The sequence below is a fragment of the Ornithorhynchus anatinus genome, chromosome 11 (assembly GCF_004115215.2).
Source record: "Ornithorhynchus anatinus isolate Pmale09 chromosome 11, mOrnAna1.pri.v4, whole genome shotgun sequence".
Classification (NCBI taxonomy): Eukaryota; Metazoa; Chordata; class Mammalia; order Monotremata; family Ornithorhynchidae; genus Ornithorhynchus; species Ornithorhynchus anatinus.
The window spans coordinates 9,668,790-9,812,410 of record NC_041738.1 but is presented as its reverse complement, the minus strand read 5'-3'; the positions used below and the strand labels follow the sequence as shown (position 1 = coordinate 9,812,410).

At 47.6% G+C, this 143,621-nt stretch overlaps 2 protein-coding genes and 1 long non-coding RNA gene across 8 annotated transcripts; 1 reads left to right on the top strand and 2 right to left on the bottom strand.

Annotated features, from left to right (window-relative positions):
• Window positions 1-3,083: 3,083 nt before the first annotated feature.
• Window positions 3,084-26,107, bottom strand: NFRKB (nuclear factor related to kappaB binding protein). Of its 5 annotated transcripts, none has more exons than XM_029075313.2 (27): window positions 26,025-26,107; window positions 20,677-20,864; window positions 20,295-20,450; window positions 19,798-19,999; window positions 17,784-17,911; window positions 17,095-17,269; window positions 16,314-16,415; window positions 15,914-15,987; window positions 15,490-15,574; window positions 14,644-14,824; window positions 13,980-14,088; window positions 13,578-13,704; window positions 13,265-13,330; window positions 12,633-12,712; window positions 12,486-12,529; window positions 11,479-11,539; window positions 10,744-10,918; window positions 10,165-10,271; window positions 9,809-9,932; window positions 9,490-9,569; window positions 9,054-9,274; window positions 8,597-8,873; window positions 7,199-7,417; window positions 5,766-6,530; window positions 4,992-5,098; window positions 4,702-4,837; window positions 3,084-4,609 (listed from the first exon to the last, which is right to left on the bottom strand). In XM_029075313.2, the coding sequence occupies exons 3-27, from the start codon at window positions 20,427-20,429 to the stop codon at window positions 4,484-4,486; spliced, it is 3,906 nt and encodes a 1,301-aa protein (XP_028931146.1). In that variant the 5' UTR covers window positions 20,430-20,450; window positions 20,677-20,864; window positions 26,025-26,107; the 3' UTR covers window positions 3,084-4,483. The 5 variants fall into 5 exon arrangements, with proteins under 5 accessions (XP_028931146.1, XP_028931151.1, XP_028931148.1 ...); XM_029075318.2 differs by having other exon boundaries at window positions 11,479-11,536; XM_029075315.2 differs by having other exon boundaries at window positions 26,056-26,096.
• A 1,867-nt stretch (window positions 26,108-27,974) lies between these two features.
• Window positions 27,975-138,733, bottom strand: PRDM10 (PR/SET domain 10). 2 transcript variants are annotated; one of them, XM_029075121.2, is made up of 23 exons: window positions 138,401-138,733; window positions 103,990-104,180; window positions 98,417-98,581; window positions 93,792-93,851; window positions 83,092-83,299; window positions 80,944-81,185; window positions 76,968-77,171; window positions 72,964-73,036; window positions 71,457-71,574; window positions 70,060-70,189; window positions 67,643-67,900; window positions 60,583-60,594; window positions 55,692-56,039; window positions 51,299-51,454; window positions 49,926-50,105; window positions 48,628-48,738; window positions 44,303-44,503; window positions 42,391-42,534; window positions 41,160-41,330; window positions 37,626-37,766; window positions 34,471-34,642; window positions 32,721-32,833; window positions 27,975-31,087 (listed from the first exon to the last, which is right to left on the bottom strand). In XM_029075121.2, the coding sequence occupies exons 2-23, from the start codon at window positions 104,056-104,058 to the stop codon at window positions 30,875-30,877; spliced, it is 3,489 nt and encodes a 1,162-aa protein (XP_028930954.1). In that variant the 5' UTR covers window positions 104,059-104,180; window positions 138,401-138,733; the 3' UTR covers window positions 27,975-30,874. The 2 variants fall into 2 exon arrangements, with proteins under 2 accessions (XP_028930954.1, XP_028930955.1); XM_029075122.2 differs by lacking the exon at window positions 60,583-60,594 and having other exon boundaries at window positions 138,401-138,732.
• On the top strand, window positions 114,976-123,474 carry LOC114815052. The gene is made up of 3 exons (XR_003762847.2): window positions 114,976-115,149; window positions 116,948-117,069; window positions 121,714-123,474. It is a non-coding gene; the product is annotated as an uncharacterized LOC114815052 (long non-coding RNA).
• Window positions 138,734-143,621: the final 4,888 nt, after the last annotated feature.

Sequence of the window (143,621 nt, the reverse complement as noted above, 5' to 3'; positions counted from 1 at the left end):
GTTAGTAGGGTCAGAGGGGGAAGTCTGACATCAAAACAGAAGGGAGAGGAGCAGGGAGGGTAATGCCCACAGAGAACTTCGCCTTGCTTCTCCCCTCAGGAAGCTGGTCTGGGGTAGGGTGGAGTCAGGGCCTCCATAGGATAACCTGTCTGCTTTGCCAGGGAAAGCACGGACAATTCTGGTTTGGATCCAGTGACTTCTTGGTACCCAACTTCCCCTGCTCTCCTATCACATTCTCTGCCTCAAGCCTTTCTTGCTAGGCACAGTGGGAGAATCCCAACAGCCTCATCATGCAGGGCTGCCCACGCTCCACTGATCCCTTTCTTTGGAGGACAGAAAGTAGGGCAGTTCAAGAACACGGCTCCAGAAGCTTCTCTCCAGAACTCTACAGGGAAGAGCAAGAGCAGGAAACTGGTGTATCTACCTGCGTCCCCAGCTCTCTACTTGAATGTGCTTGCTGACACCTCAAGCTTTTATAACCAAAACTGAACTCATCTTTCCATCTAAACCCTGTCCACTCCAAGACGTTCCCATCACTATTGATACCACCACCATCCTCCCTGCCTCACAAGCTCCCGGACCCGACATTATCCTCGATTCACAGGGATGATATGAGGAGAAGCAAGACAGAGAAGAGAAGCAGCATGGCCTAATGGATAGAGCACGGACCTGGGACTCAAAGGACCTGGTTTCTAATTCCAGCTGTGCTACTTGTTGGCTGTGTGACACTGGGCAAGGCATTTCATTTCTCTATGCCTCAGGTCCTTCATCTATAAAATGGGAATTAAGACTGTGAGCCCCACGAGGGACATGGATTGTGTCTAACTCGATTATCTTGTATGAATCCCCCCCCACTTAGTACAGTGCCTGACATATGACAAGCGCTTAACCAATATCCCAGCAAACAAATGAAACAAGATAAGCACCTTTTCAACCTCAGAGGAAGGTGCCACTCCTGGTCTAGCAATGATTATTTTCAGGCGAGTTTTCTTTTTCTTTGTAGGCTGAGGGAATGAGGAAGAAATCCCAGTGGCCTAACTCTTTGAACAATAGTCTCCAGTCTGAGTTAAATTCCTTTCCCCCATATCTTTTAGTTTCTCTTTTCAGCCCTAGAAAATCAAAACAATTGCACAGGTGTATCACTTCACCCAATATGCCCAGGGCAAAGGTTTGCACAGAGGAATTTTCCTGCCCCTGTCAGTGCTCATCAAATCTTGCCCGGATCCAAGACCACTTTCAGATTGCAAGGGACCACTGGCCAGGACAGGAATCCCTGAAACCACTGGATTTTGATTTGAGAGGTCCATTTTCTTAGAAACCACTGCCAGCTCCCAGGTTGCACAACCAGCCGAGCCGGTCTGCTTGAGGAACAAGCCCCAGCCAGGTCCCGGCCCAATACGCTGGTTTTGGCAGTCTGGGCTTTCACTGGCTGGGATACCTCACGATATGCCCTCTTGGCTGGGCCAGGACTAGGAGGAAGGAGGAAGAAAAGAAGGAGGGAGAGACCCACAGCCCTTGGGAACTGATGATTAACTGCTAGAATACCACCCAGGGAAATTATTATCTTTTAATATCATTTTTACTACTTCATCTCTTTCCTTAGCTTCTTCCCAAGAGCAAGTTTCTTAAGGCAAAGGAAGTAAATCAATGCCAATGGTCGGGAGGGTGCTAATCCAGAGGTCACCTCTTAGCTAGGTGGCAACAAAATATTTTATTACGGTATTTGTTAAGTGTATACATAAAATTGCCAAACAGTGTCCAAAGTCCTGGGGTAGGTACCAGTTAATTAGATCAGAGATGGCTCCTGTCCCATTTGGGGCTTACAGTCTAAGTAGGAGGGAGAACGGGTATTTAACCTCATTTTACAGTCGAGAAAACAGGCAAAAAGAAGTGACTTGCCCAAGGTCACACAGCAGGCAACTGTCAGAGCTAGGATTCTGACTCCCAGACCCCTGCTCTTTCTACTAAGCCATGCTTCCTCTCATGGTTTCCCTTCCCTAGAGTCAAAGTTAGTTACACTAACTGCTTTCACTCCTCTCTCCATTCCCACCAAGGTTCTGAACCATTCCAGTCTTCCTTGATCCCTCCCTACCAGTGCCCTCAAGGTGGGCACTGACATCAGGGGCCTCTAAATGCCATCAGGCTGCAACTCCAGAGTTTATATGCCCCTAGGGCCACCCCAGAGGTGTGCACCGAGACTGGGGTAGGCCTAGGGGGATTTCGCTCTGCTGGAGTAATTCCCTGAGATCCACTCCATAGTCAGGCTGGCCCTGTTGCTTCCAAAGAGAGGCCCCACGTTGTCGGGAAATGCCCGGGACAACTGAAACGCTGCATTTTCCAGGGTCCTGGAAAGAGATGCAATATGTTTGGGGCTTCTTCTCTGCCACTCCCACCCCTCACATGCCCAACCTCTGCCCACTACCTCCTGCCAGCAGCCAACGACCCGGAGACTCAGAGGCAATGAGGCGGCAGGGGAAAATCTGGAACGCGGCTGAAAGGGGAGGCCAGGTCTCTCTAGCTACGGAGTCATTTGTTAAGCAAATTCGAGGTGTTTGTTTTAAACGAGCTGGCTGTATATAACCACCTGCCACTGGCAAGCCCCACCTCTGTTTCTCCCCATGATATCTGTCTCCAGAAAACTGCAGTGCTACTTTTGCCCAATCCCTGTATCTGGCTGCAGCCACTTGGGCCTCGGCTCCATTCTTTCTCCTGTGCCTAAAGGCTCGGTTCACCAGAGAATGTCTTCTGTTATACTCTCCCAAGAGTTTAGTTCAGTGTTCTGCACACAGTAAGAGCTCAATAAACACCTCTGATTGACCAGCTCAACCCTATTCCATCCAGCCAGCACCCAACCCTCTGAATCAGCTCTACAGAACCACCCCCACCCCCAACCACCTTCCCCCAGCCTGGCTTTGCCTCCCGCAGCTTGGCAGCTCCACCCATTTGCCCTCTCTGAATTCCTCCCTGTCCATTTTGGATGTCCGGCTGTGCAGGAAGCACCGAGTACCCCTACCCAGTCCCTTCTGCTTCGGCAACATCCCAAGAAATTCGGCTTCGTCTCATTCCAACAATGAGGCAAATAATGTCAACAGGCAGGGCATTTAATTATATATTACATTTTTGAAAAAAGCAGTCAGAGCATTTCCCGACCCCTTACTTGTGGATGAGAGAAATGCGAACCAGCGGACAAAACCCAAATGGTAACTGATCAGTGGGGTCGATCCTGCACGGTGGAGCACCAGACCTTGGGCAGGGGCTCAGAGGCAGTCTTCTGCCCGCCCCGCCAGGGCCAGGCTGAGCCCAGGACAGGAGGGAGAGGAGAAGGGAGAGGAAGAGAGGGACTGTACCTTTGAAATGAACAATGCTTGGGCCTCAGCAGGGAGTTGTAAAAGCAACCCTGCGGGCTGGCTCTTGAATGAGTCTAGATGGCCTGTGATTAAAAAGGAGCAAAGTCTGCAGAAAAAGAGTAGGGAGTTAGTACCGGTGTGTTCCACTCCCTCCGGGGCCCCACCTACAACTAGGCCATTTCAAGTACCGTTTCAATCAATCAATCATTTGCATTTATTGTTTACTGTGTGCAGAGCACTGAACTAAGCACTTGGGAGAGTACAACACGAGCTTATCCCTGTCCAGATGAGCTTTATTCTCCTTCCAGAAAATCCAAACTTCCTCAACTCCTGATTCCTTGGAGCTTGCTCCGATGTCCACAATGAGTTTATTTTCCTTCCAAAAATCCCAACTTTCCTCATCTCCTAGTTGCTTGGAATTTGCTTGGTTCCTCCCCCTTATCTCGGCGCGGCTGGCGGCCCCAACCGGGTTTACTGCCAAAGGACCGACTAATGCCCCAACTTGGGGCTGAAGAGGATGCACTGTTTAGGGGTGCAAGCCCAAGTTTCTGGTAGAGGCAGAAGTGCAATACGATTTATTTATTATTAATAATAATAATAATAAAAAACAATAAGTTATATAAAATTCTCCATCTGGACACACGACGTCATCCGGAGCCTAGAGCTCGTCTCCAGCCGGCCGATCGTAGACAGGACCGGTGGAACGTAACTGAAGGCTAGAGACCGCCGCTGCCGGCCACCGCCCCGCACAGGATGAGGCTTGGCTCCCAGAGGCCTCTCCTGGGGGTCCCATCCTATGCAAACTCAGTCCACACCGACGGCTGGAGGGGAAACTTTGGCTTGTTCAGTGGGACTCGGGCCGTGTCCCATTCTACCAGACTCCGTCTCTAGGCTAGTCGGGAGCTGCCCCGGGAACACCGGAGTGAGTCGGGTGCCATCTCTGCATCTTTTCCTGGTCCGCGAGGCTGCGGAACCCGGTTGACTGCTCTCCCCATCCCCACCTCCCACCACTGGCCTGTCCCTCCTGGAGCCGCAGGGCCCGGTGGGTGTGACCTGGCTCCCGTCCCCTTGGAGTGGGGAGGACCAGCTGGGAGCAGCTGTTGGAAAGTCATCTGTTTTTCTCCCCACCGGTGGGCTCACTGCTGGTCCGACGCCTGCTTGGGGGACGGGGCGGTGGTGACGACGACGGTGGAGACGGCCTTGGAGGCCCCGGAACCCGTTCCCTGTTGCAGGTGGGAGGCTGGGACCGTCTGGATGCGCACCTGTTGGCAGGGAGAATGGGTCAGATGGTTTTAGGGGACAGGTGGAAGAAGGGAGGCAATAGGGCCGCTGGCCCGGCGGCCCGGGCCCTTACCTGGGTGGCCTGGCCTTGCTGCTGGAGCTGCTGCAGCTGCTGGGCAGTGAGGAAGCTGACGGGTTTGTTCCCGGCAATCAGCTTGGTGCCCGCCGGCATGGTGGTGAGGATGATGTTGCGGCCCAATCCGCTGATGCTTCAGAAAGAGAATGGCAAGGAGTCAGGGATAGCCCTGAGCCTTCCTCTCCTTCCCTTCCTCGCTCTCCTCCAGACAGCAAGGCCAGAGAGATCCGGGACCCCCAGAACTCGCCCCCACCCCCTTGACCCAGCCCAGCCACCAAGGAACTCACTTGGCTCCGAGGTTGCCTTTGATGAGAGGGGCCGTGACGACGCTCTTGCCCTTCATGGGCTGGCTGATGACGGACAGCGGCACCGTAATCCGGGCGGGCAGCTTTCCCTGGACAGAAAACATTTCAAGGGATGGGGTGTGAGGAGGAGCTAACGAGTCAGGAGGCCGAGAACTCCCCCGACGGAGGCAAAGACGTAATGCGACCGAGTCTAGGAGAGGATTCCCCAGGGCCCTCGATCGTTCCCTCCCCGAGCTTTTCCGTCTTCCCGCCGGGCGGCAGCTGAGCCCCGAGCCAAGGGGAGGCCGCCGATCAGTCCAAAGTCACGAATGATCTGTTCTGGGGGCTGGCGCGCCATTCTTCCGTTCCCAAAGAAGGAAACCTGGGCCCAAGTGTCCCAGCCGGCACCGCGACCATAAAAAGGAGAAGCGGGCACTTTCCGTCTCACAAAGTCGGAAGAGGTTGGGCAGGCACAGAAGGCTAGCCCGACTCTGCTGTTCGCCCAGAATCCATGCTGTGTACGTACATATGCGGACGTGCACACATGCATGCGCCCACCCATCAGCCAGGAGAAGGAAGCCCAGCCCGTGAGCTGATGAAGCTAGACGTAAATCGGTCTAGGTCAGATGGGGGGAGTCGGGGGGCCAGTGTGTCAACTCTTACAGGAGAGGACGGCTAAGTCGGAAGACTCCCACGCTGACAGGGACAGAGAAGGATAGAGGGATGTCAGGGAGGAATGAAGGAGGCTGGGGCCCGACAGCAACACTGCGGACTTACTGCCTGGGAGGTGGACACGACCGTGGTGCTGACGGGCACTTGGCGGACGGCGGTCGCTCCGGTCCCGATGCTGATGGGCGTACCCGCGGCCCCTGAGGCCACCGCCACGGCTTTGGACACGGCCGCGCTCATGCTGGGCAGGGACACCGCCGAGGTGTGGACCGCCCCCGCCCCGCCGGCCGCCACCCCTTGCTTGGCGTGGGTGGCGACGGTGATGGTCTGGCCTGCCTTGGGGGGCATGACTCCCAGCCCCTGCACTATGCGGATGGTGGCGGCTGGTTTGGCCTCGCTAGAGGCTACGGCGGCTTTGCCTTTCTGGTCTGCCACGCTGACGCCGAGGGCGGGCATCAAGCGGAAAGCTGAACCTGAGGTTTCGGCGGCTTTGAGGTCAGGGGTCACTTTGACCACCGTGGTGCCCGCCGGGCTGGATGCCGGGGCGCCGGCGGAGACGGCCTTGGCCGGGGCGTCGGCAGCGTGAACCGGGTTGGAGGTAACGTGGAGGGTGGCAGAGATCCCTTTGCCCGTTGTGCCGCTTCGGGCCCCAAAGAGGTCCTGGGTCAGTTTGACCGTAGTGACCTGGGATTTGGCCAAGGTGGCCATCATGTCCGGGGTGATGCGCAACACCGTCTGGCCCTTGGCGTCGGTGGTGATGGAGGAGGGTGGCAGGCGCAGCACATCTTTGCCCTGGATGCGGAAGTTAGTGGCCGTGAGCGGGATGCCACTGCCGGCCTGGGGCTTCACCCCCAGCTGCCCGGTGATGGCCACCTGCAGGAGAAAAGTGAGGCATTGAGGTAGAGCGGCCGACAGAGGATCGGAGACAAAGGGCGCAGCCGAGGTGCCCAACCTGCTCCTGCCCGAGCCTCTCACCCCTCCGTGAACACAGTTCAAATGGAGATTGGGGATCAGAACGTGTCTCGTGTCTTTTCTTTCTCCCCTCTCCCCGCATCTGCAGGCTGGGGAGAGGAGCGGCAGTAGTCAGGAAGGGGCTAAGCCAGTCTAGCTCTTTCTCTCCTCTCCCGGCCCAAGCCCCCTCGGCCGGCGGTCCGGTCGCCGTCCCGCCGAACTCTTCTTCACCCTGGCCTCGTGCCACCTGACTTGCAGCTTTCCTCTGAGCCTAGCACAGAGATGTCACCTAGATCGTCCGCACGGTCTGACCAGAAGGCCGTTCGGGGCAGTCCAAACTGGGGACGGTGAAGCCCAGAGAGAGGAAATGGCTCGCTTGGTGTCACGTGATATTTGATTGTGAGAACACCCCAAATTAAACTCCGGCCCCGTGACGCAGCATCTCGATGCCACTGCAGATGTGCCGGAAATACACTCGGCCCAGGTCTGCTTCCTTGTGCTGCTCCCCTGCTGCCCCCCGATCCCGTGGCCCTGGGCTCCCACGCGGGGCGGCCCACTCCCCCCGACCCCCGGCAGGGTCCTCCGACCACCTGCTTGATGATGTTCTGTCCGGTGACGTTCTGGATGACGGTGGCGGCGGAGGAAGTCGGGGCCGAGCTGCCCGGGGAACCGGCGGCTGGCTTGCCGGTGGAGGCGGCCGTGGCGGCGGGGAGGCTCGTCACCGTGAGGCCCGCCTGGCCCGTCCCCGGCCGCTGCAGCACCTGGGCCGTGGAGGTCTGGGTCTTCCCCGGAACCGTCGCCATCACCGCCTGCCACGGGACCGGACGTTCAGCATCCAGAGACCCCCACAGAGAACTCCTCGGCTCCGGGCCGGGCACCCTCCCCAGGGGAGCCGCCCGGAGCCGATCCTCCCAGCACACCCAGGCTGTCATCTCCAGCCGCCGCCATCTTCGATGCCGCCAACTGCACAGGCTCCCTTCCGGAGTGAGGGCACGGGGCCAAATGGCTCGGCAACCACCTGCCACGTGAGGACCCTGTGTTCCAGCCTAGACCAGAGCTTTGCTTCTGGGCAGGATAAGACCAACCTCTTCACTTTTCACTTTCGGGGTCAGGGAGGGTGGGGATGGGGGGGCGTTCCTTATGCGAAGCAACTCCCAGCAGGCCAGCTGGCCTAAGAGTCACCCAGAGGAAGATAAGATCACAGAAGAGGGCTCTGCGTTTTCCAAACCCTTCAGAGATCCTACTACTAGAGAAGATGGGGAAGGTGACAAAGCAACAAGCTTCAAACTCCAGGAGCTCCTTAAAGGGGCCAAGACGTTTCCCTGCCCAGCAAACGCTCCCGGTGGGAGGAGGAAAAGGAAGACTCTTCCGTGACTGGTTGGATTCCATCTCCCCAGCGCTCGGCATCGCGCCTCAGGAATTCGCAGGGCACCACGGGCGGCACACTGAATTTAGAACTCGGGGATCATGGAACAGAAGCACTTGACTCGCTACCTGCACACAAGGACCTGACGCTCACATACTGAACACCGACATTAAAATAAAACCAGGACAGAAGCAGCACGGCCTAGTGGAAAGAGCACGGACCTGGGATTCAGAAGGTCCCGGCTTCTAATCCCGGTTCCACCACTTCCCTGCTGCGTGACCCTGGGCAAGCCGTTTCATTTCTCGGTGCCTAAGTTCCTCATCTATAAAACGGGGAATTGAGGCTGTGAGCCCCATGTGGGATGGGGACTGTGTCCAACCCGATTACCTTGCATCTACCCCAGCGTCCAGTACAGTGCCTGGCAGATAGTAAGCGCTTAGTACAGTGCTTTACACACAGTAAGTGCTCGATAAATATGACTGAATGAATGTTTACAAGTACCACAGAAACACAGTCAAAAAACAAGCCGTCAGAATAAACGACCGACTGAACAGCTGACTGCCCGTCACTGCTGGACAGTCGCCAGCGGACACACGGATGGGCGGACGGTTTCCCTGCTCACCTGAGGGACCGCTTTGGTTTGCGTGGCGGTGGCCGGCACCCGGATCTGCGGCCCCACCGGCATCTGGGGCAATGGCTGCGCTGCCCCCGTGGGTTGCTGGGAGACGCTGGGCAGGCTGGACTGGGTCACCACCCGAACCTGGGGGAGCCCGGACGGACCGGAGTGGCTCACCACCCGGGCAGTAGACTGAGAGGTCGGGGGAGCCTGGCTGGTGGGAGTCGTCGAGGAGAGCAACGTTCCCAGCTGAGGCACGGTCGGGGAGGACACCAGGAGGACGCTACAGGGACAGGGAAGACAGAGTTTAGAGGGTGTGGCTGGAGGAAGGAAGAAATCGAGCAGGCGGTGGCATTCACCGATCTGCCAGCGGTATTCACCGACCAGCCAGCCGTATTCACTGATCTGCCGGTGGTAGTCACTGACCCAAGCGCTTGAGAAAGGGAAGAAGGGGCGAACTCACCTTGGGCTAGGTTTAGCCGGTTCGGGGCCGACGCTGGATGTGCTCTTGCTGATTCCCGCCACCGGCGGAGGAGAGATGGGAGTAGCTGGCAGGGCCGGGGTGGTGGGGGTCACGGGGGTGACCGGGGTGGGTGGCATGCTGGAGTCGCTGAGGCTCAGCTGGCTCTGCTCTGAGGTGCCGCTGCTGAGGACTTTCACTGAGCTCTCCTTGCTGCTGGACTTCTGGAATGAGTTGACAAATGGGAACAGAGGTACACGTTTGGCGGGAAGGAGAAGGACTCCCTCTAGACCGTAAGCTCTGAAGATACGGGGTCAGAAGATACGTTCCCTGCTCTCCCAAGAGCTCAGTACGGTGCTCTGCACACAGTAAGCGTTCAATAAATAACTCTTTATTTAACTCTTTAACTCTTTCAAACTCCCCGCCCAGAGTGGCTTACCAACTTGGCTGGAGGCTTGGGTTTTTGCTGAAGAGCTTTCCGAGCTTTGGCTGCAACTGCCTGGGCCTGGTGAATCCGCTCTGTGGACAAGAATGCGTGATAAGCCCCGGCCGAGCCATGAGGAGACATATTTAAGCAGAGCCCACACGGCTGTGTCTGCACAGCAGACGAGTTGGGAGGAAGAATACCACCTTCTACCTCCTCCCACCCTCTCTGAACGCCTCTCCGGAGGGAGCGGAAGGGAAACGGACAGTCCGGCCCAAGCCCCCCATCCACATTCCTGTAGACCAACGCGCTCCGCCCAAAGGCGCCCCCGTACCAAACTCTTCCTCGCTCCTGTTCCGGTGCAAGTAGATCCACAGCTTGCGCCCGATGTCGTACTTGACACACGGATCTTTCTCATAGTGCAGCCGATCCAGAGCGCCGCTCACCACTGTGTTCACCTGGGGACCGGGAGGGGGGCTCGGTGAAGAGGCGCTCCCCGATTCCGAGCCGCAGATCCCCAGACGCGGAGGGCTCTGGGACGGCCGCTGCCCTCCGACATCAACCGGGCACCGAGGCCTAAGTTGGCAGAGACGGCAGAGGGCACGGCAGCCAGCTCGGGGCCGGGGAGGCATGCCGATCCCAGCTTCTTCCTCCGGGGGAGGGGCCGCTGGGCTGAAGCCACCAGCTCACCTGGGTACTTGTGACATCTGGGGCGAGGAACTGGGAGTCCTTGAGCAGCTCGCAGATCTCGGCCCGGGTGCCCTCTCCGTTGGGAAGCCGGGCCGCGGCGTCCCTTACTGGGAGTTGAAGAGGACACGGTTGAGGCGGCCTAGACCTCAGCCCTTCTCCCCTCCTTCCGGGGGAGGAGAAAACGGCACCGGAATGCCTCATCTCCCCACCGCACCCCCGTGTTCCTCATCATAGGGCAGCCTGCCATCCTCTTGCCCTCTTGGTACTAAGGGAGAATTCTCTCCACACCAAAGGGAGGTGTCCTACTTAAGGCGAGTCAGACTCCTCTCCTTAAGGGTTAAAGCAAGATCTCTACGGGCAGTCCCCTTAGGCTAAAGCTCCAGTCCAGGCCACTCCTGGGGCTCAAGAAAACTCACCCCGTACCTCTTCCACACCGTGTACGTGCCCGGTGCTGAGACCGGGACCGAGGCACCACCTGGTGGCCACGGGAGACGTTCTCCGGCCCAAGCCGACAGCACGATGGCGGCAGTGGCGTCGCTCTCGGAACCGTTCCCCTAAAGTAAGCCTGGGGGGCCTTACCCAGAGACAGGATGGTGACGTACGCCGGCCGGTCAGATCGCAGCAGGGAGTGCTCCCGCGCTTTGTTGAGGGAAGTCTCCTTGTCGAACACGCCCTTGACGGGCCCCACCACGGACTCGAAGCCGTGCAGGCGGAAGGTGAAGGCCTTGTGAGGTTGGCTGTAACGGAAGCGCTCCTGTCCCAGACAAGAACAGGTCCGAAGTAGGCGCTTAGTACGTTGCTTTGCACATAATAAGCGCTCAATAAATACGGTTGAATGAATGAATCGACCGTATTCCCCGAGCACCCGTTCTGGGTGAAACACCTTTCTGAGCTGGGGGGGAATGACAAAAGAAGATCATGCCTGAGGGGACTTTATAATAATCGATGGACTTGGGTCCACCTCTCTCCACTGCCAACCGACGGAGAGTTGGTCAGGAGGAGACCCCCGGATGGCCCGTGCTGACCCCCAGGTTTGAGCCGACGAACCCATCCTGTCCTCTATGGAAACTGGAGTCGGGAAGAGATGCTGCTGTTAAAAAATGGTGAATCTTTTCCACACTTCCCCCATATCCCAGTGCCGGCCAGTTCGCTGGAGCTGAGGCTGGCTTTCCTCCCAAGCTGGCTTTCCTCCCACTAAAAACTAAAAATGGAGAAGTTGGGCCAAAGTTCAGCTGGCTCTGAGGTTTCTTCCCCTCCCCTGCCACCCCAATCCATCTCAGCCCCCAAACCACCCTCCCTTCCAAGGTACCTCACCTGCTCCTGGAACACTCGTTTCTCTTCCCCTGTGCTTGGCCGGACCACGTAGTCAGTCCTTCTGAAACACATAACTGGCATCAGCGTTGAGCCCTGGCAACCTGGAACTTTTCCTTAGCCTGCCACCCCTGTCCAGGGCCAGGGAGAAACTGCCAACTTTAACCGAGGGCTCGCCGTTACTGCCATTTTCCCCTAGGCCTTCTTGCTCCATGGGAATCCCACGGTGAATTGAGAGAGCAGGAAAGGGGGTGAGAGGGCAAGAGACCCGCTTAGCCATCACCACTGGGAAAACATGCCAGTGGAGCCTGGCATCTTTCTCGTCACCTAGGCTTCCTCAGCTCAGGGCCGGCTCAGTCCAGTGGACCCAGGCAAACCTGAGTTTTGCAGCCCTGATGGAGATGGTGGGATGGAGGAAAGATTGAAGGGCGTGACTATCTGCTGCCCCCATTAGATCCTCCCACTTCTCGACTCTCTCCGTTTCCAAATGGAGCCTGGGGGCTACTGGTGCTGGGGTCCAACCCGGGCTGGGCTCGGTCCGGGCTTAAAGAGCGGATCACCGGGGCAGCAGGGCGGGCTGCGCTTCAGCAGCCTCTCTCACGGCCCGCCTGGAAAAGTGGTTCTGTGGAGGGTAGATGCTCAACATCACCTCGGCAGCTCCTTAAACCTGACGGCCCCAGGCCTCGCCCGCTCTGTCCGTCCCTAGAGCTGGCACGCAGCCACCCAGGCTGCCCGGTCCAGTGAATGCCAGGCTTCGAGAACCTCAGATGAAAACTGCTTCGGGGTCCGTCCCCACGACACCTTGGAAAGAACCGCTGCTGACAGCTCTCCAGGATAGGCCACGGAGGCCAGAGGCCAGTGATAAGCCTAAAAGGCCGTCAGCCTAAGCTTAGCTTCTCCCCCCGGGACAAGGAATGGAAAGGACTGCATATTTTCAAGTCTCCCAACCACCCGGAGCCCCACTGCACTAAGCTCGCCCTGCAGGGACCAACCCTCACCCCGGCACTTACACCCGGGGAACTGGTGTCGTGGCGTCCAAGCTGTCTTCGTTTTCCTGTGGGAGGATGCGGAAAGACAGCATGAGACATTGGGATTTGCGGTTTCACGGAGCCACTGGACCTCCACGGGGCCCAGGGAGGACTTCCGGGAAACCTTACCTTGCAAAAGGTCTGATCTTTAGTCTCCAACCACAGCTGGAAGAGCGCGGTTAACTCCTTCTCATTGTCGTGGGATGAGCCTGTGAAAAAACGGATGAGTTGGTTATGGCATTTATTAAGCTGGTTCTAGGTGTCGGGCACTGGGCTAAGGGCCGGGGTAAATACAAAAGAATCAGATTTGACCGAGTCCCCGTCCCACATGGGGCTCACAATATAAGAGGACAGGTGATTGAGTATTTTCTCCCCATTTTACAGATGAGGACCCCAAAGCCCAGAGAGGTGCGGTGACTCGCCAGGGATCACCCGGCAGGCCAGTGGCAGAGCTGGGCTCAGGAACTTCGTCTCCTGACTCCCAATTCCAGGCACCAGAGTACCAAGACAGGCCAACGAAACCAAATTCTGAGGCGCTCTCCACCAGACCACAGCTCACAACGTCTGCCCCAAGGAAAGATCCACTTCTCCAAGAGTCTGCTCTTTGTGGGCTTCCAGCAGGCTCTTCAACGGGAGACCCTCGGCAGGACATCAACCCCATGAGGAGTGGCTGTTGCTGACTTCTTGGTTGCCTTCAGTGACCAGAGGGGGAAGAGCACTGAGAAGGACATGGGAGACGCCCGATCCCCTGGAGTACTCACCGAGCAACTTCCACTGCTGGGTTTTCTCCTTGAACTCGACAAATGGAGAGAAGCTGGAAGGGATGGCTGCAAAGACACGGATCACATGAGCTGGTTGCATTCACTATGTCCTGACTCTCTATAGCCTGCTGACCTACAGACTGGACTTGGACTAAGCTGCAAAGTAAGCCACCTCTACTTCCGGTTTGCGGGAAAGCGCCTCTGAACCCCACCAAGCGGGTCACGATGGCAGTGGGAAGCACCGGCAGCCCCCAAAGACTTGGTGAGATGAGAGAACGCCCGCTGCCACAGCTGGCTAGAGCCAGCGCCTCACCTCGGCTGTCTCCAGTGAGGTACTGCAGGGCAGGTAACACCAGCTCTGCCCAGTTGGATGCTGAGGAGAACCAGCTGTTGAGGGTGCTGGCGGGAGACGACTGCCAATCCAGGATGCGCTCCTCCAGCTGAAAAACAGAGTGCCCAGCAGGGCATCAGGCCCCCACCCCAACAGATTCTATGGGGAACTTGGGTCTCGGGAGGATGGGAGAGGGTGGGGAGACCCGCTGGCTTGGAAATTTGCCCGGGGAGGTGGCCGCAAACCCAAGCAGGGATACAACTCTATGCCCCGAAGGCAGACAGTGCCGCTTCTCCAGCTTCAGGCGAGGCCTCTCCGCCAGAATGCCTCCTCCCCGGACCCCAAATTTCCTATTTTTAAGTTGGCTTTCTCCTACTCTCTTACCATGGGGAGACTAGCTTGTCCCTCCAGGAGCAGAATCTCCAAGAGGAGGCAGAAAAAACTGGAAGAAATTTCATTGATTCCAAGGCAGGGCTTGAGATCTTCCAGGGGTCTGTGAGAGAAGATGGATTTAACAACTGAAAAGGCTGGATCTCACCAATCCATCAATGACCAAGTGCCACTAAGGTGCGAGGCACTTCGTTAAGTGCTTGAAAAACAAAAACATTAGCAAGATACACATTCCCTGTCCTCGAGGAGCTTACCAATCAATGAGGGAGAGACAGATATCACTTTCAGACTGTGAATCCCAGAGGCCCCATCCCTGCATGCCGCCACCATCAGTGGCCCAGAAAGCAGTCCATCAGAGCTCAGGAAGGGCGCTTAAGACAGTGGTTTTTCAACACAGTATTCTCTCAGAACCAAGATTTATCAATCAATGCTACTAATTGAGCACTTACTATATGCAGATAAGCACTTGAGAGAGTAAAACAGAATTAGGGGACATCTTCCCTGCCTATAATGACCTTACTATCTAGAGGCCACACAACTGCATTTAAAAGTGAGAATTGAGCACTGCAGAAATTAATCCTCTGTAAAGGATACCCCTCCCATTACCTTTCTCTCCCTCCCCACCGCCGGCCTGAGGGGCCAACAGTCTCTCACTTACTCTTCCTTGATGGCAGGTATTGGTAGAGGGGATGGGGCCTGAGACAAGGATGGGATCCCATCAGCGTTGCTCAGAGGCTCAGCCAGATCCTCCACTTCTGACTTGATCACTTTCAGCTTCTTCTTCTTCTTCTCTTCCTTCTCTTTCACCTTCTTCTTGAGGATGGCCAAGTCAAACAGAGCTGGAAGGGAAAGGACAGTGAGCAAGTGAAAAGGCAGGTCTCCAGGCTGGGTTTTAATCTTCCTTCAGTGCCTTAGTTGAGACGTTTCCAGCCAGGCCTTCGACAGACTGGGAGGACAAATCTACAATTACAGCTCTGTCCTCTCTGATTCTGGGCACACGGTGGGTCGTAAAGGATACTGATAGATTGACTTTACTGAACTTTTGAAAAACCAATTAAATACTTGGTAATATTTTACCCATTTAGGTGGACGGAGAAACAAGGAGAGGGAGATCTCAATGAAGAATGTATAGATTTTTTTCTCTACCTCACAGATTAGGAATTTAGGCACCCACACAAGAAGTTATACTGCAATGACAGAAGTAGTATGGCCTAGTGGATAGAGCATGGGCCGGGAAATAGAAGGACCTGGGTTCTAATCCTGGCTCTGTCACTTGTCTGCTGTGTGACCTTGGGCAAGTCACTTCACTTCTCTGCAGCCTCAGTTACCTCATCTGCAAAATGGGGATGAAGACTGGGAGCCCTATGGGGGAAAGGGATAGTGTCCAACCCTATTAGCTTGTATCTATCCCAGGGGTTACTGCAGTCACTGGCACGAAGTAAGCATTTCACATACACCATTAAAAAAAATATGGCAATATCAACAAAAGGAACAAGTCACTTACCTGCTAGGGAGCCCTTCCTCCCAGCATTGACTCGGTTCATGATGTCATTCAGCGTCAGGTCCCCTGTTAAAAGGTCGGGGTGATCCTAAATGAGAGGTGCAGAGGCTCAGTAACTGAGGTCAGGGACAAAAAGGCAAGGACTGGCTGAGGGTTTCAGTGTCCCTCACACCCAACACAGATGTAAATACAATTGTCATAATCGGCTCTCCAAGGGCCCAGGGCTCAGCCAAAGTGATTCTACATTGGAACTGTCATTTCTGGTGGTGATGATGCCAGAGACAGTAGATAGGTCCTTATCGTTCTGCAAGGAAGCCTTGTAGAGGAAAGGGAGGAATAGAAAGGGACAACAGAATCGGTCTGGATCTAAGGCTTCTGGCCCATTCAACTGCATGGCACCCAGCCCTCCATGCCCACGGACACTCACTGGTTGGTGTTTCCGCTTCTCATGGTGCTTCTTCAGCATTATCTTCAGGTCATTGTCCCCCAGCTCTATCTTATCTAAGTCAGAATGAAACAAATATCGTCTGCATAAGCTTCACAAAACACACTACTGATTCCTGTGCCTGAATCCCATCAACTGCCAAAATTCAACATTCTGGCATTCCTGAAACACATCTTGCATGCGGGTCCCGGGGGCTCAGTCTGCTCCTAAGAATGGGATCTGTCCCCCTGGAAAGCCATAAGGAATCATTTGCTATTTCACTCAGGTTCCAAATCCTAGCTTGCTCCCTGACTTCAAATAAACTCGAACGTCCTTCTCACATAGGCTTTCTTGCCTTTTTCCCCCGAACCCCCGCGGCTCCTCCACCCAGTTCCGTGCTCACCTGCTGTTTTCATGTCCAACGTCGACAACGTGGGCACCACCCTCAGGGGGACCGCGGGGCTGGGGGAGCGAGCCGGAGAGCTGGGAGGCCACGAGCTGAGATCTTCAAAAGGAAATTGTTCTTGGAAATCCAAAGTGGCCATGGACCCACAGGGGACACTGGGTAAATGGCCAGTTGGGCGCCATGGGGCTAAGTCCTTCTAGACCGTAAGCTCCTTGTGGGCAGGGAACATGGCTACCGACTCTGTTGTACTGTACTCTCCCAAGGGCTTAGTTCAGTGCTCTGCACACAGGAAGCGCTCAACAAATACCACTGATTGGCGGATAAGACAGAAACAGGGAGGTCAGAGTGAGTGCCACCATTCCCTTTTGACCCTTCCCCAGATAAACTGGATCACGCCGAGGCCATTTAAACAGCTCATCCCCAAAGACAATCTTCAATTCAACTGAAAGTGATGGGTTCGCATCAAGGCAGGCCAGGTGTCGCTACTACTCTTCCCGAAAGGAAGAACGTAGTTCTCCCAAGTGGCACAATAGGGCATGCAGAAGAAGGCCCTGGGCACACCAGGTCATACCCAGACATCAAGAGGAAAACACACTCCACACTCCTCGGCTGAGAAGTTTCCACAGGGACCTTCAGACGATGGGCCAGAAGTCCCGCTCTCCATCCCCCACGCAAAGGAATCTTTAGAGGCCTTCTTGGCTTGGGGGAAATGGGGCAATGTCTGGCTCCGGAGAGCAGTGATGCCAGGCCACCCCGGCCGGCTCTCCAGGATACTCACCCTCTTCATCTGAGGACAAGGTGCTGTCTCCACACTCCTCTTTCACTTCCCGCAGGACTTTGAGATAACGCTGCTGGGTACGTCGCTCCCGCTCCTCGGGAGTGCAGGACAGGGAGGGCCGCTTCCGTCTCGGAGGCAGGGCTGGGCCGCTCCTCCGAGCCATCTCCAAGAGATCCTGGAAGGATCGAGAGAGGGAAAGAGTGAGATCAGTGGGCACTTCTTACCTGCAGGGGCCATACCAACCTCCATTAATCCTGTCAGGATCGATGCCAGCCCTCCTAGCCCACTGCAAACCTTAGCCACTGAGTTCCACCCAACACAAAGGCCAACGCCTAAAGACTCAATACCATTTCGGCAATGGACACAGATAAGAGTCACCAAAAGGGAAATTTTAAGTTCTTCTATATGGAGGCTGAATCGTAAATGGGCCCTTTTCATTCTGTGGGGCTGAAAACTGTTCTCAACAAATGCTTCAAGGACCCTAAAGGAGTCCAAATAATTCAGGAAGCCTCTTCACATCACCTATGCACCATAGCTTTCTAAGGCTTCAAATTACTGAAGGGAGGGTTTTAAAAACTGGGACTATCACCAAAGTGGCTTCCCCATTGCTCACGCTAAACAAAAACCGTCTCTTTTGCTTCTTCCCAGGTTTTTCTTCTTCCCTTCCCCTGGCATCTCAAAACACTCACGCTACGCGAGGCAAGAATTTGCTTCAGCAGTCGGTGAAAGTACTGCTGCTGAGCGTTCAGGTAGCGCTTGTATTGAGACTTGTAGCACAGCTGCCGGTACTTTACCACTTCCGGGTTAAAGTGTCCATCTGAAAAACAATGAGTGAGACAGACAGACAGATAGTGAGCGCACAGAGGGCAAGGTTGAGCATTCACCTTAAACATTAAAAGCCCAATGACAGGTAACATATTTCAAAAGGGGTTCTGCTCCTGTTTTGCAACACCTCACAACTCCCTGAATAACTCCCAACATCCAGAGTATCATCAATCCAGCAGCCCCTTGCATACCTATTTATCACTTTCTTCAGTGGCACATTTTTTTTTCCGGTAGTACTTGTTAAGTGCTTACTGCGGGACAAGTATTCCATTTGGCATCGGAGTATGTACAAGATAAGCAGGTCAGACACTGCGCCTGTCCCACATGGGGCTCACAGTCTAAATCGGAGGGAGGAGGGCTTAATCTGCATGTTACAGATGAGGTAACTGAGGCAAAGAGAAATGAAGTGACAGGGTCACAGCAAGCAAGTGGCAGAGCCGGGATCAGAACCCAGGTCCCGTCCCAGGGTCACGCTCTATCCACCAGGCCACGTCACTTCTTGTGTACGAAGACATCCTGTATGTAGATGCCTAATTTTAATCATTCAATGACTTAGTCTAATGACTCGATTTGCAAATATTTTTACGTCTTTCTTCCATGTTAGAGTGGAAGTGGGCACAGAAGTTGTCTCGGGCATCTTCTGAACTTTCCCAAGCACTTAATACAGTGCACTGCCCGCCGTGGGTGCTCAATCAGTAGCATATCTACAACAACAAAGAGTCACCGACTACAACTGGCAGGGAAAAGAAAGGACAGCTGTGCTTCACTTTCACCTCAGCAGCCAACAGCCTGAAATGAGTTCTAGAGAAATGTTCATTATCAGCACTAATGATCTGTCTCTGCACCTATTTGGCTGCCATCCCCTCTTTCTGAAATCCCAACAGTGCAGTGGCTTCAATCAGCTGTGGCGCCCTCCAAGGTACGGGCAATGCGGTAAGCAATTTGGAGTGATACATGTCGACGGAGGAGCTAGCAGAATCATCTTTAACATTTATCCAATGCCTATGTGCAGAACACTGTGCTGGACCCTTGTAAATAATAATAATTATGGTACTTGTTAAGTGCTTACCATGTGCCAGGCACTGTACTAAGCGCTGGGGTGGATACGAGCAAATTGGCTTGGACACAGTCCCTGTCCCACATAGGGCTCATAATCTCAATCCCCATTTTACAGATGAGGGAATTAAGGCACAGAAAAGTGAAGTGACTTGCACAAGATCACACAGCAGGCAAGTGGCAGAGCTGAGACTGGAACCCATGACCTTCTGACTCCCAGGCCGGTGCTCTATCACTGTGCCATGCTGCTTGTCATAAACATACAGTAGAACAAAAAAGGGGTCTCAACCACCAAGGACTTTATAATCTCAACAAGGGAGTCTGGGGGATACAAATTGCCAAATAAATATTAGGCAAAAGAGTAGTGACAAATGAAAAAAAGCCAAAGCGGGCCATGACATAGAACTAGAGGGCACTGGTCTGAGAATACCTCTCTGAAGTGACTTTTTAGGAGGGTTTGGAAGGGAAGAGAGAAAGCAGCGTGGCCTAGTGGATACAGTCTGGGCCTGGGAGTCAAAAGGACCTGGGTTCTAATCCCAGTTCCGCCACTTTGCTGCGTGACCTTCGGCAAGTCACTTCACTGTGCCTCAGTTACTTCATCCTCAAAATGAGGAGCGAGACTGTGAGCCCCAAGTAGGCCAGGGGCTGTATTCATCCCGATTTGCCTATATTCACCCCAGTGCTTCGTAGAGTGCCTGGCACTTAGCGCTTAATACATACCATAATCATTATCATCAACAAAATGGGCACCGGGTAGTTCCCCTCTGAGCATTACTCACATCTAGCCATACTGCCAGTGCCCCTCGTCCCACACCCACTGACCTCGAAAAAGCTTCTGGGCAATGTGCAGGGGATTTCCGAAACGGAAGTTCTCCCCACTGAACAGGGCTGGGACGAGCCGGTCGTGCTGCTCGGCGCTGCCTTCGGGGAAGCGAGGCAGGAACTGCTTCAGGTGTTCCCGCTGCGAGTCGCTCAGCACCTCCTGCCAGGTCGAAAGGCTGACGACGTCAAAGAAGATCTCGGGCTGAGGGGAGACAAGAGCAGGTGAGACAGTCAAAGCCGGGAAAACGGGTGCGCTGAGGAGCCTCCCTCAAATCCTGCCATTCTCCATCCTCACAGCTCCCAGGTGGACTGTAGGACAAAGTCTCATAAGAGGCAGTAAATGTATGTAGGAGGGAGTGGGACCTGGTGGAGCGAGGAATGGCAAGAGATCAAGGTCTCGTATCCAGCTCTGCCGCTAACCTGACGTCTTTTCCTTAAGACTCAGGAAACCGCTTCTAGGGAGTTGTGAACCCAAGGGCTTGGGCAGGGCTACTCACATCCTCTAGCAGGTCTTCTGGCAAGCTAACTCTGGTGCCTCCCAACATGCAGTCTTCCATAATCCGGGTACCGTGGCCATCTCCACAGGGACCCAGCTCCAGGGGGTCCGTCAGCATGTGATCCAGAGAATCCATCGTTCGCCCTCCACGAGGTCACTACACAGAGACACGCGGTTAGACCTTGCGGACCAACTGTTAGAACAGCCGTGAAAACACCGGGGGACTTGGCAAAAAAACCATCCTCGGCTTGCCTAATTTCTGCTTTCCATGACACGGATGACCACCTTTCTCTTCTCTGATCCTTTCTCGCCTTGGTCTCCAAGGCACAGTTCTTTCCTCGTTTGTCTCCTACCTCCCTGACCACCCCTTCTCCATCACTCACCCCCGAAACGTGAGATATCTTCACCGCCCTTCTCTTCTCACTCAACATTTGCTCCCTTCGGGATCGCAGTCACTTTCATGGTTTGGATGACTGTATTTATGCGGATGGCTTCCCAATTTCTTTCTCCTGTTCTCAATTCTCCTCTCTCGGGTCAGCCACGTAACTCCACCACGATGTCTTGGAGGCACCTAAAAATCAACACAGATAAAACTGAACTCTTGGTTTGGCTTCCATCTTACCCCCAACGTGGCTGGAGTAACCCTGATCTCAGTCCACCGAATCTCTAGAGCTTTGGGGTTACTCTGGGTCACTCTGCTTTAAATAACTCATTCTGTTCCCCCTGCAGGCATCGGCCTCCTTTCGGTTCACGGTGGCTTCGGCATCCTTCTCTCCTCCATTCTCCTCCCACCTCCCGCTCGGCAAAGTTCTGCTGCATGGGAGCATTGCCTCTCTGCCGGTGAACCGACTGCATCCCAGGATCCCGCTGTCGGTAATCTTCTCCTGACACTATCCCTCTCCTCTCATGTCCGAGTGATGGTTAAATCCCGGCTTACCTTCCTTCACGAGATCTCTTGCATAGGTCTTTCCTCTCTGAACTCACTGCTGTTTCCACTATTCTCTCTCCCTACTCTCACCAATCTCTCCTCCTGTAACTTTGAGTCAGAATCCAGTCACAGATGGTTCAACAGCAGCTACTTATTTTACAGGGAGGACTCCAAGCGCAGCAACAAGTCCCTTTCAAGGGGTTTGGATAGGGCCCGGGGAAACAGAATCAAAATTGCCCTGAAGCTAGGCAGGTTAGTCTCCACAGGTACAGCACTGAATCTCTGGAGGAAATTCCTAGCCAAATCAGAAACTCGCAGAGCAACCTTGGCATCCTGGCGATGTTTATTCCCAAACCAACCCACAGGGTACTGATAAGGTAATACCTTCATTTGCCTGAAGAATACTTTTAGTCGCATGACATACTAAAGTCCGCCTCCAATTAACCTGCTCCCCAAATCCCTAGGGCCGAGAGGCCTGGACCTACTATAGAAGACAAAAACTGGGGCCTTCTTCAACAACGTCACCAGCTTCATTCACAAACTAGACCCAACATCAAATGGCACCACGAGACTGATAATATTAATAATAATAATAACAGCGATATTGGTTAAGCACTACGTGCCAGGCACTGTACGAAGCACTGGGGTAAATACAAAGTAATTGGGTTAGACACAGTCCCTGTACCACCCTGGGCTCACAGTTTCAATCCCCATTTTACAGATGAGGGAACTGGGGCACAGAGAAAAGAAATGACTTGCCTAAGGTCATACAGCAGACAAGTGGCAGAGCCAGGATTAGAACCCAGGTCCTTCTGACTCCCAAGTCCTTGCTCTATCCACCAGGCTACGACTAACCAACAACGAGGTCCTAGGACCCCATCAGCGTCCAGCATGGAGGCAAAGTTCTCAGTGACAGTTTCACCAGGAAAGTCATGTGAGGCCAAAGTGCAATAACAGGATACCCACGCAGCTGCCCTAAGGAGACCTGAAAGGGAGCACACGCAAGCAAGGAGGGCAGCATAAATTCAATATAAGCGCTCAATAAATACAACTGAATCAAATGATTTAGGGGTCCAGTGCAGGACCATTTACCACAACGCGATAGAGCACTGGACTGCCAGAAGGCCACTGCAGCAGCCAGGCCGGAGAGAGAGGTCATCGAGAGAGAGGTCGCTCTTCTTGAGCAACGGTTAGATGAAGATTAGGACACTATGGGGCAAAACATTAGTGCAACAAGGCATCACTGTTGAGGGTGTTGGTCACAATCAGGGACCGTGCATGGTGTGTGCACGCCTGGGCGGGATTTCCCTGTCAGCAGTGCAATCTCTGCAAGGGGAGGACAGCTGTGAAGTGACACAAAAGAATGGTGAGCTCCTAACCGTGTGTGCGTGGCCGAAAGGCCCCGTGCGCAACGGAAATACATTTCACACTGCAGGTGGGAAAACGTCTCTGCTGCCTGGAACCGTTTTCAGACTTGCTTCTCGGAGTCCTGAGCTGACTGAGAGTTTTGCTCTTGGACCACAACTTTTCTTCTTGGCCTGCCTGCTGGGGCCCTCTCCTATTGGGAAGCTGCAAAAACTCCATCATTTCAGACTATCGATCAATCAGTCACATTTATTGAGCACTTACTATGTGCCTGGGAGAGGACGATACAATAAACACATTCCCTGCCCACAACAAGCTTACAGTCTAGAGCGTGTTATGAGGCAGGATGAATATCTTGTTTCCAATTTGTCCTCCCTGGACACCAGCTTGGCCCAATGGATAAACAACGGGCCTTGGAGTCCTGGATGTTAATCCCGGCTCTACCATTTCTCTGCTGTATGTCTTGGGCAAGTAACATAACTTCACGGTGCCTCAGTTTCCTCATCTGTAAAATGAGGATTAAGACTTTGAGGCCTATGTAGGAGAGGGATTGGGTCTAATCTCATTATCTTGTATCTACCCCACCACTTAGTATAGTGCCTGGCACATAGTAAGCGCTTAACAAATACCGGGTCCTCAATCGCGCCTGTCCCGCCATCGACCCCTGGCCCATGTCCTCCCGCTGTCCTGGAATGCCCTCCCTCCTCACCTCCGCCAAACTCTCTTCCCCCTTCAAAGCCCTCCTGAGAGCTCACCTCCTCCAAGAGGTCTTCCCAGACTCAGCCCTCCCTTTCCCTCTGCTCCTCCTCCCCACCCCACAGAGAAGCAGTGTGGCTCAGTGGAAAGAGCACAGGCTTAGGAGTCAGAGGTCATGGATTCTAATTCTGGCTTCGCCGCTTGTCAGCTGTGTGACTCTGGGAAAGTCACTTCACTTCCCTGTGCCTCAGTGACCTCATCTGTAAAATGGGGATTAAGACTGTGAGCCCCACGGGGGACAACCTGATCACCTTGTAACCCCCCAAGCGCTGAGAACAGTGCTTCGCACATAGTAAGCATTTAACAAATGCCATCATTATTATTATTATTATTATTATTATTAAATGGAGCATGACTAGCGGTAAGAGCCAGGGCTTGGGTCAGAGGACCTGGATTCTAATCCCAGCTGCGCCACTTGTCCGCTGTGTCTTTGGCCAAGTCACTTCTCTATGCCTCAGTTCCCTCACCTGTAAAAGGGGGACTAAGACGGGAGCCCCACGTGGGACAACCTGATGACCCTGCACCTACCCCAGTGCTTCGAAGTGTGTGTGGCACGTAGTAAGGGCTATAACGAATGCCATCATCGTTACTATCATTATTTTCCTTTCCCCCTTGACCTCAACAGGAAGGGGCCTTGAAGAAGGGGGCTGTTTCTTCCCCCCACACTTCTCTTGTGCTTTGCACATAGCAAGCGCTTAACTTGGGATCAGTGACCCCCTCGCAAGCCAATCTTCTGGCTCAGAAAGGAGAACGTTGAAACTGTTCTTGGCTCCATGAATGGGCTTGAATTCAGGAGGAAAGAACGGTATCTGTGTGCAGCTAGGTTTTCCAACCCTGTTCCATCAGTGGAATTTTCATTCATTCATTCATTCAATCGTATTTATGGAGCGCTTACGATGTGCAGAGCACTGTACTAAGCACTTGGAATAGACAATCCGGAAACAGATAGGGACAATCCCTGCCCAACCACGGGCTCACCGTCTAGAAGGGGGAGACGGACAACAAAAAAACAAAACAAAACTAGTAGTGTGGCATCAATATCATCAAGATAAATAGAATCATCGATATAGACACATCATTAACAAAATAAATAGAGAAATAATATACTTGTGTTGTTTTGTGGTCTGTCTCCCCCGTTTAGACTGTGAGCCCGTCATTGGACAGGGACGATCTCTGTTGCCGAATTGTCCATTCCCAGCGCTTAGTGCAGTGCTCTGCGCATAGTAAACGCTCAATAAATACCACTGAAGGAATAAATATGTACATCATTAATAAAATAGAGAAATAATATTCTTGTTCTGTGGTCCCTCTCCCCCGTTTAGACTGTGAGCCTGTCGTTGGGCAGGGACGGTCTCTGTTGCCGAACTGTCCATTCCTAGCGCTTAGTACAATGCTCTGAGCATAGTAAGCACTCAACAATGAATATACGCATCATTAACAAAATAAATAGGAGAATAATATACTTGTTTTGTGGTCTGTCTCCCCCGTTTAGACTGTGAGCCCGTCGTGGGGCGGGGACGGTCTCTGTTGCCGAACTGTCCGTTCCCAACGCTTAGTACGGCGCTCTGCGCATAGTAAGCGCTCAATAAATACCACTGAATGAATCTACACCTCATTAACAAAATAAACAGAGAAATAATATACTTGTTGTGTACTGTGGTCCGTCTCCCCCGTTTCGCCTGTGAGCCCGCTGTTGGGCAGGGACGGGCTCTGTTGCCGAATTGTCCATTCCCAACGCTTAGTACGGCGCTCTGCACATAGTAAGCGCTCAATAAATACCACTGAAGGAATGAATATACACCTCATTAACAAAATAAATAGGGGAATAATATACTTGTTTTGCTTTGTGGTCCGTCTCCCCCGTTTAGCCTGTGAGCCCGCTGTGGGGCAGGGACGGGCTCTATCTGTTGCTGAACTGTCCATTCCCAGTGCTCAGTAATAATAATAATAATAATGTTGGTATGTGTTAAGCGCTTACTATGTGCAGAGCACTGTTCTAAGCGCTGGGATAGACACAAGGGAATCAGGTTGTCCCACGTGGGGCTCACTGTCATAATCCCCATTTTACAGATGAGGGAACTGAGGCCCAGGGAAGTTAAGTGACTTGCCCACAGTCACACAGCTGACAAGTGGCCGAGCTGGGATACGGCGCTCTGCGCAGAGTAAGCGCTCCATAAATGCCACTGAAGGAACGAATATAGGCCTACAGAATAGAACAGACCTAAAGAATATATTCTATGAATATAGAAAATAGGGGAATAAATGATATATAGAAGTAGGCCCCGGTGGTGTGGGGCGGGGAAGGGGTGGGGGATGGGGCGGAGGGGGAGGGAGGGCTGAGTGCGGGCAGGCCTCCCGGAGGAGGAGGAGGGGGAGGAGGAGGGGGAGGAGGAGGGGGAGGAGGAGGGGGAGGAGGAGGGGGAGGAGGAGGAGGAGGAGGAGGACGGGTCGGATGGTCGGGGGCAGCGGCAGCAGCAGGAGCAGGGAGGAGCGTCCCGGCTCCGGGCCCGAGGCCTCCCCCCAGGACCGGTCCTGCCGACCCGGGGAGCCCCGGCGGGAAGCCCGCCACCCCCCGACGCCTTCCCGATCCTCCCTCGGCCTTCCCGATCCTCCCTCGGCCTTCCCGATCCCCCCCTCGGCCTTCCCGATCCCCCTCACCTCGGCCTTCCCGATCCCCCTCACCTCGGCCTTCCCGGCCAGTTCCCGGCCTCACCTCGGCCTCCGCCGCCTCCTCCTCCACTTCCCAGGGCCCGAGGCCGCCGCGGGGCCGGGATCGGGCGCGCGCACGGGCTCGGCCCCGCCTCGGCGTGCGCGCTCCGTGGCGCGCATGCGCGCGACTCCCCCCCCCGTAGAGAAACAGCGGCCCTCAGGGGTAACAGCCCGGGCTTGGCAATCAGGGGGTCGTGGGTTCGAATCCCCACTCCGCTGGGTAGGTCACTTCACTCAGCGTGGCTCAGGGGAGAGAGCCCGGGCTTGGGAGTCAGAGGGCGGGGGTTCGAATCGCCGCCCTTGTCAGCGGTGTGAGGGTGGGCGAGTCACTTGACTTGTCTGGGCCTCAGTTCCCTCGTCTGTAAAATGGGGATGAAGACTGTGCGTCTCATGTGGGACAACCTGATTCTCCTGCATCTACCCCAGTGCTTAGAACAGTGCTCTGGACATAGTAAGCGCCTAAGAAATACCAACATTATTATTATTATTATTCTCGGGGGCCTCAGTTCCCTCATCTGTAAAATGGGGATTAAGACTGTGAGTCTCATGTGGGACAACCTGATTCCCCTGCATCTACCCCAGTGCTTAGAACGGTGCTCTGCACATAGTAAGCGCCTAAGAAATACCAACATTATTATTATTATTATTCTCGGGGGCCTCAGTTCCCTCATCTGTAAAATGGGGATTAAGACTGTGAGTCTCATGTGGGACAACCTGATTCCCCTGCATCTACCCCAGTGCTTAGAACGGTGCTCTGCACATAGTAAGCGCCTAAGAAATACCAACATTATTATTATTATTATTCTCGGGGGCCTCAGTTCCCTTATCTGTAAAATGGGGATTAAGACTGTGAGTCTCATGTGGGACAACCTGATTCCCCTGCATCTACCTCAGTGCTTAGAATAGTGCTCTAAACATAGTAAGCACTTAAATACCAACATTATTATTATTCTCAGGGGCCTCAGTTCCCTCATCTGTAATAAGGGGATTAAGACAGTAAGCCTCATGTGGGACAACCCGATTACCCTGCATCTCCCCCAGCGCTTAGAACAGTGCTCTGCACATAGTAAGCGCTTAATAAATACCAACATTATTATTATTCTCAGGAGCCTCAGTTCCCTCATCTGTAAAATGGGGATTGAGACTGAGTCTTATGCGGGACAACCTGATTACCTGTATCTACCCCAGCACTTGGAACTGTGCTCTGCACATAGTAAGCGCTGAACAAATACCAACATTATTATTATTATTCTTGGGGGCCTCAGTTCCCTCATCTGTAAAATGGGGCTGGAGACTGAGCCTCATGTGAGGCAACCTGATTACCTTGTATCTGCCTCAGCGCTTAGAACAGTGCTCAGTACATAGTCCTTAACAAATTCCAACATTATTATTATTATTATTAATAAATATAATTATTAATGCCCATTTTATGGATGAGGGAACTGAGGCCCAGAGAAGTGACTTGCCCAAAGTCACACAGCTTACAAGCGGCAGAGCTGGGATTTGAACCCATGATCTGATTCCCCAGCCCATGCTCTTTGCACTGAGCCAGGTGGCTTCTCTTCATTCATTTGTATTTATTGAGCACTTACTATGTGCAGAGCACTGTACTAAGTGCTTGGAATTTACAATTTCTGAAGCACTTACTATGTGCCAAGCACTGTTCTAAGCAGCGGGGGGGCGGGGAGAATACAAGGTCATCAGGTTGTCCCACTTGGGGCTCATCGTCTCAATCCCCATTTTACAGATGAGGTAACCGAGGCACAGAGAAGTGAAGTGTCTTGCCCAAGGTCACACAGACTAGTGGCGGATCTGGAATTAGAACCCATGACCTCTGACTCCCAAGCCCGTGCTCTTGCCACTAGGTCACATCATTTTATTGACTTGAAAGTTAACTCTTGGACCCCCAACACACAAAGCACATTCATTATTAAAAAAAGAAAATATTTATTAATTTTTTACACCTGTTGGGTAGCACAAGACTATTAACACTATAACTCACTGAATGTACAATAAACATACACGCTTAAATAAAACAACATGGTCAAAATGTTGCAGCTAGGAGGTCAGCTTCAGATTTTAGCCCTAGCTGCTTTAGCAAATTCTTGGGAAGATGATCCTTTTTATGAGAGCCTCAAGGTCCCTGGATGCAGGTGACAATAATTTAGAGCCCCTTTCTCCCACCTCACTGGTGAGACTCTGGTTCGACAAAGCACGAAGGAGGTCCAGTTTACCACAGTTACTGTGGTAGGAGAGTGTTTTTAGTAAAGGAAAATGGCTATGTTTGTGAGCCCCATTCAACAGAGAAAACAGCCCGAACCCAATGCGGCCTACTGCAAAAATCTTTATCTTCTGCAGGTCAGAGGTCTAACAGTGTCCACGTCTGATAACCATGGGCTGCAACACAAACACTGGCCATATTGCTTGGCTAAATAGGGTTTTCACGTTATCTTCCTCAAGACCAGGTCACCTCAAGAATCCAATGCCTTGGGATGATATGCAAAATGCTTGGTTTTAACTATATGAATGTCGTCATTGTCACCTGCATCCCTTATTTGAAAATTTAAAATTCAGCTCCAGGGTCCTAGGTTCTTCTGTGATGCCACAAAAGAAGGGGCATCTTGGGAAGACAGACAGGCCGAGAACTTTGACACAGTGACTACAACAATGCCTGGTTTAACTCAAATTCATGAGCACAGGACAAATATTCCAATCATTAATCGTTTTCCATTTGAACAAATGAATATTACATTTAGTAAAAAAAAAGAGAAAAATATCCCCGTGGAACAATTTATCAGACGAAAGAGATGGACCTGCAATTATCAAAATAAAAATTGGACCTCTTTAAAATTCCACAACTTTCAGGCATTAATCTTTCTAAAGAAGATATCGGCATATTTTCAAGATCACTGCATTTGTATGAACTTGAACCAGTTTATAGTCATCCATGTGCCTAATATTTCCATCTGAAAAAACCCAGGATTGCCAAATCTGTTAACCTAGATGTCTCACACTGTCAGCTTCTCCAGTTACTCTGGATTCCAGCCACTGCTTCAAACCTTCAGTGAATTAATGTCTACATTTAGGTAGAAACAGTTTTAAAAATATTACCTAATTGATCAATATATAAGAGTTTTGGTGGCATGCAGAAATTTGTTTCAAGCAAATTAACTATGTCTCCTAAAAAAAAACAACTATACTTTTTGACTTGTCTATCAAGTCACAGGCATTTCATCATCCTACAACTTCAATATTTCTGCTTAAGTTGGAAATTCCTTTTTGTAGAAAATGAGAGGTTTTTCTACCTTGGGAGAGTTAATCAACTAAAATTTTAATTCGTTAGTAGCTGGGTCCCAGTGGTCTGATCAGGTCACAACTTTTTATTTCTGGAGCAGCTGTTGGGAAGTCAGAAAATCTCTTCTCCCCATGAATTGCAAAGTCCATTCAAACCCAGAATAAGACCCCCGAAGAATAGCAAACGTGAGGAAAAATAGCCCCCACGAAGTAGATATTTAAAAAAAAATCTCTCAGGCCCTACATCGTATCGGAATCTCTGAACAAAAACCAATTCTCCTAGATCGAGTAATCTCAAGGAATTGCTTTGAGTCTATTAGTAGTGGTCCCCTGGTGTTTTCTATATTTCCTGAGTCTAATATTGGTCATTTTATTAAGAGGTCCAAGAGAATTTCAGGGTGTCGAGTTAAAAACATGAGGGAAATTTGGACGGGCCAACTTTCCAACTAACCTTCATGAATATATTTTGTTTTAAGGCAACCAAACAAAACCAAAAAACCCCCACATTGAACTGTGTCTCTGAGAGCGGTTAGGGGATACCCATCTGGATGAAGGCAGATGGTGTCCACCCGCCATCGGTGACCCAAAAGTGAACCGTGACTGAACTGAAAGCACTAGAGGTTTCAAGAGCCTTTTTACTTTCAAATTAGCAAGTAAAAATTAGCGGTCTGCTCCTCCTCCTCCATTCCCTCTCCCTTCCAATCCTAACTGTTGTCAAATGCGAGGAACCACAGTCTGTCGGTGAATTAAAAAGTTACCGCTGCTCCCACTGGACCTTGCCTCTTTCTAAACTCCTCTGCTCAGATTCAGGAGAGATTCAGAGTCACCAGTACGGACTACAGAAAACATCGGTTCTCTGAAGATGATTCTATCCGAGGTGAGCGTTGCTCAAAAACTATTTCCAGAGGAAAGACCCCAAGAGAAGAATAATTTAAAGGCAGTGTGTTCACAGTCTCTTCAACGCCCCTTCCTCCCGACCCTCGAGGTGGTCGGCATTTGGTCATCGTTTGGCTTTTGTGGCTCAATGTGGGCCCTCCCCTCCCATTTGAAGAACTTAAAGTCATGCAAGGAAGCTGTCCCATGGGGCGGTCAGAATAGTGTTTTAAGTGTAAATGTTGGGAATTTATAGGGCATGTTCAGCCAGTGACTGCTAACTTGGCAAATCTTTTTCCCACCTTTGGTACAAACGCAATGAACTCTCTCTAGGTACTTCTTCAAAGGAAAAAGTAAGGCTCATCTGATGAATCAAAACTACAGCAAGTCCAGGTTTCTGGGCTTTTTCTCCTACTGCAATGCTCCTTGGCCCTAAAACAGCCAGATAACACGACAGTACTTCTCGACGGCTAGGAGAACTGAATCCAGTTGAGTTCAGCTTTGATGACCACAGCTGTAAAATGCACTGTTGATCGACAGCTTCATGAATGGAGGTCTCGAGCTCTTGGGTGAATAATAAATTAACGAGTTCCAGGGGCTGGGATTTGGTGGGAGATGGTCAGACACACCGAGATGACTTTACTCCAACTCTGAGGTTATGGTTTCGTGATGTGCACTTCACTGCTGCCATTCCCGTTGGTGGTTGTAGTAATGATGTATTGCGTGGTCTGCTGGGGGTTGGTCGTCTGGGGCTCCAGGGCATCGGTATGAGCAGGTGGCTGGGACACGCCCACCTGAACCCCACTGGAGAGAGCAGAGGCTTGCTTTTCTTCCAAGTCTGGCTGCCCTTCTGATATCACATAATGAGTCTACAGAGAGGGAGGGAAGGAGAAAGAGAGAGAGTGGGTTAGATCTTGAAGAGAGGTGAGGTCTGGATGGGATTATACAAAGGCAAAGAAGGAAGAAGGTGCATGAAAACATCAAATCTCTGGAATCCAACAGACAAGCTCCAAAATTCTAACGCTGAAGGCCACCCTTCCTCCACACACCTGGGTGGTTTTGTGGAACCCAGGTTTGGTGCGGGGCAGCCCGGTGGCAGGGGGGCTTCATGGGACCCACTTCATGCTGGAGTCACTGAGCGGAAAAGGGGTTGACAGGGTGGGGTCGGTTCCAAGGCCTGAGACCCCGTAAGGCTGGAGGGGTTCCAGTACCACCTGGGGATCCAAAAGGCTCTGGAGAAGAAGTGGGGAAGCCTGGCTTCTTCCGTACTATTTTTTTTAAATGGCATCTGCTATGCGTCTACAACATGCCAAGCACTACACTAAATGCTGGAGTAGATACAAGCTAATCAGATTGGACACAGTCCATGTGCCATATGAGGCTCACAGTCCTAATCCCCATTTTACAGATGAAGTAACTGAGGCACAGAGCAGTGAAGTGACTTGCCCTAGGTCACAGAGCAGACAGGTGGCAGAGCTGGGGCCTTCTTCAGGACCCTCGCTCTCAGAGAAGCAGAACAGCAGGGGACCCCAGAACCTCCTCGACCTCACGGGGATGTCCCCAAAGAAGTAACTGTCTGTTCTACCTCAAAGCATCTTGGTGGTCCCAGGGTGCCTCCAAACTGCCCCAGCAGCTGAGGTAGGGAGGAGGACAGAAATCTCCAGTGATGTTAGACTGGCATTCAAAAACGCACTGACATATCTTCACTAAGCTTTCGTACGAAGAGAATGGGATGAATCACTTCCAAGGGCATTTTACCTGTGTCTTGAGACTGTCAGGCAACTGCAGTGGACAGTCCTGGACTACTATAAACAAAACTCATTGGAACACTGAAATTTATCAGGAAGAAGGAACACCATTGGGTAGCAAAGAAAGACGCACACATTTTAATTTCTCCTTGTTTCATGCCAACCACTCGGTAAAGAAGGAAGTGGAAACAGCATATTCAACTCCAAAAGAACATGCGTGAGGAACGTATTTCTGAGGAGCAGCTTGGCCTAGTAGAAAGAGCCCAGGCCTGGGAAGCAGAGGACGTGGGTTCTAATCCCGGCTCTGCCACATGTCTGCTGGGTGACCTTGGGTGAGTCAATTCACTTCTCTGGGCCTCAGTTACCTCATCTCTAAAATGGGGATGAAGAATGCGAGCCCCATGTGGGACAGGGGCTTTGCCATCCCGATTATCTTGAATCTACCCTGGCCCTTCCAACAGTGCTTACCACGTAGTAAGCACTAAAAATACCATTATTATTATTATTGGTATTAAGTGACTGCCCAAAGACAAATACAAACTGAACTATTTGAAGCCTTTCCAGTACTCCTTTCAAGAAAGGGAGGAAAAATCTTCAGGAATCTATGAGAGCAGAATAGTGGGCTTCCAGTGTCGGTAGAAGTAGTGATCACTGGCAGCCGGAACAGAATAGACTGGGTTGGATTGGGTCATGTGACAAATATCGAAATGAAAAATCTGTTCCGCCTCCCAACAAGCAGAAGAGTGTTACCCACCTGAGTGACCGCTTTAACTTGGCCGGTGTTCACAGTGGTGACAGGAGTCGCTACAGCAGTTTCTGCAATCACGTACTGACCTTGGGGAATAGTCATCATCTGAATCTCGGGTGCTGAAACACAGAAAATGCTCAGAGTTTAATCGGTTTTGGTGTGACAGTTTATGGAAAAAAGATACCTCTCCATTAGTTCAACTCCTCACAGAAGTGAACCACTCTGAGAAAAGTATGTACTTTCATCTTCTTCGCAGCACTCATGCACATTTGCATATTATTGATAAATTCGTACACTTAATGATTGTTTCAGCTATTTTGCCCTGATGTGTTTGCCCTGCTTCCTGCATATACTTGGTCTTCCTCGGCTTTCACTGTCTGTAATCAATCAATCGGAGATATTTATTGAGTGCTTGCTCTGTGTAATCAATCAATGGTATTTACGAGTTCCTACCGTGTGCAATCACTCAATCGATCAGCGATATTTACTGAGTGCTTACTGTGGGCAATCAATGGCATTTATTGAGCACTTACAGTGCGCAGAGCCCTGTACTAAGCACTTGGAAGAGTAAAATACAATATCCTTGGTAACGACGATCCTTTCCCGCAACAAGCTTATGGTCTAGATGGGGAGTCAGATTGACATAAATAAATAATTTATGCTATATAATTTATAAATATGTACATAAATGTTGTGGGGCTGAGGGTGGGGTGAATACCAAATGGCCAAAGGTTACAGATCCAACTGCAGCACACTCTACTAAGCGCTTGGGGGAGAGTACAATATATAGAGTTGGTAATAATAATACTAATAATGATATTTGTTAAGCACTTACTATGGGCCAGGCACTGTACTAAATGCTGGGGTCGATACAGGCAAATCGAGTTGGACGCAGACCCCTGTCCCATGTGGGGCTCATAGTCTCAGTCCCCATTTTTCCGATGAGGTCACTGAGGCACAGAGAAGTGAAGTGTCTTGCCTAGGGTCCCTTTGCAGACAAGCAGCCCACAAGGAGCTCTCATGATTTCTGTCTTCCCCCAGTGTGGATTATCAGCTTGGAGGGAGGGAATGTGGATTTTGCTGCAGTAGTCCCTCCCAAGATATATCAAACAATCATATTTATTGAAAGCTTACTGTGTGCAGAGCATTGTACTTAGCACTTGGTCTCCCAATGTAACAGAGGTGGTAGACCCGTTCCCCTCCCACAATGAGTTTATAAAAAAATTACAGATATGTACATAGGTGCTGTGGGGCTGAGGGAAGGGTGAATTAATAAATAAACAAATAAATAAATACATGGTTTCTGCCTTCAGGCTTGGTACACACCCAGCACTCAGTCAGCCTCTGAATCATTATTTGGTTGATTATAATCACCAGTCCTTGGGCTCCAACGGTCCTTTGGAAGGCTTGGGCAGATGAAGGCTGCCCTCATGTCAAAGAGGTGCACTGACCCTCTTCAAACTGGTTTTGAAATTGATCTGAGAGACTGTTCAACAGTATAAGGCTACCCACCCTCCCTCAGCAAGGTAAAAGGAGTGAAACCACAATCTTTTCCACTTGCTCTACACAATCCGTACTTTACTGCACTGAGTAGACAATCAGTTACTCCCGGTGGTGCCTTTATTCGGTTTCCTTACCTCGGGATTGACCCACCATTTCCTTGCCTCCTCTGGTCTACAAAACTGGCAGTGAAAAGAAGAAAGAGAAGGCAGATTTTTGGAAGGAAGGAAAGGCCTGGCCCTCTCTTCTTACTTACTGTAGTTCCGGTAGGGGTTCCAGGTGCTTGGTAGATATGTGTGTTGTACTGAGGAGCCCTGCTGCTGTTGCTGAAGAGTCTGGCCTTGTGTGGAAGCGTTAGTTTGCATTTGGGTGGGACTGAGCCCCTGCTGAGTCTGCTGGGCGGAGGGGCTCAACGGGGGACCGGCCACCTGGAATTTCAAGGCAGAGGAAGAACAGAACTATCATTTCGGGTCCAGCCTGGGGAGGCAGGCAACATGATACCTCTGGGGAGTGAATCAATCGATGGAATTTATTGAATGCTTACCGTGTGAAGTGCTAAAATTATCCCTTTCCTACCCATCCAAACTGCTACCACATTAATCCAAGCACTTATCCTATTCCCTCTTGATTACTGCATCAGACTCTTTGCTGACCTCCCTCCCTCCTGTCTCTCCCCACTCCAGTCCCTACTTTTCATTCATTCAATAGTATTTAGTGAGCTCTTACTATGTGCAGAGCACTGTACTAAGCACTTGGAATGTATAAATCGGTAACAGATAGAGACAGTCCCTGCACTTCGACGGGCTTACAGTCTAATCGGGGGAGACAGACAGACAAGAACAATGGCAATAAACAGAATCAAGGGGAAGAACATCTCATTAAAACAATAGCAAATAAATAGAATCAAGGTGATGTACATCTCATTAACAAAATAAATAGGGCATCTAACTCGCCACCAACTCTTTGCCCTCATCTTGCCTCTGGCCTGGAATTCTCTTCCCTTTCGTATCCACCTTGAAAGTCTTATTAAAATCACATCTCCTCCAAGAGGCCTTCCCCGACTGCTCTCATTTCCTCTATTTGGGTTTGTCCCTTTAATCACCGCACTCTCAGCCTCACAGCACTTACATCAATTATTTCTTTATTTTATATTAATGTCTGTCTCCCCCTCTATATTGTAAGCTTGTGGGCAGGGAACGGCTCAACCAACGCTATTGCATTTTACTCCCCCAAGCGCTTAGTACAGTGCTCTGCACCCAGTAAGCACTCAGTAAATGTAACTAATTGATTTAAGACCACTGTACTAAGTATTCGGAAGAGTACACTGCAAAAGAGTCCATAGACACATTCCCTGCCTACGAGGAACTCACAGTTTATTCAATTCATTCAATAGTATTTATTGAGCGCTTACTATGTGCAGGGCACTGTACTAAGCGCTTGGAATGTACAAATCGGTAACAGATAGAGACAGTCCCTGCCCTTTGATGGGCTTACAGTCTAATCGGGGGAGACGGACAGACAAGAACAATAGCAATAAAGTTTAGAGTTCAAGGTCAGAGGCAGCATGCCCTAGTGGATAGAATCCACTAGGAGTCAGAAGGACTTGGGTTCTAATCCCAGCCCCGCCACTTGTCTACTGCTTGACCTTGGGCAAATCACTTCACTTTTTTGGGCCTCAGTTCCCTCATCTGTAAAATGGGGATTAAGACTGTGAGCCCCATGCGGGATGGGGACTGTGGCCAATTCTATTTGCTTGTATCCAACCCAGCGCTTAGTACAGTGCCTGGCACTGTAACTGAGGCACAGAGAAGTGAAGTGACTTGGGAAAGATCACACACCAGACAGGTGGCAGAGCTAGGATTAGAACCCAGGTTCTTTTGACCACCCCCCCAGCCCCATACTCTTTCCACTAGACCACACTGCTTCCTCTCCTCTACCTCTCCCCTTTCCTCTTACTGCTGGCAGCAACAGCTGGCGCCATGAAGCAGCCACACAACACAATTGTATCACCACCTTGACGTCAAATTTCACATGGTGGAGAGAACATACATTCTGTGATTGGCTGTTTATGCCCCAACTGTTCTAAAATTTCATTTTATCTGGCTTTCCTGGCTGTAGAGGATCTTCAAAAACTTCAGAAAAGGAAAGCCTCAAAATGTGAAAATGAAACAGAAAGTGTAATTGTCCCTGAGGCAGGGAGAGACTAAATGACTTGTTTATAGTCAAGCAATCAGTAACAGATATAAACAGAGCCCACAGTCACAACCTTCAGCCCTCTTCCACTGGGTTTTCAGTCAGTCAACCCTATTTATCGAGCGGTTATTGAGTGAAGAGCACTGTACTAACTGATTAGAAGAAGACAATATAACAACATAACAGACACATTACTTGCCCACAGTGAGCTTACAGTAAAGAGGTTTTCTCCTCCAGGGGCTAGAAAGAGATACAAGTAGCTCTAGTCATTGCAGAAAAGGTTTTCAAATTTCACCCGTAGATCCCTTCACCCTTTCACTGAACTGTAGAGCATAGTAGTTATTAAATGGGCCCACAATATCACCTAGCTATTTAGGGCAAGGAGGAAAGAAAATTTTGATACCTAGTAAAAACTACTGGAAGTTAATGACCCTATTGTGAATTTAGTCAGAAAACCAGAATAAACATTCTGAACAATGACCCGGATCATTATGACCATGACAGGGATGACTCAATGTTCCCAAGACTCTCCTTAATCAGAACGGATATCAAGCTAAGACTTAACAAGGATCCGAATGCCTTCTCGTAGGCCTCGTGTTGGCAACTAACCACCAATTTAGCCTTACGTGGATTGGTGGGGTACATGATACATACCTCTCCCTAATGCCCAAGGGATATTATAAGGGCAAAAATGAGGTGAGTAATGTGCAACCACATCTGGAAAGTAAATTCCAGCTATCATACAATAATAATAATAATAATGATATTGGTATTTGTTAAGAGCTTATTATGTGCCGTGCACTGTTCTAAGCGCTGGGGTAGACACACGGTAATCAGGTTGTCCCACTTGAGGCTCACAGTTTTAATCCCCATTTTACAGATGAAGGAACTCAGGCACCGGGAAGTCAAGTGACTTGCCCAAAGTCACACAGCTGACAGGTGGTAGAGCCGGGATTAGAACCCATGACCTCTGACTCCTAAGCCCGGGATCTTTCCAGACAACCACAGCTCAAGAGAGCTGCGCTTTAGCCTTTTTGAGCTATCAAAATTCTCCCTCAACTACCCCACTGACAAACTGATCTTGGGGGACCCACTGAGGCATCATCTGCTCCAGCCATCTTGATTGGATCGCTGCATCCCAAGAAAGGAGGAGAAAGGGAGGGAGAGAGAAAGAGAGAGGAAGGGAGGAAAGGGAAAGGGAAGGAGAAAGGGAGTTACCTGGGCAGAAGTTGGTGCCGGAGCAGTAGGCTCAGCGACCTGGATATGCTGCACTTGAATGGCGTGTTGGGTGTACGTCTGGGGATCGTGGAGTTGACCGACGTCCACCGTGGAATGCTGGGCCTGGTGGGGTGAGGTGGCCTGGAGAAAAGAAAGGGGAGCAGCTTGAGAAAACCATTGGGAGATAAAGATCTTCGTGGCCACGCAAGCTCTGTTTGTAACAGTCGCTACTTGTAAATATCATTATGTTCATCTCCCCTGTTAGAGTGCAGGTTACCGCTGGGCTGGAAATTTGAGTCTCCCTGCTCCCAAGTGCTTAGCACTCAAGTACACATATCTGCTTAGTGAAGCAGCATGGTCTAGTGGAAAGAAAATGGGGCTGCGAGTCAGAGGACCTGGGTTCTGATTCCGGCTTCACCATTTTTCTGCTGTGTGAACTTGGGAAAGTCATAACTTCTCTGTGTCTCAGTTTCTTCTTCTGTAAAATATGGATTATATCCTTCTCCCACTGACTCTCTCTCTGGAAACCCCATGTGGGACAGGGACAGTGTCCAAGCTATTACCTTATATTTACCCCAGCATGTAGTACAGTGCTTGGCACAGAGTAAGCTTAATAAGTACCAGTATTATTATTATTATCATTATTATTTTGACCTACCTAGTTATAAATACTTCTATGTTTGTCTCCCCCCATTGGAGTGTAAGTTCTGTGTGGGCAGGGACTGAGTCATTTCATTATTCTGAACTGCCCAGGAGCCTAGTACAATTCACCAAACCAAGTGGGCAGTCATAAATTATTATTACTACTACAACTAATAATAATTGTGGTATTTGTTATGTGCTTTCTGTGTGTCCAGCACTGTACTAAGTGCTGGGGTGAATACAAGCAAATTGGGTTGGACACAGCCCCATCCCATGTGGAGTTCACAGCCTCACTCCCCATTTTACAGATGAGCTAACTGAGACAAAGAGATGTGAAGTCACATGGCAGACAAGTGCTGGAGCCGGATTAGAACTCATGGTCTTCTGACTCCCAAGCCCGTGCTCTATCCACCACGCTATGCTGCTTCTGTAACTACTACTGACAGCATTACAAAGATTGAGGGAATTCCAGAGGCAGGTTGGTGGCTCACAGAATTATAGTTAGTTTAGGAAGAAATCTCACTCTTCTGAAATAAACTCCCAGTACTCTAATGAAATGAGGAGTTAGATGGAAGAGAATGACATTGTCTCTTTTGGGCCTTTTAATAGCCATTTCTCATCATTTCACAGTTCACAATTTGAGTGGTTGGTTCTTGAGAAGAGGAGTGAGAAATTTCAGGCTCTGGCGTCCTTCAACTTGAATGACTTCCCCTCTACTAATTAAAATGAGGCCATTATTTAGATTGTCACTGTTGACCCACTCTAAGAGCCAGGATGAGGCCACAACAGTGAACAAGAAGCCGGATGCAGCTTACTTAAAGCTCCCACGTTAGCTACTTTGGTATTTTCAGACCTGCCTCAGCTCTGCACAGACAGACATTTCAACCGACTCAGAATCTGTTGGGTGAATACATTTTTCCCCGCTCAATTAGCACAACAGTGGTTGTGGGAGGTTTCCTTCCCTCAGCTACTGTCAGGGAATATAAATGGCCCACTAATTAGTCCGTGAGAGGGGACTGAAACTCAGAGATTCCTTTCTGACGTGCAGAGAATGGACACAAATTGCTCTTCACGGAACTGGGTCACCCATTGGCCCTCTTTATCAATTCATCATCGGTCTTCAAATTTCACTCTGTGGTTGCTGGCCAGGTGGCAATCTCTGAGGACGGGGGCTCGGGGGCAGGGATGACCAGGTCATGGATGGGCCAAGCTCACCCCATGTCACTCACTGCCCAGTGATGGGGGCAACCGGAGTCCCGAAGGTCGATGGCAGAAATCAACTCTCCACACTGACCCTGGAAATCCCCTTTGTCACTGGGGCCCTGCCAATCCAGGTGGGGTTAGGGAGGGAGGAGTATTTCCTGGTTCAGTAAACAACAAATATCAGGTAAACAGAGAGGTGCAGAGAATGTCCCAAAGCATGGGCTTTTTTATGGTACTGGCTAAGCACTTACTATGTGCCAGGCACTGTTCTAAGCACTGGGGTAGAAACAAGTTAATCAAGTAGGATGCAGTTCCTGACTCACAAACAGCTCACAGAATTAATCCCCATTTTACGGTTGGAGTAACTGAAGCCCAGAGAAGTGAAGTGACTTGCCCAAGGTCACAAGGCAGACAAGTGACAGAGCCGAGTTTAGAATGCAGATCCTTCTGACTCCCAAGCCCGGGCTCTATCCACTTGGCCATGCTGCTTTTGCTCAGGTCTCACACTCCAGTCCCTGAGGCACTCAAAGAACTGAACAGAGACTATCTCTATTTGTTGCTGAATTGTATTTTCCAAGTACTTAGTACACTGTTCTGCACAAGTAAGTGCTCAATAAATACGACTGAGTGAATAAATGAGTGAACCCTTTTGGGGATTCAGGACTGTCCCTAGGATAGAAGGGCTATGAGAGAGAGAACCCAAATGCCAAGCTGAAATTTAAGGTAGCAAGTGGCAGCTTGGTGACTATAAATGCCAAGCACTGGCCATCAAATTGTATTGATTAGCCCCGCCACTCCACCTCATATAGGCATGGTGCATTTGTGAAAGCTGCACAAATATGGTAGCTTACTGTTTTCTAGCAAAGGCTTTGGTCAGGCCTTGTAGCAGTAACAGTATTAACTGTATTTATTAATCCCATTCTGAGGGCAGAGCACTGTAGTGGGCAATGGAAAAACACACAGAAGAGGTGAACCGTGTCGAGCCTGCCCTTGAGGCAAAGCAGCAGACTATACCATAATTAAGAGTGGACATCCTCCCATTAGAGTGTAAGTTCCTTGTGGGCAGGGAACGCTTCCCTTGGTTACTGCTACCTTCCCAAAGAACCTAGCACAGTGCACCACACCTGGTGGGCACTCAATAAATGCTACTACTAACATACATTCATTCATTGTATGTGTGAACTCAATAAATGCTACTACTAACATACATTCATTCATTGTACTGTGTGCAGAGCACTGTACTAAGAGCTTAATAACATAAATGATAGAGAAAAGTGAATAAATCCATCAGTCAATTAGAAAAGGGTAAACCCATGATAGTAATAATAATAGTATTTGTTAAGCCCTTAGAATGTGCCAAGCAGTGCATTGAGTGATGAAGTAGATTCAAGATGATCAGGTTGGACACAGTCCCTATCTGACACAGGGCTCACAGACTAAGAAAGAGATAGAATAGGTATTGAATCCCCACTTTACCGATGAGGAAACTGAGACCCAGAGAAGTGAAGTGACTTGTCCAAGGTTACGAAGCAGGCAAGTGGTAGAGCTGGGACCAGAAGTCAGGACCTCTGATGCCCTGTGCTCTTTCCACGAGACCACGCTGGAGCTGAGGGCTGGTGGGAAGGTGGGAGATTAATCAGGTGGGCAGTAATCGTAAGAGTCACTGCGACAAAGCAATATGAAACACACCTGGGCCACCTGAACGACTTGTAGTTGTATATGCTGAGGTGGCTGCAGACCGGTTGTGGATTGTGAAACGGGGATATACTGGATCCTCTGGTAGTCCCCCTGAGGAGTTCGGTAGTCCGTCGTCAGGGTCTGGGACAGCTCCGTCATGGCTTGGGTGAGCAGATCTGTCGTCTGGGAAGAAACACACAAAGAACAAGTCATTCACAATATCCCCTCGGCCCACCGGATGGGGAAACGTAACCTTTTATTTATGGTATTTGTTAAGCGCTTGCTATGTGCCAAGCACTGTCCCAAGTGCTGCAGTAGATAAAAGGTAGTCAGGCTGTCCCACGTGGGGCTCACGGTCTTTTATCCCCATTTTCCTGATGAGTTAACTGAGGCCTAGAGAAGTGAAGTGACTTACCCAAGGTCACACAGCAGACAAGTGAAGGAGACAGGGTTAGAAGCCATGACCTTCTGACTCCCAGGCCCATGCTCTAACCACTACATCATGCTGCTTAAAGCAGTGATTAAGATTGTGAGCCCCACGAGGGACAAGGAGTGTGTCCAAACTGATGAGCTCGTATCTACCCCAGCACTTAGTACAGTGCCTGACACATAGTAAGTACTTAACAAATACCACAGAGCACCACACTAAGTGCTTGGGAAAGTACAATAGCTTATCCCCTTTTTACAGATGAAGATACTGAGGCCCAGAGGTTAAGGGACTTGGCCAAGATCATACAGCAGACCGGTCAATGTGGCACAGCTGGGATTAGAAATGGAGTCTTGTGATTCCCATCTTTTTACTCTTTTCATTAGGCTGTGCTGATAAATTCAAGGGAAAGCAGAGGAGGTTGGGGAGATGAGAGGAGGAGGAGAACATGTATATGGAGAGGTGGGAAAGGGATGGGGGGAGGGTGGGAAAGGGATGGGGGGAGGTAGGTGGGGAGAGAGAGAGAGAGAGAGAGAGAGAGAGAGAGAGACTGAAGTAGAGGGGAATGGGAATATTAACAGACTGGACTGTAGTACCGTTGGGTAGGAGATTCAGGAGTGAACTGGGGTAGCAGAAACCTCCCTTGTGGCAAGATCAATAAATCAATGGTATTGATTGATCCATGGTTCCCATGTTAGGGTTCAAAAGGTATGCAATCACATGTACAATGGCCCGGGTGTGAGACCAGGGCACCAGACCCTAATTGCTGCCATGCACCCCCAGGACAGAAGGGCCACTCAATGGACGCTTTCTTACCACCACGGTCTCTCCGGTGGCATTATCTGTGGTTAGAACAGCTGGTGTGGCACTGATTACGGCCGTCGTCAACGGGGGGTGGACCGTGTTGGAGACCTGGGCGAACTCGGGGTGCTTCTTGCGAATGTGCTGCACCATCTTGGTCTGTGGGGGGCAGTCCAGAGAGAGAGGAAGTTAGGCACTAGGACATGGACTGACTTCAATCAGAGCAAGGAAGTGTGACTTACAAGTCTAGACTCTTCAGCCCTTTTCACAGGGAGAAGACAACTTCCACACATTGAGGGAAAGGGTTAGGGAGGACCAGGGCCAACGGAGGAGCCAGGCACCACAGACGTTAAACATGACAATTCGACACAGGGCAGTCTTTGTGAGTGTGGAGTGTGGCCAGGACTGTGGGTCCCGCTGTTGGCCTTCGAAGTCTCACCGGCCCCCATGGGTGAATTTCATCAATGATGGCCCCATCTTCTAGTACAAAAGACAACTCTAGGTGAACGGGAGAAACTCAGGTGCCCAGAGGACAAGTGGCCCCCACAAGAGATCTAAAACTTCTGGCCTTTATTTCCTCTTTCTGTCCCTGGTATGAGGCGACCCTCGGTCTTGGAAACACCCGGCTGGGTGGATCCCATTAAAGCTGCTTTGTTTATCCAGCTTGAGAAGCCACCCGGAGTTACCTGCAGATAAGGAGGACCCCCAACCTCTCAAGCTGGAACACCAAACTCCTCAGCTAATAAAGGATGAGCAGAGAACTTGGGCCCAGAATTTGTAAGGAGCCCTGGCTGAGGGCAGGTTCCCTCACAGGATAGGCAAAAGAGCTGGGTGACCCCCTAGATGGAAGTATTCACTGAGCTTCTATTATGGGAGGGGAATTGTACTAAGCACTTGGGCAACTAGAACAGAGATGACAATCTAGTGGGAGCTCAGTCAACACTCCTCCGCCACGTAGTGGGCTGCAGTGGCCTCTGCCTTTCCAGACCAGTTTCTAAACCCCCGATGCCATCCCTGTGCCACCCCAGGGATTGTGAGTATCCCAGGAATCGTCCCAAAGTGTCAGCCAGTCAGTCGATCATATTTGTGGAGTGCTACTGTGTGCAGAGCACTGTGCTAAGCATTTGGGAGAGTACACTGCAACAATAAACAGACACACTCCCTTCCCACAACGAGCTTACGGTCTCAGTTGACAAACTCAGGCGTTGAAGGTAATCCCACTGGCCCCTCAGTCTTACAAAGTTTGTCGTCTCTGTTTTAGTAGCCCAAGTGATTCGTATACTGACCCGCACACAGAAGATGCTCAATGAATACTTCCGACTGAGGGTCAATCCAGCTCTTTTGTCTATCCTGTGGGGGAATCTGTCCAATGTCAGGGCTCCCGTTTGGGATAGCCGATGAATAGAGTACTTGGCTCTAAGCTACAAAGCACCATGGAACCCTGTTCCTCTAGCCATAGTACCTACTGGCTCTTGTTGTATATATCATTTTCCTTATTTTTATGGCTTCATCTTGAATCATGTGCCCGTCGCCAACCCCCTCCCCCTGTCTCTTACACTGTGAGTCCTTTCAGCTTAGGTACTGTGTCTAATTCTCATCCACACATTTCCCCCCTACCCCTCCCGGCTCTCCGCATCCAACAAAGTGCCTTGCACACAGTAGGCACTTAAGATCAACACTACTACTTTCTTTCAGCAACGCCCAGCACAGTGCTTTGCACACAGTAGGCAGTTAAAATCAATACTATGACTTTTTTCGGCAACACTCAGCACAGTGCTTTGCGAACGTTAGGCACTTTAGATCAATACTATGATTTTTCCGTGACGCGGCACAATCCTTTACACAGGGTAGGCTCTTAAAAACTACAATGGGGGGTCCAATCGTCCAAGGAGACCCTCCCCGCGCCGGGAACCCAGTCGGTCAGGACCTTGCTACTGTACTGTTTGGAGCAGTGAGGGCAGCAGACGGGAGGGGTGGCTATCGTGCCGGTCAGCTGCGTGTGCGTGCTCAGCATGGGGTCTGGCTCCCCGGGGCCGGCTGGACGCAGCTTCCGGATGCTCGGGGGCAGTTCCGCTCCCGGGTGGTTCTTGAGGATGTGGGCTTTGCGCTTGCTGGCGCTTTTGTAAACCTGCAAGAGCAAGCGGTTTGGAGTGAGAACGGCGTCTACTACAATCCGACTTTCGGAAGGTAGGGAAACGAGTGTCCAAGGAGTTAGTGGGGCTGTGTTGGGCGAACAAAACATAAAAATCGATGTCGTATTAGCAGAAGTGCATAGATTAGATCTATTCCACACGTTCCTGTCATCCCGTGTTTTAACATTTTAACGTCCAAATGCGTCGAATACGTTCAAATACACGGGAAGCAGGAGAGCCTAGAGGAGAGATCATGAGTCTGGGGTTCGAACACTAGCTCCACCACTTGTCTGGAGGGAGACCTTGGGTACGTCACTTCACTTCTCTGTGCCTCAGTTCCCCCACCTACCTGAAAAACGGGGATTAAGACTGTGAGCCCCATGTGAGACAGGGACCTTGTCCAACCTGATTAGCTTGCATCTAGCCCAGGGCTTATTACAGTGCCTGGCACAGAGTAAGCTCTTAAAAAAAATAACCCTTTAAAAACATCTAGAACAGTGTGAAAGTCAGAGGCCCGTGACCATGGAGGACAATGGCTAGATTCTGCCCTCTTGTGGGCTTCTGCCTTTTTGACTTTTTCCTGTCTGGCTCTCTTCAGACCTCTGACTTAGCATATGAAATCAATCAATGGTATTTCTTGAGTGCTGACTGCGTGCGAGGCGCTGTACTAAGCATTTGGCACTATCCATTTTACGGTGCCATGCGTTCCGCTCCTGGTCCAGTGGAAAGCGCATTTCTGTGGAAATCCTCATTCTGGGTTTTGCATGCAGCTGGCAAAAGTGGGCCAGGTCACACACCGTCTTCGCCACGTGCTGTACCCCCTCCCACCTGCTCACTCGCTGCACTTCAAGCCCCAGCGAGAACGCTACCCGGCGGGGAAGATAGAGGGCAAGTGATTCTATGCAAATGGCTGTCGAAAGAATCGATTCCTCCGCGCTGGGGCTCGGTCCTGAAGCCTCAGGCCCAATATGTTCACCTGGCGTTCCCGACGGGAGACTCCATCCATCATCATCTTAACGGGCAGTAGAAAGTTAATTGATCTCAGCCTCGATTATCCAAACTGAGGCTAGCCGAAATGACAACAGAGTTCAGAGAAAAATCGAAGACAAGGCTCTCTTGCATCACCAAACATGATTTTCTTCAATCACCTAAACTTTCAGTTGGTTGAACTAGCTGGGGGCTCAATTAATACGCCTAACTGGCTTTTGAGACTCTAAGCCCCTTTCCTGCTGAAGTTAGGAATGGGCAGAGTGGCCTGAACTTTCTGCAGCTGGCCACATCATAGCACCCTGGCCCACCCCAAACCTCCCCCTGAAGACTGCAAGCTCCTGGCATGCAGGGAATGGGTCTTTTTATCTCTGTTATACTTTCCCTGGAGCATATTACAATGTATTACTCCCAAGGGGGGCTGAATAAATACTATGAAAATCATAATAATAATGTTGGTATTTGTTAAGTGCTTGCTATGTGCCAAGCACTGTTCTAAGCGCTGGGGTAGATACAAGGTAATCAGGTTGTCCCACGTAGGGCTCCCAGTCTTCACCTCCATTTTCCAGATGAGGGAACTGCAGCACAGAGAAGCGAAGTGACTTGCCCAAGGTCACACAGCTGACAGAGGGAACTGCAGCACTGAGAAGTGAAGTGACTTGCCCAAGGTCACACAGCTGACAAGTGGTGGAGCCGGAATTAGAACGCATGACCTCTGGCTCCCAAGCCCGGGCTCTTTCCACTGAGCCAACAACTACTGCTGCTACTACTACTGCTCTAACTCATTCAATCAGATCTATTGACCTCTTGTACTTTCCAAGTGCTTAGTACAGTGTTTGGCACACAGTAAGCACTCAATAGATACGACTGAATGGATGAATGCTATAACTACTACTGCTGCTACAGTTACTGCTAAACTGTAAGCATCTTGTGGGAAGGGATCATATCTTCCAACCGTCTTGTACTCTCCCAAATGGGAAGTTCACAATGCTCTGCGCACAGTAAGCCCTCAATAGATACTACTGATTGATCAATTGAAAGTGAGGAGACCTGGGTTCTAATTCCAGCTCTGTCACTTGTCTGTTTTGTGGCCTTGGCCAAGTCACTTATCTTCTTAGTGCTTCAAGTTTCCTTATCTGTAAAATGGAGAGGAAGCACTGGTTCTTGCTCCCCACTTAACAGACAGAGACTGTGTACAGTGCTTGGCAGACAATAAGAGTTTAAAAAATACCACAATTACTATTATTATTGTTAATTTGGGGATCTAAAAATTGACTGGATGTCCAGGCACAGGCTGGTCCAAAGAAGAGGATTCAGAGCACAGGCCTGAGAGTCAGAAGGACTTGGGTTCTAATTCCAGCTCTGCCACCTGTCTGTTGTGTGACCTTGGGCAAGTAACTTCTCTCTACCTCACTTACCTCATCTAATAATAATAATAATGATGATGATGACGATAATTTTTGTTAAGCGCTTACTATGTACCAAGCACTGTTCTAAGTGCCGGGGTAGATACAAGGTAATCAGATTGTCCCACATGGAGCTCACAGTCTTAATTCCCATTTCACAGATGAGGGAACTGAGGCACAGAGAAGTTAAGTGACTTGCCCAAGGTCACACAGCAGACATGTGGCAGAGTCAGGATCAGAACCCACGATCTCTGACTCCCAAGCCCGGGCTCTTTTCACTAAGCCATGCCTCATCTGTAAAGTGAGGATTAAAACTGAGAGCCCCATGTGGAACATGGAGTGTGTCCAAACTTATTAGCTTGTATCCACCCCAGCCCTAACTTCAGTGGCTGGCATATAGTACGTCCTTAATGAAAACCTTAAAAAAAAAGATGCACTAAAATAGGGTCTTTTTTTTACGATCTCAGTTTTTCTTAGGCTTGGGTCTAAGCTGACAGCTGCTTTCTATCTTCAGAGGCCGCTCCCCTGGACTGTAGGTGGACAACCATCCTTTTCCCCCGGTCTTCCGCTGTGGGCGAGAAAGCCCCAGCTTCTCTAGAGCTCTAGGCACTGTGCAATCTCTATCCTCACCAATTCTGAAATCCCTCCCTCAGACCACAACCTCCTCCCCTGCTCTCTTTCCCATACACCTACCTGCCACAAATCTGTCCTTCCTATCTACCCCAGTGCTTAGAACAGTGCACACAGTAAGCGCTTAACAAATACCATAAAACAAAGAGAGCTGGCCCCTGGGGCCTCATCTGATTCCCCAAGGAAAAGATGTCTCAAAAATACCCTACTGCTCCGTGCATCTTTCACAGAGAAGAAATGCTCTTCAATTTCCCAGACTTTCAGTCAGCAGACTCAGCTACACAGGGGAATTTTGTCTGAATCCATTCCTGGCTAGGTAGTAGTAGAATTGGGATTTGTAGGGTGTCCTCTGGGTGCAGTGCACTGTAATAAGCACTTGGGAGATGCCCATAAGGAGCTTGCATTCTAATGGGTGAGACCAACACGAAAGTATTTACAAACAGAGAAATCAAAATTAATAATTGAATATACTATTGAATAAGTGTGTACAACGAAGTGCTAATGAGGGGCCTAAACAAGAATGTAAGTGTCAGGGATGGCTGATGGGTTGATATGATTTAGGATGGTGGGATTTATTCAGCTGGGACCTGCTGGACTAAACCTCACAAAATCCAGCTAAATCCAAGGGGGGAACAATCCCAGGATGAGGCTCTTTTTGTATCACCATCCTCTCGAAAGCCAGCCGGTGTCCTGTTTGCCAGTTTCTGGATATTGATTCTCTGATGAGAATATCAGGTTCAATTTTTCTCAGGAACCAAAAATTAAAAAAAAAAAATCAAACCAGATGTCCCATTTGAAAAGCCTAGGGAGGTGGTGCCTTCCCCCCTTCTCTTGAAATCCTAAGATATGAAGGAAGAAGCACCCCAAGAAAGATAAAATCAAATTAAATCAATGACTTCTTTATCAGAATTTTTTGTTTGTTTGAAATGAATGTGCCCCCAGAACCATTTATTTCTGACTGGTCAGTACCCAAGGGGCAAAACGTTCTTCTGTGAGAGAAGATGGCGGCCCAGATATGTATCTACAGATGGAGACAAACTGGCTCCAAGCACGGCTCCAAAAGAAGCACACTGGATGGGTAGCTAGCTTCCTTTTACCTTATCGCAGTACTGACAGAAGTAATCGCGGTTAGGTTTGATGATGGGCAGAGTTAACTCCGGCACTTCCTCTATCTTCATGTCTGGATGTCGCTTTGATAAATGGTTCACCTAAAAGGAGGGTACAGCAGAGAGAAAAGAAACCACATTACAATGAGAAATGGCACAAGGGACCTGTGGTCCTGGATGCTGGAGTTCCCTGAGGCACAGAGACAAAAAAGCATGTGGTGAGAACCAGAAGCACTGGAGCCCTCTGATACCAAAGGGTTAACACTCACTTGCAGCCAATTGCTGAAAGTGAAGCGGGTCACTATGGATCCCATTAACAGTCCTTGGCTGAAAAAACTGCTGTTCGGAGAAAGCAAAATTTCACCCGCGTGAATTCCCTCTGGTGGATTCTCCCCATGCATTCTAATCTTTCATTATTCAGGGACCCAGCTCTTCCGAGGCCCCTGGGTGGGATATAGCCCCAGGTTTGGCGTTTTCGATGCCACTCTGTGATTTTCCTGGCTCCCAAGAGTAACATTTTCTGAAAGTGTAATGAGGTCGGAAGCGGGTCGTCAGAGATGGACCATCAATCTCGCCTTGCCTACCGGCCAGAGTCCGCACGCCCTTTCCCGGAAGCAAGATTGCCCCTTAGGTTGCTTCCTAGCTGGGAAACAGACATTTGAGAGGGAGCCCGCAAGGAAGAAATGAGATCAAGGGAATTATGGAGGGCAAGGAGGAGTGCAAATGTGAAAAGAGACACAAGAAGGAAAAGAAGAAAAAGCAGAAGGGAAACAAATTACAGCATCACAGAGGAAGGAATAAGGAGAGAATTGATAAGCAGTGTTGTCTAGTGGCTAAAGCAGAAGGACCTCTGCCACTTATCTGCTGTGATCTTAGCCAAGTCACTTAACTTCTCTGGGCTTCAGTTACCTCGCCTGTAAAATGGTGATTAGGATTGTGAGCCCCAAGTAGGACATGGACTGTGTCCGATGTGATTAGCTTGTATCACCCCAGCGCTTGGCAGTTTCTGGCACATAGTAGGTGCTTAACAAATACCATTAAAAATAATGAAAGAAACAGAGAGAAGCCGAGAAGGAAAAGAAACAAACCAACTAAAATCTTTCATTTGGAAGACATATCAGTTTCCCCAAGGACCTCACTCTAACCGCTGGAAACCTGCAGACACAAAGCAGTCAGTCGATCAATCAATCGTATTTACTGAGTGATCCGTAGAACCCAACATGAAAATCCCTGGAATAGGCCAACCAACTTTGAGGATGGAGTCAGGGGCCCAGAGGCTCAACACTAACCAGCATGCCTCGCCTCCGGAAGCCCATCATGCACAGACGGCACTTAAACATGAAGCTCTCATAGTCAGTGGATGCGATGCGAGGCTTGAAGGTTTTGGAGCGGCTGATGCGGTCGGCTTTCTTGGCCTCCCTCTCCGGGTTGTGCATTCTCTGCATGTGTTCCCTCAACTTGTCTTTCCGCTGTTGGGAGCCAAAGGAGACAGAATTTCACACTCAGGAAAGTGTAAGTTTTGGAGTTCAAGGATTGAGAGGTTGGAGCCTGGGGCAAGACATGCAGCACGGTGTAGTGGACAGAGCCCAGGCCTGGGAGTCAGAGGAAGCTGGGTTCTAATCCCAGTTCCCCCACTTGTCTGCTGTATGACCCTGGGCAAGTCACTTTACTTCTCCGGGGGCAGTCACATCAGATGTAAATGGGGATTAATGCTCTGAGCTCCATGCAGGACAGAGACTGTGCCCAACCTGATTAGCTCATATCTACCGCAGCACTTAGTACAGTGCCTGGCACATACTAAGTACTTAACAAAAAACATAAAAAAAATTCAAGAAAAGAGCTCATTGAGGGGAAGGGAATAGGTTTGCTAACCCTGTTGTATTCTCCCAAGCACTTAATACAGTGCTCTGCACATAGTAAGCATTGAATAATTGATAATAATTCAATAGTTCATTGATTGAGTGTGTCTACAGACTAGAGCTTCTCTTAGCTAACTGCAGTCCTGTCTCCGGCTTGGGGCAATGTAGATCCTGGTGGAAAAGAAGGCATTGGCTTTTAAACTCAAGGAGACCTTGGCTCAAAGTCTGATTGGGCCCCCGATAACCCAGGCTGGTCCACTCACTTCACTTCTCTGTGCCTCAGTTTACTCAATTGTAAAGTGGGGGTTTGATACCCTTTCTCGGTCCTACTGTGAACCCCATGTGGGACAGGAACTGTGCCTGACCTGATTGCGTAGCTTAGTGGATAGGGCACAGGCCTAGGAGTCAGAAGGTCATGGGTTCTAATCCCAGCTCTGACACATGTCTGCTGAGTGACCTTGGGCAAGTCACTTCACTTCTCTGGGCCTCAGTTACCTCATCTGTAAAATGGGGATTAGGAGTGTGAGGCCAATTTGGGTCAGGGACTGTGTCCAACCTGACTACCTTGGATCTATCCCAACGCTTAGAACAGTGCTTGGCACATAGTAAGCACTTAACGAGTACAACAATTATTATTATTACCCCAGCTCTTAGAACAGTGCTTGACTCAAAGTAAGCACTTGAAAAAATACCATAATGGTTATTATTATTATTGTTATAATCTGGCTTCTTCAAGCCCAGTCTTGGTGACGGTGGGGGGAGGCTGTTGGCCGAGAAACAGGGAGGACCAGTCGGTTACTTACCTTAAATTGCTTCCCACAGGTGGAGCACAGGAAGTCCTTGCGGTCTGAGTGTCTGAGCATATGGAGCCGCAATTTGTCCGGGCGACAGAAGGCCTTGTCGCACTCCGTACACTGGTAAATCTTCTCCGAGTGGAAGCTGCGCACGTGCTTCTTCACCTGGTGATGGCAATGGAATTGCAGTGAAGACCCCGGTAAAGACAAGGAAGTTCAAAAACAGGTGACCAACAGGCAGAAATGCCATGTTTGATCAATAGCACTTTGCGAAGCCTTGTGTACGACAGAAACTCTGGCATGCAGCCATGCCAGTGGCCAAATCCAGGCCTTGAGTCACAATTCATACCCATCCTTCTTTCTTTGCTCCCTTTCTCCCCCACAAGAATAGCCACAATTTTGGTGGGAGGCCACTCAAGTCAAAATCAAATTCTTAGCAGGAAAGGAGTGATGGGCCGGGTTCTTCTCTTCCTCCTTCTTCCTCCTCCCCACTCGGAGATGGAGCCCCTTCACTGGTGGTGACCCCACTTGGAGGGGAAGCCCCACAGCCTATGGTGACCTCACTCGGAGATGGAGCCCACCGTCGGTGGAGCTCCGCCACTTGTCTTCCTGGCTCTGCCACTTGCCTGCTGTGTGACCTTGAGCAAGTCACTTCACTTCTCTGGGCCTCAATTACCTCATCTGTAAAATGGGGATTGAGACTGTGAGCCCCATGTGGGGCATGGACTGTATCCAACCCAATTTGCTTGTCTCCACCCCAGCACTTAGTACAGTGCTTGGCACAGAGTAAGCACTTAACAAATACCATAATTATTATTATTATTGACTCCATTCAGACATGGAGCCCCACTGCCGGAGGTGACCACACTCCTGCCTTTCCAGTGCAGGGCAACAGTGACAAGTCAAAAAACTTCAAGGGCGGTGTTGGTTTGCGGGGAGTGCAGAGGGAAGGGGTATGCACAAGGACGGTGAGGAGGAGCCCATCCATTCTTCCCTCCAACCCAGGGTTCTCCCTTCTCCCAAGTTGTGTTTTGTAAAAAGGTCTATTACGGCCCCTCGAGAAAATAATAAAAACAATAATTATAGTATTTGTTGAGCACTTACTATGTGCCAGGCACTGTACTAAGTGCTGGGTGGATACAAGCAAACCGCATTGAACACAGTCCCTGTCCCACATGGGGCTCACAGTCTCAATCTCCATTTTACAGGTGAGATAATAATAATAATAATAATGTTGGTATTTGTTAAGCGCTTACTAATGTGCCGAGCACTGTTCTAAGCGCTGGGGTAGACATAGGGGAATCAGGTTGTCCCACGTGGGGCTCACAGTCTTAATCCCCATTATACAGATGAGGGAACTGAGGCACAGAGAAGTTAAGTGACTTGCCCACAGTCACACAGCCGACAAGTGGCAGAGCTGGGATTCGAACTCATGAGCCCTGACTCCAAAGTCCGTGCTCTTTCCACTGAGCCACGCTGCTTCTAACTGAGGCACAAAGAATTGAAGTGACTTGCCCAAGGTCACACAGCAGACCAGAGGCGAAGTTGGGATTAGAAGAGGTCTTACACTTCAGTCAGCTCTATTTTAGCAAAGTCCTCGTGTAGAGAGCCCAACGTCAGTGTCTTATGCTTCTACGTAACTAGGAGTCGTGGGTAAAAAGCTATAAGAAGGCTCCATTCTGCTCTCAGGAATCCCCAGTCCCTTTAACCTACCTCCTGAATGGGGACAATGGTGCTTTATTGGAAAAAGACCAGTCAAAGCTGGTCATTGCACCAAAAAAAATCATCCTTCCTCACTGCTTCTTTCCCCTCCACTGCCGTTTTCCCCGAATCCGGCCTCTTTTATAAACGACTTGGGTGACTGTCTGTCAATGAGTAGCTAGTTTATCTTAAATCATATTTATCGAGCACTGACTGAGTGCAGAGCAGTGTAGAGAATGTGCCTGTTTATTATTATAGCATACTCTCCCAAGGGCTTAATACAGTGCTTGGCACAAAGTAAGCACTCAAAAATACAACTGACTAAGTGCTTGGGAGAGGACAGTAAAACAGGAGTCGGTGGACACATTCCCTGCCCAACAATGACAAAATTCTGTCAGCTAGCTGATTCTGAAAATCCCAATGAGCTCCCGATTTCACCCCATCAGGGCCTCATTCCACCACAGCCTGAGGTTTACTCTCTTTGCTTTCAATTAAAAGTGAAAACAGGAATGTGGTTTCCTGGGCTCTCTGGGCTAGGGAGGGCAAAGAGCTAGGCAGTGATTCATTTTGAGCAATTCCTTCAGGGTATGCTGTCTGATGATGAGAGCTCAGAGCAATTGCTCTAGCAAAACAGGTTGTGTGGGAAGAGGAGGAAGCTCCACAGCCCACCAGGAAATGCAGAACCTTCAACCAAGACCTTATCGCTTTTTCCCCTGGTTCGAGGAAGGTAGGGCATCATCTGGCTGCTTGACACCCAGTACTTGAGGAGCAGCATGGCCTAGTGGATAGAGTCCGGGCCTAGGAATCGGAGGACTTGAGTTCTAATCCCAGCTCTGCCATGTGACTGCTGTGGGCCCTTAGGCAAGGCTCTTCACTTCTCTGTGCCTCAGTTACCTCTCTGTAAAATGGGGATTCAATACACGTTCTCCCTCCTACTTAGAAGAGTCCTGTGTGGGACAGGGACTGTGTTAGATGTGATTATCTTGTATTTTCTCCTCTGCTTAGTATAGGGCTTATAACACATACATAGTAAATGCTAACAAATACCACAATTAGGATTACTTACAAAGCAGTGGATTATTTCAGATGAGCCTGTGGGTGATTAAATTCAATTTTTCATGGAGCAGTTTGGGGAAAAAGGAACCATTTGGGAGTCCAAAGTAGAGAATTTTGAGGATATTTTAAAAATCTTTCCCTCTAGACTGTAAGCTCCTTTTGGACATGGAATATGTCTACCAACTCTGTTATACGGTATCCTCCCAAGTTCTTAGTACAGAGCTCTGCCCTCTCTAAGTGCTCAATAAATACGATTGATTGACCACCCAAGCAAATAATTCTGGAAAGAGTTGTTTAGGGTTAGGTTCACTTCCAAAATTAAATTACCAGTGAGGGTAATTGGACCTTTTGAGTGATTCAAAGAACTGTAGGCAGTCAGCCATTTTGATAGCCAGTGGGGATAAATGAGAGCCCACTGAATTGGAAGCTCTTCTCTAGATTATAAAATCCTTATGGACAGGGATTGTGTCTACCAACCATACTGTATGCTCCCAAGCGCTTAGGACAGTGATCCGTACACAGTAAGCACTAAATAAAAACCATCAAATGATTGCAGCAGCACTGAACGAGTAAGGACAAAGTTCCTTGCTTAGTCCCCAAGACTCTGAGGCATAGGTAAGTCACCCGCTTAGTTCCTGTTGCTTTCCGCTCCACAGGGACACCTAGGCTCAGGTGGGCATTTGTATTTGTGTGTGTGTGTGTGTGTGTGTGTGTTTGTTGGCAGGTGGGAGGGAGACATTAGGGGAAAAGCAGGATCGCTTCAGGAAAACCTAAATCCATCCATCAATCAATAGTATTTATTGAGCACCTGGTGTGTGCAAAGCAACGCACTTGGGAAAGTACATTACAGTACAGTTGGAAGACTCTTAACCTGCTCACAAGGATGGCAACTGTACCATTTTTAAATAAGATTGACAGCCTCTGCCCTAAACCCTACAGTTGCAGCTGATTGGCTACAAAGGAGGAAAATGGAGGAAGGAGAGGTATAGCATGGATCAAGAAACTAGAGGAAAGTCCCAGGATCTGGCCTGATTCCAGGAGTGTGGTGTGTTAGCGGGAGTTGAGGCTGATATTTTAAAATTAATAAGTGTTACCTCTGTCAATTCCGGGAATTGATCACTTGGTCTCGTTGCTTGCTTGATTTATGCATGTACGTTCTGGGCAGGCTGAGCTAACACGAGCCACATTGATTCACTGCTTAGAAATGGAATTGATAAAGGAAAATGGTGTGGCCTAATGGAAAAAGTCCGAGCCTGGTCCGAGGACCTGGGTTCTAATCCCAGCTCTGCCAAATGCTTGCTCTGTGACCTTGGACAAGTAACTTAACTTCTCTGGACCTCAGTTTCCTCAACTGTAAAATGGGGATTCAACACCTGTTATCCCTCCCACTTAGTCTGTGAGCTCCAAGTGGACAGGGACTGTGTCCAACCTGATTATCTTCTATCTACCTGGTGCTCGGAACAGTGCTCGACATGTAGTAAGAGCTTATTATAATAACAGTAATAATAATAATAATATTAACCTTTTATCCTGCAGGAAAAGAATCTGAAGGGCTCTAAATAGTAGGTGACGGGCAAAAGCACATTTCCGAGAAATCAAAGCCCCCCCTCTTCAGGAGAAGGGGCAGCCTAGGCTTGGCACTCACCTGGATAAAATCCGGAAAGCGCTTTTTACACGTCGGGCACGTGAAGTAGCCATCGTTGACGTGAATGGCCACATGGTCTTTCAGAAGGTCCAGGCGGTCGAAGGACTCGGGACAGAAGATGCAAGAATAGGTCTTCTGGTCCGAGTGGAACTTCATGTGACTCTCCAGGGCCGTACTGCTGATGAAACCTTTGTTGCAGATGTCGCAGGTCAAGGGGCAGTTCCCCTCTCGCCCGTGGAAGCGTAAATGTTGGTCCAGCTTATCCTTTTCCCGGAATGCCTTCCCACACTGCAGGCATTTAAAGGGCCGGAAGGATTTCCGGATAAAAAGATGCTGAAGAGCCGCGTTCTGAAAGACACGCATCAGACATGGACATTGGTACCGGTTGAAGTGACAGCCCTGGGAACAGAGCGGGCTCTACGAACACGACGACACAGGTCCTGACGTCCAAGACTCCACGCAATAACACAGCCTGGCGATACGACAGTTCGAATGCGGAACAGAGAGAAGGTTAATCTGAAGAAGACGCCAATGCTGAAAAGGAGGATCTAATTGAAGGAGGTGAAGGGAAAGAGTGGATGGGAAGTGGAGGAAATGGAAAGCTCACCCAAATGAAAGAATCACAAGAAAAAGATCAATTGGAGAAGAATCAGAACAATGGACTGGGGTGGTGGGAGTGCAGAAGAGTGTTCCGCACCCAGGAAGCGCTCAATAAATACGATTGATTGAAGAGATGAGAAAGGAAAGCAAAAATGAATTTGTGATGGCTAACCATTAAAGTACCTGAAGGGAAAGACAAGGAGCCTACAGATGATGTGAAGAGGGATAGGAAGCCAATAAAATTGAAAGGGACCTGGTGGGTGCTTATTGGTCAAACTGTGCCTTTGTAATGCTCACATACACGTGGCTCACTCTAGACCGTAAATTCCTTGTGGTCAGGGAACATATCTACCACCTCAGTTACCCTATACTTTCCAGGTGCCTAGTATACTACTCTGCCCAAAGTAAGTTCTTAAGAAATACAATTGATTGGTTGATTCATGTACATGTGTAAATTTGTAATGACTTTATGAGTGGGAGAAGCAACAGGACCTAGTGAGAAGCAGTGTGACCTTATGGATAGAGCACAGGCCTGGGAGTCAGAAGGACCTGAGTTTGAATCCTGGCTCAGCCACGTGTCTGTTGTGCAACTTTGGGTAAGTCACTTCACTTCTCTGGGCCTCAGTTATCTCATCTGTAAAATGGGGATGAAGACTGTGAGGAGCACGTAGGACATGAACTGTGTCCAACCTGATTAGCCTGTACCTACCTCAGGGCTAAGTACAGTGCTTAGTATAAAGCAAGAGCTTAACAAATACCATAAAAAGAAAAAAAGAAACAGAGTTTAAGTCTGCAATCAATCAATAGTATTTTTTGAGCACTCACTGTGTGCAAGGTAACGCATTAAACACGAGAAAGTAAATATGCACGATCTCTGACCTCAAGGACTTTAGAGTATAGTGGGGAGACAGACACCGAACTAAATTCCAGGTTGGAGGAAGGAACAGAGCTGCATTGCAGCTCTTAATATATGCATTCATTCATCATTTCTCAAGATACACTGTAAGGCAAATTCTTCCTGTGGTTTCTGTGTTCCAGAAAATATACAGAGATGAGGATAGAGGTGAGGATTAGAAGAAAGGGAATAACAGGGGGAGGGTTTAATGGCTAATTAGACTGTGAGCCCCTGCAAGGGGCAGGGATTGTGTCTAATTCCCACTTGTGTATTTTCTCCCAGTGCTTAGTACGGTGCTCTTTTGCACAGTAAGTGCTCAATAAATACTATCAGTACTAATGTGCACAGTGAGAAAGTCTTGCAAATCGTCACAACCACTCAAGACATGCTTCAGCTTCAATTTTGGGGGACCCATATTGAAAACTGAAAATCGAAAATTAATCCCTCTGGGAAGTGAGGAATTGTCTGGCTTTGAATTGGCAAAGTTGATAAAATTTGAAAATACCATGTTGGCTGTCAATCAGTGGTATTTACTGAATGCTTACTATGTGCTGAGCACTGAACTAAATACTTGGAAGAGTAGAACTGCCCCAGGAACACCCAGACAAAGTGGGTGGGTGGATACTTTCAATAGTAAAGAAAATAGAAAATAGTTATCGGCAGAAAATAACAGCTCGCCCTAGAATACCCAGCTGGGCCAATTTACAGTAACTTCCTGAAATCCTGGTCATGCATCATTTCACAAGGAGATCAAGTAATCCTACAGGAGATCAAAAATACCCTTGAACTTCACAAAACTAGGTGCTCCAAGACAAGACTAGATCTTTGAAAATTCCTGGTTACTTAGGCTTCATCTCAGAGAGGTTCAGTGCCCTCCTGCGATCCTTTGGGGACATCTGCTCTCCCAACTTTCTCAGGTGAAAAGTCTTGAAAGGCTTCCAGACTGCTTGGCGGATACCCAAAATATCTCCACCGCATCCAGACAAGTGCATTTTCCCAGTAAAGTTCCAGAAAGATGAATGAGCATTTAACAGGAAGTTAGGAGGATCCACATGTGTGGTTAGAATGAGGCTCATCATCAGTTATATTTATTGAGTGCTTACTATGTGCAGAACACTGTACTAAGCCCTTGGGAGAGTACAATACAATAGAGTTGGAAGACACAGTCCCTGCCCACAATGAGCTTACAGTCTAAAGCATCTGTTGCACTTTCCTAAGCGCTTAGTACGATGCACTGCACCAAGTAGGGGCTCAAAAAATATGGATGCTACAAGACTCATGATAGCTCAGGACACAGGAAGCCTTTCAACCACTGTAACTAACAGAATAATTGTAATAATTTAGAATCATACTGTTTGTTAAGAACTTACTATTCGCCAGAAATTCTATTAAGCACTGAGGTGAATACAAGAAAATCAGGTTGGACACAGTCCCTGTCCCACATGGGGCTCATAGTCTTAATCGCCATTTTATAGATCAGGTAACTGAAGCACAGAGAAGTGATGTTATTTGTCCAAGTTCACACAACAGACAAGTGGCGGAGCCGGAATTAGACCCCATCTCCTCCTGACTCCCATGCCCGGGCTTTATCCACTAGGCCATGCTGCTTCTCAATAATCATCATAATGATTAATAATAATTGTGGGATCTGTTGAGTGTACACTATAGTCAGTCGGTCAACCGTATTTATTGAGCACTTACTGTGTGCCGAGCACAGCACGGTACTACTAATAATAATGACGGTATTGGTTAAGTGCTTACTATGTGCCAAGCACTGTTCTAAGCGCTGGGGTAGATACAGGGTAATCAGGTTCACAGCCTTAATCCCCATGTTACAGATGAGGTAACAGGCACAGAGAAGTGAAGTGACTTGCCCAAAGTCACACAGCTGATAAGTGGCAGAGCCGGGATTAGGACCCACGACCTCTGTCTCCCAAGCCCGTGCTCTTGCCCCTAAGCCATAATGCTTCTCTAACTAAGGGCTTGGGAGAGTACAATATAGCAGACACGATCCGTGCCCACAATGGGCCAAACCCTGGAACAAATACAACATAAGAAAAACTGACATAGGTTCGACAACAGATCGTTCCAACCCAAATTCTGCCTCCGACTGAGGCCCAAGGAATCCCTCAGAAATAGGGTGACGGTGACCCTTTTTGATATCCACAATTCCCTCCTCTATCCAAGCTCACTTAATTGACCAAAGGCAGCCACAAACTATGGAGGTGAAATGACCGGCCTTTGGAGAGCCCATTTATCCTGTGGTGCCCAACCCAGGACTTTCCTGCTTTGAGCCATTATCCTAATCAGTTTTCTGTCATCTCTGATCAGCCTGAGTGCCCTCAGACCCTGATTAAAACGGAGCAGTCACCTGGCTCCTTCCTCAGCCTCGACTCTATTAATAATCCTTCCTCTTGTCTTCCTTTTAGTTTCCATGGAGTCCCGGACACAGTCCCACCCCTTAGAAACTCATCTGTGGGTGTATGATCTCATAATCCTGACAAGCAGCTTGGTCTAGTGGAAAAAGCGCGGGCCTGGGGTGTCAGAGGACCAAGGGTTCTAATCCTGGCTCCGTCACTTGTCTGCTGTGAGACCTTGGACAAGTCACTTAACTTCTCTCTGCCTCAGTTACCGCATCTGTAAAATGAGGATTAGAGTCGGGAGCTCCGTATGTGACATGGTCTGCGTCCGATCTGATTATCCTTTATCTACCCCAGTGCTTAGTACAGTGCTTGGCACAGAGGAAGTGCTTAACATATGCCATTAAAATAAATCTGAGGCTACTGTTACTCCAACTAAAGGTGCTGAGACTATGCCCTTCCCTGAAGAGAGAAGGCACTTTGCAGGCAGGAGCTTAGCTCCAGTTTCAGTCATCACACTAGGCTGAAAGCCTTCAAAAATCATGACGGCTGCCCAGTTGGAACCAGTGCCCTGCTTGACCCTTATTCTTCAGCCAGACACGCCACCCTGACTGGCTGGTTATGCCCTCTTAGTCTGTCAACAAGCTCGGTGCCTGAAACTTGCTCAAATAGCTCTGGGGAGCCGGTGGGCCGGGCGGCGTAGGAGGAAGCATGACACCGAGCCAGGGGAGCTGTGTTCAGAGAACTCAAACTCCCGGCTGTAAAAGAAACAAATGAAATATATTTTGAGGAATTACAGGCTGTTGCGCATTGAATTCTTGAAACGGACCGTCTGTGCGGCTCTGCACACTGTAAGGGCTCAAGTACTCGGCTACTGAAACCAGGCCTGGTTGGCAAACCGAAGAATAACACTAAAGCATTTAAAATTGCAGGTTCCACCCGGAAACACTGGTAAGTATAGGGTACTCGGGACTAGACGACAGGCAAAACATTTTGGTTACATTCCGCTACATCAGACCCAGGGAAACAAACTTACCTGCAGCTCCAACTGAGCGAGGCAGCATTAGAGGAGAGAAAAATAGTTCCATTACCAATTGGATCGGAAGACTTTATTTCTGCAACATTTTAGCCTTCATTGGTCACAACCATTCTGGATAGAAAGAGACAGAAATGCCACATGCCTCTCCCTCCCCTCCCCATCCCACTTCCATCTCCCAGATCGTTTTGCCTTTAAAAAAAAAAATCAACAAAAAAAACACCTCTCCGATTATTTCCAAAAGCCACAGATGCATGGCTTTTGTTTTGGCAGAAATTCACATTTATGTGCCTGAACTGGGGGCACGATCGCCTAATTCATTCAAGAAAATGTCCCCCTAGAGAGCTGAATGCAGGGACTAAGACTGCAGATTCAAACCGCTGGCCAAGGAAATCATGATTTTCGCTACATGGATGTCAGACCCTTTCTGTTTTATTAAAACAAAAAAAATCACATCTTCCCCAAGATTATTTTCCCTGAATAAATCCTCATTTCCCCATCTGCCCTTCCCTCTGCATCACCTATGCACTCCATCAGCACCAAGCAGTTATGTACAAAACCTAAATGAAGTATATAATTTATTTATATTAATGTCTGTTTCCCTCTCTAGACTGTAAACTTCTGGTGGGCAGCGAATGTGTCTATCGACTCTGTTGCACTGCACTCTTCCAAGCGCTAAGAACAGTGCTGTGCCCATAGAAGCAGCGTGGCTTAGTGGAAAGAGCACGGACTTGGGAGTCAGAGGTAGTGAGCTCTAATCCCGGCTCCGCCACTTGTCAGCATGGTGACTTTGGGCAAGTCACTTAACTTCTCTGAGCCACAGTTACCCTGTTCGTAAAATGGGGATTAAAACTGTGAGTTCCATTTGGGACAATCTGATTACCTTGTATCTACCCCAGCACCTAGAACAGTGCTTGGCACATAGTAAGCACTTAATGAATACCATTATTATTATTAGAACACACTTAAATACCATTCATGGATTGATTGATACACTCGACTATTTCCCTAGTCTGTAATTTATTTTAATGTCTGCCTCCCCCTCTACATTGAAAGCTCTTCATGGGCAGGACTCATGTCTACCAATTTTATTGCAGGGTACTTTCTCAAGCATTTAGTACAGTACTACAGTACTCTGTACACAGTAAGCTTTCCACAAATACCATTGATTGACTGACTGATTAAAAATATCAACTGAGCATTCTTCTGGACATGATAAAAATGAAATGTCCAAAGCAGGATGAGTCAACGACAAGAAGTGAGACAGAAATCCGAGAGAAAGAGAGAAAGGGTCCCAAAGAACAAGATGACTGGTTTGTTTTTTTTTTGGATTTCAACTTGACAAGTGTTTGCATTCATCAGAATTCACAGGCCCATAAATGTCAGAGCCCATAAACACACAGAAACTCCTTGCCAATGGCTCTAAGGCAATCATGTCGCCCCCCCACTGATCTCCTACTACAGCCCGGCCCACATACTCCGCTCCTTTAGCACCAACTTATTCACTGTGCCCCAATCTCCTCTATCTTGCCGCCGACCCCTCTCCTTCATATATGTCAGACCACCATTCTCCCCACCTTCAAGGCCTTATTAAGGTCACATCTCCTCCGAGAGGTTTTCCCTGATTAAACCCCCTGTTCCCCAAATCAGTCTCCCTCCTGTGCTACCTATGCATGTGGATCTGTGACCTTTGGGCATTTGATTTTTGCCCCATCCTCACAGCATTTATGTACCTTTCTTTAAATTATACATTATAAATTAATTTATTGATATTAATGTCTGCCTAGACTGGGAGCTTCCTATGGGCAGAGAACAACCGTGCTAATTCTGTTGTATTGTACTCTCTCTTCCAAGCATTCAGTACAGTGCTCTGTACGTAGTAAATGTTCAATAAATACCAATGATTGACTGATTGATCAGCCACTCAACTGCAGTTCTCTCTGTTTCCATTTTAGGCTCTCTCAAAAAAAAGTTGGTTGTCCTTAAGGGTCTACAGAGCTCACATAATTTAGCAGAGATAAGCTCCTAGCTAATCCAAATCCAGATCCTGAGGAAGAAATGCTGGGAAACTCAGGGAAGACGGTTTAATAATAATAATAATGTTGGTATTTGTTAAGCGCTTACTATGTGCCGAGCACTGTTCTAAGCGCTGGGGTAGACATAGGGGAATCAGGTTGTCCCACGTGGGGCTCACAGTCTTAATCCCCATTTTACAGATGAGGGAACTGAGGCACAGAGAAGTTAAGTGACTTGCCCACAGTCACACAGCCGACAAGTGGCAGAGCTGGGATTCGAACTCACATGAGCCCTGACTCCAAAGCCCGTGCTCTTTCCACTGCGCCACGCTGCTTGAGGTAGGGTGGTCTAGTGAAAAAGAGTCAGCGTCTGGGAGTCGGGTGACCTACATACTAGTCCCAGAGCTGCCTCTTGCCTGTTGGGTGACCTTCGCCTCATCCCTCAGCCTCTCTGTGCCTCTAGTTCCTCATCTGCAAAATGAGACCTGCGCGGGACAGGGACTGTCCTGTCTGATTACCTCATGTCTACCTCAGGGCTTAGAGCATTTGTAACCATTCAGTAAATATAATTATTCAACTCATCTCCTCTTTGCTAAACAAGACACTCTTCCCCTGGTTCCCTCCCACCACCCCATCCACACACGCCAGGAGCTCACCCTGTTGGACAGGGCTGTCAGTCCCGATGCAGTGGTTAGCAGACCTGGGAAGAGAAAAGAATTTTCCTGAAGGACACTCCCAGCATTCCCTGACAACCAAAGGCTCTGCCTTGCTCCCAGGGGTAAAACAGAGATGTGACCAATTTGTAACCACATCCCACCTCTGCATACTGCTCCTTTTGCTATTTGGGAAGCCCCAAACATGAGATGGATATATTATTTGATGCTTTCCTATTGGTCTTCTGACCCTAAAGGCGTGAGGTCACTAAGAGGAAGGCAGCAGCTTTTCACCTAAAACTGGGATTGTTCAGCCTGTACTTAAAGAGCCTTGAGGAGAAGCAGAGTCACAGTACAGGATATGGTCAACGTCTATCCCCCAGGTGGACAGAATCTACAGTGAAGCCCGAGCAGAAACCAAAATTGCAGTGTGAGGAGGGTTTTAGGTCTGGCTCCATCAAGAACTTACTGCTGTTTAGGGGAGGATTAGAGGCAGAGATGTCCATTTCTCATTTTGGCACAGGGGTCAAATGGGGGCAGGGATGAGAAGCAGTGTGGCCTAGAGGATAGAACACAGGCCTAGGAGTCAGAAGGACCTGGGCTCTGCCACTTGTTTGCTGTATAACCTCGGGCAAGTCACTTCACTTCTCTTTGCCTCAGTGACTTCATCTGTCAAATGGGAATTAAGACTGGGAGCTCCAAATTGGACATGGACTGGGTCCAACCTGATTAGTTTGTATCTACCCCTGGGTTTAATACAGTGCCTAGCACACAGCGCTTAACAAATACCATAAAAAAAGAAAGGCTGGAAAGGCACAAGTTTCAAAGAGCTAACCGGCCAGAAAGCCACCATTTTGGACTATTCGGACCTGATGGAAAATAGCTGGGACTCGTCAGAGAGCCGAGAATAGCACAGCAGGGAGTGTGGTTCAGACAACCTGATTATCTTGTATCTACCCCAGTGCTTAGTAGAGTGTCTGGCACACTGTAAAAGCTTAAAAGATACCATTAAAAAAAAAAAAGCCCCGGGGTCTTCATCCCTGCCAAGTGGGATCCTACCTTTCCGCTTCAGCTCTGCAACTAGAGGAATGTCTGCTGTGCCTACGCTTCCAGGGGCAAACGTGGATGATAGAAGAACCCCCTTAGGGTGGCCTGAAGAGCCCCTAAAAAACAGCTGGCTAACGTGGGTAGCAAAGAACACAGCGGCCATGAAGGCTACCACCCAGTGCGGTGTGGCCCATCATCTAGGGAAGGTCTTTTCTTCTGGAAGAACTGAAACTTCCTCTGTCTGAGATGGTTTTTGTACCATCCTCAGGGGACAGAATAAATGTTCTCTGCAAGGTCCCTGCCACCCTCAGACTTGCAGACAAAATATTACTGGGAGCAAACAAAAAACAACTTAGGTAAAAACCAGTCGTCTAGGGGGATGCTAGAGGAGAAGCATTTCCTCCCCGCTCACAATGAAATACAAGGTATTGCAGCTGCCAAAAACATAGGATTTATAAATGGAGCTACTGGAAAGTAAACCCGGCCAACTTTAATCTCACAAAGGGCTTCTTTCTCCCACTATCCCTCGTCCAGACACAAATTCTACTGTGGAAATATGAGGAAAAGGAACCCAGATGAGGTCACGATGTTCCCTTGGCAGCAGCCCGTGATGCCAGTGGGGAGGTCACCCAGACCACAGTGTGATCTTATTCCAAGATTTCCCTGGCTGTTCAGAGAAATCAGATCGCCCCAGCCATTGTCTATGGAAACTCCAGGGTGGGCATCCCCAGATGGACGAGATCATCAGTAGTGCCACAAGGCTGCATGGCGCCGTTTTACATTTAACATTTAGGTGAATTCACTCTGAATTTGAAATAAACGATCGCTCTTGCCAAGAGGTTCTTCCTTGAATTCCTCCACCAACCCCAAATCAGAGTTTCAGATCCTCCCCAGAGTTTCAGATCCTCCCCCGCCACGGTATCTCCACCATAAAGGAACTGGAAGAGGGCGAGAGAAAAGTACTTATGTGTGGGCCGTGTGTGAGGAGGGAGAGGAGGGAGACGAGAGAGAGTTGGTTGTGCAAGGAGGGTGATGGAGTGAAAGATACAGTGAGTGACCATGAGTGAAAAGGGATGTATATGTACATGCAAGGAGAGAAAGGGAGAGAGAATCCCTAGGTGAAGATTATAAGAGTGAGGGAAGAGCCAGGGAGAGCTTTCCTTCAGGCTAAACTATCCCAGGGCAATCTCAAGGAACCTGCAAATCAGATCGCTGCACTGGAGCTCAGGTTCTAGGAGGCTCCTCCCCTCTGCTGAGGCTATGCCCTTCTCCTTGATTGGGTAACAAATGCCTGAATCAAGCCCCAGGAACAATCGCTCGTGAAGAAAGCAGTTAAAGAGCAGGATTACTACACCACTAAGGAGTTCTACTTCCAGGATGAGCCTCGGACGAGGGACACCTAGGGGACGCTCTATGTTGGATCCACTTGAGGAACAACCCAGTTTTGATGGCAGTTATAGGAAGCAGCGTGGCCTAGTGGAAAGAACACGAGCCGGTGAGTTGGAAGACCCGGGTTCTAATCCCAGCTCTACAGGTTGCCTGCTGTGTGGCCTTGGCCCAGAAACTTCACTTATCTGGGCCTCGGTTTCCTCAACTGTAAAATGGAGATTAAGACTAGGAGCCTCATATGGGGCAGGGACCGTGTCCAAACTATCTTTTATCTACCCAGCATTTAAGGGTTTTTTTGCTTTTTTGTTTTTACGGCATTTAATAAGCACTCACTACTTGCCAGGCACTGAACTAGGTACTGGGGTAGATACAAGCCAATCAGGTTGGACACAGTCCCTATCCCACAAGTAACTTACGGTCTTAATGCCCATGAGGTAACCTAGGCCCAGAGAAAGAAGTGACTTGTCCAAGGTCCCACAGCAGACAAGTGGCAGGGCTGGGATTAGAACCCAGGTCCTTCTGACTCCCAGGCCCTTGCTCTATCTGTTAGGCCACGCTGCTTCTCATACAGAACTTGGCACATAACAAGTGCTTAATAAATACCATAAATATTAACAATAGTAATCATAATCAGCAGATGAGTGCTGCTCTAATCGAGATCCATTCAAGGGACATGAGCTTTAAAGCAGTCATTTACCTTGCTCCCTCCTTTCTCACCTCACTACTCTCCTACTACAACCCAGCCGGCACACTTCCCTCCTCTAATGCCAACCTTCTCACAGTACCCCGATCTCATCTATCTCACCGTTGACCTCTCACCTACGTTCTGCTTCTGGTCTGGAACTCCCTCCCTCTTCATATGCGACAATTACTCTTCCCGCCTTCAAAGGCTTATCGAAGGCACATCTCTTCCAAGAGGCCTTCTCTGGCTAAGCCCTCCTTTCCTCTTCTAGCCTTCCCTTCTTCATCACCCTGACTTGTTCCCTTTATTCATCCCCTCTTCCAGTCTCACAGCACTTATGGACAGATCTGTAATTTGTATTTACTTATATTAATGTCTGTCTCCCTGTTCAGACCGTAAGCTTGTTGTGGGCAGGGAACGTGTCTGTTATATTCTTATATTATACTCTCCCAAGTGCTTAGTACAGTGCTCTGCACACAGTAAACATTCAATAAATAGGACTGACTGACTTTCAGTATGGTTTGCCTTTCCTTTCAGAGCTAGGGAGCCAGCTGGGTCTTAGAGGTTCCGGTTCCTGGTCTAAGCAAATCAGGAGATCTGGATTCGAGTCCCAGCTCTGCAACTAGAGGACTGTCTGCTGTACCTACGCTATTAGGGCTAAAGGTTTCTGATCAAAGAACCACCTAAGACAGCTTGGCGAGTCCCTGAAGTACAGTTGGCTAATGCGGGAGGAGAAGAACATGGCAGCCGCCAAAGCTCCCGCCAGCTGGGCTGTGGCATGGCATCGGCACTGGGCTGCCACCACTTCGGCCCAAACACTTAAAATAATAAGTCCATGTGCACCTTCGCAATGTGTCACACCCCTGCCTGCCTACTTGCTCGTGGCATTCCAGCCCCCAGCGGGCACGTGACCGGCAGGGAGGAGTGAGTGGGTATGGCACGGCCCAAACCGTCAGCACTAGAATTACTTCCTTGGTGCCGTCTCAGCCCTGAAGTCTCTGTCCCAAGGCTCATCCATTGTGCTCAACAGGAGACGCCATCATCCTCACCATCGTTCCCACCACAATCACCGTCAGCACGATCACCACCATCATCACAACCGTCACCGTGACAACCATCATCATGGGCTGGACCTGGGAACGCCAGGTGGGGTCCAGCACGGCTGGGAGCTGGTTGATAACAGACACCTCCCCGCCCCCACCCTGCCCCCGGGGACGATGAAGGAGGAAGATGGGTGAGAGGGGGCAGCAACCCGGCCCCGCGCTTCTGCTTACCCTGATGCGCTTGGCTCGCCGCATGTCATCCGCCGTTATGGTGCTGTGGGTGGACACCACGATCTCCTCGGGCTGTGGCGGCGGGGGCGGCGGCAGGTGGAGGGGCAAGGTCTCGGGCTGGTGGTCCGGTGCCGGCTGAGCCTCCGACGGCAGCTGAGGGATCGGGCCGGGGGTCTGCTCCTGCTGGTCCAGCCCATTCAACGGCGCCTCCCCGGCCGGTTCATCAAACTGGACCTTGCTGGGAAACGGCAGCAGGTCCTGAAAGGGTGGACCCGTACAGGCCGCAATTAGTCTCCCCATCCTCAGGAGAGAAGCTCCCAAGGATCCCGGAGGGGGCAGGGGAAAGGGTCGGCAGAGTTTCCCCATGACTGCTTCACACAGAGGAGAAGCACTCCCCTAAGAACACGCGTTTCAGAAGCGCACGATGCAGGAATGCAGCGATAGCAACATAATCTTTCTAGGGCTCTTGCACGAGGAGACCTCGGCTTCTTTTTCACTCGGCATTCATAATAATAATAATAGTATTTTTTAAGTGCTTACTATGGGCCAAGCTGTTCTAAGATCTGGGGTAGATAAAGTAAAAGTGGACCAGATGCAGTCCCTGTCCCACATGAGGCTCATCACCTAAGGGGAAGGGAACCAGAATTGAATTTGCATTTTACAGATGAGGAAACTGAGACACAGAGAAGTGATGTGGGTTGCCCCAGGTCTCCCAGCAGGCAAGTGGGGAAGCTGGGATTCAAACCCTGATCTCCCGACTCCCAGTCCAATGCTTTGTCCACTAGGGAGCCCTGCTTCTCACCAAGGCATGCTGCTCCTGCTTATAAATGAAGATGGTCCTGGTAGCTTAGACAGTACAATCCTACGCAGAGACCCTTGGCTAGATCACTATTTCCCAAGAAGCAGGATGGTGCCCAGCCCTGCCCCAATCTTAATCCACCCCGCAAGGACTTCCCAACTCTATGATCTGTATCTTCTTGGCTATTGGGACTCCAGGGTCTATGCCCAGACCAGCCTCCCTTGTCCTGCCCAACCCAGCAGGGGCTAAGCCTGTCTGAGCCACCTGGCATTCAGTCATGGATTAGTGGCCTGGAGCAGCGAGGAACCCAAAGATTGGCCCCTCCGGGTACATCCAGTTCTCCTAAAACCTGGGGCTTGTTTGCGTTCTCCGGAATCCCACGTTAAGGAAAAACGTGTGGGCTAGGCCACACACAATCTTTTCTACCAACACCGTGATATGCTGTCATGTGTTCTCTGAAGAAATGATCCCAAGTTCTCCAACATCATGCGATCCAAAATATGTAGTGAAAACACTTGCTCTGGCAGAACTGAGTGGACTTTTTCGCTTGCTTATTTTTCCAGGACTTCTTTTTTATTGCTGTATTTTAACCTAATTCATTTTCACTGTGGTTCACATTGCAGTGTTACTGTTTTATGTGTCGGTCCTTTCATTCAATCAATGGTATTTACTGGGTGCTTCTTTATGCAGAGCACTGTACTAAGCACTTGGGAGAATAAGGTGCAACAGAACTAATAAGCTCGTTCCTGCCCATAACGAGCTTACTTCTTCTAAGCCAAGAACTCTGTCAATTCATTTCTTAATTCTCAGTGCCTAGCACATTTTTATTTCTATACACAACAGAACAGGACTTGGCTGAAGTGTAGTCTTCCAAGTGCTTAATACAATGCTCTGAACACAGTGATTGCTCCGTAAATACAACTGATGAATTTAAGGACTTAGTAAATGTTAAAAACAATAATAATGATGATCTAGTCAATTAACAACACGTATCTCTGTTTTCCTTTCTCCAATTATATTTTATTTTCAAGATCACAGGAACAATATACTTTGATTATTTTTATATCTGCCTCACCCCCTTAGAATGTAATAAGCTCTTTGTGGACAGGGAATGTTTCTCTTGCTTGTTTATTTCCCAAGCAACTGGTATAGTGTATTGCATCAAGGGATGCTCAATAAATATAACTACTATTACTACATGAACAGGAAATGTTGTGGGATAAGTAGCTAAGCTTTTAACAACACACAAGCTTGAATATGGACTAGTACTAGTAGAAACGGCACTAGTATTTTTGTGGTGACCATTCAGTGGCATTATTGAACATTTACTATGTGCAGAGCACTGTACTAAGCACTTGGGAGAGTGCAATACTACAGAGTTAGTGGACACGCTCCCTGCCCACAAAAAGCTCACAGTCTAGAGGGCTACTTTGCCAACTGGGTGCCAAGCATACCAATCAATCAATCGATCAATCAATCATATTCATCGAGTGTGTGTACTAAGTGCTCGAGAAAGAACGAAGCAAAGAAGCGATGCTTTTTGTACGGAAGCACTCTTCTCTCCTGTTCTCCCGAATAAAACACCAGCATCCCTCTTCCATCCTCCCCAGTGAAATACCTGCATCCCTTCTTCACATTTCTCCCCATTCTCACTGGTCACTTCTACGTGCATGAATTTGGGGGGACGTCCGGGCCGCCTTCCCGGCCCAAATCTCCTCTTACCTCGCCCCCTGCCTCTGCCTCTGGCTCTGTGGATGAAAGAGGGCTCTAGGTTAAACAGATGCACATTGTTTCCACCCAGCCCTCCAACACCACTATTCCCTGCCAGGCTCTGGCAATCTTCCCATCGATGCATCACATTCCCCCTCCTCGCTACCGCCCTCCCACTAAGAGTATTATTCCTCCTGCTTCTCAGCTGTAATGGGCAGGATTGAGGGAGGGGGGGAAGGGGAGAAGAGGTGGGAGGAGATGCTGTAATCTCTCTACAATTCTCATTTTTCTCAACTTTAGCCTCCCCACCCCATCCTACCATGACTACCGGAAGTTGCAAAGGTAAATGAGATAGGCTTTTGGATAGCACTTTGAATTCTTTAGAAGAAAAGGTGCTCTAGAAACCCTAGATATTCTCAGTGTCTTCATTTTAGGATATTGAGAATCCAGAAGGCTCCGACACAACCCAGAAACATGCAAAAAACCAGAAAGAACATGGTGGTCTTGTCCTTCCAGGCCTGACACTGGCCAGTGATTCCTGGAGAAATCAAGTTCTTCCTCGCTGTTTCCCCTTCCTCTGCACCTATAGCTTGCCTCAAATCAAAGTGACCCTTAAGGATTCCCCAGAGATCTCAAACTGAAAGCCCCCTATAGGCAGAAAGTGTCTTTCTCTTCCCTTGTCTACAGTTCCTGTCACGAGGATTCCCAGTGAATATTACGTAAACCCTATTTCCGGGATTTTCTCACTACCCATCTTTGACTAAGAGACCTGAAAAGAGGAAATGGAAGTGAACTTCGGGGCCCCGTCGATGGGAACTCCAGAGAAACCCTCTTCTTTCCTCATTCAGGTCGGGTCTGGGGTGCAATGGCAAGGCACTGGCCATAAATGGGTTTTGTTTGTAAAAATTCTCAGCCTACTCTTCCTTTTCACCCCGTGCTCCAGTGGATACACGCCTGGAAGGGATGGGGCAGAGATAGTGGCACTGTGTGGAGGAATGGCATTCATCCAGGTTTTCATTCCCAAAGTCTTCGCTCCTAAACCGAGGTTCGTCCCTCATTTATAATGTGAGACTCCATCTACAAAAGCTACCCCATGCATGGTGCTATCCATTCAAGCCTATCTGTCCTTGAAAGATACCATCCTGCTCACGGGCCTCCAGACCCAGAGCCTCCAAAGAATAAAAGAAATAAATAAGGTCCCCTAGCTCTGAGCTCTGAACTACCCTGGCAGAGAGGGCAAAAGCAACGCAATCAGCTGACAGGAGAGGACTTTGTTTCCTCCACCTGCAAATGCTGGGTAAACACCTGCTAAAGAAGTCCAGCTTCTCGTCATGAGAGTTGAGGTGCTGCTGCAGCTGTTCAGAGCTTATGAATCGACGGTTGCATTCGTAACATGGCCAGTTCTTCTCTTGTTCTCGGAGAACTGCATTGACGGGAGAGGGTGCGTTAATGGCAATCACCCTGAGGCACCGAGTAAGCCCTTAAACCCGAGCCCGTTCTACTCTCCGTCCGTCCCCTCGATCCACTTATTTTTTTGGATGGTATTTGTTAAGTGCTTACTACGTGCCAGGCACCGTTCTAAGCACTGGGATAGATACAAGGTAATCAGGTTGGACGCAGTCCATGAGCCTCATGGGGCTCACGGTCTTAATCCCCATTTTACAGATGAGGTCACTGAGACCCAGAGAGGTGAAGTGACTTGCCCGAGGTCACACACCAGACAAGTGGTGGAGCCGGGATTAGAACCCAGGTCCTTCTGACTCCCAGACCCATGGTCTATCCACTAGACCATGTTGCTTTCACTTGCAGCCTCCTGCTTTGGTGTTTAATCCCAGGTTGGACCGGAGAGTGAGATCTCTCTGGATGACCGGAGTGATCAGTTGGAGGACTGCAGGGGCGTTCCTAGGCTTTCTTATCCATTCCTGCTGACAAAAATGGTTGTGGAATTTGGCACCTACTTACTATATTCCAAGCACCATACTAAGCACCAGGTTAGGGATAGGATAATCGGATAGGACACAACCCCATCCCACAGGGGCTCTCAGTCTAAGTAGGGGGGAAAAGGGGATTAAGACCATGAGCCCTATTGAGGGACAGGGATTGTGGACAATGTGATCAACTTGTGTCTACCCCAGTGTTTAGAACAGCGCTTGTCACATAGAAGTATCTAACAAATACCATGAAAAAACCATCAGGTAAAATTCCCATTTTAAAGAGGAAGAATCTGAGGCACACAGAAGTGAAGTGACCTGATCAAGGCCACAGAGCAGGCAAATGGCAGAGCCAGGATTCAAACCCAGGCCCTTTGACTTCCAGGCCCGGGGCTCTTTCCACTTGGCCACGCTGCTTTCCACTACAGCTACTTGATGGAACAAACATCATCAGAGTAGGAGACAAGGCCAGTGCATTAACAAATGTGCCCACAGAGCCTCAGGACTTAGAATTAATGATCATAGGCTTTAGGGGAGCCCCGTGAGGAAGGGTTGATAAATCAAAGCCTGGCTCGCTGCCCCCCAAACCTGATCAAATCCAAATCTATTGGGTTTGGAATTCCAACGACCCACTGCGGAATTTTTATTAAATCCTATGTGATCTTCAGAAATCCGAGTACGAAATTACAAGTAGCCCCAGAAATTTGATGCCGGCTTTAACTACAGTCAGGCAGCTCTAGATAACCCCGCCAATACATCTTTCTGAATGATTGGCTAAGGATTTAAAAAAAAAAAAATCGATGAAATTCCACTGTAATTTTCCAAAAAGATCCGAGACTAAACCCTAGCGATCATGCAGAAAGGGCAAAAAACCAAACCACCTTTCCTTTCTTCCTCAGAGATGTCGTGGATCTTCTGATTCACAAACTCGGCATAAGAGGCAGCATACCACACCTGCGGGAACACGAGGACAACGGGCATCTCAAAATGTTCCTTCATCCCGTCACTGCGACTGCCCCAAACCGAAGGGCAGGGGCAGGGTGTTGATGGCTCTGCTCCCCTTATCATATGAGTCCCTGGCAGTGCCCCGGCATCAAGCGATTCTTCCTGCTCCCTTTGGGAGTCCTGCCAGTCTCAGAGGGGCAGCAGGTGCCCGGCAAGCTTTGACCTTCAGCTTTGAAGTGAACCCCCAGTCCCCCTTATCTGTGGAAGGGACCCCAACTTCCACCCTCGACCAGAAAGGGGCGCTGTGGAGCCGATTTCAGACGGCCTTGGCACTCTGCTTTGTTTATCGTTGGCAAAGTCTCCAGATGCCATTTATTTACTTTTTCCCCCTGCATCAGCAATCCCGGTCAAGGGGCGCTCCCGGCGTCCTCCGGGAATAAATTCTCCCGTACAGTCCAATGAACGAGCAGCGGTCTCTTACGGAATGCTTTCGCTGGAAATCCCAAACAGGATCACGTTATGCCCCCGGTCAGAAATTAGGATCGGTTTCAATTCCTCAAATGCTTGTTCTGAGGAAGTCAAATTCCAACACACCCTAGGGGAATACTAAGCACTCCTTAATGTATCAGAATGCAAATTTGCAGATAAAGCCTCAGTCAGTCAATCCTATTTATTGAGTGCTTACTGTGTGCAGAGCACTGTTCTAAATGCTTGGGCGAGTACAATATAACAATAAACAGATGCATTTCCTGCCATAACAAGTTTAGAGTCTAGAGGGGAAGACAGACATTAATACAAAGGGCTTCTCTCTCTGGATGGATGTGGAAATCATAAACGTTTGGCCTGGGCAGTTTAAGCTTGTTTAGGGAGGGGAAAGTGTCTACCACCTCTGTTAAGTCGTAATTTCCCGAGTGCTTAGTACAGTGATTTGCACATAGTAGGTGCTCAATAAAATGACTCATTGATTAACTGATTCCAGAGACCCATTTCAGAGGGGCAGGAGAAACTGTTTCCTGTAATTTCTATGGCAAAAGAGGTCCGCAGCGCAGGCCTTTACACTGGGACCGGAATTTTGGGGGAGAAATCAGTTTGACCGTGAGAACACACTGCGCTTCCTGAAAGAGAGAAGGATTCCCAGAAAAGGTCTTTGTTTGGGAATCCCTAAAATTCCCACCTATGCACTCTTTTCTGAAAGCTTAGTCCAGTGCTCGGCACACAGTTAGTGCTTAATAAATAATATAGAGGCTACCACCGCTACCATTCATTCATTCAATCGTATTTATCGAGTGCTTACTGTGTGCAGAGCACTCTACGCTATCATGCGTTCCTGAGGTTCAGTGGCTTGAGGTGGTGACCGGATATGGAATATAAATCTTCAGAGGGGGCAGGGCAGCAGGCAATCACTCAATCAATGATATTTATTGAGCATTTACTGGGTGCAGAGCACTGCAGTAAGCGCTTGGGAGAGTATAGGGAGGGTAAGGAAGTCCCAGTGGTCCAGAAATTCCATGGGACCCTGGGTCTGGGATGGGGCCTTCTGGACTTTGACTCCTGCTTTTCCAGCTCCAACTCACAAATCCTCAAAGGAAGAAATGAACAGATTCAGGTCCTTTCTGTTGCCACCTCCACTGGGTTCACAGATCTTCCGTGACCTCTAGGGCTTTTCCCTAATGATCGTTCCAGAATGAAAGGAATTGTTTCCTGGCCCTGAAAGTCCCTCTCTCATCTACCTCCCGGCTCCACCACTTGTCTGCTATGTGAACTTGGAAAGTCATTTCACTTCTCTGTGTCTCCGTTAGCCCGTCTAGAAAATGGGGAACGAGGCTGTAAGCCCCACACGGGACAGGGACTGTGTCCAACCCGATTTGCTTGTATCCACCCCAGCGCTTAGTACAGTGCCTGGCATGTAGTAAGTGCTTAACAAATACCACAATTATCATTATTAGTATTATCTTCTTTTACTCCCGCTTCACTTCCTGCCTGAGGAAGCCCAGGTCTCTGCAGGAATCTCTTGACAAGCTCCATGATTTGGAATACCATGGCCTCTTCTGGGTTTGCTGCACTGTATCAATCAAATTTATTGAGCACTTACTGGGTGCAGGGCATTATACGATAGCTTTCTGTGGATTCTCTTCCATGCCACACCGGAGCCATAAAATCTGTCGTCGTTTCCAATTCTAAGGATGCTGCTTCCTGACTCCCTCTAGACTGTAAGCTCGCTGTGGGCAGGGAATGTGCCCTACCAACTATGAACTCTCCCAAGCAGAGTACAGTGCTCTGCACACAGTAAGCATTCAGTAAATACCATTGAATAACTGATTGATTGAATTCCCGTTCCTCCTTAATCTAACATGGAGCTGGGGGATTCGCTACTTCCTTTCCTCAAGTATCTATACAAAGGGGTGTCCTAGATAATACGTACATATCCATAATTTAGTTTAATGACGGTCTCCCTTTCTAGACTGTAAGCTCTTTGTGGGCAGGAAATGTGTCTACCAACTCTGTGTATGCTCCCACCTGCTTTAGTAATAATAATGATCATAATAACAATAATTATAGTGGCTTGTGTTAAGCGATTATTATGTGCCAAGCACTCTACTAAGCACTGGGGCAGATATAAGATAATCAGGCCCCTCATGGGGCTCACAGTCTAAATAGAAGAGAGAACAGATACTGAATCCCCATTTTGCAGGTGAGGGAACTGAAGCACAGAGAAGTGAAGTGACTTGCTCAAGGTCACATAGCAGACAGGTGGCGGACCAGGGATTAGAACCCAGGTCCTCTGACTGCCAGGTCCAGGCCCCTTCCAGGAGGTCATGCTGCTTCTCTGTGTTCTGCACACAGTAAGCGCTCAATAAATATGACTGAATGATTGAACACCACTGATTGCAGAAACAGAACAGACTTTGATGCAGAGAGAGAGGGACTCAGTTCAGTCCCCACTGACACATGAAAAGATGGAATTCATTGCAGCTAAACCAGGAGAAGTAACCTAGGTCCTATTTGTGGGCCAGTTTAAAAAATCTGGGCTTTCTCAAGGTGAGAGCAGAGATTAACAAATTTGTCAAATTAAAAAGGCAGAAGTAGCGTGGCCTGGTGGATAGAGCCTGGCCCTGGGAGTCAGAAGAACCTGGGTTCTAAACCCAGCTCCACCATTTGTGGGATGTGTGACCTTGGGCAAATCACTTCACTGCTCTATGCTCAATTACCTCATCTGTAAAATGGGGATTAAGACTATGTGCTCTATGTGGGTCACGGACTGTGTCCAACCCCCCAGGGCTTAGTACAGTGCCTGGCACATAGTAAGTGCTCAAAAATACCATAAAAAAAGGCAAAACAGTTTAATAGATGTGTTTATCCCCTCTAGACAGTAAACTCTTTAAGGGCAGGGAATGTGTCCACCAACTCTGCTGTACTGTCTTCTAATCACTTAATATAGTGTTCTGCACACAATAAGCACTCAGTAAATACCTCTGATTGACTGCCTGCCCTCGATATATCATTAATGACTTCTGTTCATACTAAATATCTATTTTTTTAGGATTTATTTTTTGGTGTCATCATATTGTCTCCCTAGTCCATTGAACTGGTACATTTTTAAATTGCATTTGGTCCAGGGTAATGTTGATTTTACCTAGTAAATGTGTGAATGTATCTAATTTCTTGGGATCGGTGGCCAGCTCCTGACTCCTGCCCCTCTTCTACTTGCCAGGCCACACTCCTCTTCTCTCCCAGCCCCAACCACCTTCAAAAAAATCTTCTATGTCAACTGAGAGATGATGGTTTCCTATTTTCTAAATTTATGTGGCTATCATTTCCTGGAGAGAAGTAGAAGGTCAGGGTTTTAATAAGGAGACCACCCAGGCGAAAAAGCTTTGTCAAATGAAACTTGACATCATTTCTACTTGGGAAAGGGCATCTCTGACGCTAAATACCGTACCTTGAGTTCTTGTTTGGGCTCTACGTTTTTTATCGTTGTGAAGTAAACGTGGTGACCATATTGGTAAGCCACCAGATTCTGCTCCAAGTGATTCTGGGCCGGACGTACAAACATCATCCAGTTACAAAGTGCTTCATCGGAGAGCTCAAACCAAAGGTCTTCATGTTGACTCCTGTCTTTCCTTTCACCCTTCTCAAGGGCCACCTGAGGCAAAATAGAAGTGGGGGTGGGGGGTGATGTGAGGAGAAAGAGGGAAAAGACCAAAGAAATCAGAGAAAGTGTTCACTCTTACGCCTTCATTCCATAAAACACAGAACCTTAGTCTTTGGATGGGAGCAACTGCAATTCTTTTAAAGATCATGTCTTCAGTATAAGGTAGGGTCTTACTACTAGAGGCTTGAAGTAGAACTCCAGAAAGTAGGAGGCTGGGGGAGCATGAGGATACGTGACTGACGGGAGAGGGCCAATACCCCCAGAATCAGTCCGTAGCTTTACTCCCTCTCCCCAGCCTGAGATTATATACCCTCGGGATATGAGGCTCTTGCCTGGGAGACGGCCTCGGCCTCCCTCTTCCTCTTCCTCCTTCTTCTCCCCTTCTCTGCCAGCCCAGGAAGCTCAGCCCCACACTTATCCAGTGTGAGATGGTGTTTGAGAGTCCCAGGTCAAATCCCGGCTCTGTTCCTGGTCTGCTGGAGGACTTTGGGTTTGTCGCTTAAACTCTCTGTGCCTCAAATGCCTCATCTGAAAAACAGGAATTTAAATACCTGTTCTCCCTCTTATTTTTTTATGGTATTTGTGCTTTCTATGTGTCAAGCACTATTTTAAGCACAGGGGTAGGTACAAATTAATTAGATCGGACATAGTCCCTGTCCCGCATGGGACTCCCAGTCTTAGTAGGAGGGAGAACAGGTATTTAATCTTACTACAGTTGAGGAAATGGAGACTCAGAGCAGTTAAGAGACTTGCTCAAAGTCACACAGCAAGCCATTGGCAGAACTGGGATGAGAACCCAGGTCCTCTGACTCCCAGGCCTGGGCTCTTTTCACTAGGCCATGCTGCTTCTCTGACCACACTGCTTCGCTTAGACTGTGAGTTCCATGTGGGGATAGAAGATGGTGTCTGACATGATTATCCTGTAGCTACCTCAGAACTTAGCATAGTGCTTGGTACATAGTAAGTACTTAACAAATACCACTATTATTATTATTATTATCATCACCATCATCATCACTTTCATCACCTATCAAATAAGGATAGGATACTTGTGCTCCTAGCCTTGAAAATCCTGAGATTATAAATCCTGGGAGGGACAGAGACTGTCTCTCATTTGACTTCTGTGCATCCAGTCCAGCATTTAGCACACAGTAAGAACTTAACAATCAAGTGTAGCAAAGTTGGAAACATTTTAAAAGGAGGAAACAAGGAGCCAAGAACCTAGCAAAATAAACCTCATATTTTAGGCAGCATCCAATGGGCCATGGGGTGACAACACCCAAAGAGTTTTATGGAGCATCTCCATTACCCTGACATTTGAAAGCATTTCTACAACTTTCTCGGCTCATCTGTTGGTTTTGTGTTTGTTCTTGAGGCGTATGTCGCTACAGAAGATTTAAGCTCCCGTTCATTCTTAGCTTGAACAGGCATTCCAAAGCCCCTTAGGGCCGTTTGTAGTGAGGAATGGAGAGCTAATGCATTGGTCTTTACCTAGCCATATCCTCTCGAGATTGGCGTCTGATGGACATTTGTCATTGTAAATGCACAACTCAAGATGAATGTGTGTCTCACCAAAGTCGCCCCATTAAGCTCCAAGCTCAGGGAAGGTAAGGGAACATGGATTTTGCTTCTCTTGTACCCCCTCCCAATCAATCAATCAATCACAAGGATTTATTGAGGGCTGACGATGTGCAGAGCACTGTATTAAATGCTTGGGAAAGAATAATACAACAGAGAAGGTAGGCACAATACCTGCCCACAATACCTGCCGTTTTTCTTTAACGGCATTTGTGAAGCGCTTTCTAGGTACCAGGAACTGTACTAAGTTCTGGGGTAGATACAAGCTAATCAGGTTGGATCTAGTCCCTGTCCCATGTGGGGTTCACAGACTGGATCACCATTTCACAGATGAGGTTTCTGTGGCTCAGAGATGAAGTGACTTGTCCAAAGTCACACAGCAGGCAAGTGGCAGAGCTGGGATTAGAACCCAGGTTCTTATGGCTCCCAGGCCCGTGCTCTAGCCACTAGGCCATGCTGCTTCTCTTACAGACTAGTAGGGGAGCACCCCTCTGCTCACAATACAAATGCTCCGCAGCTGGGCAATAAATACCATCGATTGATCGACTGATCAACCTTATCCTCAGGTGGCTATTTCTGGTCCTGAATGGAAAGAGCCCAGACTTGGGAGTCAGAGATCACGGGTTCAAAACCTGGTTCTGCCACTTGGCAGTTGTGTGACTGTGGGAAAGTCACGTCACTTCTCTGTGCCTCAGTTACCTCATCTGTAAAATGGGGATTAAGACTGTGAGCCTCACGTGGGACATCCTGATTACCCTGTATCTACCCCAGTGCTTAGAACAGTGCTCTGCACATAGTGCTTAACAAATACCAACATTATTATTATTATTAATTCCTGAAGGAATGACAGCAGTGGGGGAAAGAGAAGAGAGGAACAAGGGGCCAGCCCACAAAATAATAATAATGATAATTGTGGTATTTGTTAATGGCTTACTATGTGCCATGCATTGTACTAAGCACTGGGGTTAGATCTAAGGTAATTGGGTTGGCCACAGTCTCCATCCCCATTTTTAAGAGGAGGTAACTGAGTCACAGAGAAGTTAAGTGACTTGCCCAAGATCATACAGCAGACCAGTGGTAGAGTCGGAATTAGAAGCCAGGTCCTTCTGACTCCCAGACCCTTGCTCTACCCACTAGGCCACACCAAACTCAAGGCCTCAACTCTCTCCTGGGCCCAGAGCCGGGATCCAAGAGTCAGAACCGGGCTGACACCAGGGAACCAAAACTGAACTCCAGAACTCCAGGTAGGTGGGGACCAGATCCACGTAGCCACATTGAACTTCAGCCAGGAAGTAGCTCCGGGCATATCATCCCCATTACGTAAAGGGTTTCCTTGAACAAGAGATGTCTCGTTCCGATTATGAACCGTGTATTTCTTTGGACTGTAGTAGCTGGGGCTTTCACTCTACTACTTGGAAGCTTTGCAGTTGGGATGGGATTCTCTCCCCAGAGGCGAATTGGTGCCGTTCACCAACAAGTTCAAACATCAACCCGAATGCCAGGTTGAATCATTCTCTCCCTGAAAGAAGCTCAGGCTCAAGAAGCGGAGTTAGATGGTAGGGCTCGTTGATCTCGTGCCCAAGTTAGAGAAAACAAAAAAGAATATTTGAAGCCCAGCACGCCAACCTGGGACATTCTCGGATGATTCTTTAGAGTGCCCCCTTGGAAAGCAGACGTCTAACTCCGCTTCCTTTAGGAGGACAAGAGGATTTTCCCCCTCCAATCATTCATTCAGTCGTATTTATTGAGTGCTTACTGTGTGCAGAGCACTGTAGTAAGTGCTTCAGAGTGCACAATACAACAACAGACACATTCCCTCTAGACTGTGAGCTCGTTGTGGGCGGGAATGTGTCTGTTGTTATACTGTACTCTCCCAAGTGCTTACAGTACAGTGCTTTGCACACAGTAAGTGTTCAATAAAACTGGATGAATGAACATTCCCTTCCTACAAACAAATTTACAGTCTAGATGGGGGAACAGGAAAAGTTTCTCCAACTTCGGAAAATAGATTTGCGCAGTCACAAAAGGAATATCTTGCCGAAACCTGACAAATGCTCTAAAGACAATAAACAACTGAAGACAGAAGTTTCGAAACTCGGAACAATAGGCGCAAGAATCTCTATGAACTAGCTTTCCCCAGGCCCTGAGAGGGAAGCAACCTGTTTTCACCGTGCCCACCGCTTACCTTGAGGTGGATATAGCAATCCTTCAATTCAGCCTGCCGAACTAGGGGCCCCTCCACGGGCCCAAACTGGGTGCGCTTGGGAATGCGTCGTTTGGAGAACACTCCGCCCAGGAACCGATCTATGTAGAGCACCAGCGGGAGGCTGGCCCGGGCCCTGGTGAGGACTGGGCGGTTGGGAATGGGATGCAGAGGGCCATGCTTTGGGCACACGGAGGGGTGGGCGTTATTGCACTCTTCGCACCCTGAGAGAGAGAGAGAGAGAGAGAGAGAGAGAGAGATGGAAAGGCAAGGAGGGTCAGGCATTCCTCGCCCCGAGATCCAGCGCTGACCTCCTCCCGGAGTTGGGGGGTGTTGGCGGGGGTGCGTGTCGAGGCCTGGACCAGAAGACACCATAAATCCAGAAGACGCAAACCAATTCATTGTTCCGATCTTACTTCCCATTTCACAGGGAGGATTGAAAGATTTTTCCCACACACTACCCATAAAAGCCTGCACTCTCCCTTAGGGATCAGGCAGGACTGGTTCCCCTCTGCTGAAGGTAAGATGAAGGCCATACCAAACCTAATTTTCATGCCGGAGCATAATTAGGCTGGTGGCCAGCAAATATGGAAATCGATGTACAAGTATATCTGGAAAGCAAAAAGCAACGTCGAGAAGGAAGAATTCATTAGGCTGAATGTCACAAGACCCTAATGGTGAGATCGTTTATTCAAACTCCTCGAGAGAGAGAAGATGGAAACAGCTAAAGCTGAGCCGTGACAGAGCATTGCATGTCTTCCTCTCAGAAAATAATAGCCAGGAGAGTAGCAGCGTAAGCCGCAGCAGGGACAGACAAGCTGGAGCCCCGATGGGAGCAGTGAGAGACAAAACAGGCAAGAACCAGCAAAGTAGTGTGGTCTAGTCGAAAGAGCACAGGCACAGGAGTCAGAAGGCTCAGGGTTCTAATCTCAGCTCTTCCACTTGTCTGCCATGTGACCTTAGGCAAGTCACTTCACTGCTCTGTGCCTCCATTTCTTCATCTGTAAAATGGGGGTTAAATCCTCCTCCCTTCTATTTAAACTGTGAGCTCCAAGTGGGACAGAGACTGTGTCCAGCCTGAGTATCTTACATTAATAACAACTGTGGTATTTGTTAAGCTACCCCAGTGCATGGCACATAGTAAGCTCTTAACAAATACCACAAAAAAAACCCAAAAAACAATTTACTGCAGCACAAAAGGTGGGCTTCAACAGTCTTCCCCAATAAAAACTCTGCAAAGAGCTGATTTCCTGCAGGCTACACAGTCCTTGTGGATTGGGATATATATGTTATATTGTACTTTCCCAAATGCTTAGTACAGTGCTCAGCACACAGGAAACTCTCTCAATAAATACCACTGACTGATTGATCAAGCAAAAAAATGGACAGATCTGATGTCCATCTCCTCCTGAGCATCTTTTGGGAGAGATATGAATGGCAGGTCCAGTTGCCAAAAAATAGACAAGAGATGAAATCCACAAACTACATTACCAAAGGCGGTTGACTGAATTAGGAGTTCTATAACAAAGAGCCTTTCCCTCTGCACTTGGTTGGTTATTATGTCTGAATTTCAGATTCATGTAAAAATAAATATGTTGGATGGGGGAAAGATGGCGGTCAAGGCCATATATGAGCAAAGCTGTTCATAATCTTGAGTACTTGAACACGGATAATCGCAGGACGATTAAACAGGGAAATCTGCAATCTACTCTTCAGCTTTTGTTTATAGTTTTTTTTGAAGGGAGGGTTTTTTGGGTTTTTGGAGGGGGTTTGTATTTGTTAAATGCTTACTATGTGCCAGGCACTGTACTAAAAGCTGAGGTTAGATACAAGATAATCAGGTTGGGCACAGTCCCTTTCCCACGTGAGGCTCAGTCTTAATCCCCATTTTACAGATGAGGTAACAGGCACCGAGAAGTGAAGTGTTTTGACCAAGGTCACCCAGCAGACAAGTGGTGGAGCCGGGATCAGACCCAGGTCCTCAGGCTTCGGGGCCCGTGCTCTCCCCGCTAGGCCATACTGTTTCTGATAAGACAAAAGTAAGCGCCCTCAGCATCCCTGTTTGAAACCAAACAAATGGAGAAGGGCAAATCTTCTCAGAGGGCAAGAATCCATTCCTCGGTCACTTACACAAATCGTGGGGATCAAAGGGTCGAGGTGGATCTGGTTCCCATTCATCCATATCCGTGTCTTCCCCCTCTTCCTCATCATCGTCGTCGTCATCATCTTCCTCTTTTGCCTCCAGCCTACCCATGGGGTTCTGCAAAGGCGCTAGCGGATCAGAACCATCCTCTCCCTCCATAGGAGGTAAAATCTGATTGTGCACTGGTAAGGATGCCTGTACAAAGAAATTCGGATGCTGAAGTTAGAAATCGCTCTCACAGGTGATCGGCACATCAATCAGTCGATCTGTGGCAATTATTGAGTGTTTTCTATATGCGGAGCGCTGTACTAAGCACTTGGGAACTTACCAAGCGTTACAATGGGGTTGGTAAACACAGTCCCTGCCCACAGCGTGCTTACAGTCTAGATGGTAGTGGTACTTTGTGCAAGCAGTTTGTACAGTGCCACTTATGCCCTCTTGTCTTTGCCAGCTGCATTCCCGCTGGGTCAAAGAGCACGTAGCCAATAAGTAGGCAAGCAGGGTACGGCGCATTATAAACTGCATTCCCAGTGCATATCTGGTCTTCGTCTACCATAGCTAGCTGCGGAAAGGACCAGATCTAGAATATAGGTTTCTTTGATACCCAAAGCTGGGCTCTTTCCGCTGAACAAATGACAGGGTTTGAAGGGCCATCAATCAGTGGTATTTATTGAGCGCCTAAAGTGTGCAGAGCACTGTATTAAGAGCTTGGGAAAGCACGACACAACAGAGTTGGTAGACATATTCCCTACCCACAGGGAGTTTGTAGTCTAGAAGGGGGAGAAAGACAGAGTGAATTATGGATACATATGTAAGTGCTGTGGGGCTGAAGGTGGAGTGAATATCAAGTGCTTAAAGGGGACAGGTCTAAGTGCAACGGCGAAGGAGAAGGGAGAAACTGCAGATTCTTTGGAGAGTGAAGGAAAACCCCTCTCACTACTCTCACTTCAATCACTTTTTTTTTCTTTAATGGTATTTGTTAACGCTACTATGTGGCAGGCACTGTACTAAGCACTGGGATAGATACAAGCTAATCAGATTGGACAGAGTCCCTAGCCCACATGCGGTTCGGAGTATTAATGCCCTTTTTATAGATGAGGTAACTGAGGCACAGAGAAGTGAAGTGACTGGACCAAGGTCAAACAGCAGAAAAGTGGCAGAGTCGGGATTAGAACCGATGTCCTTCTGATTCCCAGGCACGTGCTCTATCCACTAGGCCACGCTGCTTCTCCTGACCCAAGCACTTGGATAATCACCCCCATTCCCTCCTGAAGCACTCATGGATATGCCGTTAAACTCAATCCCTTCCCCCTACCTGTAATTTACTTTAGAATTCTTCTCTGGGCTAAACTGTAAACTCCTTGAAGGCAGGGATAGGGTCTAATTACACTTGCTATCCACCCTACGCTAATCCTGACACTTGGCCATTTCCCCTACCTGTAATTTATTTTAATATCTGCCTCCCAGCCTAGATTGTAAATTCTCTGAGGAAAGTGACTTGCTTGCTGTGGGACCTTGGACAAGTCACTTCACTTCTCTGTACCTCAGTTCTTTTCTCTGTATCATGGAGATTCAATACCTGTTCTCCTTCCTACTGAGTCTGTAAGCCCTTTTTGGTAGAGGCTGTGTCCAACCTGATTATCTTGTTATCAACCCCAGCTCTTACTACAATGCTTGGCACCTAGGAAAATTCTTAACAAATACCAAAGTAATTGTTGTTATTGTGATTAATAAAGAAAATTCTAGTCACATTTGCCTTCAGCTTCAATAACAGAACAGGTCCCTCCAAGAAACAGAAAGATTGGGTCAGCCAGTATAAATGCAGTGCAAAGGTTTTTGACTAGATTTTTCTTTCCTTCATCCTAACACACTTGCTTGCTTCTGGCACAGCTAACAACTTTGCTTTCTGAGCCACCTAAATTTCATGCAGGATTTCGTGCTGAAATGTTCACACATATTAAGCAATCCAGGGTAAGTGTATATGTGTCTTTCTGCCTCATTAATTCTTCATCTCTTTGCAGAGCCCAACTGTGAAAAACCACACATAGCAATTGGGAGTTATTATGCATATTATTCGATGGAAATGGTGACTTGTGATACATCTTTCTCTATAGCTCTAATAATAATAATACTGATAATGGCATTTCTTATGCCCTTACTATGTTCCAAGCACTGTGCTAAGCACTGGGGTAGATCTAGGTAATCAGGTTCGATGACATGAGATTCACAGTCTAGGGGGTGGGGGAGACCCAGATACTTTACCCCTATTTCACAGATTTTTTTCCTTTTTTTATGGTATATATTAAGGGCTTACTAGGTACCAAGCGCTGTACTAAGTGCTGGGGTAGATATGAGATGAGCAGGTCAGACACAGTCCCTGTCCCGCATGGAGCTCACAGTCTAAATAGGAAGGAGTAGGACTTAATGAGAAGCAGCATAGCTTAGTGGCAAGAGCACGGGCTTGGGAGTCAGGGGAGGTGGATTCTAATCCGGGCCCCGCCACTTGTTTGCTGTGTGACCTTGGGCAAGAAACCTAAATTCTCTGTGCCTCATTTACCTCATCTGTAAAGTGGAGCTTAAGAGTGTGAGCCCCACGTGGGCAGGGACTTTGTCCATCCTATTTACCTTATATCTACCCCAGGGCTTAGAACAGCACTTAACATGCAGTAAGCACTTAAATACCATAATAATTATTATTATCCCCATTTAACAGATGAGAAACTGAAGCACAGAGAAGTGAAGTGCTTTGCCCAAGGTCACACAGCAGACAAATGATGAAGCTGGGATTAGAACCCAGGTCTCTGATTCCCAGGCTCTGCCTTTTTCCACTAGGCCGTTCTTCTTCAGATGGAGAAGCAGCACAGACGAGGAAACAGGGTCAGAGAAGTTAAATAACTCCCCCGAGGTCACACAGCAGGCAAGTGGCAGGGCTGGATCTAGAACTCTGGTCTCCTGACATCCAGTCGTGCACTCTTCCCTCGAAGTCACGCTGCTCCTTCTCTTACTGGGAAGGCTGTTACATAGGCTATTGCCAGGCACTTCTGAGAAAGCCGATGTTTTAGAATATCACCGTGCTTCGACCGAGGCCAAGTCAAAGGAGTGTTTGGCCAAGTCAGCCTCGCTGAACCTTGTTGCTAAGGAATAACTTGAGCCTCCACCGGGGGACATTCTGGGAGCTGAGGGGAAGCAACAGAGGGAGAAGCCTTCCAGCTCCCGGGCAGCATGCACACATGCTCTGGCTGTCCTGGGAAGGCTTTTTTTTTTTTTTTTTAAGTGGTATTTGTTAAATGCTTGCTTACTATGTGCTGGGCACTATATTGAGCACTCTGGGGTATATGCAAGCTAATCAGGTAGGACAGAGTCCATGTCCCATGAGGGGCTCGCAGTCTTAATCCCCATTTGCCAGGTGAGGCAATTGAGGCGCAGAGAAGTGAAGTGACTTGCCCAAGGTCACTCAGCAGACAAGTGGCAGAGCCAGGATTAGAATCCAAGTCCTCTGACTCCCAGGCCCGGGGTCTTTCCACTAGGCCAAGCTTCTCTGAAGGCCATCCTGCTTTTGACAGGGTCAAAAGTGCTTGCCTGCACTCCGTTGGAATAACCAGTGATTCTCCACTATGCCCGGGGACAATTTTAATGGGCAAGCAGGCGGCAGGCAGGGTGAGTCAGTAGGTGCTATTACACATTTGGTGTGCGCATGTGCAGAGATACACATACACACACACACACACACTCACAAACACACACTCACAAACCCCTGCCAAAATACTGAAAAATGAATCCTTCTCACAAGTCAGGTGTCATGCCAAAGTAATTTAGAGCCTTTTTCTCAAAGAGGGTGTTTTCTCTTCTTTGGAACCCTTCTCTCCCGGATATGTTTTATGGGTGACTTGTCAAGGGCTTTGGGATAAATTTGGTTAAGGAACGCTCCCCAGAACGGGGATGTATCATTCCCCTCTGTATCATGCAGCGCAGTCGATATAAACAGAGCGCCCCTGCCTCGACAGAGGCCAATTATCAAGGAGGCGTATCCTTTCCTCTGCGTGTGGGGAGCTGCATATGTTCCTCTTCAGGAACAAAGAGGAAATCATGGCCTTGTGCCTGAAGGAGGCCACCAGCTTCCCCGAGGAATAGGAGATACGTGTACTGAAATGGGGCTTCGAAATGAGGGGGCCTATAAATCAAAACAGCTGCCTGCCACTTCCAAAGCTAGATCAATTCATCAACAATATTTATTGAGCACTTACTGTGTGCAGAGCACTGTATTAAACGCCGGGGAGAGTACAGTATAAACGGTCGGTATACACGTTCCCTGCCCATGATGAAGACCCCCCCACATTTGAACCACGCTGCTTTTCTGGAGCCAAAGCAGAGTTGCTAAGTAGCTGACTGCAGAAACAAAACATCAGTCGAAGGGCGTCTCGCTGCTGATTGATCAATGATTCTTACTGAGTGCTTACTGGGTGCAGAGCACTATACTTAGCGCTTGGGAGAGTACAATTCAACAGAGTTAACAGACACGTTTCCTGTTTACAACGAGCTTATTCTGCTAAAGAGTTGGTAAGGAAGGAAAGGGGAGACACAGTATCTTCCATTCTCCTGAATCACCTACATCCTAAAGGACAGCACTTAAGCACATTTGTTTTAATGTCTGTCTCCCTGTCTAGCCTGTAATCCCATGGTGGGCATGAAACATGGCTACCAACTCTATTGTAGTATACTTTCCCAAGCGCTTAGTACAGTGCTCTGCACACAGCTAAGTGCTCAAATACCATTGATGATGACACTGGTAATTTGTTTTATTGTCTGGCTGCCCACCCCCTACACTATTAGCTCTTTGTGGGCAGGGAACATGTCTACCAACTCTGTTGTATGGTACTCTCCCAAGTGCTTAGTACAGTGCTCTACATCCAATAAATGTTCAATAAATACCATTGATTGGCACCTGAGACACTTCTGTAACCCTCTCAATGTTGTCAATAAAATAAGAAATATTACACTAGGCGTTGCATGAGGGACAAGGACTTTTTCTTATCTGATAGTTTTGTATCTACCTCAGCACTTAGCATGGTGTTTGGCACACAGGAAGCAATGTGGAAAGAGCCCAGGCCTGGGAGCCAGAGGCCCTGGTTTCTAATTCTGGCTCTGCCACTTACCTGCTGTGTGACCTTGTGCAAGACACTTAATTTCTCTGAGCCTCAGTTTTTTCAAGTGCAAAATGGGGATTCAATACCTATTCTCCCTCCTATTTAGATTGTGAGTCCCATGTGGGACAGGGACTGGGTCCGGTCTGATTAAAGTGTGTTTGACACATAGTAAATGCTTAACAAATACAATAAAAAAGAAATTTAAAGGCAGAAGTGTCTCAGGTGCCAGTCAATCAATGGTATTTATTGAGCATTTATTGGATATAGAGCACTGTACTAAGCACTTGGGAGAGTACCATACACCACCTTCATCGGGAGAAGGAAGAAGAGATGCGGGCAGCTACATAATTTTAAGAAATGATTAAGCTTTAAGTTGGATTTATTTCTGAGTCCTGAAGAAGTAAAGACACAGGATTGCTTCAGGGGAAGCACTGTGGCACAGTGGATAGAACACGGGCCTGGGAGGCAGAAAGACATGGGTTCTAATCCTGGCTCTGTCGCTTGTCTGCTATATGACCTGAGGCAAATCATTTCATTTCTCTGGGCCTCAATTACGTCATCTATAAAATGGAGATTAAGACAGTGAGTCCCATGTGGGACATGTACTGTGTCCAATCTGATTACTTTCTATTTACCCCAGTGCTTAGAACGATGCCTGCTATATAGTAAAGCACTTAACAAATACCATTAAAAGAAAAAAGAGGTAGAGCTCAGAATCAGCACTCAAGTGGTTTCATGGCTCCAGTTACTAAATTTAAGAAATATGTCATAGTCCGTTTCTGACATTATTGGGATTACTTTAAACTTTTTCCTCCCCTATTAGGAAAAGTTGAATTCATACAATTGGAATTCCTAAACTTTTCCAGGCATTAGTCTGTCCTTTCCCCTTAGACCGTAAACTCCTCAAGACTAGGAAACAGATCTTTAGATCTTCCTTGAAACTTCCCAGCACCTGCAAGCTCATGAACCAGGCGGTCTGTTCATTTTTCTGCCTGGTGATTAGAAAAACGGGTAAACTTGCAGTAAAAACTGTGGAGAACATGCAATTGAGAACAACCATTGCAGGCCTGTTTTTAATGGCATTTGTTAAGTGCCTACTCTGTGCAGGCCCTATACTAAGCGCTGAGGTAAATATATGTTAATCAGGTTGGACATAATCCCTGTCACACAGAGGGCTCACAGTCTTAATCCCCATTTTATAGATGAGGCAACTGGGGCAAAGAGAAGTGAAGTGACTCAAGATAGTGATACAGCAAATAAGTGGCCGAGCAGGGATGAGAATCCAGGTCCTCTGACTCCCAGGCCTGTGTTCTTTCCACTAGGCCATACTGCTTCTCATTAGATTTGCTAAGAATTAGGTTTTAAGCGAAGGTGTGTGGGTACTCGGTCATTCTGCAGAAGACACAAAGATGCACACTTGTACACACGATCTCTCTCTTCTCTCTCCCAGCGACTCCATGAGCCCTTTTGAAGCAGTAGCTGCCAGCCTCATGACTGGAGGCAAATAAGGAGTTGAGAGGAGCTCTGAAATCTCATGCAAGTGGCTGGTGGCATAAAGTTTTCCATCTCTCTTTACAACCCCGCAGCCAGACAAGGAAGATTGGCTTCCCAGATGCTTTGGGGAATCGCTGATTTCCACTAGGAAGCGGACCAAAGATCTGGTTAAATCAAACTAATGTGTTTTTTTACTGCAAACAGCAGGGAACTGTGCGGTCCTGACAAGAAACCAGTTAGAGGAAGCCTTACAACTAAGGATAGGGAATTTCTTTGGCGTCAATGACGATTCGCCTCAATCAAAATATGGCCTTCTAAAATCCAGGCCATTATCTCCTTATTTCAGGTGAAAATATGAAAGCTATATTTTCCTGGTCATTCTGGCCCCCTCACTCTCCATCAGCTGCATTTTGGGGTCCGATTGGAATTCTTTTCTTACTCCCCCAAGTCCCCACCCTAGTCACCTCCATCAGTCAGTCAGTCGGAGCATTACTGAGCATTTACTATGTGCAGCGCACTGTACAAAGCGCTTGGGAGAGGACAATACAACAATAAACAGACACATTCCCTGCCCACAACGAGCTTACAGTGTAGAGGGGGAGGCAGACAATATAAACAAATAAATTTTGGATATGTACATAAACGCTGTGGAGGTGAGAGGGAAGATGAATAAAGAGAACAAGTCAGGGTGACACAGAAAGGAGTGGGAGAAGAGGAGAGAAGGGCTTAGTCCCCGAAGGCCTCTGGAGGAGATGTGCCTTCAGTAAGGCTTTGAACCCGGTGGGGGGGGGGGGGGGGTCATTGTCGGACGGATATGAGGAGGGAGGGCATTCCAGGCCTGTAAACTAAGCTGTAAATGTCATCTCTGTAAACCTGGGAGCAGGGGCTGGACGGTTCCCTGACTACCCCTGCCCACCCCCCCAAATCATCACTTTGCTGTCCTCTGTCAACTGGGCTATCTCTTAATGAGATGGGTAAGGTGTTCATTTTCCCCAGCAATAATCTCAGCAACCCCCACAGCGAAACAACCAGAATCTGCCTCTGGGACCTGGTAGGAGATTTGCCTGTATCAATTAGCATCTCTTATCGCACCCCTCAAAGGGATTTCTGTCTCCCACTTAGAATCAATTGCACTGGAAAAGTCACAGTCCCTCCCTCTGCAGATATGTTCACGTGAGAAAGCTTTAACTACTATGATTAGCCCGAGAACTGAGGGCTCCCTTGAAATCAACAGCCACTGTAGCTGCCTCTATGGGAAGATGATGCTTTGCAAATTGGAAATTGTGCCTGGGGATTGGGTGGACTTAGAAACCAAGGTGGCCAAGGCAGATGTGTGAGTCGGGTGGGGGAGAGAATGGCCAGTTTTTGGACAGATTTTGAAACCCGTCCAATGCAGGGAGAGCTGCTGCGCACTATCGAGAGCCCATCGAGAAGCTCCCCTGACTTCTCAAAGATCCTTTTAGGGGGGAATTCGATCCAGTCGATCAATGATCTAGCAGGCCAAAGGCCCCTCCCCTTCCCACTCGTGTTGGCAGTCTCATGGGCATTCACCTATCGATCTGTTCGCTTGGGCCTGATATTTATATCTATTCACTCTCTCTTACCTATGATATACTTGGAGGAGCAGAGAGCCCTACTGAAAAGACAACTGGCTTGGGAGACAGAGGACCTGGGTTCATTCATTCATTCATTCAGTCAGTCAGTCAGTAGTATTTATTGAGTGCTTACTGGGTGCAGAGCACTGTACTAAGCGATTGGAACATACAATTCCGCAATAGACAATCCCTACCCAACAATGGGTGCACAATCTAGAAAGGGGAGACAAAACAAAACAAGTAGACAGGCATCAATACCATCAAAATAAATAGAACTATAGATATATACACATCATTAATAAAATAAATAGAATAATAAATATGTACAAATATACATAAGTGCCGTGGGGCGGGGAAGGGGGTAGAGCAGAGGGAGGGAGTAGGGGTGATGGGAAGGGGAAGAGGAGCAGAGGAAAAGGGGGGCTGAGTCTGGCAAGGCCTCCTGGAGGAGGTGAGCTCTCAGTAGGGCTTTGAAGGGCTTAGTGGAAAGACCCCAGGCTTGGGAGTCAGAGGTCATGGGTTCGAATCCCAGCTCTGCCACATGTCAGCTGTGTGTCTGTGGGCAAGTCACTTAACTTCTCGGTGCCTCAGTTACCTCATCTGTAAAATGGGGATTAACTGTGAGCCCCACGTGGGACATCCTGATTACCCTGTATCTACCCCAGCGCTTAGAACACTGCTCTGCACATAGTAAGCGCTTAACAAATACCAACATTATTAACATTATTATTAAGAGGGGAAGAGAGCTAGATCGGGGGTTGGGTTCTAATCCCTGCTCTGCCATTGCCTACTGTGTGACCTTGGTCAAGTCATTTCACTTCCTCTGTGCCTCACTGTAAAATGGGGATTCGATACCTGTTCTCCCACCTACATAGACTGTGAGCCCCACGCAGGTCAGGGACTGTATCAGACCTTGATTATCTTGTTTCTATTTTCATGCTTAGAACAGTGCTTGGCATAGTAAGTGCTTAACAAAAACCATAATAATTGTGTACGCATAAACTCATAATTGTGGTATTTGCTAAGTGCTGACAAATGCTGAACACAGTGCTAAGCACTGGTTTAGATAAAAGACAATCAGATCAGACATAATCCTGGTCCCACTTGGGACTTGCAGGTGAAGGCACTGAGGCCCAGAGAAGTGAAGCAACTTGTCCAAGATCACATAGCCTCTTTTCCTATTCTCTTGTGTGTCACCCTGATTTGCTCCCTTTATTCACCAACCCCCTGCCCCAAAGCACTTATGTACATATACGTAATTTATTTATATTAATGTCTATCTCCCCCTCTAGACTGTATACTCATTGTAGGCAGAGAATGGGTCTGTTATATTGTTGGGTTGTGTCTCCCAAGCAATTAGTACAGTACCCTTCACACAGAAAGAGCTCAATAAATGATTAATCGATTGAAGTAGCTGCACACAGTAAGTGCTCAATAAATTACCAATGACTGACTTTATTTAAGCCCATAACAGCAACACGGTTCTCCTGACACTTTCAACTTCAAAAATGGAGGCCTCAGGATTTGGGGAATACTGGATCCAACAGATTAAGGAATGGCCCAATAACCAGAGTATTCCATTGTAGCCTGCCAATTTTATTGTCACCTAGCCCTCAACTGCACATGGGCTTTAATGAAAATTAATCTTTTTTTAACAACAATTTAAACTAAGACAGGTGGTATCTAGCCCTCCTCCCCCACTACCGCCACCTTCATCATCAGTCTGCTTTTTATTCAATTTTGCACTGCAGAGGAAATCAAGCATAAAAATCTCACAAAATCTGGAATGAATTATCTGTGTGAGGAATATGGGTGCAAGAGGGAGGTGTATGTGAGGGGTGGGGAGGGGGGTCTGTTATTTATTTTTTAAATAGATAATTTTCAGAAATTGTTGAAAGCCAGAGCTCTGGCAGTATATAGTTTGAACAGGGAAAAAAATGTACTCTTCTCTTTTAAAGGAAAATCTGTACTGGAATGTCTTCAGGCTTTTAAACACAAACACACACATACACACACTCCTCCCTCCCCTCCCCCTCCTTCCACCCCCCAAATTCCTTTTTGATTCAGAACTGTCCCTGGGGGGCTGAAACCCCAAAGTGGTCTCTTCACTTAAGTTTGGGGGCTGTTGGTGTTTCGGGGTTGGATTTTCTTGTTCTGCCTGTTTGTTTTCACTGTCCTATCATCCCCAAGCAGGATGTCACTGCAGACTCTCTCCAGCCACACTGCTTTATTCCCACAGGACAGTTTAAGGCTGAAGGAGATTTTTTTTTTCTTTTTCATGGATGGAACTGGAAGATTTGATTTAGACTAGACCCATAAAAATAAATCACCCAGGGAGTGAGCAGTTTGGAAAGAGGGGAGGAGTTGGACAGATTCGGGGATCAGCCAACCCTGACACCAACCAGCCCCTTGGCTGTATTTTTCAGAAACATGAGAAAACAGTCTGTTTCTTACCTGCTGAGCTGTGGCATCCTGCTGGACATAGGCCACCTGGCCCGGGTCTGTAAACAGAGTCTAGACAAAGTGGAAAAATACTTATCAAACAGGTCTCTAGACAGCTTGCCTGCAACCCACACGAGGAAAATTACCCGACTCAAAACACCAGTTCCTAGGAGAGATATCTTATACCCAGGCCAGGAACAACTCTACATGGGTAAAATACAATAAAGACCACAAGTTTGCCATTGTGTAGATCCTTTCAATCAGGTGGCTCCAATATAGTAATAATGATAATAAGAGTTGTGGTATTTGTTAAGCGCTTACTAGGTGCCAGGCATTATACTAAGCACTGGGGTGGATACAAGCAAATTGAGTTGGATACAATCTCTGTCCCACGTGGGGATCACTGTCTTGATTCCCATTTTACACTTGAGGTAACTGAGGCCCAGAGAAAATAATAATAATGGTATTTGTTAAGCGCTTACTATGACCCATGTGACTTAAGTGACTTGCCCAGGGTCACACAGCAGGCAAGTGACAGAGCTGGGAATAGAATTCAGGTCCTGTGACTTGCAGATACATGATAACCACCCCATATATGTATCCCCATTGTTCCACAGGTGCCAACTACTCTTGGGTGATGGGAAATATCATGAGTGCATGCGCACACACAAAAATACACACACACATCCACACATGCACATACTCTTTGGAGCAAGACTCCCCCTCTTAGCGATCTCAGGTCTTGGATAAGACTTGAGAGTTTCCCATCAGAAGCCCAAAAAGACCCAAGATGGCAGCTCTGTGGCACCTCTGAAGTGTCCCGAGACACAGCCAACTCTGTGCAGAGTGCGGTAGATGTGGGGAGAGATCCCGAGCAAGCAGCACTGCACAGGAAGGGAGGCTACGTTGCTTAAATTGAGGAAGCAACAGAAATTCTTCAAAAGTGTTACACTACGATCCCTACTTTCCCAGAATGTGTAAAGGTTTTAAGTGGCTTATGGAGATTTGAGAGTGATTTTATGCTCGCTGCAAGTCCCAAACAAGGGGCCCCTATCAATGAAATCAATGTTATTTATTGAGCACTTACTATGTGGCTGCTCCTACCTCACTTTGTTACTTTCCTACTACAACCCAGCCCACACACTTTGCTTCTCTAATGCCAACCTTCTCAGTGTACCTTGATCTTGTTGTCTACCTTGCCGCCAAGCTCTCGCCCAAGTCCTACCTCTGGCCTGGAACACCCTTCCTCCTCATATCTGACATACGATTATTCTCTCTGCCTTCAAAGCCTTACTGAAGGCTCAACTCCTCCAAGAGGCCTTCCCTAAGCCCCCTTTTCCTTTTCTTCAAATCCCTTCTGCATCACCCTGACTTGGTCTCTTTATTCATCCCCTCCCTGTCCCACAACACTTGGGTAAATATCTGTAATTTACTTATTTATATTAATGTCTCTCTACCCCTTTAGACTGCAAGCTCATTTTGGGCAAGGAATTGTCTGTTATATTGTATAATGTACTCTCCCTAGCATTTTGTACAGTGAGTACAATACAACAGAATTAGCAGACATCTCCCATGCCCATAATGAGCTTACAGTCTAGAATTTCCTTTCCTGTACAACTGTTTATCCTAAAAGGAAAATCAAAGGAGGTGTCCTCACTGCCTAAACCGCTCTAGATTCCCCATCACTAACTGAGGATGAGATCATGGGTAAAACTTCAACTATTACTTACTACTGAAAGGTTACATATCAAAATGCCATACCATTAGCCTCGTACTGCCGACATGGCAAATTTGCATTCAAAGAACCGCCAGAGCTTTTATTTTTAATTAGCTAATTGTAGTAAGCAATAAAATTAAAAAAAAAAAACCCTACCATCTGAAAGTGCTCCCATCAATACTAAACAAATCATTTTCAGGTGCTTTAGGAAATCTGTTTTCTTATTCTAAGCTGAGACATGTTCCCAGTTAATATACTATACAGCCTGTCATTTCAGGACGTTCATGTCAAACTTAGTAAGGATGCAGAAAAGCATGCCCATCTGTTAGATCGATTCGCACATGGACAGGTGACAGAAGGGTGAAAAAAAAGTACTTTGGCAATTGGATGCTAAGAGCTGTTCTGGAGTCAACGTGGGTCGGGAAGAAATTCAGGCTTCTGTCTTCCTTTACAGTTTTGAGAGAGGCCTACTCTAATTAAGCCCTCTTTCCCTGACTCCCTCTCCCTTTTGCATCGTCTGTGCATTTGGATCTGTACCCTTTGGCCACTTGATATTCACCTCACCCTGAGTCTCACAGCACTTATGGGAATATCTGTAATGTATTTATCTCTACTAATGTCTATCTCCCCATCTAGACTGAAAGCTCACTATGGGCAGAGAACGTGACTACTTACTCTACTGAAATATGACATTTATTAAGCGTTTACCATGAGCCAAGCACTGTTCTAAGTACTGAAACAGACACAAGGTGATCGGGTTGGACACAGTCCCTGTCCTGCCTGTGGCTCACAGTCTATTAGGATACAACTCTGTTGGAGTTATCGGGGTGGACGCATATTTATACCATTGTATTGTGCTCTTCCAAGCATTTAGTAATAACTGTGGTACTCATTAAGTGCATACTATATGCTAGGCACTGGGCTGAGGTGGATACAAGCATATCGGGTTGGACGCAGTCCTTAATACAGTCCTCTGCACACAGTAAGTAATCAATACATACCACTGATTGACTGATTGATTGATTTTTAGTTCATGTCTAATTGGCTGGGTGAAGGAGAGTCCTTTGTGCCTATCTTAGCTGAAAATCAGAAAAATCTTTCTGGGCCAGGAAAATAAGTTTAATTGTGGAAAGAGAAGCAACTTGGCCTAGTGGATAGCTTGTGGACCTGGGAGTCGGAGGACCTGGGTTCTAATTGCGGCTCTGCCACTTGCCTCGTGTGTGACCTTGGGCAAGTCACTTCACTTCTCTGTGCGTCAGTCATCTCATCTGTAAAATGGGGATGAAGACTGTGAACCCCAGGTAGAACAGGGACTGTGTTCAACCTGATTTGCTTTTATCTACCCCAACACTTAGTACAGTGCTTGGCACGTAGTAAGTGCTTAACAAATACCTCAAATTATTATTATTGATGTCAAATGGGGATTAAGACTGTGAACCCCATGATTGTGTCCAACATGACTACCTTGTATCTACCCCAGTGCTCAGTACAGTGCCCGACACCTTAACATATACCATTTAAAAAAAAAAAAGAGCCAAGTTTCAGGAGTCAGAGACCCAGATTCTGATCCAAGCTCTGTCTCTGTATGATCTGGGATAAGTCACTTCACTTCTCTGTGCCTTAATTTTCTCAAGTACGAAAAGGGACTAAGGTATATTGGGAAGACTACTGTCACGCCTAGTAGACTGTGGTCAACACCCCCAGAGTGGCAAGGAACCTGTCAGAGGCTCCTTCAAATGTGGTGCTCTGAAGTTCTTTTTGTATTCACTGGGGTCACTATGTTATTTTGTCTTTTTATCTTTCCTCTCGTTTCTGTCTCCACCTCATCCCTGCTCACTTTTTAAAAAATGGCATTTATTAAGCACTTACTATGTGCCAGGCACTTTATTAAGCACTGGGGTAGGATGTAGATACAAGCTAATCAGGTTGATCTCAGTCCAGGTCCCACAAGGGGCTCACAGTCTTAATCCCCACTTTACAGATGAGGTAACTGAGGCACAGAGAAGGGAAGTGAACTGCCCAAAATCACACTGCAGGCATGTGGCGGAGCTGGGATTAGAATCCAGGTCCTCTAACTCCCCCTGTCAAACTGTGAACCTTCTGAGGGCCAGAAACCATGCGTTCATCTTTTATTGTAATCTTCCACAACCCTTAGTAGAGTCCTTTACCCACAGAACACATTCAAGAAATACCAATAAATGAATGAATACCTGCTCTGTTTACCTCTTAGACTGTGAGCCCCATAGGGGACACGGACTGGAGCTCATCTAATTCTCTTCTTTCTGCCTTTAGCATATAATAAGCCTTTGACAAATGCCATAATAATTATTCATTCTCATCATTATTAAAAGTTGTCTGGGACAGACCAACAAGGTGGCCAATCAGTCAATTGAATTTATTGAATGCTTACTTTGTGCAGATCACTTTACTATGTGCTTGGGAGAGTACAACTTTTTTTATGGCACTTGTAAAGCATTTACTATTTCCAGGTACTGTTCTAAGCACTGGGTAGCTACAAGATTATCAGGTGGACTTAATCCCTGTCCTACATGGGGCTCGCAATCTTTATCCCCATTTTACAGATAAGGTAAGTGAGGCTGAGAAGTAAAGTGACTTGTTCAAGGCCACAGAGCAAACAAGTGGCAGAGCAGGGATTAGAACTGGGGTCCTTCTGACTCCCAGGCCCCTGCTCTATCCATTAGACCATGCTGCTACTCTATATAACAATATAATGATAAACAGACACATTCCCTGCCCACAACAAGCTTACAGTCTAAAGGGGGGCATTCACTGAGATACTGTTCCTTTTATCAAGAAAGAGGGACACCAACATCATGCGCAGCGGGGAAAGAAATTATGCCATTTTCCCACCCACAGTTGAAGCACAGGGAGTAGCGAGCGGGTTCGCTACTTGACCTACCTGGGTGGCTTCCACGGGATGAATGTAAACCAGTGTGTGTTCCGGGGCGTCCACTGAGGTGTAAGAGGTGCCATCAGCTGTGTAGACCACCTGCTGGGAAGGGCGGCCCTGATCGTCACCGTACACAATCTGAGCCACCGTCCCGCCTTCGGGAACAAAATGCACCTGGAGGGACAGAGGCACATAGACACTTAGAGGGACAGCCTTCCTTGGCGACTTCGACGAGAGGGGCAATCCATCCATCCATGGATAGTATTTACTGAGGACTTCCTGGGTGGAGAGCACTGTACTAGGTGTTTGGGAAACAGAGTCGGGAGATGTGATGCCTCCCCACAAGGAGCTTATGGTCTAGGAAAGGATTGGGAGCTTGTGGAGAGTGGAAACTCAGGAGTCCCAAAGGAAGGTTCATCTCCTTGCCCATTTCCCAAAAGCTCCTCTGTCCTCAGTCCCCAGCACACCCTCCTTCCCTAGGATGCTTTACCCTCCTAAATCGGGGCAGGAAGCATGTGATAATGGTAACAGTGCTGGGGCTGGTGGAGAGGGGAGCTCGTTGCGAACAGGGAATGTGTTTGTTTACTGTTGTATTGTACTCTCCCAAGCACTTAGAACAGTGCCCTGCACACAGTAAGTGCTCAATAAATATGAATGAATGAATGAATGAATGAATGAATGCAATAATGAGACAGCTTGCTTTGTCCTTTAGTTTATATGGCCCTTCCCAATGGGTAAAGGATTTTTTTTAAATTGAACTTGTTAAGTAAGTGCTTACCATGTGCCAAACACTGTACTAAGAACTGGGGTAGATAAAGGATATCAAGGTAAACAAAGACCCTGTCTCATATGGGGCTCACAGTCTGACTAGGAGGGAGTTGGATTTAAACCCCACTTTACACATGAGGAAATTAAGGCACAGAGGAGTTGTGACCTGCCCGAGGTCACACAGCAGACAAGTGACCGACAAGTTGGGATTACAATCCAAGTCCTCTGACTCCAGGGCCTGTGGTCTTTCCACTGGCCACATTGCTTTTCAACTAAACTAAATTGCTTTTCAATTAAACGGAAAAGAAGGCTCAGATTGGGGGACTCTTTAAAAAAAAATTGGTACATTTTAAGTGTTTACTACATGTCAAGCACTGTTCTAAGCACTGAGGTAGATACAATTCTATCAGGTTGGACACAGTTCCTGTTCCACTTGGGGCCCACAGTCTAAGTGAAAGGGAGGAGGATCAAATCCCCATTTTACTGTTGAGGAAAATAAGGCACAGAGAAATGAATGGACTTGCCCAAGGCCATGCTGCAAGCAATTGGCAGAGTTGAGATTAGAACCTAGGTCCTCTGACTACCAGGCCCGTGCTCTTTCCACTAGGACATGCAACTTTTTAGAATGGGTTCACTAGAGATGAAAGCAGAGACCAGGAGACAGGCTCCCTAAACTCTGTCACTGACTCACTGAATGATACCTTACAACTGCCTTAAATCCTCCTCACTTCAGTTATACAGTGGGGATAGTATCAATGTCTCAGACTTATGAGGCTTCAGTTCTCTGATGTGGGTGGGAATGGTGCTTTGAGATTCTTGGATGAAAGATACTCACAAAGTGCAAATTATGATGAGTGATGAAGTGTGTCTAGACCCAAGAGCAGGGCTCTGAGAAGCAGTGTTCTGGGTTCGTCCTCCTACAATCTCTTTCTACTCCCAAGTGCTCAGCCCAGCACTTTGTAAGAGCTCAGTATTTCTATGGATGCTGGTGGTCCCTGGGGTGGGAATCCAATACTGGAAGAGCCTGTATTAGTTACCTGATCTCTCTCTTACTTAGACTGTGAACATCATGTGAGACAGGGGCTATATCAATTAATTAAATTTATCTAACCCAGGGCTTAACACATAGTAAGCGCTTAACCAATACTATAGTAAGACAAAAGAAGAGAGATGGGGGAAGAAGGGAGAAGGGGAGATAAGGGAGGAGAGAAGGACAGGAGCCACTTAGTTCAACATTAGTTACCTAAACTGAGGGTAGTTTGGATAAGCAAAAAAAAAAGAGTTTGGATAAAAGGACCAAAAATGGTGCAGGCCTTGTGAAGCGAGGCAAATCCAATTTTATTTAGCTACAGAAACTTTTGCTTACTTGGCCTAATTCCAATTAGTTCAACCAATCTATGTTCTACATCAATTATTTAGCTCTGGGCATTATGTCAGTTTCCCCACATGGGGACAGAATGATGACAAAGAGGAGGTAAGAAGCAGCTAATTCCTCATCACACCCAGTACTACTGCAAAACATGTTTTTGATACCTGATTTGGATAAAGCCCATTGGAAGAATTAGGGAATGTTCCTCCCGCAACTTGAGTCTGTTCTGGTAGAACATGATCCAAAGATTGGCATAGATAGATTCAGTGTAGGAAGAAATGTTTTTATACCCACGTCTGGCTTTTGATCAAGGTGCGATAATACTATACTATCCAACCTCTGCCTCTGTCTGCTGTACTGGAAAATACTTTGTGGTTTTAAAAGTCTAACCCAGCATTTAGAACAGTGTTTGGCACATAGAGAGTGTTTAACAAATACCATAACATCATCATTATTACTATTACTACTACTATTTTTAAATAGCAATGAAAGACAAGGATAGATGATATCATTCTATAGGTGAATATAGAATTTATATCCAAAGATGTCAGTTGTGCAGTGTGTTCAAACTTCTTAATTTGCAATAAGTCCCACTTAATCAACAATTACTAAAACTGATTTTCCCAGTCCATGAGGGTCTTTGCAGAAGAGAACTCCCTGTGTGAAATGGGACCTGAAACACAAACGCACAACAAGGCAAAACTCCAACCGAAAACATACTTTTAGCTTCAAAGCGATCAACTATATTTTCGACAGATACATATCTTACACCTTGGGGAATGGACCTTGCTACACTTTTTAGTCACTTGTATTCTACATCCTCTTAAAACAAATGAGGTTTACATAAGAAGGAAAAAGCAAACTCCTCGCTTAAAAGCTCGAGCTTGGATTCTCTTTATCGCAAGTTCTCCAGCCACCTAAGAATGTAAGTGCTTCGGAGTGGCTTAAAGAGAACCTACCTTCTCCTCCCAGCTTGCTGTTGGTTTGCTTGGGAAAATTCCGGCAGAATGACAAAATAAGAAACAGTACCTTGCTTGAAGTACCCAGGCTTATTCAAGAACACTGCGGAGGGTTAGAGAGGAAATAAATTACACCCACTACCGCTACAACATGTATTTTTGTTACCCGATTTGGAGAAGCCCAGTGGGCGAATTGGGGAATGTTCTTTCCGCAACATGAATATCTTCTGGTAGAACATAATCTTGTTCTTGTGCCATAGATCTGGTGTAGGAAGACATGGTTTTGTACATACGAGTGGTATTTAATCATGGTGTGATGATATTATACTTCACAACCTTTGCCTCAGTCTTGCTGACCTGGAGAATACTTGGTTGTTTTGCACATCTACCTTGGAGAACACTGTGGAGGGCTAGAGAGGAAACTGAATAAAGAAGCTAAAAGACCAAAAACTTGGGCTCCAAAATGCCCGATGAAGTTCCACACAGTTCCACAGGACAGAAAAGACACAAAAGGGAAAAAGAGGTTAGGCTAGCACACACAGCAGTAGTAGAAATAATAAATGTGGATTTTGTTCAGTGCTTACTATGTGCCAGGCACTGTACTCAGCACTGGATTGGATGCAAGCAAATCAGGTTGGACACAAGCCCTGTCCCACGTGGGGCTCACAGGCTCAATCTCCATTTCACAGATGAAGTAACCGAGGTACAGAGAAATGAAATAGAAGTAGTAACATTACTGAGTGCCCACCTTCTGTGATACACTGTACTAGGCACTTGAGAAAGGTAGAATGAAGAGACACATTCTTTGCCCACAATCAGTCAATCAGTGGTATTTAAGTGGTTGCTGTGGTAGAGGACAATAAACAAGAGTTGAAAGACATGTTCCCTGCCCATACAAAGTGCTTACAATAATAAGAGGAGACAAACACAAAAATATTTGCAATTTGAGTGGTCAAAATAAATAAATGAACAGATAAACAAATGTGAGTTCTGAGAGGAGGGTAACTAGGTTCCTAAGAGGGTAAGGTTGTCTGAAGGGATGACATGGCCTAGGGTGCTGGGAAATTAATCAGGGAAGACCTGAAGGAGGTGGGGAGAGCTGTGGTTTGTTATTTTGTGAGAAGGGAAGGTGTTCCAAGCCAAGGGAACAATGATAACAATGATAACAACAATAATAATGTGCTATTTTTTAAGAACTTACTATGTGCCAGCTGCTGTACTAAGCACTGGGGTAGAACAAGCTAAATGGGTCGGACCCAGTCCCTGTCCCACAAAGGGTTCACAGTCTCAATCCCCATTTCATAGATGAGGAAACTGAGACACAGAGAAGGGAAGTGACTTGCCGAAGATCATACAGCAAACAAATGGTGGGGCTAGGGTTGGAACCCAGGTCCTCTGACTCCCAGGCCCATGCTCTACCCGGTAGGCCATGAAATGTGAAAGAGGGGATGGAGACCAGAGAGTGTCTGCAATAACTTCAGAGTGAATGGAGCACATTCAAACTTTGGTGACAGGGAGCATTTCCTCTTAACTGGACATGATTTCAATGTGTCTGCTTTCCACTCTCTGCACTGGATGATAAGCTCCTTGGGAGCAGGGATCAGTGTTTAGAACAGTGGTTGACAAAGAGTAAGTGCTTAAATACCATTAAAAAAATTAAATGAAATGAAAAAATTGTATCTGCTAATTCTACCATTACTCTCTCAAGCACTTAATATTCTGCCCTTGGATTTTCTCCCTTTGTTTCCACCCCCACCCAACAGTCCCAAGAGCTTATGAACATCGTAATTCATTTATTTAGATTACTATCTGTCTCCTCCTCTAGACTGTAAGCTCACTTTGGGCAGGGATCATGCTTACCAACTCTGTTATACTGTATTCTCCCAAGCGCTTTGTACAATGCTCTGAACACAGTAAGCAATCAGTAAATATGACCGATGGACACTGCCTGCAGTACGTCCTCAATAAATACCACTGATCAACTGATTGAACAATATGTGTAAAGAATTGGTCCCCTTCTGTCTCTGAAAGGCCCAAATCCAAGGCAAATTTCTTGCATTTACACTGTACCTGGGTCTACTGCCCAGGGTGCAATAGTTGGCTAGCAAATGTCCATCTAACTTGACCCATGTAACCCACCCCATTTGGAAACTGTCTTTCTGAAGTATAACTTTTCATCTGAATGATCCAATTGAGCCATTTAGTTAAATCCAGTTTAACTGGATCACTGGTCACATGTTCATTTTCCTGAGGTGTGACATTGCTGTTGCAGGCGAGGGGGGGCAACTTTAGCTCATTCCTCTAGACTGCAAGTTTGTTATGGGCAGGGAACATATCTGCTAATTTTGTAGTATTGTACTGTCCCAAATCCCTTAGTACAGTGCTCTGCCCAAAGTAAGTGCTCAATAAATACGATTGGTTGATTGATTCCCCGTTGACCATATGGAGCCCAACAAAGAAACCCCCAAAACTGTAAGTCTCATCACCTGTGCCGCGTTCTGCTCATGTTCCGCAGCTGCAGCCCACACCTGTGAGCCTTCGGCTTTGGGGTCCATCTCGTCCCCGGTGGGGGACCTCGGGTTGGCAGCGGCGGACACCTACAGCAGGCCTGGATGGAAGGGAGTCATCTGTCCCTGGCAGATGCGAGTGGACGTGGTGATGACTGCCTAGGGTGGCCCTGCCAAAAGGGAAGAAAAGATGTACACCTCTCAATTTGTGATTGCATTTTAACCGCTCCTGGTTCCAGCTGAAATGTACAATTCCAGATGGTTCCCTTCTTCAAGAGAAGGGTGGGGGGTTCTCCGACTTTGCCCCCCAATTTGGAGAAATCTAGCTTGACTGTATTTTCCCAGGATACGGGTGAATTCAAAACCTTGGTGAAATCAAGACAGCCTGTTAGTAAATAACTGTGGCATCTAAGTGTTTACTATGTGCTAAACATTGTACTATGGGCTGGGATCAGATCAGACAGAGGTCCCTGTCCCACATGGGCTCACAGTCGGTGTAGGAGAAAGAACAGGTATTGAATCCCCATCTTACAGATGAGGAAACTGAAGCCCTGAGAAGTGAAATGATTTACCCAAGGTCACACAGCAGGCAAGTGGCAGAGCCAGGATTAGAACCCAGGTCCTCTGATTTCCAGGCCCTGGCTCTTTCTCGCTGCTGCTTCTCTCCTCAGCTGTTCCTCTGCCACAGAGGGAGACTGAGGTGGGAGTAATAGTAAGTGTTTATTGAGCACCCACTGGGAGCAATGTGCTGTACTAAGCACTTCATAAGTGCAAAACAAAGTAGTAGAAGCAGAGAAGAGAAGCAGCATGGTCTAGTCAATACAGCAAAGGCCTGGGAGTCAGAAGGAACTAGGTTCTAACCCCAGACTCAGCAACACGTCTGCTGTGTGAGCTTGGGGAAGTCACTTCACTTTACTTTCTCTGGATCACAGTGACCTCATCTGTAAATTGGGACAGAAGATTGTGAGCCCTAAGTGGGACCGGGACTGTGTCCAACCTGATTATTAACTTATATCTACCCCAGCACTTAGTACAATGCCTGGCATATAGTAAGCGCTTAATAAATACCATTTAAAAAAAATAGGCCATCTCTGCCCACAAGCAGCTTGCACTTTAACAGGGAAGGTCAACGTAAAAACCTTTACAAATAAGGTAATCAAAAATAAATAACTGAATAAACATGTATCCTAAAAGTGCTGAAGAAGAGAATAAATAAGCACATAGGTGCTAGAGATGGCTGATGGGTTTATCAATCAATGAATCTTATTTATTGAGCACTTTCTGTGTGTAGAGCACTGTACTAAGCACTTGGGAGAGTACAACATAACAGAGTTGGTAGACACATTCTCTGCTCAAAACAAGCTTACAGTCTAGAGGAGGAAACAGACATTAATATAAATAATAAATTATGGATATGTACATAAGTGCTGTGGGGCTGAGGGTGAAGTGAATAAAGGGAGCGAATCCAACTGCGACGCAGAAGGGAGTGGGAGAAGAGGAAGTGAGGGCCTACTCTGGGAACGCCTCTTGGAGGAGATGTGCCTTCAGTAAGATTTTGAAGGTGGGGAGAGCGATCATCTGTCGGATATGAAAAGGGAGGGTGTTCCAGGTCAGAGGCAGTCGTGGGCGAGAGGTTGGCGGTGAGATAGAAGAGATCGAGGTACGGTAAGTAGGTCGGCATCAGTCAAGAGCGAAATAGGCGGTCTGGGCTGTAGTAGGAAAGCAGTGAGGTGAGGTAGGAGGGGGCAAGGTGACAGTGTTTTAAAGCCAATGGTAAGGAGTTTCTGTTTGTTGCAGAGGTGGATGGGCAGCCACTGGAGGTTCTTGAGGAGTAGGGAAAACATAGGCTGAACATTTTTGTACAAAAATGATGTAGGCAGCAGAGTGAAATATGGACTGAAGTGGGGAGAGACAGGAGGCAGGGAGGTCATCAAGGAGGCGGATATAGTAATCAAGGCGGGCTAAGATAAATGCCTGGGTTAACGTAGTAGCAGTTTGGATGGAGAGGAAAGGACAGATTTTGTGAAGATGGAACCGACAGATTTAGTGACAGACTGAATATGAGGGTGGTATGAGAGAGATGAGTCCAAGGATAACATCAAGGTTACGGGCTTGTGAGACTGGAAGGATAGTGGTGCTGTCTACAGTAAAATGAAAGTCAGAGGGAGGACAGGGTTTGGGTGGGAAGATATAAGGAATTCTATTTTGGACAAATTAGGTTTAAGGTGCCGGCGGGATATTCAAATGGAGATCTTCTGAAGGCAGGAGGAAACGGGAGACTCCAGAGAAGGAGAGAGATCTGGGCTGGAGATGTAGATTTGGGACTCATCTGCAAAGAAGTGGTATTTGCAGCCATGGGAGTGAATGAGTTCTCCAAGGGAGTGGGTGTAGATGGAGAATAGAAGGGGACCCAGAACTGAACCTCGAGGGACTCTTGCAGTTAGAGGGAGGGAGGCGGAGGAGAAGCCTGCAAAGGAGATTGAGAATGAGCAGCCAGAGAGATAGGAGTGTCAGTAAAGTTGAGGCTAGATAAAATTTCCAGGAGAAGGAGGTGGTCAACAATGTTGAAGGCACCTGAAGGTTTGAGGAGGTTAAAGAATAAAACAGTACCAGATACATCCCAGAGTTGCCTGTAACCTGGGGAATGACTGTACTAGAGAGGCTAAGAAAATGGAGAAGACAAAAAAGAAGCAGTGTGGCCTGGTAGAAAGAGCCTGGGCCTGGAAGTCAGAGGACTTGTGTTCTAATCCTGGCATCGTCACTTAACTGCTCTGGGATCTTGGACAAGTCACGTAACTCCGCTGGGCCTCAGTTACCTCATTTGTAAAATGGAGGCTGAGACTGTGAGCCCCATATGCAACATGGACTGTGCCCCACCTGATTAGCTTGTATCTACCCCAGGGCTTAGTACAGTGCCTGGCACGCAATAAGCGCCTAAAAAATACCATTAAAATAAAATAAATTTTTTAAAGTCTCCTGACTTCTTATAAAGAGTCAAGAAATCCAACTGCATTCAGTATTAAGTAGAGAATAAAGGGCACCAAGACCAGCAGACATGTACAGAAAGATGAGAGGGCATTGATGAGGCTAACTGCATTCTTTACCGTGAAATTCTAGAAAGGTGGAGCTCCATAAGAAACTAGGATAGAAAGGACTAAGATTAGGGGGTCAGGCTAAGCCCCTAGGGGACCTTTACAGCCAGAGGACAAGAGGAGGAGAAAAAAAAAATAAACAAAAGAGACGCGGAAGGACTGGAAAGCCCAGTTGGGAAATGACTTGGGCAATTAGTGATTAAATTGATTGGCAACTGGATCGTCTGTGCATTAATTATCCCCATCAAAGGCAATTGTGGATTTTTTTTTAAATCGGTTTCAATGATTGGATTCTGCTTCAGGAGGGGACCTCGAGTGGGGTTGGAGGATGCAGCCCTGCCCCGAAAGGAAAACAGAAGAGTCGGTGATTGAAAAAAGTCTCAGTCTGAGGGGTGGTAGTAAATCTTGGACCGTGGCCACATCCAGATCCAGGCAGGACGGGAGACAAAACACCAGGAACTGACCTCAAGCCGTATGTGGTGGAGATCAAGGCAGAAAAAGAACAGGAAATAACTGCTCAGCAGAAACAGAGCAAAGAAGCCATCACTTGACTTAGGCACTGGGCAATTGAGCAATGCGGCAGTGTGAAACACTGCAGTTCATGGTTACGGGGGAAAGTTGGGACATTCCACATGCTCCCAGCAGACCCGGCGGCACCAGAGGGAAGCGCAAAGTGACAGTCATCAATCAATGGCCTTTATTGAGCACCTACTGAGTGCAAGGTCCCCTATTAAGTGCTTGGGAAAATATTAGCAGGGAGGGAGGGGGGGACAGAGAAGAGGAGGAGGAAGGGGGGAAAGAGAGAGAGAGAGAAAGGGTGGAAGGAAGCAGGAGAGAGAAAAAATGGAGGGAAGGGGAAAGAGCAGAAATGGAGGGAAGAGGGAGAGAGCAGAAATGGAGGGAAGGGGGAGAGAGAAGAAATAGAGGGAAGGGAAAGAGAGAAGAAATAGAGGGAAGGGAAAGAGAGAAGAAACTGAGGGAAAGGGAGAGAGAGAAGAGGCAGAAGGAAGGAGAAAGAATCCATCAACTGTATTTATTGAGCACTGTGTGCAGAGCCCTGAACTAAACACTTGGGAGAGTAATAATTATGAGAGTATTTAAGTGCTTACTATCTGTCAAGCACTTTAAGCGCTGGGGTAGATATAAACTAATTAGGTTGGACACAGTCCCTAACCCACATGGGGCTCACAGTCTTAATCCCCATTCTACAGAGGGGAAAACTGAGGCCCAGGGAAGATCTCCCCAGGTCACACACTAGACAAGAGTACAATATAACACAGTTGACCCACATGTTCTTTGACTACAATGAGCAGACTGGAAGAGACAGAAGTGGGGGGGGGGGGGGGGGGGGGGAGAGATGAGACAAAAAAAAAAAGGGGGACAGAGAAGAGATGGAGGGAGTGAGAAGAGGGAGAAGGGGTAGGGGAGAGAGGGAGTGAGGAATACCGTTGATTGCAAGAGGCAGGGAAAGAGAGAAAAGGGGAAGTGGGGAGGGGTGAACACCCGGCTCTCAGGTGGTTCTCTAAGGAAACACGATTGCCGTTTTGGAGGTAGAACCCTTTTGACCTGTTTCCTGTCTGATATTGGTATTTCCAAATGTCAAGAGGGTCTTGGGTTCAGAACTGGAGCTCCTCACTAAGTTAGTGAAGGAAAGAATATTCCAGGGATCACAAAAGCCTCCTAGGATGCTGCGGGCTGACAGATCAGAACAGTTTGCCCTCCCCCTATTTACACATTAATGGGATTGGGGAGGGCAGTGACCTCGACATAAAGCTTGTGTAAGGCTTTTGAATGTCGGTCACTAAGCAAGAGACAAAGGTCACAAAATTTAAAAGCTCAGCTTGCTCTGGACAGGAAACAGGCACAATGTTTTGTTACTTTTCCCTTCCTATCTTGTGTTTTTGTGGGCGAGTCTCCAAGTGTTTTAAAATACGAATTAAACCTCAGAGCTTCGTGCTTCCCAGGGAGGCAGGGGGTATTGACTGCAGTTTGCAAATTCTAATGCTCAAATATCACGTCCCAGTATTTCTTCCAGGGAAAAGCAGGTAGGTCTTGCCATGGGCAAGGAGACAATGTCACCAAAGAGTCTAGAGAGGCAGAAATGGGACAGGATGAAACTTTTAACTGGATCCCAGATCCATTTGTTCACATGACTCTTCGGCACTCAGGAAAGCATTTTCTTACTCAATTATATTACTTCACTTCTCTGTGCCTCAGCTACCTCATCTGTAAAATGAGGATTAAGACTGTGAGCCCCATATGGGATAGGGACTGTGTCCAACCTGATTACTTTCTATCTATTCCAGCGATTACAATAATGCCTGGCACTATAGTAATCACTTAACCAATACCATGGAAAAAACACCAAAAACACAGTCAGCCAGTCAATCTTTTTTATTGAGCACTTATTGTGTACCCAGCACTGTACTAAGCGCTTTGGAGAGTACAATATAAGAGTATAACAGACACATTCCTAACCCACAGCAAGTTTACAGTCTAGAGGGGATATGGAGGCTGCATTTTTAAAATCATGGGACATGTTGCACTATTTATCTGCAAACTAGTAACTCACGGGAAACTGAGACTGAGGGTCCCATGTGGCACAGGGGCAGTATCTGCTCAGATGATGATAATAATTTTGATATGTGTTAAAACCTTACTATCTACCAGACCCTTTACTAAACACTGAAGTAGATTAAATGTCATCAGGTCAGGCACAGTCCCTGTCCCATATGGGGCTCACAATCTAAGTATGAGGGAGAACAGGCATCAAATCCCCATTTAGCAGATGAGGCAACAGAGGCGGAGAGAAATTAAATGACTTGCCCAAGATCACCTAGCAGGCAATGGGGCAAAGTCAAGAACAGAATGCAGGTCTTCTGACCCCGGGCCCATGCTCTTTTGCCTAGGTAGGCCACGATGCTCCTCTATTGTGCCTACCCCAGCACATAGTACAGTGTTGGCAAAATGTCCGTACTTAATGGACTGCAGAATTAAAGGTAAAGGAATGGGAGTCAAAAGGACCTGGGTTCTAATCCCAGCGCCACTTGTCTGCTATGTGACCTAGGGCAAGTCATTTCACTTCTCTGGACTTCAGTTACCTCACCTGATGTAATGATGTAATGGGGATTAAGATTGTGAACCCCAAGTGGGACATGGACTGTGTCCAACCCAATTAGTTTGTATCTACCCCAACACTTAGCACAGAGCCTGCCACAGAGTAAGCGCTTAAATACCATCCAAAAAAAAAAAGTGGATGAGGGGGGTGGGATGGTAGAACAGGCTCAGGCTTAATCATTACCATGTAAAAAGAAAACCAATGAGGGGAGCCATAGATAGCAAGTTGGCATGCCAGCAGGGGTCCAAGTAGGCCTGGAAGGTCCAGAAAGGGGCACCAGTAGGATTCTAAGAGCCTGTGTTCCCGGTCTGGCTCGGTCGGGCTCTGGCTTGATCGGGGCTGAGCGGACTGGGATGGGGCTGGGCTGGGTGTGGGGCTGGGCCACCCCGGGGTACATATGAGCCAAGGAGCCATCTCAGTTCCAGTGCAGCTCCAATCCCATCTTGAGGCCACAGCACAGGCCCGAGCTGCGATGGGTCGGGCGGCTGGCTGGTCGGCCACCAGCAGGGCTCCCGAGAGGGCCACTTCAGGGTGGGGGGTTGGGGGCAGCCTTCAGGGGGCATCTGGGAACATAGAGCTAAGCTGTGCTGAGGAGGCAAGGGAAGAAAGAGCAGAGGGCATGCTTGTCCTGCTTATGGGGCTGAAGGAAACTGGGAGATGTGGGGAGAGGGGAGATTCAGAAACAGTATGGCTGGTGGATAGAGCATTAGCCTGGGAGTCAGAAGGTCATAGGTTCTAATCCTAGCTCCACCACTTGTCTGCTGTGTGACTGTGGGCAAGTCACTTCACTTCTTTGTGCCTCAGTTACTCATCTGTAAAATGGGGATTGAGACTGTGAGCCCCACATGAGACAGGGACTTCGTCCAACTTGATTTGCTCGTATCCACCCCAGTGCTTAGTACAGTGACTGGGCACAAAGTAAGTGCTTAACAAATACCACCATTATTACTATTACTATTATTACTCAGAGTAGAGGTCTGGGCTGTAGGGTAAAAACAGGTACCAGGCTCCTTTTGCCCCATTCTCCTATGCCACCCTCTTTTCATCCCCTACACTGCCTAAGACTTGTGAGGGAGGTGAAGAGCCCTCACCAGGGGGCTGAGTAAAGCTTCCAATCCAGAATCCCTTTACACAAATGAGCTAAATCCCTCTGGAATTTTAGGTTAGTCCCCCTTCTTAGGTGAAAAGAAGAATTTTTAAAAGGTTTCGACCAAATCTGCCAGCTTTTGAAATAGAAATCAGATTCCTCCTCTACATTGCTCTCGCCTCCTCCCACCTGTCCTTCCCTGCCTCTCCTAACATTCTCTTTCCCTTCTGATCCTCCAGAGAACATCCTTGTTGGCTAAAGTTAAGGCAGTTTTAGGCCACACAGCCGAGACAAGAGGCTGGCTACTCCAGTTCCCCAAAGAAGTTTCATGATGTATCTGTTTCATTGCCAACCCCCTACCCACATCTTCCATCTGGTTTGGAACTCCCTTTGCCTTTATAATAATAACTGTGGCATTTGTTAGGCACTGACTATGCTTCAGGCACTGTACTAGGCACTGGGGTGGATACAAGCAATTTGCGTTGGACACAGTCCCTGTCCAATATGGGGCTCACAGTCTTAATCCCCATTTTACAGATGAGGGAGCTGAGGCTCAGAGAAGTGAAGTGACTTGTCCAAGACCGCACAGCAGACAAGTGACAGAGCCGGAATTAGAACCCATGACTTTCTGAGTCCCAGGCCGGTGTTCTAGCGACTAAATCATGCTGCTTCCCATGCCCAACAGATCACCATTCTCCTCATCAAAGCCCTACTAAAATCACATCTCCTCCAAGAGTCCTTCCTTCACTAACCCTTCATTTTCCCACCCTATTCTCCCTCCCTTCTGTGTCACCTGTGCACTTGGGTCTGTACCCCTTAACCACTCCGATATTCATGCCAACCCCAGCCCCACAGCACTTATGTCCATATCCTTATCTATTTTAATATCTGCCTCTGTTTATTTCCCCCTCTACTGTGTAAGCTCCTGGTGGGCAGGGGTGGTGTCTACCAAACTCTATTGTATTGTACTTTCCCAAAGCCTTAGTATAGAGCTCTGCACAAAGTAAGCGCTAAGTAAATAATATTGTTGACTGATGAAGAATGGGGGGTGGGGGGGGTGCACCTGAAATCTAGGTGGGGTGGAGGTCCTCTTCTACCTCCTCCCCCTTCTCCTCCTCCTCCCCCTTCCTCTTCGGGGTGAGAAAGGCTGACCAGAATAAACTGCCCAGTCAGCGTCAACAGTCATTTTAGAACCACAGAATCCAAAGGCCTCACTAATTCCCTGTTAATGAAGGTGCATTTAGCCGTCTTTCAAGTTTCAAGACTCTACAGAAGGTGAGATTTTATCCATGTATGAAGGTGGGTGTGGCACCGAATCCTTTCCAGACTGTGGGTATATAAATACCCTTTGCTGGGCTGTTGCCTTTGCAATTTGCAGCACCCAGCCCTGTTTTTGATTCTCCCTCCAGATATCACAATCTTTCCTAAACCTCAACCCGCCGAGAGAGGGAGGAAAGGGAAGAGGGAGGGAGGGAGCCAGCCAGCTCCAGAGTTTCGGATTGCCCCAGACCAGTCTGGTCTGACCGTCACTTGCCTCCGAGCAGTTCACGGCTCTGAGGCATCAAATGAGCCTGGATTCTACTATGTCTTTAAAGTGCTTCTAATAATAATAATGATGATAATAATAATATATGTGGTGTTTGTTAAGGGCTTACTGTGTGGCTGGCACTGTACTAAGCTCTGGGGTATATACAAGGTGATTGGCTTGGGCACAGTCCCTGTCCCACAAGGGGCTCAGAGTCTTAATCCCCATTTTACAGATGAGATAACTGAAGCAACAGAGGAAATGAAGTGATTTGCCCAAGGTCACCCAGTAGACAAGTGGTTAGAACCACCTGTTGATGAATTGTACATTCTAAGTGCTTAATACAGTGCTCTGCACACAGTAAGCGCTCAGTAAATACGATTGAATGAATGAATGAACCCAGGCCATTCTGAGTCCCAGGTCCGTGCTCTATCCACTAAGCCACACAGCTGCATTCCTTGCCCCAGCTCTGCCTGGCCCTTTGAGCTGCTGTTTCAGTTTGTGGCAGGTCTGATTCCTTAGTTATACCTCAGTGCTGGCGGATTGGCTGCTGTCCACACCTTGTTGTTGGTCAGCCTGCCCAATGGTAAATGGGAGGGAGGTGAGGCTATCAATCAATCAATGGCATTTAGTGAGTGGAGAGCACTTGGGAGACTACACCTGAAGGCCACACAATCCCTGCCCACAAGGAGTTCGCAATCTACCCGAAGGGAGAAGCAGCGTGGTCCAGTGGAAACAGCAGGGGTCTGGGTGTTCAGAGGTCCTGAGTTCTAATTCAGGATCTGCCAATTGCTTGACGTCTAACCCTGGGCAAATCACTTCACTCCTCTGTGCCTCAGTTCTGCTATCCTTCCTTGTACTTAGATAGTGAGAGTCATGCAGTACAAGGGCTGTGACCAACCTAACTTACTTGTTTGTACACCAGGGCTTGGAACAGTGCAACTACGAAAAGCTTAACAAATACCATAAAAAGGGGAGCAGCAGGGAATCAGTCTAGTATCAGCAGCGCAAGTCTCTGAATCCCTCTATTCCAAACCATCAGTGTGGCACCTCCATGCTGGAAATCCATCAATCTATAGTATTTATTGGGTACTTGCTATTTGTAAAGCGCTTGGGAGAGGACAGTAAAACAGTGTTGGTACTGCTGTCCTCAGGAACCAGCCAGAATGGGAGAATTCAGCTTGTCGCTACCTGGACCAGCAGTCATGCCTGGGTCAAGCTAGTTTGGAGTTGGAAAGACTTATAGGGATCTTTGTGGGGTCATGTAAGCCTGTGGAGTTTGAAGTACAGTGCTAAGCGCCTGTACAATATTAAGTCCTTATTACAGTGCTCTGCACAAAGTAAGCGCTCAATAAATTCGAGTGAATGAAAGCAGGAACCCGAGAGGGTCTGACCACAGGATAAAGCCATGTCTTTTTTCATTCACTCAATCGTATTTATTGAGCACTGTGTACAGAGCACTGTACTAAGTACTAAGAGTCAAAGATCTCTGGGTTGAACTGGTAATCTCGGCATTTTCCTACCTTTCAATCAATCAATCAATGGTATTTGAGTGCCTACAGAGCACTGTACTAAGTGCTTGGGAGAGTTCAATAAAACAGAGTAGGTGGACACATGCCCTGCCCACAAGGAGACTACAGTCTAGAGCAGGAGACAGACATTAATATAACAAATAAATTACGGATATGTACATTAGTTCTGTGGGGCCGAGGGTGGAGTGAAAATCAGTGTTTAAAGGTCACAGATCCAAGAGCATAGACGACACAGAAGGGAGGCGTCGGGAAAATTAAATAGGTTTAAATTGGGTTTAAATTGGGGAAGGCCTCTTGGAGGAGACGTGACCTTAATAAGGTTTTGAAGGGGAATGGGGAGGAGACTGATGATGTGGCATATATGGAGGGGGAGGGAGTTCCAGGCCAGAGGGAAGATGGGGGGAAGGGGTCAGTGGCAAGATAGACAAGATAGGGCACAGTGAGCAAGCTGGTGCTAGAGAAGTGAAGTATGCGGGCTGGGCTGAAGTTGGAGAGCAATGAGGTAAAGTAGGAGAGGGTGTGGTGATGGGGACTTCAAAGCCAATGGTAAGGGATGTCTCTTCTTTCTTTCTTTCTTCACTTTTCCCTCTCCTCTAGGCTCCAGGAATTCCTGCCCCCTTTCCTGGCTAGATAGGATTCCAGAGGTTGCAGGATGCCCCGGGGAGTTGAGAGGTTCCCTCTGGGAGGCCCCATTGCCAGAGCAGGAGGCAGGAGTGGCAAAACGTCACCAACTGAAGAGTCACAAACCCAAAACCTGAAATGGCTGAGAATCACAGACCAAAAGGGTGAGAAGGTGTTTGATGGGGGAAGGGAGGAAGGAAGATGGTGGTGAAGGGCAGGCCAGGCAGGGAGCAGGGATGGCGGGTGGGACTGGGCGTGGGCCCCCACCCATCCCGGATCCACCTGGGCAGGTTTGCCACTGAGAAGACCAGAGTGGTGACTCCACAAGCCACAGGCATGGGAAGGAAAGGCGACAGGGCTCCTCAGCCACAGCCTGGCCACCTCCGCCATACAGGATGCACAGATAGTACCAACTTTTTTTATGGTACTCGTTAAGCAGCTTACTATGTGCCAGGCACTGTATTAAGCACTGAGGTAGATGTCCCCCATGTCAGTCCATGTCCCCCATGGGGCTAACATTCTAAATCCCCATTTTACAGATGCCCAGAGAAGGCCCAGAGCTTACCCACAGTTACCCACCTTGCCCCAAAATCTGATGGGGAGGTACTAAAGGCTCTTCTGTCCAAATGGGTGGAAAGGGCCGGGGGGAGCTGGGGAGAAGAATGGAGAGGGAGGAATGACTTCGTCTTTCCCCTCTCAAACTAGCCCCTAACGACACGTCAGGATCTTTTCCCTCTTTCCCTCTACAAAAAGGCTGACTCCAGTTTTTATCCTATTCAAATGCTTTTCACTATAAAGTTCATAAAAAACATACAAAGAATATGGAGAAGTGGCGTGGCTTAGTGGAAAGAGCACAGGCTTGGGAGACAGAGGTCATGGGTTCTAATCCCGGCTCTGCCACTTGTCAGCTGGATGACTTTGGGCAAGTCACTTAACTTCTCTGTGCCTCAGTTACCTCATCTGTAAAATGGGGATTAAGACTGTGAACCCCACGTGTGATAACCTGATTACCTTGTATCTCCCCCAGGGCTTAGAACAGTGCTCGGCACATAATAAGTGCTTAACAAATACCATTATTATTATTATTACAAAAGGAGGAGAAAAAAATGCAAGAAGCTCATCAGAGTTACAGTAAGTCCCCAGTCCTTTGCAGTTTTTTTTAACATAGATTATTATAATAGTAATAATAGTCTTTGTTAGGTGCTATGTGCCAAGCACTGGACTAAGCACTGGGGTAGGCGCAAGATATTCAGGTTGGCCACAGTCCGTGACCCACATGGGGCTCACAGTCTAAATAGAGGGAGTAGGAATTAACCCCCATTTTACCAATGAGGAAACTGAGGCCCAGAGAAGTTAAGTGACATCCCGACAAAGGTGACATGGCAGAAAAGTGGCAGAGCCGGGGTTAGAACCCAGGTCCTCTGCCTCCCAGACCCATCCTCTTTCCACCAGGCCACGCTGCCTAGAACCACCACCAGATCATCAGGGAGAGGTTAGACAACAGGCTTGGGAAATCCAAGCTGGTGGAAGTCTTTACCCAGGAGTTCTACGCTTGATTATGACCTTCTCCATGGCACGATGGGAAAGAAGACGGTTGAAGGCCTAAGGCAGAAATGGGATGGGGAAAGAGAGGACTTTGGGTTTACTATTCTCAAATCAAGCTCTCAAGATTCACATCCATTTCTCCCTCGCAGGTTTTCCCAGAATCGCCTCAGAGCTTAGCAGAAAGTGCCGCTGTGCCATCGAGGTGCTGCAGGCTTATGCCACACAACTGCTTCACAAATTCACCTGCAGTCTCTGTGTGACTTGTCCTAACCCAGTGACAAGCCTCTCTACAGTCCCGCTCCCGCCTCCCAGCCAGCCTCCACTCTTCCTCCCCAAATGGGCGGCAGCAAAGGCGGGCAGGTTTGAAAGGCACCAAACTATTTTCAATGACAAGTTATTTTTCCCTTTCTTTTATAGCCCTCTTGTCCCGGCACAGTGGAATCCTGTTGCAACACAGAGGATCTGATGATCGCTGGCTATAAATACATCACTTCCTCATCATGGAGAGGGAAAGCACCAGGATAGCATCGAGATGCAGGGTAGGAAATACAGCTGTATACCGGGTGCCTCACCCAGGAGCGAAATGCCTTTCCGGCTACTTTCAGGCCGAATACAACTCGAGGATATCATAGCTTTGCCTCTGTGCCTAATTTTTCCTCCAAGTGCCCCCTCGAGAGGCTCACGGGGAACAAAAATGTAGTTGCTGGGCCATTGGAGGATTTAGTTATGTTGGATTTTTCCTAGTCACCTGGATATAGCCTTTTTGAGGCGCCAGCCGGCTAATCTCAGCCCATAGATTCCTTTTGAGCCCAGGGGCAAAAAGGAGACAGGGATTTTAAGGGGTGGGGCTTTAGGCTTCCAAAAACTCACAGGCCAGAAAGTCATCATTCTGGGCTTTTTCTTGTTATTAACTTATATCCACCCCGATGCTTAGTAACTTAGTACAGTATTTGGCATTTAATAAGCGCTTAACAAATACCACAAAGATTATTCTTCTTCTTCAGGAGGTGGGGTTTTAAAAAAAATTTTAATGGTATTTGTTAAATTCTAACTATGTGCCAGGCGCTGTACTAAGGGCTGGGACAGATACAAGCTAATTCATTCAATTGTATTTATTGAGTGCTGTACTAAGCACTCGGGAGTACAATACAATAATAAACAGACACGCTCCCTGACCACAACGAGCTTGCAGTCTAGAAGGATTTACATGGGGCTCATAATCTTAATCCCCATTTTACAGATGTTTGGGAAGGGGAGTGGGTTTGGGTCTCTCTATGAAAGCAGACGAGGACATCTTAAAGACTGTAAACTCGTTATGGGCAGGGAATATATCTGTTAATTCTGCTTTACTGTACTCTCCCAAGTGCTTTATACAATGTTCTGCACATAGTAAGCAGTCAATAAATACCATTGATCAACTGATTAAAGAGCAGATCCTTTGGATAGAGCAGCCACTAATGAAAAGGGAAAAGAGGGAGGAATCTAAATTTCTTATACACTGGAAGAGGGAATCAATCAATGGTATTTACTGACGCTTCTTATGTGCAGACCACTGTACTAAGCGCTTGGGGTAATACTCTACAGCAGAGTTGGTAGAACTGTTCTCTGGCCACAACGAGTTTTCAGTCTAGGGGAGAAGCTTGTCTGTGAAGTGGGATGGGGGAGAAGACTCTTGCCAGCCATCTTAGGGCCCATACAATGATGGAGCCTTTTTCGATCAGTTCTCTTTCCCCACGGCGCAAGAGTGAGGTGAAGTTTGTGTGTGGGCAAGTAGGGAGGGGGAAGCCATAGGAACGAGAGAAGGATGCAGAAGACCAATTCTCAACAAAAGCTTTAAAGATAGCCAAGAAAATTCAGCTATTTTGGAAGACTAAATGAACAGTTATGCAGAGCCGTGCTTGGGCAGCTAGAGCAGAATGAGGACTGGGTATTGGCAGTGCGTCTGACGTATTACTTATGTCAGGCTAGTGTTTTTCCCTAGAAAAAGGTTGTGGTGCCTTAGCTGTGGAAATGTGGCAATCACTTGATGAGTCTCGATGGTAGATGAGGCAAGAATGGAGCAGAGAGCAGAGCCAAGCATTCCCAAACTAAGCCAGCACAAGAAGAGGAATACTCAGGCCTCTTTCTAGGGACTACTGACCCACAAATAGTGAAATTATACTCATCCAACAACCAAACTTGTCAAGCCCTGAAAAATCAGAAAACATGGTCTGACCATTTAACGACAGGACACATTTTCATTTACAAAAACAATACAAAAAAACTCTCCCCCTTTCCTTGGATTGCCAATTACAGAAAAAAGAATAAGCTGTGAGGATGATTCAGCTGCTTACTCGAAAAAATAAAAGTCGTGCCTTTTGGGGTGGGGGGATGCTATTTTTTTTTATAGTATTTGTTAGGCACTTACTGTGAGCCAGGCTCTGTACAAAGCGTTGGGGTAGATAAAAGATAGCTGGGTTGGACACAGTCCCTGTCTCACACCGAGTTCACAGACTTCATCCCCATTTTACAGCTGAGGTAACTGAGGCAGAGAGAAGTGAAGTGACTTGCCCAGGGTCACACAGCAGTCAAGTGGCGGAGTGGGGTTCGGGAACAATTTCTCATTCATTACTATTTTATTATTGCTTTTTTTCCTGAGCCAATGAGATGGATGGGGCAGGACTAAAAAGAATATCTCCAGGCTCCTAATTCTGCTGTTTGTCCAAAGAGAACATATTGTATAACTCTAACTTTAGAGGAAAAGGTTTGCCCAGCTAAGACAGACACAGACAAAGAGAATATAACATATTGTGCATACAGAATAACAGATGGTGATGGCTTTTGTGACTGTAACCATAAAATGATAACCTAGATGGGTTACTGCTTGGGATGCTCCATATAACCTCGGGCTGTACATTTTGTCTTCAAGACAGAAGGCCTAAAAACCTTTCTATGTTATGTCACTTTCTTTAGCCTTCTTCTTTGTCTTCTTCATTTACCTTCAAATACTTTCAATAATGCACTTCCACCAATAAATGATTCTCCATAGATAAATCAAACCTCTAACTTAATTTTTAGCCATTATCAATCGGTGGTGTTTATTGAACACTGACTGAGGGGGAAAGCATTGTAATAATAATAATAATAATAATAATAATGGTGTTTGTTAAGCGCTTACTATGTGCCAAGCACTGCTTTAAGAGCTGGGGGAGATACAAGGTTATCAAGTTGTCTCATGTGGGGCTCACAGTCTTAAGCCCCATTTTAGAGATGAGGTAACTGAGGCACAGAGAAGTTAAGTGACTTGCCCAAAGTCACACAGCTGACAAGTGGCAGAGGATCCGGGATTAGAAGCCCCGACCTCTGACTCCCAAGCCCGTGCTCTTTCCACTAAGCTACACTGCTTCAAGGGCGAAGCACCAAGCTCTTGAGCAAGCAGAACAGAAGCAAAGCACGTGCTTCCTCTCTTCAATCTTTTCCTTTATCAGGTTTCCCTAGAGTGGCCAAAAAAAGGTAAAAATAGACTCATTTGGGTATTTTACCTCTTCTCATCATCAGTGGTTTTTTATTGAGCGTTTACCGCATGCAGAGCACTGTACCTGTTAAATACTTAACTTCATCTTCCCTCAATTCCTTCCCTCCTCTTAACCTTCCCACCACTGTCAACAATAGTCCTTTCCCTGCCCCACAAATTCACAATCTTGGAATCCCCGTGGACTCTTATTTTTTTAAATGGTATTTGTTAAGCACTTACTATGGGCCAGCCACTATTCTAAGCAGTGGGATAGATACAATCTAAATCAGGGTGGACACTGCCCATGTTCCATGTGGGACTCAGTCTTAATCCGTACTTTACAGATGAAGTAACTGAGGCATAAAGAAGTTAAGTGACTTGACCAAGGTCACAGCACCCAAGAGGCAGAGTCAGGATTTGAAACCAGGTCCTTCTGATTCTCAGGCCCGTGCTCCTTCGCCAGTTGTCAAGCCCAATTTTTCCTCAGATAAGACCATTCTGCTCCACTAAAAGTCAAATATAGGCTCTTCTCATCTCACTTCTCACTAAGCCAGTGCTAAGCTGCTTACTCATTGACTTCTCCACTTTCAACCAACTGACTCCCTCATGTCTAGAGCGAGACCTAGTAGAGAAAGCATAGGTCTGGAAGTCAGAGCACCTAGGTTCTAATCTCGGCTCTGGCACTCATCTGCTATTGACCTTGGGCAATCCACTTAACTTCTCTGTGTCTCAGTTACCTCATCTGTTAAATGGGGATTAAGACCATGAGCTCCATGTGGGACAAGGATTGTGTCCAAACCGATTTGCTTGTATCCGAACCAATCGGGATCTTCCCGTGAGAACCAAAAAGATAATAACTATTCATTCATTCACTCAGTTATTATTATTAAGGTTTTTAATAAGCACCTGTGTCGCTAACAGATACTTACTTTCACCCCTCCCCTCAGTCCCTTTGCATTTATGTAGACTGTAAGCTCGTTGTGGGCGGGGAATGTGCCTGTTTATTGTTATAGTATATTCTCCCAAGCAAGGACTGCAGTGGCATGGGAGAGAGTTGAGGGCGGAAACTCGAGTTTACTGCATGGAAGGAGGCAATGGTAAACCACTTCTGTATTTTTACCAAGAAAACTCTCTGGATACACTACCAGAACAATTGCAGATGGAAGTGGGGCGTTCTGGGAGAGATGTGTCCATGGAGTCACTATGGGTCGGAGACGACTCGACCGCATAAGACAAGACTCTCCCAAGCACTTACTACAGTGTCTGCACCCAGTAAGTGCTCAATAAATGCAACTGAATGAATGCACATATCCATTATTTATTTCTATTAATGTCTGTTTCCCCCTCTAGACTGTAAGCTCATTGTGGGCAGGGAACATGTTATGTTATACTCTCCCAAATACTTAGTACATTGCTCTGCACACAGTAAGAGCTCAATAAATATGATGGACATGTGTCAAGCATTGTTCCTAAGCACTGGGGTAGATACAGGATAATCAGCTCGGACACAGTCCATGTCCCAAATGGGGCTCACGGTCTAAGTATGAAGGAGAACAGGTATTTAGTCCCCATTTGACAGAAGAGGATAGTGAGGCACAGAAAAGTGCCCAAGGTCACACAGCAAGCAATTGGCAGAGCTGAGATTGGAAGCCAGGTACTCTGACTCCCAGGTCTGTTCTCTTTCCACTAGGTCACACCCGCTTCTCCAGGGCTGCCCTTTCTCCGTCACTCCTTAAAACATCCTTCACCTTCAGCTCTTTGAAAGATGCCACATAAACAGCCCAAGTCACTGTCTTTAATCAGCTGACTACGACGGGAATTAGGGAAGCAGAAATCACCCAGGAATGAAATGAGACGTTTCTTTCTTTAAAGAAATGACATGGAATAACCATGATCACTTTGCTGTTTCCCCAACATGCCCAACTGTTTCATAACTTTATAACTGTCAAGATTCCCTGCAGAGAAAAATTATTCTGGAGAGTCATTTTCATAATTTAACAGAGACTATTTCATCTCGGTGGTAACACAAAAGAACGCATTGTTGAACACCTGTTCCGCTCCACCTAGACTCCTGAAAGGCTTTCAGCCTTTTGTTCAGATACCCTGGAACACGAGATGGGGAAATTAACTTAGGACTGATGAGCAAGTTTACTTTATACCCATCTCACTCTCCTGAATCGAGGCTGCCAGGCCTCTCTCTAACTGCCCCTTTCCAGTGTCTCAAGTTTTCACTTGGCCAGCGTGAACAAAGCTGAATGATCACAGACTGCAAATCCAAGGAATTCCCTTCCTTGCCAGAGCACTTTTCTATCGGCAATGCTAAAACCCTCCTCTCTGAAACGGAAAAGGTCCGGCTGACATTTTTAACTAGCCGCAACCCGACAACAAACCACCGAATGCAAGCAAATATGACAAAAACGTCGGCTTATTTGTTTACTGAAGCTACTTCTCCACTAACCACCTACATTCCTCGCATGGTTTCCTCAATGTTTAACCTTAATTATGCCCTCGATCACAACCGGACACAATATCGTGAACTTAGCCTTCTGTGGAAATGAGAGATTGAAGAAAAAAAAAAACTCTTAAAGGTGCTTGGATTACCAAATTCTGCAAAAGGTCAATGAATTATCATCCCAAGGCCTGGGCTCTGGGAGCTATTAAGCATGCTTGGTTATAAAGAAGTTCACACATCTCCTGGGGCTATTTCATGCTATTTTGATGGCCGAAAGGGTCAGAAGTTGATAGCGTCCCTATGCAGGCTATTTCCCAGCTCAAAGAGGATGAGGCAAAGCTTCATAATATTTCGATCTGCTGGATGCAGTCAAGCTCAAGATGGCACCAGATGACCTGGAAAACTGGCATCCCCCTCGTGAATAAGAGCGAGAGTCCTGGCAACCCGTCATCTCGGTGCTGCCACGCATCACTGACTGCACTTTAGGGTGCACACACTGGGAAAACGTGCAAACCATTAGTGTGAGTTCTGCAGAGGAGACGCGGCAAGAGAGAACTGGTCCCCAGCCAGACGAGACCAATGACGCATGCCAAGGAAACTCTACGTGGGACTAAAAATATATATATTTTTAAGAGGCAACAAAGACCTTTTGTGAATTTTAACACTCAGACAACATACCATCCATCGATGCATTGGACAGGTAGAAAAAAGCAAATCATGGTGAGCAGGTTTCAGGAGGCTGAACTGTTCTTCCCCCTGCTTAGAATGGTGAGCCTCACATGGGACAAGGACCTTGCCCGACCTAGGTATCTTTCATCTATGCTTATACAGCGCCAGACACAGAGTAAGCACTGAACAAACATCTCAATTATTCTTATTACTTGGCATCATGCTCTGGTCAAAACTCAAAGCTTAAATGGCAGTGGTTGTCTTCAACCTGTTGGGGTTTTTTTGGTTGTTGTTTTTTTTTTAACTGTATTTGTTAAGCACTTACTTTGTGCCAGGCACTGTTCTAAGCGCTGGGGTAAATACAAGATAATAGGGTTGGACTCAGTCCCTGTCCCACATGGGGCTCACACTGTTTTACAGATGAGATAACTGAGGACCAGAAAAGTGAAGGGATTTGCCCAAGGTCACACATCAGACACATGGCAGAGCTGGGATTAGAATGCAAGTATTCCTGACTCCCAGGCTCGTGCTCTATCTACTAAGCCATGCTGCTTCTCTTGCAGCTCTGACAGCCTTGGGAGACCCTCACTGGGGCTGAAATCAATCAATCGGTGGTGTTTATTGAGTGCTTTCTGTGAGCAGAGCACTGTACTAAGCGTTTAGGCTACCAATACAATAGACTTGGTAGACATGTACTCCTTCTAGATTGGAAGCTCGTTATGGGCAGGGAATGTGTCTACTAGCTCTGTTGTACTGTACTCTCTTAAGCGCTTAGTGCAGTGCTTTGATGGAGTGATAGGTGTTTTCTGCTCACAAGGAGCTTACTGTCCAGAGAAAAGACCCAAACCAGCGGTCTTTCCTCTGAACTCGGTCCCTTCCCAGGCCTCATTCCCATTTAAAAAAAAATCCCTGTCCTCTTCTCGCCCCCATGCTCACAATGAAGAGTTGGTACCTATGCTTGGACCTGCTAATAGAAGTCACAAGGCTGCAACAAATACGGACCTTAGCTCATCTGTAAAACCAAAATATCACTGTCGGACGTTCTTGGCCAGATGGCCTTTGGTATCTGATGTCTTTTTTTTCCCCCCTCCCCATTACAGTTCCTCTCTATCTCTCAATCATATTTATTGAGTGCTTTCTGGGTGCAGAGCACTGTACTTAGTGCTTGAGAGGGTACACTATAACAGAGTTGGTAGACACATTCCCTACCCCCAGTGAGCTTACAGTCTAGAGGGACTACCTCCAGTTTGTGTGCTAATGAGCACTTGTTGTGGGCAGAGCACTATACTAAGCGCTTGGGAAAGCACAATGCAGGCAGAGTAAATGTCCCACTGTGGCAGTGAGGTGACTGACAACCATGAACTGACCAGGAAACCCTTTCCTCTCCTCTGCTGTTCTTGCTTTTTCCATGCTAGCAGGCACTGACGGACCCTCTTCCACCTCTTTAGCTCATGTAATCTTTCCTAATATATCAAGTCCCTCTAGCTACTTCATTATTATTATTATTGAAGTATTTGTTAAGCACTTACTATGTGCCAGGCGCTACACTGAGTGCTAAGGTGGTCACAAGCAAATCAGGTTGGACACAGTCCCTGTCCCACATGGGGCTCACAGTCTCAATCCCCATTTTACAGATGCTTCTCTAAGACACACAGAAGTGAAGTGATTTGCCCAGGTCAAAGAGCAGACAAGAGGAGGAGCTGGGATTAGAAGCCATGACCTTCGGACTCCCAGACCCATGCTCTACCCACTACACCATGCTGCTTCTTCATTGTATGTATCACCCCACTGGGAGCCACAGGGTCGAGGGGCTGCCTTGTTAATGGCAGGTCTACACTGGGAAAGTAACACTGGGAATAATCCACATCACTTGAATGTGCCTTAATGCCTCTTCCACTAAAAATCCAGATTGGTTTAACATGCTTGAGTGGTGAAATCCAGTGAGAAGATATGTCAAAGAATAATTCACTTTGGGCAGCAGGGCTACACATGGGACCTAAGAGATTCAGAAGTCAGTCAGTGGCCTAGGACAGCTGCCATTTACCTGCTGTGTGACCATGAGTGAGTCACTTAGCTTCTCTGTGCCTCCTTTGCCTCATCAGTAAAATGGGGATTAAGACTGTGAGCCCCATTTGGGATATGGACTGTATCCAGCCTGATGAGCTTGTATCTATCCCAGCGCTTAATATAGTGTCTGGCACATAATAAGTGCTTAACAAATACCATTAAGAGGAAGAGCCTCAGACTTGACATTTCAGGCCTGAGAACCTGAGAGAAGGAATTAATTATATAGAATTTAAAGAAGCGGTGTGGTTTAGTGGAAAGGTACAGGTCTGGGAGTCCGAAGACCTGGGTTCTAATCCCAGCTCTGCCGCTTCCCTGCTGCGTGACCTTGGAGATGTCACTTCACTTCTCTGGGCCTCAGTTACCTCACCTCTAAAATGGGGATTAAAACTGAGTCCCAAGTGGGACATGGGTTGTGTCCAGTCTGATTAGCTTGAATCTACCCCAGCATTTAGAATAGAGCATGGCACACGGTAAGTGCTTAAGAAATTCGATTAAAAAACAACTGGTGGTTTGTGCAGCACACTCCCTACCGTCCTTTCAGTGGTTTTCCATGGAGTTACCTATGGTCTCTTCCCTTAAAAGTGCTTAAGCAAGTCTAATCAAGGAAAGACTAGAACCTATCAATAGTAAACAAAAGGAAGCTTTATTATCCGGAGTTAGAAAACCTCCTCAATTCAGTTGGCCATCTGATCCAGAAGAAACTCATTTTAGAAAACAAACCCAGGGAAAAAAATAAACAACCCACCCCCTATGGGGTTCAAGATGAAAAACCACCATTCTGTAAACAAACGAATACAGCTCTGAAAGAAGTCCCAGAGTTCTAAGGGAGGCTTCGTTGTGAATTCTGAGCTTTCAATTATTTTGGTTTCTAGGGGATTGTTGGGAGAAAACAGGAATATGCCAAGTAATGAGTGAAACAAGGAAGGGCCTCTAATTACTCTTCACTCTTCTCCTTCTTGCCTCCACCTCCTGGCCCAGACTTTTTCAAGTCTCGAATGCCCTTCCTCGCCAAATCCCACAGATCGCTGCACTCACCACATTCAACGCTCCTCTTAAAAGCCCACCTCTCCAACAAGCTTTCTCCAATTACTTCCCAGCACCCCAAGTCATCAGACCGTATCTATTTATATCAATATCTGCCTCCTCCTCTAGACTGTAAGCTCAATGTGGTCAGGGTACACGTCTGCTAACTCTGTTATACTGTACCCTCCCAAGCACTTAGTCCGGTGCTATGCACACGCAAAGCGCTCAATAAATACTATCGATTGATTAATCCATCAGCAATCTCCTGCACCTCTGGACTTATTTACACCGATCTCTAACATGTTAGTACGTGTTTTTCGATTATACATTCAATTACTTAAATTATTCCACTGTAAATATCTTGATATTTACACTTACTAGAGTGAAAGTTCCTTAGGGGTGGGGAACATGTCACTTTCCCGTTTTATACTCCCCAAGTGCTTAGCATAGTGCATTGCATCCAGTGGGAGCTCATTAAATATTACTACTAATCTCAATCAGTGGCATTTGAGTGCTTTCTGTAAGCAGCTAACTATATTAAGTGCTTGGAAGAGTGAAGTAGAGTAAGTAGAGTAAGTAGACATAATTGCCCTCAAGGAGTTTACAATCTAGCAGCAGAGACTGACATTAAAAGTACAGATCCTGATATTATTACTACTAATGATATTGATGATGATGATGATGATGATATTTATTAAGCACTTACTACGTGTCAAGCGCTGTTCTAAGCTCTGGCGTAGATACAAGCTTATCAGGTTGGACACAGTCCGTGTCCCACAAGGGGCTCACAGTCTTATTTCTCATTTCACAGATGAGATAGCTGAGGCACAGAGAAGTTAAGCAGACAAGTGGAGGAGCCGGGATTAGAATCCAGGTCCTTCCGACTCCCAGGCCCCAACTCTACCCACTAGCCCAAGCTGTCTCCTGTCAGGACTAGTACTACTATTATTACTAGTATTAAGGGCTGAGGGCTGGTGAGGGCTTAGAAAGACAGTTAAGGAAACAAAGAACCTACTGGAAATACAGCCACTCACGGGGTGGGGAGGAGGGGGAAATTTAATCACATTACTCACATTCCATTGTCCTAATGAGATAGGTGTACATGTACGACATTTCAGGAAGAAAAATGAGTTCCCGTATTCTAATAATATTTCTCCTATAAGAGTGTAAAAGAAAACTTGTTGGAACAAGTAATATAGTTATTGGGCCTTGAATTTATCATGTCGTTAGTGCAGCCCCCTTTGCCTAGTCGTTATAAAGTATCTGAAGAGGAGACGGAGTGGTGGGGCTCTCTGGGTCTGCCCATTGCACGGAGACAAAGCCAACTTGAAAAAACGGTCCCTGGTGTGGCAGCCAGGATAAGCGGAAGTGGTGGTAACACCACCGATTCCCCACTCACGTTCTCTCCTGCTCTATTTCTCCCTTTCCCCTCTGTCTCCCTCCTCTCTTCACCTCCCACAGACCAATGCTCTTCCCATCTTCAAAGACTTTTGGAAATTTCTCCAAGAGATCTCCCCTGATTAATCTCTTCTCTCCCCATTTCACTTCCCACCCAAACACCACTTTGGCACTTCCGCCTCTCCTCCCTGTTAGCCTCTGCTCCCATCTCATCCTGGCTCCGCCACGTTTCTGCTGTGTGACCTTGGCCAAGTCACTTCTCTGTTACCTCATCTGTAAAATGAGAGATCTAGGTATAGTGAGCAAGTTGGCACTGGAGGAGCGAAGTCTGTGAGCTGAGTTGTAGTGGGAGATTTGGGTGGTTAGGTAGAAGGGGGGAGGGCTGATTGAGGACCTTAAAGCCAAAGGTAAGGAGTTTCTGTTGGATGAGGAGGTGGATGGGCAGCCACTGGAAGTTTTTGAGGAGTGGGGAGATGTGATCTGAAAGCTTTTTAGAAATATGATCCGGGCGGCAAAGTGAAGTGTGGCTTGAAGTGGAGAGAGACGGAGGCACGGAGGCATCAGCAAGGAAGCTGATGCAGTAGTATAAGTGGGATATGAGTGTTCGGACCAGTGTGGCAGTTTGGATGAAGAGGAAAGGGAATAGTCAAGCTTCTGCAGGTACTGAGAAGCAGTGTGGTCTAGTGGAAAGAAGATGGGCCTGGGAGTCATAGGACGGGGGTTCTAATCCTGGTTCTGCCACTTGTCTGCCATGTGACCTTGGGCGAGTCACTTCACTCCTCTGTGCCTCAGTTACTAGACTGCAAAATGAGGGTTCAATACTTGTTCTCCCTCCAACTTAGACTGTGAGTCCTATGAGGGACTTGATCATCTTGTATCTGCCCCAGTGCTTAGTACAGTGTTTGGCACATAGTGAGGGCTTAAATACCACAATTAGTATTATTATTACTCACTTCCCAGAATTACTGCCTCTCACAGGAACTCATCAAGAAACAAAGCAGCAGTAGATGGTAAAACAGAAATTACAGCTGCTGGCTTTTTTAAATTTTTAATGATATTTGTTAAGCACTTACTATATGCCAGATACTTTACTAAGCAGTGGAGTAGATGCAAGCTAATCAGGTTGACAAAGTCCATATTCCACAAGGGACTCACTATCATAATCCCCATTTTACAGATGAGGTATTTGAGGCACCGAGAAATGAAGGGACTTGCCCAAGGTCACACAGCAGAAAAGTGAGGGAGCTGAATTAGAACTCAAGTTCTCTGACTCCCAAGACCATGCTCTTCCCACTGGGCAACACTGTTTCCTTTTTCTCACCTAGTCTTTGCATTTTTAATTGTTCGTGCCTCTGCTACTCTGCTCCACCCAAAGGATATTAACTTTCAGGAATATGCCTGCCTGTGTCCCTCCATCGGTCTCCTTTACAAATACCAGACAATTCCATTAATATAAAGAGGTCTAATTTTGTATTTATTTGTGGCAAAGGCAAGTATGTTTTGATTGCAATATGAAGTAGCAAGTTATGACAATCAATTAATTATTCAATAAGCTAAAGAAGCTACAGCTTTTAAATGTCGAGCGTAAAAATGTCATATGGTTAAACCTTCAGATTCGTCTTTAAAATAGATTGGATAAACGTGTTGTGAAATATGCACTTTCCTAACTACAATAATATGACAAAAGTTTAGTAGTTGTAATCCTGTCTCTCAAATGTAATTATTTTTTCCTGGGGCCTTTCCTCCAGGGAACTCAAATTAAACACCTTATAAAGCTTATCTGACACTTAGGAATTCTGACCATGTGTCCTAGCTCATCTTCTTAAATTGAAATTCAGACTTATTTTTACGCCTTTAATCAATCATTTAAGGGTTATTTATTGATCATTTACTATGGACAGAGTACTGCACTAAGGACTTGGGAGAGTGCGATAGAACAGAATTATCAGACGTGTTCTGTGTTTATAACAGACAGATAATTGCTCTCCTTCACTTCAAGGCCTTATTGAAGGCACATCTCCTCCAAGAAGCTTTCCCTGACTAAGCCTTCCTCTCTTTTCCCTCTCCCTTCCATGCAGCTCTTACTAGCTCCTTCATTCTTCCTCCCTCCCATCCCAGTGAATATGTGTAAATAAATTTATTTATATATATTGTCTGTCTCTAGAGGGATTGTGATCTCATTGTGGGCAGGAATGTGCCTGTTTGTTGTTATACTGTACTCTCCCAAGCACTTAGTACAGTGCTTTGCACACAGTAAGTGCTCAGTAAATATAATTGAATGAATGAATAACAAACTTACTACCTAGAGGGGTAGACAGACATTAATAGAAATAAATATAATAATAACAACAATGGTGGCATTTGTTAAGCACTTACTATGTGCCAAGCACTAATCAGAAAGCAAGGAAGAGAATTGCAATAAGGGTACTAATCAAAATATTATATTGTCTACACCTGGAGGCAAGGAATGTTTTGACTCAGTTTTCATCTACAAAATGGGGATTAAGACTGTGAGGTCCATGTGGGACAGGGATTGTGTCCAACTTGATTACCTTGGATCTCCACCAGCACTTAGTAGAGTGTCTGGCATATAGTGCTTAATAAATACCACGAAAAGAATGTAGTCAAGGTGGATTATGATAAATCCTTGGATCATCATAGGAGCAGTTTGGATGAAGACAAAAGGAGCAGACCCTAGTGATGTTGTGAAGGTAGAACTGACAAGATTTGCTGACAGAATCTCCAAGATGAATGAGAGAGAGATGAGGCACGGATAATGCCAAGGTTACAGGCTTGTGATAAGCACTTACTACGCGTCAAACACTTGTGAGATGGGGAAGATAGTGCTGTTGTCTACAGTGATGGGAAAGTCCAGGGGAAGACATGGTTTGGGTAGGAAGATGAGGAGTTGGGTTTTAGATGAGTTAAAATTTGAGGGGTAGAGATGCCCTAAAGTCAGGAGGAAATGAGAGGAAACTGCTGGAAGAAAGAGAGGTCAGGGCTGGAGAGGGAGATTTGGGAAACATCGGGTTAGAGTTGATAGTTAAAGCTGCAGGAGTGAATGAGGGTATGGATGGGGAACGGACAGGAACCCCGAATGCTGGGGAAAGAGGCTGAGAAGGAGCTACAAAGGCAGAACAGTTATCAGTGAAAACAAGGTTAGATAGTGTTTGCAGGAGAAGTGTTGAAGGCAGCTGAGTGATCAGGAGAATGAGGATGGAGTAGAGAACATTGGGTTTGATGATGACGATGGTGATTTGTTAAGCGCCCACTGTACGTCAAGCACAAGCACCATTCTAAGCGCTGGGGTAGATATGAGTTAATCAGGTTAGACACAGTCTCTGTCCCAGATAGGATTTATAGTCCTAATCGCCATTTTACAGATGAGGTAACTGAGACTCAGAGAAGTGAAGCGACTTGCCCAAGGTCACACAGCAGACAAGTGGTAGAGTCAGGATTAGAACCCAGGTCCGTGCTCTATCCAGTATGCCATGCTGCTTCCCTCTTGCTCTGGCTTCCCTGGTCCTTCTTGCAGTTTGGCAAGAAGGCGCTTGATGATCTTGGAGCAATTTCCAGGGAATGGAGGGGCGGAAGCTAGATTGTAAGGGTTCAGGGAGAAAAACAGGAAGAGGGGACATGGATAATAATAATGTTGGTATTTGTTAAGCACTTACTTTGTGTAGAGCACTGTTCTAAGCGCTGGGATGGATACAGGGTAATCAAGATCGTCCCAAGTGAGGCTCACAGTCTTAATCGCCATTTTACAGATGAGGTAACTGAGGACAGAGAAGTTAAGTGACTTGCCCACAGTCACACAGCTGACAAGTGGCAGAGCCAGGATTCAAACCCATGACCTCTGACTCCCAAGCCCATGCTCTTTCCACTAAGCCACGCTGTTTCTGATATACAAACCACCGCTCTTTTCCAACTTCTAAGCACTTCCAAAAATCTCATCTTCACCAATAGACTTTTTACCACATTCACAAGGAATTTAGCATTTTACAGCATCTTCCATTTCAGCAGATTCTTTAGGATTACATAAACTCAATGGTAGGGAGAGGAGAGAGGCAATATAAGGAGGAGGATGAGAATTAGAACAATAACTTTGGCAGACAAAGCGAATTAACTACTTCTAAAAATATTTACCGACTTGGCTTCCATTCTTTTCCCCTTTTTCACTTTAATCAATTTCTTTATTGAGAACTTCCTGTTTGCAGAGCACTGTACTAAGCGCTTGGGAGAGTACAACACGACAACGGGACAAATTCCCTTGCCCACAAGGAGTTTACAGTCTAAAGCCGAGTTTACTGTCCTTTATCTAAGGGAACGTTGGTCCCCCGCCCTATTTAATTCTACCCCATCCCCCTCAATGAAGAAAGCTGTTATTTTGATGCTCTATCCTCAGAAGCTATTAATAGACTTGAATTATTTTTAAACTACTCTTATTTTGGAAATAAGTGATACAATGCTGGATTCATAACCTTAGCCTTTCACAGGGGTTACAAAATATTTCGGAGACGTTCAAAGCCACAGAAAGACGGTTAAGTCTTTTTTCTTTGGCATTTCATCCTCAAAGCAACATGTTTCCAGCTAGTTCATACACTGAATTAATAAATAAAGTGTAAAAATAAAAACAGCACGCTTTTAACAGGGTGTAAAAATCATCTACTGTTCAAACCAACATGACCCTTAGCATGTCATCTTATTAAGGATGGGATTCTTGCACACAGATTTAATTCACTAACTGCCTTTGAACATACAATAATAACTATTATTATTATTATGGTATTTGTTAAGTGCTTACTATGGGCCAGGCACTGTACTAAGCGCTGGGGCGAATACATGCTAATCATGACATACAGAGGTAGCTTCTTATTCCCATTTGCCTCCACTATCTCCCGGTTAAAGTGTCAGCAGGTTAAGCCCTGAATGTGGTAACTACACCCAGGATGGAAAGGAACAAGAATCCCACTCAGTGGTGGAGAAGAGGGACAGTTCACACTATTTATTTTCACGGTTGCAGGAAACATGAGAACAACAGAATTCACTTTGCCTCTTATGCAGAGTTAAATCATCGCTAACCCATCTTACTCAAAATGCTGGATCTGAAAGCCTAAATTATTTTTGGAGGAGGTTTTTGCTTTATTTCCAGGAAAAATGAAAATGGGGTTGAGATTTTATTATAGAATTGGAACCCCTTGTATGCCAATAACTTTATTTTTAAAAGTACATCGCAAACACTTCTAGAATGGAAGATCAGTGGAACTACAGATCCATTTATGGCTCAACCAGTACTCCAATCAAGTACTGATTATGCTATTTCATGTTTCTGGAAACGATACGCCACCCCTGTCATTTATCCTGACGCTCTACCACCGTGTCTTCTGGGTTCCCAATACAATTTAACTAAATCAATCAGGCTGACTTCAACCATAATGAATAAGTCTAATGAAATGACTGTCAGGGGCACGGTGAGTAAAACAGGTTTCTACGGGTACCCAAAACACAATCACACATTGTCAAAAATAAAGAACTATAAGTTCTCTTGTTCCTTAAAAAGGGTGTCATTCCCCCCCCCCCAAAAAACCCTTCCTTTAAAGGGACTCTACATGCCACAGGATACTTCCATGACAACCACTTGAGTTGACAGCCACCCCATAGCTCACTCCCTTCCCCTCCAAAAAGCAAGACTCACAAACTACAAAACCATCGACAATCCCTGTAAGAAATTTTAAGATGTAGATTCATTCATTCATTCAATCGCATTTATTGAGCGCTTACTGGGTGCAGAGCAATGTACTAAGCGCTTGGAATGTACAGTTCGGCAACAGAAAAAGACAACCCCTTCCCAACAACGGGCTCACAGTCTAGAAGGGGGAGACGAACAACAAAACAAGTAGACAGGCATCAAGAGCATCAAAATAAATAGAATTATAGATATATACACATCATTAATAAAATAGAATAATATGTACAAATATACACAGGTGCTGTGGGGCGGGGAGAAGCAGTGGAAATGAGGGGCTCAGTCTGGGAAGGCCTCCTGGAGGAGGTGAGCTCTCAGTAGACCTTTGGCTCAGTGGAAAGAGCCCGGGATTGGGAGTCAGAGGTCATGGGTTCGATTCCTGGCTCTGCCACTTGCCAGCTGTGTGACTGTGGGCAAGTCACTTAAACTTCTCTGTGCCTCAGTTACCTCATCTGTAAAATGGGGATTAACTGTGAGCCTCAAGTGGGACAACCTAATTACCCTGTATCTCCCCCAGCACTTAGAACAGTGCTCTGCACATAGTAAGCGCTTAATACCAACATTATTATTATTATTGAAGGGGGGAAGAGAGCTAGTTTGGTGGATGTGAGGAGGGAGGGCATTCCAGGACAAAGGTAGGACGTGTTCAAGGCTTAGTACAGTGTTCTGCACTAAGTGCTCAAAAAATACCACTGATGGATTAAATACTATTGTCTGATTATTGTACACGCTCAATTTTTATGCCTGGCCGATGGCACTGGGCCACGTGCTTGGGTGGGATTTGGCTTGGACCAATTGATACCCGCTGTCGATCCAATTCCTAACAAAAACCCACTGTGGCACCCATAACTCATGACACTCCCACTGACAGGGCATAGAACGTATAACAATAATAATGGTGGTATTTGTTAAGCACTTACTTTGTGCGAAGCACTGTTCTAAGCGCTGGGGGAGATACAAGGTGATCAGGTTGCTCCAAGTGGGGCTCACAGTCTTCATCCCCATTTTACTGATGAGGTAACGGACCCAGAGGAGGTAAGTGACTTGCCCAAAGTCACACAGCTGGCAAGCGGCAGAGCCGGGATTAGATCCCATGACCTCTGACTCCCAAGCCTGTGCTCTTTCTATTGAGCCACGCTGCTTCTCACCTACTACGTATCTACTAACTCTGTTGTAGTGTACTCTCCCAAGCGCTTAGTATAGTGCTGTGCACACAGTAAGCGCTCAATACCCCTGATTGATTAAATACCATTGACTGTTTATTGTATGTGGTCAATTTTTACGCCTAACCTCCAGCACTGGGCAACATACCTGGGTGGGAGTTGGCTTTTACCAACTGAAACCCACCGGGAAACCACCAACATAATTAGAATAATAATAATAATTACAGTATTTGTTAAGCATTTACTAAGTGCCAGACACTGTACTAGGCCTTGGGGTGAATACAAGCAAATCGGGTTGGACACAGTCCCCGTCCCACATGGGGCTCATAGACTCCAGTCCCATTTGACAGATGAGGTAACCGAAGCCCAGAAGAGTGAAGTGATTTGCCCAAGGTCACGCTGCAGACAAGTGGCGGAGCCTGGATTAGAACCCATGACCTTCTGACTCCCAGGTCCTTGCTCTATCCACAGCACCATGCTGCTTCTCATAACAGAAACCCACTGCGGAGCCCCCAACTCATGACACTCCCGCTGACAGGGAGTATATTGTACCCTCCCCTGCGCTTAGTACAGTGATCTGCACATAAGCGTTCAATAAGTAGCTTAGTTTGACTGACTCTCCTTTCCCTCCCCACTCCCAGCATCCACTGAGGGAAAGAGGCTCCCGACTCCAAATGTCCTTTTACCCCTGGGGGGGGCAAAGATCACACCAACAGCTGTCGCTCCCGGGAAAATCGGGGTCCGGTCAAGGCCTCCCTCGAGTTTGGGGTCCCACAGACCACAAGGGACGAACAACCGCTCTGGCCCAGAATCCCCATTAAGTAGGCAATCGTTCATTCAATCATATTTATTGAGTGTTTACTGTGTGCAAAGCACTGTACTAGGCGCTTGGGAGAGTACAGTATAACAACAGACACAACGAGCTCACAGTCTGGAGGGGGAGGCAGACATTAATATAAATAAATTACAGATTATTATGATGGTATTTGTTTAGTGCTTACTATGCGCCCGGCACTGTACTAAGCGCTGGGGTGAATAAAAATAATTAGATTGGACACAATCCCTATTCCATTTTAGGCTCAGTCTTAATCCCCATTTTACAGATTAAAGTAACTGAGGCGCAAAGAAGTGATTTATCCAAGGCCACAGAGCAGATAAGTGGCGGGTGCACCATTAGAACCCATGACCTTCTGATTCCCAGGCCCATGCTCTTACCACTATGAATATGCACATTATTAATAATAATAATGGTATTTAAGTTAGAGAAGCAGCATGGCTTAGTGGAAAGAGCATGGGTTTGGGAGTCGGAGGATGTGGGTTCTAATCCCAGCTCTGTCACTTGTCTGCTGGGTGACCTTGGCCAGGTTGCTTAACTTCTCTGGGCTTCAGTTACCTCATCTGTAAAATGAGTCCAACGTGGGACAACCTGATTACCTCTTATCTCTCCCAGCGCTTAGAACAATGCTTGGCATATAGTAAGAGCTTAAGTTATTATTATTAATCTATATATTCATGGCTAAAACACAGGCCTGGGAGTCAGGTGGTCATGGGTTCTAATCCTGTCTCCACCCCTTGCCTACTGTGGGGCCTTGGGCAAGTCACGTCTCTGCGCCTCAGTTGTTTCATCTGCAAAATGGGCATTAAGCCTAGGAACCCATGCATGACAGGGGCTTTGTATCCACCCCAGTGCTTAGTACAGTGCCTGGCACATAATAAGCACCTTAAATACCATCATTACTATTACTCTTCTCTATGCCTCAGTTCCCTCATCCGTAAAAAGGGGGCTACGATTGGGAGGCCCCACATGGGTCAACCTGATGACCTAACTATCCCAGCGTTTGGCACAGCGCTTGGCACACCGTCAGCGCTCAATAAAGCACCATGGCTTTGTGGCCAGAGACCGGGCTTGGGAGTTAGGGGTTGTGGGTTCTAATCGCCCCCCTCCGCTCCTTGTCAGCTGGGTGACTTTGGGCAAGTCCCTTCACTTCTCTGTGCCACAGTTCCCTCATCTGTAAAATGGGGATGAAGACTATGAGCCCCACAAGGGACAACCTGATCACCTTGTATTCCCCCACAGCGCTTAGAACAGTGCTTGGCACATAGTAAGCGCTTAACAAATACCATCATCATCAAGTCCCTTCACTTCTCTGTGCCTCAGGGACATTGCCTGTAAAAATATGGATTGGGAAAAAAAAAAAAGTGAGCCCCACGGGGGACAATCTCCTTCCCCTGGATCTCCCCCAGCGCTTAGGACAGTGTTCAGCGCCAAGTAAGTGCTTAACAAATGTCATCGTTATAATAATTCTAATGTTGGTATTTGTTAAGCGCTTCCTATGTGCTGAGCACTGTTCTAAGTGCTGGGGTAGATCCAGGGTAATCAGCTTGTCCCACATGAGGCTCACAGGCTTCATCCCCATTTTCCAGATGAGGTCACTGAGGCCCCCCAAGAAGTGAAATGACTTGCCCAAAGTCACCTTGCTGACCAGTGGCAGAGTGGGGATTCGAACCCATGACCTCTGACTCCCAAGCCCAAGCTCTTTCCACTGAGCCACGCTATCATTATAGCTGATCTAGAGAAGCAGCATGGCTCAGTGGAAAGAGCCCGGGCTTGGGAGTCAGAGGTCATGGGTTTGAATTCTGCTCAGCCACCAGTCAGCTGTGTGACTTTGGGCAAGTCACTTCACTTCTCGGGGCCTCAGTGACCTCATGTGGAAAATGGGGATGAAGCCTGTGAGCTTCACTTCACTTCTCTGAGATCGAGAAGCAGCGTGGCTCAGTGGAAAGAGCCCGGGCTTGGGAGGCAGAGGTCATGGGTTCAAATCCCGGCTCTGCCGCTTATCAGCTGTGTGACTTTGGGCAAGTCACTTAACTCCTCTGGGCCTCAGTGACCTCATCTATAAAATGGGGATGAAGACTGTGAGCCTCACGTGGGACAACCTGATTACCCTGTATCTACCCCAGTGCTTAGAACAGTGCTCTGCATATAGTAAGTGCTTAACAAATACCAACATTATTATTATTATTATTCTCTGGGCATCAGTGGCCTCATCCGTAAAATGGGGATTAATCGTGAGCCTCACGTGGGACAACCTGATGACCCTGGATCTCCCCCAGCGCTTAGAACAGTGCTCTGCACATAGTAAGCGCTTAACAAATACCGACATTATTATTATTTATGAGGATGATGATAATTAGTAGTAATAAGGCTTCGAAGTGGAGTTGGGGGGGGAGGTGTGAAGTGCCTCGCGCAGGCCTCCTTGGGGTGAGGAGAACCTGGGGCGGGGGGGGGGGAAGGCCTGGCGCGCGCGCCCCCCACCACGAGGCGCGCGCGCGCGCGGCTCCGCGGCGCGCGAGCCCAACCGTCCCCGCCCGGCGCGCCAGCCGCCCAACGGCCCGGCCCAACCAACGCGGGGCAGGGGGAGGACCGGCCCACGCCGGCCCACGGACTCGGCGGTCGCGGGGGGGACGCCGGCCCCCAGCGACGAGGCGGGAGAGGAGGCGGGCGACGAGGCGCCGGAGGCGCCGGGCGGGAAGGCGCCCGGCCGGGGAGGACGGCGGCCCCTTGGGGGAGCCCCCCCCCCCGAAAGGCGCAGTTGGTTTGACCCCCCCCCCCGCCACCCCGAGCGAGGTGCCGCGTCCCAGCCCCGGCTGGACTGTACCATCGGGCGGTGCCGCCGGGATTTCTCCCCCCACCCCCTCCACCCGAGGCCGCGGTCGGTTGGCCCCGGCCGGGCTACCAGACGCGGAACGAGCTGGGCGCCATTTTGGGTGGGACTAAGAAAAGCCCAAACACCCTGCCTGACCAGGGAGTGAGCCGAACCCTCGCTTATCCCGGCCCCTCGGCCCCTCGGCTACTTACACGACTTGTGCGGAGGGGAGCCGGCTGGTCGGCGGCTCTCCGATCCGCCCTCCCCGGGGGGGATGGAAATCAAACCCCCCCCGTCGCCTCCAGGTGGTTCTTCCCGCCGCAGAGTGGGAGCCGCAGACCGGGCGTGGCCTCATTAGCATATCCTTCCCGGCAACTGGACCCGGCTGCCTTTTGATTGGCTGGGCGGCGGCGGCCCCCTCTAATGGGCCGGGGCGGCTCGCTCGGGGACGAGCAGGCGGACCGGCATTGAACGATCATGGTGATGATGGCGGGGCGGCGATCTGAGTCGAGCGGGAGGCCTGATGGAGACTCCTTCGGAGGCCAACGATGGCCAAGGGCCGCTTGCAGGGCCAGCGCCGGCCGTCGACCCCGGCCAATCAGCGAGCAGCTTTCTGGCGGCGCAAGGCTGAATTCGTATCGTCGACCAATCAGGAAGCGCGTCTCTTCGGGCTCGAGAGGCGGGGCCCTTCGGGCTCCGTGGGGGCGGCCTCATTCATTCATTCGTTCGTTCGTTCATTCATTCATTCGTCTGTATTGAGCCAGTCACCCATTCATTCAATCAATTAATCGTCTTTATTGAGCGCTTCACCCGGTGCAGAGCACTGGACTAAACGCTTGGAAAGGACATTTGCAGGAGAAGTAGCGGGGCTCAGTGGAAGGAGCCCCGGCTTGGGAGTCAGAGGTCGTGGGTTCGAATGCCGGCTCTGCCACTTGTCAGCTGGGTGACTGTGGGCAAGTCACTTCACTTCTCTGGGCCTCAGTGGCCTCATCTGTAAAATGGGGATTAAGACTGTGAGCCCCAAGAGGGACAACCTGCCCACCCTGTATCTACCCTAGCGTTTAGAACGGTGGTGTGCACATAGCGCTTAACAAATACCAATATTATTATTATTACATTTTCAGGAGAAGCAGCGTGGCTCAGTGGAAGGAGCCCCGGCTTGGGAGTCAGAGGTCACGGGTTCTAATCCCGGCTCTGCCATTTGTCAGCTGGTTGACTGTGGGCAAGTCACTTCACTTCTCTGGGACTCAGTGACGTCATCTGTAAAATGGGGATTAAGACTGTGAGCCCCAAAGGGACAACCTGATTACCCTATATCTACCCCAGCGCTTAGAACAGTGCTCTACACATAGTAAGCGCTTAACAAATAGAGACATCATTATTATCATTATTATTATTATTATTCTCCTTGCCTCAGTGACCTCATCTGTGAAATGGGGATGAAGACTGTGAGCCCCAGGAGGGACAACCTAATTATCTTGTATCTACCCCAGCGCTTAAAACAGTGCTTGGCACATAGTAAGCACTTAACAAATACCAACATTGTTATTATTATTATGAATCCTCTTTTACAGATGAGGGAACTGAGGCACAGAGAAGTGAAGTGACTTACCCAAAGTCACACAGCTGAGATGTGAGGGAGTTGGGATTTGAACCCATGACCTCTGACTCCCAAGCCTGAGCTCTTATCACTGAGCCATGCTGCTTCTCTACCCCAGTGCTTAGAACAGTGCTCAGTAAGCGCTCAATTAATACAATGGAATAATTGAATGAATGAAGCAATAAGGGCATGGGAGACTACAGTATAACAGCAAACAGATTCCTGCCCACAATGAACTCACAGTCTAGAGGGGGAGAGAGACATTAATATAAAAAAAATATAAATATATACATATGTGCTGTGGGGAAGGGAGGATGAATAAAGGAGCAAGAATGAGCAGAGCAGAAGGGAGTGGGAAAAGAGGAGAGGAAGACTCAGTCAGGGAAGGCTTCCTGGAGGAGATGTGCCTTCAATAAGGTTTTGAAAGCGCTTAGGCCTTATGAGCTGATTAGCTCTGAATGAGTCCTTAGCCCCCTCCCCAAGATCCCTGTCCTGCATCAATAGTGTCAATATAAATGAATAGAATTATAGATATATCCAAATCATTAATAAAATAAATACAATAATAAATGTGTCTATATATATTCAAGTGTTGCGGGGTGGGGAGGGGGGTAGAGCATCGGGGCAATGGGGAAGGGAGGGGCAACAGAGGAAAAAGGGAGTTTCCTTTTCCACGCCATGCATCACTATCATCTGGATATCCTGAACCTGGAAAATGTCTCCTTGAAGCCGGAGGTTGTGTCTTTCACCTCTATTGCACTCCTTTCATAAGCGTGGCTTAGTGGAAAGAGCCCAGGCTTGGGAATCAGAGGTCGTGGTTCTAATCCCGACTCCACCACCTGCCTGCTCTGTGACCTTGGGCAAGTCACTTAACTTCTCTGGGCCTCAGTTACTTCATCTATAAAAATGGGGATTAAAAATTGTGAGCCCCATGTGGGACAATCTTATTACCCTGTATAATAATGTTGGTATTTGTTAAGGTAATCTTATTACCCTGTATCTACCCCAGCGCTTAGAACAGTGCTCTGCACATAGTAAGCGCTTAACAAATACCAGAATTATTATTATTATTATAATACAAGGCTTTGCACCCGTAGGCAATCATTCAATCAGTGGTATTTATTGAGCGCTTACTTGGTGCAGAGCATTACACTAAGGGCTTGGGAAAGAACAATACAATAGAGTCGGCAGACAAGATCCCTCCCCATAAGGAACTTACAGACTAGTCTGGAGACAGATATTAAAATAAATTACAGATAGGAGCAGCGTGGCCTAATGGAAGGAGCTCAGACCTGGGAGTCAGAGGACCTGGGTTCTGATTCCAGATCCTCCACTTACCTGTTGTGTGACCTTGGCAAATTGCCTAAATTCTCTGTGCCTCAGCTTCGTCATCTCTAAAATGGGGATTCAATACCCGCTCTTCCTCCTACTTAAGCTGTGAGCCCCATGTAGGACAGGGACTGTGTCCATCCTGACAATGCTTGACACACAGTAAGAGCTGAACAAATATCACAACTGGAGTAGAGGCAAGGCCAGAGTGTAAGGACCTGTACAGAAGTGCCGGGGGGCTCAGGGTGGGGTGAGTAACGAAGTGCTTGAAGGGAACAGATCCAAATGTAAAGACACTCGATTCTTCATGATCAATCAATCAGTAGCATTTCATTCATTCAATCAATTGTATTTATTGAGCGTCTACTGTGTGCAAAGCATTCTACTTAATGCTTGGGGGGAGTACAGTATAACAACAGGCAGGCATTTCCTGCCCACAAAGAGCTCACAGTCTAGAGGGGGAGACAAGAATAAGAATAATAATAAAGTTGGTATCTGTTAAGCGCTTACTATGTGCCGAGCACTGTTCTAAGCGTTGGGGTAGCTACAGGGTAATCAGGTTGTCCCACTTGAGGTTCACAGTCATAATCCCCATTTTACAGATGAGGTAACTGAGGCATCGAGAAGTCAAGTCACTTGCCCAAAGTCACACAGCTGACAGGTGGCGGAGCCGGCATTAGAACCCATGACCTCTGACTCCTAAACCTGATATTAATATACATAAATAAATAAATCACAGATATATATATTACTGAACATATGCAGATATTTACTGAGCAATTGCTGTTTACAGAGCACTGTTCTCAATATTTGGGAGCAGACAATAGACTTGGTAGACAGGATCCCTAACCCCAAGGAGTTTACAATCAGTTGAAAGGTTGACAGAGTGAGGAACTAGTTTGGGTGAAAATCTCATGGTTTTATCCTTATCCCAGAGTCCTTAACCCAAGTCCAGGTACTTAGGAAGTGCACTGCACTCACTCTATGCCTAAGGAATGCTATCGAGCCCCATGAGGAAGAGGGCCAACATTTAATACCGACCTGTGAATTTTCTCTCTGCTCTTTGTACCCTGGTCTGCACACAGTAAGCACTTAATAAATGCTATTACTATAACTGCTACTATTTATCCCTCAGGCTTTGCTATCCCTTCACTTCCACCCCAAATCTTCCTGAAAAAGATGGATGAAACACAGTCCCTCTAACAGGACAGAGTCTGCTGTCACACTGGGATAGTAGACTCTTGGTTTCCTGTGTTAATGGATCAATTCCTCAAAGAATAACGAGACCTTATTTTAACCAACCCCCTCCCCCAAGAAACCTTTCACCAGAGCTGCTGACAGAATTGCACAATTGATTGATTCGAGGCTCATCTCCTCTCCCTCCCCTAATTCAATCTCGCTGGAGGTGCTAGGGAGAAGTAAGATAGTCAAAAGACAGATGGAAGGAGAGAGGGAAAATGAAGTGTCAAAACAATCCAAAAATTGTATCATATGGCCTGAGTGTATGTCCAGAGTACTGTACTAGATGCTGAGAATGACAAAGAGTAAAACAAGATTCCTGCCCTCAAGGAGTTTACAGTTTTTTTGTTTTATGTTTTTAATGGTATTTGTTAGGTGCTTACTATGCGCCAGGCACTGTACTAAATGCTGGGGGAGATACAACCTAACCAGCTTGGCTCACAGACTTAATCCCCTTTTTTTGGATAAGGTAACTGAGGCACAGAGAAGTTTAGTGACTTACCCAAGGTCCCATAGCAGACAAGTGGCAGAGCCAGGTTTAGAACTCGGGTCCTGTAACTCCTTGGCCAGTACTCTATCCATTAGGTAACACTGCTTCTGTTTCAGTTTAACAAGAGTTGGGATAAACACAATTTAGATAGAAAGTCTAGGTTTTCATTGCCAAAAATCTAAGAATGAAGATTACATAAATGTACTGATCTATACAGAAGTCCTAAAGTAGCAGCAGTGGAGAGCATGACCAGGGTCGTGGGGAAATCAATCTGGAAATGCTTGATTGTATACATTCATTCATTCATTTAATCGTATTTATTAGGGGCTTACTGTGTGCTGACAACTGTATTAAGAGCTTGGGAGAGTACAGTATGACACCATTTACAATATCCTTATACTCTGCTGCTACGCCTGCTATCAGAGAAGCAGCGTGGCTCAGTGGAAAGAGCCCAGGCTTGGGAGAGAGGTCATGGGTTCTAATCCCAGCTCTGCCACTTGTCAGCTGTGTGACTTTGGGCAAGTCACTTCACTTCTCAGTGCCTCAGTTCCCTCATCTGTAAAATGGGGATTAAAACCGTGAGCCCCACGTGGAACAACCTGATCACCTTGTATCCCCCCAGCGCTTAGAACAGTGCTTTGCACATAGTAAGTGCTTAACAAATACCATTATTATTATTATCATTTGTTTTAACATCTGTCTCCCCCACTAGATCGTAAGCTCCTTAAGGACAAGAATCATGACTATCAATTCTATTTTACTCTGAATTGGGAAG

Bases quoted from the DNA above. Each gene is read 5' to 3' on its own strand.
- NFRKB (XM_029075313.2), bottom strand. From the start codon at position 20,429: ATGGATTCTCTGGATCACATGCTGACGGACCCCCTGGAGCTGGGTCCC. The intron at 17,270-17,783 runs GTGAGTGTTTTG...CGATCCTTCCAG, and splicing joins AAATTCTTGCCTCGCGTAGC to GATCTCTTGGAGATGGCTCG. The intron at 15,988-16,313 runs GTGAGCACGGAA...ATTCTGACTTAG, and splicing joins GTTGGACATGAAAACAGCAG to ATAAGATAGAGCTGGGGGAC.
- PRDM10 (XM_029075121.2), bottom strand. From the start codon at position 104,058: ATGGACCCCAAAGCCGAAGGCTCACAGGTGTGGGCTGCAGCTGCGGAA. The intron at 83,300-93,791 runs GTAAGAAACAGA...TTCTTTGTACAG, and splicing joins AGGATGCCACAGCTCAGCAG to GCATCCTTACCAGTGCACAA. The intron at 51,455-55,691 runs GTGAGTGCCAAG...TGCCATCACCAG, and splicing joins GCTTTCCGGATTTTATCCAG to GTGAAGAAGCACGTGCGCAG.